The sequence below is a fragment of the Plectropomus leopardus genome, chromosome 14 (genome assembly GCF_008729295.1).
Source record: "Plectropomus leopardus isolate mb chromosome 14, YSFRI_Pleo_2.0, whole genome shotgun sequence".
Classification (NCBI taxonomy): domain Eukaryota; kingdom Metazoa; phylum Chordata; class Actinopteri; order Perciformes; family Serranidae; genus Plectropomus; species Plectropomus leopardus.
Window position 1 is genome coordinate 22,496,614 of NC_056476.1, and position 104,292 is coordinate 22,600,905.

Here is a 104,292-nt window from a genome sequence, read left to right on the forward strand (position 1 = left end):
TCTTTGGCGCCTGCAGATTATCCTTTCATTGTTTGAGTTTTTTTAAATGTCGTACTTTATTGCTCAAACTAAATCTATCCTAATCTGTGATATTAAGGTGACAGCAGATATCTCAAAAATTATCTGACTGGCTCTACAAGAAGAAAACGACATCCCTCCCGTCACACACAGCAGTGTAAATACTGGAATTATCCATTCAGATGCGGCACAGACAGACAAATTCCTGCACTGGGTGGGGCCACACCCGTCAGCACGGGTGATTCAAACTGAGGGGTGGGAGACTCCTCCTCTGCCCTTACCAACGTACCAATCTACCTAAACAATGAGGGCGCTGCTCTTAGCAACAGAGCAATTTGTGCGCTGACGGGGAGGGAGGGCTTTATGAAACATGGAAAAAGTGGAAGACGGAAGCGAGTCCAAGAGCTTTGTCAAACAACAGAACTTGTGCAGAATCAACAAATCCCTCTTTTAGTGTATTTCCTATGCTGAGACATATGTATATGTTATGGTTAAATTAGTTAATGCACTATTGTTGAAGGACTTTTTTCTCAATCTTACAAAAAAAGAGCATAAAAAACACGTTTCCAAAGCATGAAAATAATTATCTTTAATGAAAAATATTATTAACAAACGTGCAGCCACACTGCACCTTAGCACATTCTGATATTATTAACAACTGTGTTTACAAACATTGCATTTTGCCTTCATTGCTCTCTACTGCCTGTAAACAGGAAAAACTTTAAAAAAAAAAAAAAAAAAAAAAGGTCAGAACAGTAACACGCACAACAGCAGAGTCTTTCAAAGCTTTTGATAAATAAACCTTTTGAAACCTGTATTGGAGTCAGTTTTCTTGTGCTGCATTCAGATGCATTTCACAAGCATTTAAACCTCTGAAACCTGAGAAAATTGGTTGGATTTCCCTCCAAAACCTGGGAAAAAACATAATGAGCAACTAGGCAAAAAATGTCCTGCAAACTGCAAAAAAAATGTGTACCAGATAACAAGGTAGTGATCTAAAAATTAGATAATATCAAAAAAGGAGGGGGAATGCCCAGAAAACTAGTTAATACACGAAATTATATATTTAAAGTTAAGTCAAAGAAATATACAATTTGTAGCACTTTCTTTGGCTGTTTTATTGTTTGTTTTTGTTTTTTAATTTTCTCTTTTGGTTTATTTTCAGTTAAATTTCTTATAATTTTTTTTACATTTTTCTTGCTAATTTTGGGTCATTTCTCATGAAGTAGCTCATTGCTTTCTTCTTCTGTTTTTGAAAGAAATCAGGACCATTTGCTCATGTTTCAAAGGGTTGAGTGTTCACAAGATGTGAACGTGTGAGTAAAGGGAGAAAATGTTTGAACCAGTTTGAGTTAAGCATGTTGGGGTTGGGAGCTGAGCAGAGGGAAAACTTTACACAGAGAACCACATGTGTTTGAAAGCCATCGCCAAACCCTGGAGTGACTCATAGTGGGTTTCAAGACTAAATCTGAATCACACAAAGTTGATTTTTCTTTGCCAGGGCTGCAGAGCTGTTACTTCTCTGACCCAAACCAACAACAGCAAGCACATTCCTGATCAATGACACATAAGTCTCTTGGTGCACAATTCCATATTCTCTGACAGTGGACACAAAAGTAAAAAAAAAAAACCAAACAAACAAAAAAAAACTACCTCCATTGTAGTTCAGAGTCCGAGCACACTAAAGTCTGCTCTCAAGTCTTTGAAGGAAGTGCCTGCAGAGGAAGGAGAGGCATGTTTCCTTTCCCACGACATTGTTTTTAATGAAGTCTTTGCCTTTATCTCTCAAGATATGGCAACGGCGTATGAAGGAGCAGGTGTTTCAGGGGTGGATTTGCCCGTCCCCTTTAGAGTATTTGACTCCATCAAGTTGCTTCCGCTGGACAGCGTGTTGGTCATGTGGTGGCGAGAGTTATGGACCGAGCTGAAACATTCACGGCAGCGTTTGCCAACCAGGTAGAGGATTTCAAAGATAGAGAGAAGGATGCAGGCAAGACTGGTGACCACCATGAAGATGGTGAAGATGCGTTTCTCGGTGGGCCGAGCGATGAAGCAGTCCACCTTGTTGGGACAGGGTTTCTGCTCACATTTGATGAGCGAGGGGAAGTCGTAACCCTCGTAAATGTGGTACAGGAGGTAGACGAAGGTGGCGTCTACGGCTATTTTGAAGACCAAAGTGAGGACATATGTCCACCACAGGCCTCCGCGCTTCTTCCCCGTGTTCTGGTAGAGGCGGCGGCAGTTTTCGCCGTACTTAAGCCGATGTTTTCGCTCCCTGTCGTCCCTGTAGGCTACATGCATGACCACCAGGAGAGAGGGGCAGGTGACAAAGATGAGCTGCAGGGCCCAAAGACGGACGTGGGAGACGGGGAAGAAGTGGTCATAGCAGACGTTGTGGCAGCCCGGCTGAGCCGTGTTGCACTTGAAGTCTTTCTGTTCATCACCCCATACCTTCTCCGCCGCCACCACAAACACCATGACCCTGAAGAGGAAGACAATAGAGAGCCACACTCGGCCAAACGCTGTGGAGTACTTGTTCACCCCACTGAGGAGGCCCTGGAGGAATGCCCAGTTCATGACGAGGTTTGTTCACAGTCTGTCTTCTCTTCCTGCTGATGGAAGACAGAGGAAGCTCTTTCCAGCTGAAACGGTACAGACGGAGCTCAGGTTTCAACCAGCCTAAACCAAAAATAAGACACAGTCATACCACAGATAAAACTGAAGGATAAAACAGCTGTTGAAAATTAGGGGGAACCACATCATTAGCATATAATTTCATGTGTTTACATATCTCGAAGGCAGAAAGAAATGTGAGAAAAAAAGCAAAACGGGTGCCTAAAAGTGCCTCTAAACTTTCATTAACCAAACAGACTTCCTTACTATACAGGCAGAAACGTGTTAATTTGTCGCTGTACTGAGAAAAAGTCGGATATCTCTTACTAAATCAGCCATTTACCTCCGAACCACTGCGCTAAACTCTTTTACGTTTGTACTTTCCGTGCGTATTTGCGCATATCCACAATATCCACGTCTGAAAACCAGCCCAATCGGATAAATCCGAAACATTTCGCGTTATTGTACTGTTCATTACAGTACATATAAATTTAGAATACTTACAGTTTAGTCGCTGTCGTTGCGGCTCAGTGTCGGAGCGGAGGAACAGGCTTTGGGATGAACCTCTCCGCGGAGAATCTCAGTAATTTCTCAACAGGACAGGAGTGGAGGGGGTGGAGCTGTTTGCTGCCGTTTCTTCTCCCCACTTAACCTGCTCAGGTGTGGCAGCTTCACTGCTCTCAGTACACCTCTGTTCAGGTGAGGCGAAAGGGCGACGTTTAATTTTCTATATAATTCATTTATTTGAGTTGGGAACATTTGTAAAACTTATGTAACGTGGTCAAACCGGCTCCTTGCACGTGATCATTTTGTTATTTACACGAAATCCATTAAATTGGTATATTTTAGCATGCATTATTTGTATAGTGTACTTTTTTTTAATATATTTTTGCATTTTTTTTTACATACCGTACATACCGTTGGAGTTTGTGATTTTTAAGTTCAAAATTATTAGGAAAATATGCACAGGATCAAGGACTAATCTAATTCGTTTTTTACACTTTGTTTAAAAAATGACTAATAAATCTACCTACTATCTTCCTCTACCTTCTATGTAGTAGAGTAGTTAGTAATTATGTTAGTTATGCAGCTATAATGAGGTCAGCCAACAATCAGTGGATCAGTGTGACATTAAGTAAGTAAAAGACATCAAGCTGTAGTTTCTTTATATAAAAAGGGTGTTTACTGAAATATTTACATGGCAGGTGATGCAGGTTCAAAGTACAAAAGACCATGAACACACTCATGCTCTCGGACAAACACTGTCTCCAGACAAGCACACGCTTCTTTTTCGTTCAAACATATTCTCCACAATCAGAGATGATGACTTTCTGCTTCGGCTTGCCGTCTTTATTTCCCTGAGCCTGCAGAGAGAAAACACATTTAAAGGATACGGCATTTACTTTCTTTAAGCTTTTACAAGCTATTATTTTAATATAACTACCTATTTTAGGATAAGATAAAGCTCCTCCATCTAGATGTTCGAGTTACATGTTTACAATTATAATCTAAATATTTGTAAGCAGCGTGATCACACATATTATCTCTCTATTTTTGCAACTTAAATCAGATTAACTTCATGTCATCTCTAAAAAAATAACAACAACAACAACAACAACAACAACAACATAATAAGAATAATAATACCAATAATAATAATAATAATAATAATAATAATACCCTTTATTGCCTTTGGATTCACCAGTTGGTTAGAAGAAATTATAGTTAAATCACAATACATACAATAAATAACAACATGCACAGTACAGACAACAAAAACATGTGAAGTGTCTCGTGTGAATTATGGTTACAAATTTTACGTTATCACATTTGGTATGAAAAACTTTTTGCAAGTGTTCTTGGTTGCTGCAGCAGCTCTTTAGCATCTTCCTGAGGTCAATTTTATGAGCACTGTCCGCCATAATTTGTAGGACTTTTTTATCCCACCTTCATTATTTATACATCTTAGATTTTTTTCTGTTCTTTCCCAATATTTTTTTGATAATGTTTGTAATTCTGGACACAGTCTACCTTTGTTCTTAGCTCCTGGGTGCCCATACCATGTGCACATGTTAAAAGTTAAAAATACTACAAAAAAAACAAGATGCTGTAAACAATCTCTAATTATAGCATTTGGTAAACCAGCAAACTGCCCTGCTGATTTTGCCGTTTTTGCTTTCTGCTGTACGTATATATGCTTTATTCACATGTAGCAAAAGCGAGAACTAAGTAGTGATATATATATAGAATAAGAGTACATTGGGTAAAAACTAGGTTTTGGTAACGAGAGTGGATTTGTTTGTTGTTTGTTGTCTGAGGGACTTTAAGCTTTTGTTATCACTGTAAACCAGTTTTTTCCTCACCTCCATTGCACGGAGCACATCCATCCCCTCCACCAGGTCTCCAAACACAACATGTTTGCCGTCCAGCCAGTCTGTTTTGTCAGTGGTGATGAAGAACTGAGAGCCGTTAGTGTTTGGCCCTGAGTTGGCCATAGAGAGCTGCCCTGTGAGCACCAGAGACAAGGTTCGGTCAGTTAGCCACAGAAACTGCTTGTTATTCACACAGAGAGAAGACACTCAAAAAAAAAAAATCCTCACCTGGTGCAGTGTGTTTGAGAACAAAGTTTTCGTCATCAAATTTCCGACCGTAGATGGACTTGCCGCCGGTGCCGTTGTGGTTTGTGAAATCACCTCCTTGGCACATAAACTGAGGGATGATGCGATGAAAGCTGCTGCCCTTAAATCCAAAGCCCTTCTCATGTGTGCACAAACAGCGGAAATTTTCTACATGTGACACAGGAAAAGATGCCGGTGTCACTATTTGGCAGCTGATTATTTTGTTATTTAAAGGGGTCTGCTATAATTAACCTCTTGTGGTTTGTTTTACTACTGTTGAATTAATTTTAGTGTCAGTTCCTTTTGCAAGCAACCTAAACGTTGCGCAGCTACAGTTTGTTTTTTTTTGCAAATATGGAAGCCCTGCAGCACACGCACCTACTGTCATAGGAACAATGTCAGCCCGAAGGAGGAAGCGGAGTCTCCCCGCCGGCTTGTTCCCAATCTTGATATCCATGTAGACCTGAGGATTAACTCTGCCTTTTTTAGCTGGGGGCTCCTCCTGCAAAGACAAATCATACTTACTTCATTATCTTAACATAGATAAGATTCAGAGGCAACAAAGCACTTGAGTTTGAAAGCCATCTCACCTCCTGTGTTGTGATTTTTGTTGTTTCTCCACCCGCTGCCTCGGCCTCAGCCTCCTCTGCGGTCTTTCCTGAGAACTTCTTCAGCCAGTCATCGTCCGACCACACTGACAGAAGCACAGTTAAAATCAGAACCGAGGATTTAAACTAGGGAAAGTGTGTTGTAAACGGGTTTAAATAAATCACCTGGTCGAGAAGACCCCTCTTTGATCCGCATGGGCTTGGCGGTGTTGACCCGGATAGTCCGTCCAAAAAGCTCAGACTCATTCTGGCAGAGAAGAAAAAAAGAAAACAGGAAGCTCATTTTTTGGACCTTGTGGACACCTCACAATGTTTAAGTCTCAGAAAAGGCGAATAAAACTTTAATGAATGTGCAGCAATTTGATCCACCTACCATGTTATCAATAGCTGCTGCAGCATCCTACAGAACACAAAGGGCAAATAAAGGTTATGGGCACAGAAAGATTTACCATGAAAGTCCCCATTAGGTGTCAGTTTACACTAGGGTTAGGTGATATGGAGAAAATCAAGTATCATATTATCTTTGACCAAATACCTTAATATTGATTTTGCACTGATATTATAGGGTTGACCACTGGAACTTTCACAAAATATTTACACAATGATATTGTAGATAAATTAATAATTATCTGTGATGTGAATATAATGACGGAGTGGATAAAGGCAAATAACAGAGCTGCTAAAAGACACTGGTTAGTTAAAAAAATGACTTCATTTTACTGTAATGTAGCTTTTAAAAGCAGAAAAAAGACAACAATTACAATATTCCATTATCCAGAATCTAAGATATTATCTAGCACCATACTACAATACTGATATAATATTAATATATAGCCCAGCCCTAGTGTACACTGAAACAGTCACCAGAATAAAAGACTGTTTTCTAAACAAGACAGGATTCCAATGAAAATGTATTAAGGATACCATTCATTTATTCAATTCCTATCATATTTCCATGCAAGAACATATGCATATTTATAATTGGGGTTCACCCTTCTTAAACATCAAACATAATGTTTCTTTTGCGTCGAAATTATTGTATACACTAAGTGCATTTTGTTTCTTTTGTGGCTGCACATAAATTAGATTCACTGGTATGGATTACCATGTGTTGCAAAGGTTAGTTAAAACTTAAGATGGCGTTGTAGCTCAGTTAAGGTCAGTACATCATCAACATATCTTTCAATAATGCAGCTATAAACTGAATTAGGCTTAACTTTTAACTCTCAAATATATAACCTTATTCAGGTTAAAGTCATCATTTTGAAATGTTGATTCATGAGGATCCTCACACAGACTCACAGTATTGTATATTGGTTTAATATCAAGATGATACACCCCTGAATGTATTACTACGGAACTATACTGAGTACATACCTCTGCCAATTCAAACTCGATAAAGGCAAAACCTCTGTGCTTTTCTGAAAGTAGAGCATAAGACACATCGACACAAATTAATATTCATTTTAACCCACATCATATACTGCTAAATAAAAACAGTGTATTTGCCATCACTTATAGTTTTTTTCCTAATTGCTCAGGCATTTGTTTTGAAACTTTGGGTTATTTTTTGCTAAACTTTACACACTAACAACAAAACCTTACACCAAACCAGCAAAACATTACACATCTCTTTTCAAAGCAAACAATTGTTTAAAAAAAAAAATCTTAAAACTCTGCATTTTTGCATGAATACAGTAAACATGAGCCACAATTCAACTAACCACATGACATACTAATTACACACTGGTAGTATAAATGAAAAACACTTGTGGCTTTTCCTTTTTATGTGTGCAGGAAATAGCAGTTTGCAATAAAGCTTTTGTATACCGTCAGGGATCTAAATGGTTAAAGAATGGATGCGTTTCCAAACATAACACACTAGCAACAGAAATTGAGGGGAAATGTTTTTGTTTTTGTTTTTTCAAACTGTTCTTACACTTCTCATAGACCTGATGCACAGTAAATGTTAACAAAAATCATCTTTGTTGGAAAAAAGGCTAAATCCCCCTTTTCTTTGTGGGTCTGGCCACAAGACTTCATCCACATCTCTCTATCCATTAACCCTTTAACAGTCATTGTAACCGCATGGTTGACATTTTTTGTGATCAAATTGCTTTTCTAAAAACTTGGCAAAACCCAATTTCATTTTACACAGATGCTTTTACACAATGTATTTTAGTATTTTGATTATACTATAATTCAATTCTGTTTTATTATATTCAACTGACTATTTTTTCCTACCATACATTTTACAAAGATTTTGTTACTAGATTTATTATTTGTATTTATTTCATTTGCTTATTTTTTATATTCATTTTCTGCATTTATTTGTTTATTGTATGAAGTTACATTTATTTTAAAATTTGTATTACATAGCAGACTTTTTTTTTTTACCATTTTATACTGTTTTGTGTACTAGATTTATTTTATTTGTATCTATTTATTTTGTTCATTTATTTTATATGTTTACTGCATAAAGTTACTTTTATTTTTTAGATTTCTATTATATTACATTGACTTTAGCCCTTTTTACAGTGCATTATACTGGGAAAATGTGTTTTTCCTTAATAAATTGATGCATTTTGTTAACATATTCTGCTGTCTATAATGTTGTATAGCTTTTTCGCAAAGGCATTTCTTAGTGTGACTGTTAAAGGGCTATGAACTATGAAAATATATAAAACGTCAACCTTTGGCCTATTATGTGTTTCAATGTAGAAATGTAATGTGGAAATGCAATTGTCAAAACAGCGATTCACTGTAGGGAACAATGTTAACCTTATTTTTCTTCTTTTTTTTGCTATGGGTGTGTTATTAAATTGTAAAGTGAGTGCAGAGCAGTGAGTTGTGTTTCAAGTTTTGCACAAAGTGTGTTGTAAAATTGTGTAAAGCAAAGAACATGCATTCAGTTTGGCACATTTCGTAAATGCGTTGGCTGCTTGGTTTCAGAGATAGAATCACTGTTGGTTTGTAACAACAAGAATTTTTAAAAACTGAAACAGAAAACTCCTGATCTTACCTGTTTCATAATCTAGCGGTATCTGGATGTCTGTGATGTCTCCAAACGGAATAAAAGCTGCGTGTAACACCTTCTCATCCACCTCCTCTGCCAGGCCGCCTGATACAAACACAAATAAGATTAGTGTATTTAGACGAGAGGATAACGGTGCATGTTTACGAGCCCTGAGCTCCTGAGACTAAAGCTTGTTTTTGAGTTAAATGTCATTTACTTAGAGTTCATTTCACAACTTAACATCACGTACTTCACTTACGGCGTCGGGAAAACTGTACAGAGTGTAAAATCAGTGAAGCTGCCTTGTTTTCAGGTGACGCTTTCGTGTTTCACCGGCTAAAACTTTCCGGTTTAGTTCATTTTTTTAATATTATGTGCACTTCATACATGTTTCGTTATATCTCATAACATTGTCTGTAACGTAATATCATTACTGCGTTAGCTAGGTTTACTGAAACAATGTATTTTAATGTGTTTTTAAGGAAAGTAAATGTAACTTACCAACATACAGCACTCGTTTGTTAGCCGCCATATTGGATGTAACCCTTCAACTTTGACCTCAGCAGGTTGTGATTGGTGCAGAGAGGATAAAGCCCGCCTCCCAGTGAGCAGATGTTGTCTCGCGCCACCTGTCGGAGGATGTCGTCATCACGCCTATTTCACTTTATTTTATTATCATATCAAACGTTTTACATTTAGCAGACTGACACCGCAGCGCCACGATAAGCGGAAAAGCCACTTTTTTTTATCGTTTTCATTTTTCACAAATACTTCTAAACTTCACCTATCTCTGCTATACCTCTCTTGTCTAACCATTTGTTTTCATAAACAACATTCTTCAGTTTTTACAGGTAGGCTATTGATAGCCGGTATTTGGGCCTCCCAAATGTTAACAATAGATGCACTTTACGAAATGGTAAAGGCGGAACGACTGAACATGTCTTCCTGGATTGTGCTCATGTCACCTCTATTTGGTTTAATATACAAAGGAACCAAACACAAAAACTTTACAAGATGTCACACTAACTAAAATTAGATATATCAGTCTTCTCGTAATTTGTGATCGTAATCGTAAACTGCTCAAAAGTATGTCATTAATGTGATTATTATTTATCTTTTTTTTAAATTTATTTTAAAATGTCCTTGACAGCAACTGAAAACTTAAAACTCATCCATTTTAAATGGGCAAAAACGTTCAGACCATTAAGGCATTTCAGTTTAATTCCATCTTTTTAGCAGACCATGAAGGTTTTTTTATTTGTTTTTTTTTTTTAATTATGTTTCTCTATGTCCTCTTCATGTTATTTATTATGCAATTGAATTTGTTTAATTTTACAACAAAATATTGTGATGCAACTTCTGTTTTGCAAATATCAAATGCATATTGTTGAATGTGTCAGTAAAGTTTTAAATAATAAAATACAAAATAAAAGTAGTGATGGCTGAATTACATTTTGCTGTTTCAGTATTCAGTTAAGGATTTTTTTTTAAATAGATATTTTGACTTGTCACAGCAGAAAGCCCAGCTGATGATAATGATGTCCCATTATCACACATGGTTTTCCTACAATGTCATGTTGAAATGTCTTTCATACGGGGATAAAAAGGCCTGTTGAGCATGCTGTCTCACTGTCATGCTGTCATGACTTATTAGGAAACAAAGAGCCATTGTTAATGTTTCTCATAACGCCGTGCTTTTCCTGCTATGACAAGTCAAAATATCTGATGTAAAAAAAGAAAGAAAGAAAGAGACTTACCCCTGATGGGAAATTACTCTACTTAGGTGACATACACTTTCCTTTTATTTTCTTTCACTATTTAAACGTGGCATTTAATGTGCAGACATTTTTCTGGGACATCACTTTCTACTGACACACTTATAAAGGGTTTATGAGTTGTAACAAATTTGGCTACTTCATCAATTACCAATGCTAGGGTAATTTATGCTAGGGTCAGTTATAATTAATTAATAAGGACAATGTAGTGTGGCCAGGTTGTGAATAATCTCCTTGGCTTGTAGTGCAATATTTTGTTTGACCAGAAATGAAAGAAAAAGTCAGTTTACTTTCTTTTCTGTCATCTTCTATGTTAATACTGGGCTTCTGCTGTCTGTGTTTCTCTCCCTTTATCTGGCCCTTAATTAGATGTTATAGCTGGCATATATCCTATGTGTTGGCCAACAAAGAAAAACTCAAACATGAGAATGATACCCATAAAACTGTATTTCTTATTGTCACAATACATTTTTGTTATTTATAAAGTTAGATTTAAAAGTTACAGGCAGACTGTTGTGACTTCCTGTTCAGAGAGTCCTCCACACTTTGTTTAGATTCATGGCAATAAAGTCAAGACAATGATTTGAACCAAAAGGTTTTAATGCAAGGGCTCAGTGACAATTCCTCATTTGGTACAGGAAAGGAAAACTCTCTGTATTTAGAGAAAAAAAAAAAAGAGAAAAAATGAAATCAATAAATTATAAATAAAAATTAAATAATAAATTATTTTATTTTATCCTTTAGCTGTTTGTTTGTTGTTGTTTTTTTATTGCGTTTTTTGGTTTGGGTTTGTTTTTTGTAATTGTCCTGTTAACTTGTTTTTTATTTCCTTTTTGACTTGGATTTAGAATTTTAAACATATTATTTTATAATGCAGTGTTCACTTGTGTAGACCCCAGGAAGAGTAGTTAAATCATTAAATGTTTTATTTTCCCTTCTTATGTTACCAACATGTATCAACCATCTGTCCTTAGCATGATATTGTTTGTGCTTCTCTTGCAGTGCGCTGACTGTTCTGCCCCTCAACCCGCTGAGGCCTTTTCTGCACACTACCAGCAGGTAAGTGTGTCAGATACGCCACAGTCAACGAATAAGACTGGTTCTATGTAAGCATTAAAGTAACACACCAATGATAACCTTGATATATCATCCCTTTATTGAGAATACCACACACCCATGATAACATGATAGGATGGAGGAGTCCATCAGTTCAAATCAAACATAAAACTTTCAAGCAAAGAAAAAGAACAAGGCTCATTTTCCTTTTAGAAAAAGATTTCTCTCCTTTGCCACAAAATGAAGGACCTTCATTCAAAATTCATTGCATTATTGCTTTTGATATGCAGTTTAAAAGTTTTACAGAACTAGAAAATTATGAACTGTAATATTTTCAAAATGTTCAAGTATATTTTTTAAATTACATTTTCCTTTTTTTTGTGTGATTTTTGCATAATTGTTCAGAAGAGTCAGGTGTTCGGAGTCAGTGTGTCTCCCTAATCTTTGCACCCTGAAATGACACAGTGACTTTTCATTATTACCACAATACTTTTATTATGTATAAATAGCTTAAATGATTATGAATTATCATACCAATTAAATGCAGCGCGCAGTCTTCAGGATGTGGCAGCAGAAGCAGTGGTAGCCATGCTGCCCACTTTCTGAGTGGCGTCTTTCTTTGCCTGGTGGGCTTGCAGCACGGCGACAGCTTCTTCCACCTGTACAAACAGAACAACAAACATGAATAATGACAATGAGTTTTATACTGATAATGGACATTTCAGTGTTAAATTGCGACAAAAAAACAGAGGTAGCAAAGTACCTTTGAGCGCAGAGATTCATGAGACTCTAACATGTGCAGCAGTTCTGAGTTGTCAATCTCCAGCAGCATGCCAGTGATCTTTCCTGCCAGGTTGGCATGCATGGACTGAATCAGTGGGAATAGACGCTCACCTGTTCAGGAAAAAAATGAGAATAAATCAACCTGATAAAAATTTAAAAGCATTACAGTTCATTCATTACGACATGGGATTCATACCTAGCATCTGTTTCTGCTCCTGAGGAGGCGCAGCAGCCAGCATGGAGGCCGTGAGAGGCTCCTGGCCCTGAACGTGCACAGCTGGCTGAGCCTGGAAAGGAAAGAAAAAAAGCAAAATTATTTATAGGTCTGGGGTCTTGATATGATAGGAGCACAAGATGATGTGACTGGTCATTTGCACGTACCGGCTGTAAGGCAATAGGTTGCACCACCTGGGGGTTGGGGTTACGAACACCCGTGGCATATTTGTAAGGAGGGATGGTGCGGGGCCCGGGGACTCCCATTGAGGGACGAGGAGCCATGGCCTGGCCAGAGGCTAACAGAGAGGAGGAAACACAAAGCAGAATTCAGTATCTTGATGTCTACTGTATATGTAGGTTTAGTAAAATGCTAAAGCTAGAGATAACAAGTTGATGATGATGATCTTGGTCAGTTGTTATTAGTGAACATACCTCTTGGGCCCTGAGTGCCGCCACCAGGACTCATGTGTCTGAGGTTGGCACGGGGTCCTGGCTGACGCAGTGAGCTAGGGATTCCTTGGAAACCACCTGGGAGTGACAGAAGCAGAGACAAAAACAATTAGATATAATTCAAAATGTCGTAATAAAATGGAGATATTTTTAAACAGGTCCACTGAAATATAAGTACGTATATGGTGACTAATTTCTACCGCATGGTTACGCTCAACCTGGTCCTTTTTTTTCTATTTCATTATCCACTGGGGATAGTACCCCATAAGCAATTTTGTATGTCGTAGTTAGAGAAGAAACAACCCACCCTACTCTCCCTGTGACTGGCTAGTGCTCATTGCCTTCATTAATTGAACTGGCTAGGTTTAGGTATGAGGAGTGAGACTGATTAGGGTTAGGGTAAAAATGTCAGGGTAAGCCAAAAAGAGGCAGGGTAAAGTAGACAAGGGCAGGTCAGTTCGCTGACACAGTAGGCGGGATTCTCAGCTGATTGCCATAGCGACACCACATAAAACTGGCTGACATTTTTTAAAATCTGTGTCAAGTAAATAAAAAAAAAATTACAATCACAATCTGTCTGCTGTTTTTTAACTCCACCTTCAAGCATCTGCTCAACTCGCTTGGAACCTCGACTGAGGTGGTACTTTAAAAAGTGCCAGGTACTATCCATAACTCTTGCTAATGGAAAAACAGAAAACATTGAGTTGAGTTGAGTAAGTTACTGACAGTCTGTCAAAGATAGATGCAGTATCGTGTAGTGTCACATGCTCACCTTGACCTCTGCCGCCTTGTTGCTGCCACCTGGGGTTGGGTCGCATTTGGGCCAGCTGATTGGGTGCATAATATGTTGTCCTATTCTGGGCCTAGTGGGTACAAGAAAGTGGAATGAATCATTTTTTGGCATTAAAGTCACACCCTACTGAAACAGCTGATGAGACTATCTTTTCAATCTGTGGCATTTTTACTGAAATGGAAACAAAAGTATCATTGAGAGTTGAGGTTGTGTCCAACAAAAAAAAAAATCCACTGTTCTTTTAGCTCTGTTTTTGGTCTCCACCAACTCATGTAGGGAACATCTGGCTCTTAAGCTGCTAAATACTATGTTCACCAAGAAGTCATCAGTTTTGCCAGTCTGCAGTTTTATGCTCGGCTGGTATGGATTTTTAGAGCTCTTTCAAACATAATGACCCAACACGCTAAAAAGCTTCATAGAGCTAAGGGGATATGTAAAGTGGATCTGTAAATAGGAGTGACCCCCTTCCATTTTAAATATAAAAAACAGATTATGGTCATGATAACACACTCTATCTGCTCAGACTGTGATTCTCACACCTGTGGCACAGCTGGCATGAAGTATCCACTGGTGGGCTGGAATTGATTAATGATGGCATTAGCCGGCATGGCCCTCATGCCAGCGATCCGCTGCATGTACTGGTTGGTGAGGTGGGCTTTGCGCTCCTCTTTGCGCTGAGCGAGAGCCACGTAGAGGGGTTTCGAGCCAACAATGCGTCCGTTCATCTCAGTCACGGCCTTGGTGGCCTCTTCTGGGGAGGAGAAGCAGACAAAGCCGAAGCCCTTGGAGCGACCCTCCTCTAGCATCACCTAATATAGAGACAGATTGCATCTGGGTAACTTAAAACACACAAATTTGTCATCTCTGTTGCTATATTTATATTGCACTGATGCAAACTTAATGCTTTAGCGGTGATGCATTGCAACATCTGTTTGATCCTTCTCACCTTAGCACTTGTGATAGACCCGAATGGAGAGAACTCTTTACGCAGTTTCTCATCGTCTATGGTGTCGTCGAGGTTCTTAATGTAAAGATTTACACCCTGAAACCAGAGACAGACAGTCACGATACATATGTGACAGCTTCTTTGAAGTTAATGGGTTGTAATTTAAGACTGATTTTGATTTATTAAGGACTCAGTCTCTACAGACCTGATAACGACTGATTCTCTCTTGTTTCAGCAGCTCAAACTTCCTCTTCAGCTCTGCCTGTCGCTCCATCTTCTTCTGAGCTCGGCCCACAAACACAGTCTTGCCATTGAGTTCGGTGCCATTCATGTCCTCTACCGCCTTTGGATGAAATCATTATTATCAGAGGATATGACCAATAAAGACTCGCTTGCTACATCCTCAAGGGGCCAAAGTACCTTGTTAGCGTCCTCGTGTTTCTCGTAACTAACGAATCCAAAGCCTCTGGATTTGCCGGTGGGATCTGTCATCACCTTGACGCTTAGTGTTTTACCTGCAGAGGTTAAAGGTCATATAGGTGGATGTAAAAAAGCAAAACTATTACATAAGAGATTGGAATAACACTCATAAATCAAGTCCCCTTTTTACCATATTTGTCAAAAAGCTCCTTCAGCCGATCGTCATCCATATCGTCACCAAAGTTCTTGATGTAGACGTTTGTAAACTCCTTGGCTTTGGCACCAAGTTCAGCCTCCCTTTCCTTTCGAGATTTGAAACGACCCACAAACCTGAAGGAAGAGGGAAAGCAGCGAAACACACTCTTGTAAAACAGACCCAACATAGATGAGATAAACAAACCAGGATCCATTTCTTTTGACTTCCTTTATCCGATCTAAAACCACTTCTGATCCGGAAGAGGAGGACCTGACCAAGCAAGCATGATACGTAAAGGCAAGTTCATTCTTTTACATTAAAAAAAAATAAATAAAACTGTGACAACATCCACAAAACAAATTCACAACTACATTTCAACACGTGACTCATCATTCCTGGGGTAAGCCATGAAAAAACCATCAACTGCTGTTATTATCACCAGAGGCAGGCAGATATGTTGGCATGCTAGACATCACAGTGACAACCATCTTAACTCTTCGTCCGAAACTTGATGAGGAGGTGGATGGAGAGGGATGGAGGAACAGAGTCTCACAGTACAAAGGAAAGCTGAGGAGGACCAAATGATCTTATATACCTTGCTATGACGACCTTTCCCCTTCCGCCATCCAGTATTGCATTCCTGCATTCGATCCATCACTAAAACACACAAGCGTGGTCATACACACACACACGTACAAACACTCCAAGACGGGTGACCAGCGAGTGGACAAATGAGGCAACAGAAAATGCGTCTGGTACGAAAGACAAGAGTAAGTAAAAGTTTTTAGTTGGTTATCTATCAGGTCAGAGGTTATCTTCACACTGGCGGTAGTGAGAGATGAGCTGATTAGTCAGATTATTCACACACAAGCTCACCAACTGAAAAAAGACATGAAAAGTCAGTTCACTCAACATGTGTGGAATAAACAAGTCAGGTTTATACCCAAAATATAACACTGTTTCATACATATAAGCTATTACCATTATTACCATATGGGCAATAAGAACTATGCCTTCTACATATGGACTTTCAATGACATGATAACAAGTTTCATTTAAAAGTTCAAGTTAAATATTCTCCAAAAGTTTTTTTTAAAAGCACTATCATCAACGAACGCCCCTTTGTCCCCAGCTCCTGGATTATATCAGACACTCACACCTTGCGGTCATTCAGAAGCATGCCGTTCATCTTCTCAATGGCACGATCAGCTGCATCCTGGGTCTCAAAGTGGACAAAAGCGTAACCCTTGGAGCCATTTTCATCACACACCACCTGGAACAGAGGAAGACATATGGTTAATGTGCATCCATAGAGTGGTGCAAGAATGAGTCCTAAAACCCAGAAATGAGTTAGCATTTTATTACTCCCAGTTCCCTCATCCTAGAGTCAATGTTTTTTGATGGGTTTTGGATTAGATGCCTGATATAAGGTCTGTGGTTAACATAAGCTTAAAAGACTTCCATATTTTGTTCTACGACATAAAATACACGGGTAAATACCCAAATCTTGAACTTTGAAGCTTTTATGCGTCTTAAAAAAGGTGATTGCTAACAAGTGGCTATATGAGACTACAGAATGTCATCACGCCAAACACGGCTTTATGGCCTACTTTCGGTGGCACAGTTGAAGTCATGTGAATTTGGTGTAGGGCAAGGCAAGGCAGCTCTACTTGTGCAGCATATTTCATACAACAGCACAATTCAAGGCGCTTTACAGAGCAATAAAATATTAAACACAAAAAGGATACAGATCTACAATAAAAGAGGAAAGATATAAGATATATAAAAGGTAAAAAAAATGATGCCTACTAAATGATTTAAAAAAACACCATTAAAAAGAGCAAAAGCGCAGACAAGAGGTGCAAAGATAAAAGGACTATTTAAAATGTTTTAAAATCAAGTTTTAAAACAAGTTTGCATGTTTGTGTAGTTTGTTCCTGGCCTAATTTAACTTGTGGCCCTTGCATTTACACTTCAGAAACCATAAAAGAAAACAAAACTTGGAATTATCATAAACTTTTCTTTGGCACAAAGCTGTTTTTCTACAATAATACAACAAAATCCATGATATACCATTGGCTTTGCAGTGCTCTATTAAAGAGGCATCATGTCACTTTCACACAGTTGTTTAACTGTTAAGCAATAGTTCAAAATTGTAATAACAAAATCTGTACAGACTTTTATGAGATGATCGATAGAACTTCCAAGTCTATCTTGTAAATATAAAGCTGTAGCCAGGTAGCCTAGCTTAGCATGAAGACCTGAAGCAACAAGAAACAGGTAGCCCAGCTCTGTGCAGTTTAACACATTTACTCTGGTCTGTTAAATTTGTAGAAAAACCACAGTGACATTTTGGAGTTAAATAAATTTAATTTAAATTTGTTTACATGTGTTGTTACTTCAATAAGATAAACAAAACTATACATTATTTAGCTTTATACTGTTAAATTTGTTAAGTTTTGTTATCTTAAATTTGGACACAGCCAGGCAAGGGGTTTCAGTATTATGCTAAGCTAAGCTAATCAGCTGCTGGCTGCAGCTTCACTTTCAATTGTCAGACACAAAAGTGGTATCATGCTTCTAATCTAACCTTCTGCAAGAAAGCGAATATATGTATTTCCAAAATTCTGAAAGATTGCAAAAATGACTACTTTTTGTCAGACTTACAAGAGAGATGATTTTACAAGTTTCAAGTGAATAGAAATATTGTTCAAATGTATAATCTAACTGAAGCGCAACATGTGTGAAATTTCCAAGCAGGAACAGTTTTTCCCAAAATTGAGAATTCATACATCAGTTTAAAAGTCGCTCGGTTGTGTTTTTAACAGTGGTACCTTGCAGGAGAGGATGTTGCCAAAGGCAGAGAAGGTGTCGTACAGGGCTTTGTTGTCAATGGATTTGTCGAGGTTCTTGATGAACACGTTGCCCACGCCGGACTTCCTGAGGGAGGGGTCTCTTTGGGACCACATGATTCTGATTGGCTTCCCTTTCACCACGTCAAAGTTCATGGTGTCCAGGGCTCTCTCAGCTGCAGGAGGAGGGGCAGAGAGGTGGATGTTTACATGAAGCCCTGAGTCTGAAAACATGTCAGTCACTAGTGCAGGTGTGTACTTATCATGCTTTTATCTATCATGGTCAATACATGTGCCATGTTGCTGTCACATAAGGTATTCTTATTCTACCAATACCTGTTGTTATAGTGCAGCCACCATTTAAACCACAATAACATTCCCAGTGGAGTGTATGAAAAGAGTTTGTCCTCCTGTGCAGTGTGCTGTCAGCCCATTAACAGGGCACATGTGACATGGTTAAGATACTGCAGTCGGCCATGTGGCTGATGAGCAGCTGGCACGAGTGCGAGGGGCAGCTGCAGTGGGCAAGCTGGGAGCACATGGCCCCCTTCTCTATCTCACCACATGCTGCTGGGCCACGTACCACCTAGGCTAGTTGCAGTAGCAGTGCAGCAGGCCCTCAGATAACGAAAAAGGGCTTAAACTGAGCTGTTAAGATGCAATATGTTTCATTTACCAAAATCATTATGTCCACTTTGAGCCCATTTAATCTCTAAGGTTCGATTTATACCATTACTCTCTTCCGTCTATCGCTCTAACTCTCATATAGGCTCTCATGTCGATGTGGGCACACATGCCAAAACATCCTTTTGTTCAGTCACTCCACAGTAACAGACACACACAGACAGGCCAGGCTTTCCAGCTAAAAGTGTCTGGTAAACAAAACGGAGCTGCCTTGCGTCTGCTGGCATCAGCAGTTTGGCTCGCAATTGTACTTCACCAGCCCGTGTGCTCAGAGAAGGTGTGTGACCGCTGTCAAACATGTGGTCTTCTGGAAGGTTCAGAGCAGAAATCTTAGTTCAAAAAGGCCGAAGTGATCTGTGTAAAACGTGATAATATTCTGTAATATAAAGAGATGTTATTTAGTATGACAGTGAAACAAGGTGGTAAAAAAAAGGCGTTGAATTTCTTGTTAACAATTTCTGTCATGTTAAGGACTGAAAAGTATTACAGCCAGGCAAATTTTGGGCTGCTCAGAAAGTCGTTCTATATTTAGAGAGGGGTCCTGGGAGGTATGTGCTGGCATGGAGTGTGAGTAGAGCATTCTCTACCATTGATGGGGAAGAGACACTCGACAAGAATGCTCAGATGAGCAACACACTGGGTCTCGTGAGTGTTAACACATACGGCCGTGAAGATTGCAAACAGCTACCGCTTTAGTCCGCATGAAATCACATGCACTGACCAGTTATTCTTCATTACAGACAGCGAGCTATGGCCCCACAGGCACATGCTACGACTCCATTTAAACACCCAACAGCTACCATCCCCCCCATGTCTACACTTCCAATAACAAACGGTGTCTTCTCACTTCTGGCTCTTTTTACATTTACTCCAGTGAGCCATACCACCTTCCTGGAGGTGAGCCAGTTGTTACCTGTCGTTACTCTGGCTTTTGGTTACCGACTCGAGCACAGATAAGTTGTGACAGGTGTTTAACGTTGATACAAGAGGCAAAGAAGTCCACACAATGTAAACAGTATCACAGGGCCACAACCATGAGTACTAGGAGACAACACCTGCTACTGTTGCTCAATGCCTCAATACAACTGAATGCAGACATGTGGTTCAAATAGATTAACCCTTTGAAACTTGAGCAAATTAGCTTGATTCCTTACAAAACAGGAAATAGGCAATGAGCGATGGCAATGAGCGTTATTGAATTTTTTAAATAAAATTACCTGAAAATAAGCCAAAAATATATAAATAAATAAAGTTTTTCAAAAGGTGCTAAAGATAAAAATTTAAAAAATCTTTAGTGTAATTTTAAATGTATATTCTATTACATTATATTATAAATTAAATGCTTTTTTTTATATATATATTTTTGCCTTTTTAAAATAATCTCTCCACAGCCTTTTTTAAGTCAATTTCTTGTTACCTTTCACTAATTTTTTCATTTTGCAGCACATTTGTTGCCAAGTTGCTCATAGCTTTCTCCCCATGTTCTCAGAAGAAATCAAACCTATTTTCTCTTGTGCCAGAGGTTTAAATGTTTGTGAAAAGCATCAACAAAACTGATTTCGATCAAGGTTCTAAGGAGTTAAACTAGTAGCTCAATTAAGATATTACAGATAAATCAACAATGTGATTCATATAATCTTTAACAAATTATAAAGTAAAGCTGGGATCAAATACAATACACATAAGACACGTCAAGCAGGCAGTGCAGGAGTGATTGCTCAGCTGTCCTGTCTCTTGCTTTCAGTGAACACAGCAGCAGAGGGCAATGGGAATTAGTTTCACTCAGTGGCCCTTTAAATAGGAGCAGAAATGGGTCACTTTTTGGGTGGAATAAGTAAAAAAAAAAAAAAAGGAGCACATATTCCCAAATGATAAGGTTTAAATTACCATTCTTCTCACTTCAAAGCACATGTCAAACTCTGCATGTGTATGAAGGAGGGCTTTAAGTGATATACAATATATTAGCAGGAGTATAAAACAACTGGGACATGCTTATATGGGTCAAATGAGTGCTCCAATGAGTCTGAGAAACGGATCTTGGGGTTTAGACTGCAAAAATATTACTTTACAGTCATGTCATATTTACTGGCAGTGCTGATTTTGCAAACAGTTGTAGGATTGACATTGAAAGCATATGGTGACATTGTCATAATTTGAAGGATGCATGCTTTATGCATCTTAAAGCCTCATGCAACATGCTCAAACTGCACAATTCACGTGTTTTATTTCTTACCGTCAGCCGGCTGAGAGAAATTCACATAAGCGTATCCGAGGGATCGCCGGGTGATCATGTCACGGCATACCCGAATGGAGAGCACCGGTCCGGCTGGGCTGAATTTCTCGTACAGCATAGCCTCCGTGATATCGGGGTGCAGGTCGCCAACGTAGAGAGAAGCCATCGGATAACTCCCCGTAGCCGCTGTGTTCATATCTCGGACTAAACTATAGAAATGAATGCAAGGCTTCCCTCAGAATCGCCAGAGAAATGCCGGTATATGAAGTGTACTCCGGGTCCGAAATGCGCTCCACTTCTCCGCTAACTACTGAGACAGCTGGCTGTGTGCTCCAGCGTGTTAAGAAAATGTCAAAGCTGAAAAATCACGATGTAAAAATCTCCTCTGAAGTATTTTTTTCCTTTCAAAGACGCCAACTTCGGGTGAAAGCCCCGAGGCCTCGTTTCGTGTGTTTTTTTAAATTATTTTTTTTTGCTGTTTTTTTTTTTTATTTTAAATAGTTTGCATTTATTTATGTAGTAGTACAGTTCTTGTTTTTATGTAGATTTTGTGGATTTTATATTTTTTATATTATTTTTAAGTTTTTCAAGAACGGTGAGTTAGACACTCACGGTTGTTTTGTGGCCGGGGAAAGAGACTGCGTGAGGAGAAGCGTGGGCACTTTATAGAGCGTGGCGGTGCGGAGGAAATAGTGGCCAGGGTCAAACATGGGAGAGAGAGGAAAAAAAAAAACAAAAAAAACACTGAGCATGCGGGGTAAAAGGGAGAGAGCACACTGTACTGTCCCAACTACAGAGCTCAGCTCCCCACAGCGACATCTGGGTGGGAATACAAAAGGCTGCTACAGAAGCCATAATACTGTACACAGGTTTTGTGTTTATAATTATATACTGTATATGTATTTTATATTGCGCATTTTCTTATACTATATTCATTAATTATTCACTTCTGAGATCTTTTTGTAAAAGTAGGAATACTGCACTGCAGAAAATACTGTGTTAAAAGTCGTGCATTCAGATCTTTAACAAGTAGAAGTACAAACGTATTGGCATCAAAATATACTTAAAGTACATAAAGTGAAGTAGTCTTTATTGCAGCTTTTGGCTCATTTTAGAATAATATTGATTATAATTGAGAAATTAATGTGTTTAACATTAATGGTGCAACTAGTAAATGTAGATCCCTTTTCAATTGCTTAATATATTGCTTGGTAGTTTATAATGATACACCATCATTAATGAGTTAATTACATTGTGTTATAATCAGAAACTGTAAAGTAAAAGGGACTTAAGTGGTTGAATAAATGTAGTGGAGCAAAAGTGAAAATTTTACCTTGAAGTTGAAGTGGAGTTCGAAGTATAAAGTAACAGACAATGAAAAAAATCAGGTTACTCAAAATTGTACTTAACAGTTTTGAGTACTTCCACTACTATATTAATAATACTTCATACCAGGGTTGTAATAACCAACTAAGCATTGAGTGGGATCATTTTACATCTACACCCTCTGGGATGAATTGGGGACAATTTTAGCAAATACACTATTTTAAATAGTATTTTTTAAAAAGGTGTTTTACACTATTGCTGGAAACACCATAAAAAAAAAAAAAAAAAATATTGAATGGGGGAAAAAAAGAGGGCTGTGGACTTTTTTTCTCCTGCTTTGTCGCCGAAGTAAAAAATATGGGATTGACATTCAAGGAAAAAAAAAAAAGGATTATTGCTCAATACATTTATTCAGTTAAAAGTGCCATTATAGAATATTCATATAAAGCTGCATTATTCTGCCTTGTCCATTCCCCTGGGAAAAAAAAGAGATGGAAAAATAAAATTAATCGTGCTCACATGCAATGAACATACTGACATTATGTTATTAGTTACCTCAAAAAATCCAGGAAAGCTGAGCGTAGCCCTCTCTGTCGGGGCTCCTGTTTTCTTTTACTTCTATCCATCCTGAATCTTCTGATCACATCTTTTCCCTCTACTTCTTCCTCATAACTCAGTGTCTGCAAGCCATCCCCACCTTTGGAAAACTGGATCTTTGAGCGAATTATTGGTTGGGCATCATTTGGTTCTTCTTGGGGCATCTCAGCTGCATCTGCCAACTCATCTTTCATTTGGTTTAAATCATTCTGGTTGAGGACATTTACAGTCATCTCAGCTGTCAGAGGGACAACAATCTCTTGAGGAGCCTCCAAAACTCCAGATCTTCCAAAACGCTGTTTTCTTTGTGACTCCTTTACAAAAGCCATATTTTCCATTGGAGGAATTATCCATCCAACAACCTGAGTAAGAAGATTCAGATCCAACATACGACCTCCGCTTTCTAGCTCACTTACACTTTGCTCTTCGACCTTGTTTGTAAGCGGAGGAGCCTCCTGATCTGTGGTTGAAGGTTTCAGCTCAGGAGGATCGTTTGACACAGTGTCGCTTTTCTTTGACTGAACTGTCAAATTCTCTTCAGATTCTGAATCGATGTTCCGCCTGCGTTCAGCATCTCGCACCTGTCCAGGTAGCCAGAGGGTCAGTCTGGCACCGGGGTCCTGACTCACCACCACTACACCCTGAGGGGGTCTTGATACAGAGGTACCAGAAACAATTGTGTCCTCCGTGGCTGCACTATCAGACTTTGTGGCGTCTGGAACAAGAGCGCTGGAAGTTTCTTGTGGTTCAGACCCAGGAGGCTCAGGACTCATCTCAACATGGTGGTCCACAATGACCAAGGGGCCAATGCTGACTGTAGACCTGGCATCTGAAATGACACATTTAATGGAGTTAGAGACCAGAACATCTGTTTATGGTTATGGTAAGTTTGATAACACACCTTCATGAATCTGCCTGGCTGACAGGCCTTTACACCTCGAGCTGCAGCACTCACACACCTCAACATTTCCACTTAGATCCTGCCATCTGAAGAAAGATCTCATTTAGTAATTAAAAGTAACAAAATATCAGTTTTAAGTGCATACAAATACCTTGATTGGATCACGTTATAGTTGCAGGATTTAGAGCCAAAGGTGACACCCTGGTCTGAGACGAGCACGGTACAGTGGATATACAGCTGCAGAGGAGACAAGGGTTCACAAGATCATACAGCTGTACAGCAGAAACATAACAGGGAAAAAAATATAATTCATATTTACAATGTTATTATATTTTTATTTTATATTATTTTTTATTATTTATTATTATTATTATTTTATTTTTTGTTTTTACCATTTTATTTTTGAAAGAATTTATTTTATTGGTATTATACTTCTGGTGTTACAATACTAATATTTCTTTTACTACTACTGTTATTGTTTACCATTTATTATAGGAATATTATAGTATTAGTAATCATATCAGTAATATTTTTCTCTCTTATGATTTGTAACTCCAATATTTATGATGTGTAATTACTTAAAATGAAAAACAAAACCTTACCTCAGAAATGAGATAAGACGTGTTCAGAACAAAATTAACCACATCTGCTCTGTCGGAGGCCACAAATTGTACGACAGCATGAGGAGAACCCAACGGGGCCGTGCACCTGGCAGAGAGCAACGGTATCACAGATGATTAGAGCATCATGAGCAAACATTACAATCAATTCCTGACTGGCTGTTTACCCTTTATTCATTATGACTGCGTGTCTGCGTCTAGTCTGAGGCTCAGGAGAAGCAGAGACAAAACAGGACTGGATGAAAAGCTGCTGCTCTGGCCTGGTTTTGGCAGAAACCTGCAGGTTGACAACCTGGCCTCTTTCATAAACATTTGACTCTGCAGCGCTGTTCCACGATGCTGCAGGAACAAGAAACATTTGTCACTACAAATGAAAATCCAGGCAAATGGCGTATTTTTGACAGATCGTTACTCACGGTTCATGGCTTTGATGGTGAAGGTGTTGCCATTCTCAGGAAATGTCATAGAGACAAAGTAGTTTAGGTTATCATATGACCTAAAAAAAAAAAAAAAAAACATGCATCCCCTTTAGTATGGTTATCTGTGACATTTTATAAAATGTTTCAGTAACTCATGGATGCACCTCTTTGGGGTGCAGGAGATGTGCACTGTGGACGGAGTTGGCCACCAGGTGGAGGGCATTTTTTTGAGATTCAAGTGGAGAGTGTTGGTAAACCTCACCAAGCCTTTCTGCATCTGCAAGAGAGTATCAGAACATCCTACAAAACCTTTGGAAATTAGGTAACTAGTAAAAATAAATTTGGTTAAACTCACCACCTGTGAAGTAGTTCCACACTCATCCAGACCGTAAGTAAAGACAAAGCGGTTTGGTAACTCTCTGTTGCTATAGCAGCCATCACCCAACTGAAGCTCATCTCCAGTCAGCACCACATCATTGGATCTCTTATCAACCAGCACAGTAAGCTTAGACTGATCACAAAACACCTCCACTCTGGGAACGATCACCATGGGAGAAAAGTCAGCGAGCATGTGGAAGTCAGGGCTCGGAGTTTGCCAGGAGCTGAAGATGGGGTCATATGGAGTGAAGTCAAAATTTCTCTCAAATGTGAAAGGCCTCATGTTGTCAAAAGGCCCAAAAGGCGTGATGACATTGTCAAAAAATCCCGGAACATCTTGGAAAAATGTGCCTTCCTGCTTTTTTATTACTGATTGAGCAGCAATAATACGCCCAAGAAAAACGCAAAGGAATATTTCTATTGTCCCCATTGCAAAAGCTCAAAGTGGGTCAGCCACTCTGATTATCCTGCTCACGCCACAGGCGTGCCGGTAATAAGGTGGCAGGAGGGTCAGGTGCTGGCAATCAAGCTAATGAGGCAATTATGCTGCATTCAGAGGAGACAGCAGCCAGTTATGCTTTTTGTGTGTTTTGTTGTGAGACAGAGGGCATTTAGCAACTATAAATTAAACCAAAGAACAAACTTATTTTGTTCATGCTATTCCTGATAGCAAATATACTTGATATTAACGGCTGAGTATTCCTCATCTTCACGTACGGCAGCATTGTTCACTTGAAGAAAATCTAATTCATGGATGACAGGAAATCTGAATTTTATGTCCTTACGCTGTGCACATAGTTACTTAATTAGTTGGTTAACTCTTTGTTTCAATCATGCAAAATAAAATATAGGCAAGAAAAACAACTCCAGAATGCCCAACTGACATATTCTGCAACAAATGTAAATATTTCGTGTGGAGTAGGAGAAAGTGGAATCTTATCAAATCTTATCCCCCTTTTTTTCAATGTTATAAAAAAGCTAAATTTTTCAACATAAATATTCCTGATTTCCCAATATTAACCATACACACCTTGATCTAATCAAACACGAATTAAGACAAAACCAAAATCTGATCAATCTGAATAAACAAATACACACACACACATCACAGAACAAAGAAACACTCAATATAGTGTTTCTCATCCCTTTACATTAGGGATGCACAATATTGGATTTTTTGCCCATATCCGATACGCTGATATAAAAACAACCCATTTGGCATATAGCCAACATTGATGCACTTTTATTCACAACTAATTTTAGTGATCATCAAGTCTGTAGTTGAATTAACACTGTATTGTGCATAGTCTTGTTGAGATGGCCCACCAGCAGATGGAGGCATAAAATACAATGCTTGTCAGTGTGTGTAATATTCATTCATTGTGCAATATAAGAAAAATACTTCAACCTAGGGTTGCTGTATTGTACCTGTTCACTTTGTCAATTAAAAAAAATGGTTTGTGATATCACCAGAAATCAGCATGCTGGCCGATTCCAAAATTTCACTTTAAAGCCAATATCTGCCGCTTAAAGATGACATGCCAATATCATGCATACATTCTTTATAATTACAAACATAAAAAGGTAAAAGTAGGGATCATTTTAATTGCTTTATATACTGCTTGGTAGCCTATAATCAGTGTTAGGAAGTTTATTTTTTGAAATGTAATAGGTTACAGATTACCCTAGTAAAAAAAAAGTAAAATAAGTATTCTAATGTAACTATTTTAATCACCTGATCTGCTAAAGTAACTCATTACATTTGATTAAATTTTATTACTTTTCTAATAGATGTTTTAAATTGGGCTTTTGGGCTTAGCTGAATAGTCCTAATAGGTAGTTCTTTTTACCAAAGCAGTGTTTGAATGTAACACCATTGTAACTGCAATTCAATTAGATATACAATTGTAATGGATTACAATTACATTTATTCTGCAATTGCAACCAGTTACTCCGCAACATTGATAACATATTATAATTTATTAGTTGATTTATATTTTGTATTACCAATCTAAATCAGCAAGGTAACTTATAGCCTTGATTAAACTTTCAAATAAATGTAGGGGTGTGAAACGTTTTCTGACAATGTACTTATTTTAGAATTTTGAAATATGCTATAAGCATATGCTATAAGTTTTGATACTCAATCTATTAGCTCATGTCAACAGACAAATACCTTTACTTCTACTCCGGCACAGTGAACGTGCATCTGGGCGGAGCCTCCGCGCAGGTAGGCGGAAGCTGACGTCTGTGTGTCTGCAGGTGAGCGGCAGCGGAGGAAGACAACGACCTGCTGAAGCAGAGAGTCAAAAAAAATAACTGACAGAAATGACTTAAATAAAACCGGTACCTTAATATGATCTAAGGCGACATTAAATTCCACCATGGTGAACTTAGGTAAGTTGACTTTTGTACGCGTTTCACCACAGTGACAGAGTATAAGGGTATGTCGCGTGCCAAAGTTTTTAGGCGTGGTCTGCGCATTTGTTAGAGCTCAAAGGAGAGACAGAATTTTTTTTTCTCTGCTGCTTGGTTGACTGAAGTCAATTTGATGTCTTATTTTCTGTTTTTTTATTCAACCTATTAAACTATTTAAATTGTTTAAGCCTTATTGCGGAGTAGCATGTAAGTTTGTTTGGAGTTTCAGCTAAATTCAAGTTTTTGAGAAGCTTTTTTATAGACTTGCTTTTATGTGACGTCGTCTATTTTAGTTTGTCTTTTTTTATTTATCTTTTAATTTCTTTATTCTTTTATTCCGGCTCAATTGTGTTTAATTCTGTTATTAGTACTATTGTTTCTGCTATTATTCTTTGGATTTTATTTACTCTTATTGGTATGGGTTGTTATTGTTATTTTTGTTTAGTAATTGTTTCTTTTTTGTTTAATTCTGCTTTAAATTTTGTATGGCCTTAGTATGGTATCTTTGTTTGACTCTTATAGTTATGCTACCTGTAAAAAAAAATCTTGCTTCTGCTTTGCCTTTTTTGTCAAAGCACTTTGTGAACTCAGTTTTTTATAGGTGCTATACACATTTAAGGTCTTTTTATTTTTATTATTATAAATACTTGCCCAGGATTCATAATTATGGGTTGTTCATAGGTCAGATGTAGATTATATTAAAGTAAGGGTCCCACACATCATAATTATTTAACCTAAAGTGAGTAAAAGTATCAGACATCACTAAGCAGAATAAAACATGCGGTCCCTGTGAAACCATCAGAGAATACAAACTGACGTTGTATTGTAATATATAATAAGTTTGATAGTACTACATGAATATGTCTTATTACATCATAGTGTTATGTGTTACAGCAGCATGTGTTATAGTATGTGATTATGTGTACATGAGGGGCAGCAAACATTAGACTAACAATATTATGACCAAAAACACAGTGAGGTTTTTTTTTGCACAGCACCCACCTAAAGGTTTGAATGAGACAAACAAGCAGCACATATGTGTTTCTACCTGACCCCTCCAGCCAGGTAAATGTGGTGGAGGATGTTTGAACACCCCACCCAAAGTTTTGTCCTGTTTGGTTCGGGAGGGGCTTACGTTGGCCTTTATATGGGTGGGTGCGTCACCTTTTGTCAGAGGAGGGAACAAAATAGTGCAACACAATCCCCCTCAGACCCCGTCTCTGACTTGAAAACATTGCTGCAGCATTTTGCAGCATGCAGAAGGTGAGATCTTCAACCATCTCTGCAGGGGTCGGAGATAATTGTGGTCTTAATCTAAAGCATTGTCATGGCACGGTAACCACTGGCCCGCTTTTTTGCTTTGCTGAAACCACAACGCTGCAGAAAATTCACACAAGCTCTCAATGTACTGCAGTTACAGCTCTTTCTATTTTAGATCACTAGTAAACGTAATGTTCTTGCTGTAATGTCAAACTGTGTTTCAAACTTAGTTTCGGTTGACAACACTGATGTGCAAACAGCTGGTATTTGCATACTCTAATATGGGATTACAGTCACATGCAATGAATTTGTTTATCTTTTAGATTTTAGCAGTGCTCACAAGAAGTTAAAATATAGACTGTGATTTCAAAAATAACATGTTTGCGCTCCCTTTAGGAGTATGTTGTGCCAACCTCAAGGACAACAAAGCCCTGATGAAGATGGGGCTGGGGCTGGTGCTGGTGGGTCATGTAAACTTTCTACTTGGAGCGTTGGTGCACGGCGCCGTGCTCAGGCACATCAACGTGCACACTTTGGCCCGCACCATGGTGTACGCCATCTCTAATGTCATTGCTATTGTGGCAGGCTTGGTGGTAAGTGGTGCAAAAACTCACTACATGTAAAACACCTTAAAATAATCAATTTTTACTAGGGGATTGTTGTTTAGAATAAGTTTTGCCTCACCAAATTGAAAGTATTTACTGCTTTGCTGCAGGAAACTTCATGTTTGATCATGATGCAATGTATAGAAATCCTTAAAAAGCTACATTTTGAGGAGTAGTATTGTGTTATCTGTACCTGTAATGAATGATCCATGTTTTTTTGCTTCTTGTACTCCCTAGGGAATTATTGGTGGAATAACTGCCATTGTCCTGTCCAAAAACAAGAGAAACAGGATCCTGGTAAATATACTCTCCCTCCTTCATTCAACACTGTCATTTGTTGGCTCCTGTTAGAACTTGCCCTCTGTTTCTGAGTGAGTGCACGTGTGTGAACATATGGAAGATGATACCTATTTAAAAAGAGTAACATACACCTTCATGCAAATATTGAATTCATTTAATATCAGATCTTGGGAAAGTGGACTCCCTGTGGTTTCTATCAGAGGTGTGGACTCGAGTCACATGACTTGCACACGAGTCAGACCCCAGTCCCAAATTTGATGACTTTAGACTTGACTTGACAAAATCAAAAAAGACTTGCAACTCGACTTGGACTTTAACATTAGCAATTTGTGACTTAAATTGGACTTGAGTCTTTTGACATGAAAAAAAACTTTATATCTTCCCTCAAGCCCAAAGATTACAAAGTATGTTATTTAAAATGTGCAACCAATTAGTTAATATCTTGAATCAAATAACATTAAGACTCAAACAGAACCATGAAGAATAATGTAACGTCACTGAGCACCAGTTTGAAAAAAAAATGATACCAAAAATAGGTAACAGTATGACGAGGCAAATATCAACACAGTAATCAAGCTAATGCTTAGCTAATGCTAACTTAACAGCTAAGAGGGCTTTGACCATACTTGTTCTAAAAAATAAAAAATTTTAAAAAGCACTCCGAATTTTTGTAAATTTGGCATATTAGTGAATTGGTGTTAGAATGGCATTACATTTAGTGAAGAACACATTGTGACTTGTTTTAGGACTCAAAACTTTTAGGACATGGGACTTTAGTGTAAAGACCTGAGACTTAGCTGCAAAATAAGACGTGGTTCCACCTCTGATTTCTATTCCATGTTCCTTCAGCACTTCCCTCTTACATCTGCTTGTCATTGAAAAAGCACGCTATAAGGAAAAATGTCCCCCACGTATTAGATCCAGGGTCATGTTTTCATTTACTTACATTCTCATGTTGCGTTGTCTTTGCAGCAGTGGGTCTTGTTGGTCTTCAGCCTCGTTACCGCTCTCCTGGCGGTCGCCTCCACCGTGGGCTTGTCGGTGTCTATGGTGAAAGCCATTATTAACAAAGGGCATGGTCTGCTAAGACACTGCAAGAGTTTTTCGGAAGATGTTGGCTCCTCCAGCATCACATACGAATGCCCCTTTGACCCCACACGTATCTATGTAAGTTGAATGTAAATATTTAGCCGTTTTCATATTGACATGACTAATTGATCCGACGCATGTGCTGTCATCCTTTTTTTTTTTGTCAACCAGGCAACCATGATCATTTTGTGGATACTTCTCATCTTCATGTCCATAGTGGAAACAGTGTTCTCGTTCCGCTGCTTTGCTGCCTGTACTTCGTTTCTTTATCTGTGTCCGTGCAGGAGGAGGCCGACCCGGGCCAAGAGGGTGAGCCTGCTGTCAGATCACTCACTCTGTGTACAGTGTGTACAGACCGACATCTGCAATAATGTACAGATTACAATGTTATTTTATCTCACTGTCACATTTAGTCAGTAATTTCAGTCAAACAAGTGACTCTTTTTGAAGATAAAAAAGGTTTTTAGGCATAAGCGTCTGCTAAATGAAATTGTAGATTGTAGAATTGTAGAAATGTAAAAGGACCTTATGTATACCGTTTTCCAGGGACTGAATTTCTAAAACCTTCACAACAGAAATGAAAAAATCCATAAAGCAAAATGACAAACTCTGTAACCTTGAGTCACTAAAGGAGAAATGTATATATTTACAAGAGAAATCAGCACTTTTCTGCCTCACTGTGTCATTATTTAGATTGACATACTGTACTTTAGCTGCTGTTTGAGGTTACACATTCATTTCTATAAAATTATTATTATTATTATTCAACTATAAGGTATTGTCACAAAAGACACAGCAGCAATCAAAAAAATGCCTTAAGCATGTCAAAGTGTCAACAGTGAACTGACCTGGCGTCATTATATCCACATCTCAATGTGACATTGAATTTACTGCAGACAAACAGAATCCAGTGGTGTAGACCTGCTGGCAATGCAAACCTGAACAGAGCAGCACTGTGTCCCTCCTCTCATGCAGGATCACATGGTGTGATCTGTGGTTGAAGATGGCTTGAAGTAAACTGAAAGAGAGCACATTATAAACAGTGGCTAAGTCTATCAACCACCACTGGATTTATCAACATCTGGTCCTCACAAATGCATATAAAACAGGATATATACTCTATATACTTCCCCTCAATTAACCACTTTCCTTTCATTGGGTAAACTGACGCCTAAGTGACATTTTATGGATATTTCACATTATATTCAAAGCTTTACAACACAACAGAACAAATAATTAACTGTACAGTTAACCTAAATAGTGTATGCAGTAACTGCAGGATGTTTGTGTAAAAGGAGCAATTTGGATGAATTTTGAGCAGATTATTTCTTGTTAGTTTTGCATTGCAGATGAGTTTTGCTAATTTTTTTTACTTTTTATACAATTCTCTGTCAGTGTTTTGTTTTTTCATCCTTATAAGGTTTCTTTTTTGACAAATTAAGTGCTATTGCCATCTTTTACACATATTAGCTCTGTGGTTGTTTTAACTGTTTTTTTCTGGTGTCGGTCAACATTGTTTAGCAGAGTGACAGCTCTGCAAATTTACCTTTTGTTCAGAGTCCTCCCTGTGCCCTTATCCAGAGATTTTTTTAAGTGTATAGCTTAAATAATTATGCAGTCTTTAAAAATAACAATTTAATTTAGTTTTTTCTTCACAGAAATCAATGAAATCCTAAGATATAGGTGTACTTTATCTTTTTTAAGTTGTCTTACACCCCTTAAAATCAAGTCAGCCCTGTGAAACGACCTGTAGAAGGGTTGGTAATCACTGCTCGATATAAGTTTTAGTCGCAACCCAACACTAATACAAAAGGTCAGGCTGTATTTTAAGTAATTTTCATTTTGGCAAAATAAGTTTTAAAAAAAGAAAAGAGCAAGAAGGATTTCTTTGACCAGACAAGTTTTTTTTAGTGTCTGTAATGAAACTGCAAATCATGTGGTGTTTCAGGTTCGTATCCAGAGAGTCTCTGAAATTCCACCATCGCCCCCGGCACAAGATCCAGAGAGCGATGCAGGATCTGAGCCTGCAGAGCAGGAGGAGCTGCTGGACACGGTGGTGGAGCAGAGCGACTGGCTCTGAACCAGCTAAACCTAACCAGATAGGTTGCAATCTGCTCGGCTTAACTGGATAAAACAAAACAACTTAAGTTGTTGCACTGAGCGTGTCTGTTACACAATAAATGTCCGAAGACATTTGTGGGACTTAATTCATTGAAAATAACTTTTTTAATTTTTTACATTTTTTTTCTCTGACTAAATACTTACATTGGTTTGGTTTTAAATGATTTGACTGCGTGTGTACCAAATATTGTCTTGAAAATACAGAGTGCTGTCACTTGTATTGTGACATTAAAATGATTTTTTAAAATGTGGTTTTGTCAATCATTTCATTAGAGCAGACTTTAATTATCTCATTTTGAAAAACTTTACAAAAGGAAGCTATGTTACCTTTTTAGGGCGGCTTTTATTGATGTTAAAAGTGTGTCAGCGCACACCAATCCGTCAGATAGAAATGACACTTTTACGCATGTTTTTCAGAATACAAATATATACAACAAATGAATCGCGGCATTTGTCTGTCTTCCCATTTTACAGAGAATTATACTCTGGATATTGAAATCAAAATCTCATTGGAATCTAAGCCAGTAATAACCTGACATGACTCAAAGGACATGTCCTAAATTACAACCTAAACTATCGGATTGTAATTTTTATTTTACACTGTGCCATGTAAAAATGTATTCGGGTATCTACAACCCTCTTAACCACTCTTGGTGACCAGGCAAGACCAGTGACACAAATGTATTACAGAAAAAGATCTATTGTATAAACATGCTTCAACTACATATTCAAAGACACATGACAAAAGTGGGACTGAAAGACAAAACACGGTAGCCAAAAATATCTATGATTTAAATAAATTAAATCCATCAGATATATAAAAGCATACATGTACTACGCCATTTTTACAAAGTTGCATCACGAGGGAAAAGCAAGTGTCATAGAATAAGAAGATTAAGAATTTTTTAAAAAAAGAAAGCATACAAAAAAAAAAAAACAATACTCAAAAACGCTCAGTTTGACCTCAGTCCATAAACAGGTAAGGTTGAAAAGGTGGCCTAGAAAATGTCCCTGTCCCATGTTGAAGGACAGGGGTCTCATTATAAAGGTATAGTTCACTGACTTCCACAGTGGCAGACTGGAGACGATTTATCAAAAAAAAAAAAAAAGAAAAAAAAAGAAGAATCTTGCTTTAAGATGTGTTCTCATCAGTTGCATTGGCATCCTGGACTGTTGAGGACCTCACGGTGTTTTGGACTCCTCTTTTGGCCTAAAGGGCCCAGAGAAAGAATGATTAACACTCCTACTTAGCCACTTACTGGACAACATGGTGAGTAAGTGTGTGCAGAGTTTTCTCACTTTGATGTGTCCATTTTCTCCTCCTCTGGCGCCTTGTCTTCTTCTTTGACTTCTGTAACCGTAAACAAAACCACAGTCACAGCTATCAAAGTAAAACAGGCTCGGTATTGTGCGGGGATGATCCGACTTAAAGAAAAGTATCACCCAAAGAATGACCATTAGTATATCAATTACTGCGCCCCCTCCCTTACCATGATTTAATGAAAAAAAAGTTTTTTCTCACGTCTCCACAGGGACAAAGAATCCAAAAGCTACATCAGAACAACAGTTAACCAACTCCCGCACAACGTGTGCAGTAAATCCAAATCTCACGGACACAGTCGTAGACTCAGTTCTTAAACAAACATATTTTTGCTAAAATGTTAAGATAAAATTAAATAAGAGGACAAATAACGCAAGATGCAGGGTGCAAAAATGTCAATATAAAATAATACAAATAAAAAGACCCCAAAAAAACAATACAACCACAAAATGAATGGAAATAAATAACTAAAACAAAAATAAAATAAGTAAAATAAATAAAAAGACAAGTCTATGAAAATGGGTGATTTAAAAGAAGTCACTCATATGGGTTCAACATATCTGCATGTAGCTAGTGATCAGAAATATCTTAAAATCAATTCTAAAATGAATATTTAAAGCTTTTCCTCATAATTACTTTATCTTGGTGAAAATGGTCATATTCAGGAACACCTGGGCAAACAACTGGATAAATGAGACTTGGATTGCACTGCACGAGTTGTGAGTTTGTTATTTTGATGTAGTTTTTCAATTCAGGCATGCCAGAAAAATAAAATTTATTTCAAGAATTCAACTTGGCACAGGGTGAGTAACTGATGAAGGATTTTTCATTTTGTACGTGAGGTATTAATTTCAAATGGTAACTCATTTTAAGCACTAATCAGAGCTCTTTATATTACAAAATGATGTGTAAAGTGAGATGGAAATGAAAAAAAAAATGGATAGATACCTTTTGTTTCCTCCTCACCTTTCTTCTCCTTTTCTTCTCCCTCTTTCTCTCCTTCAGTTTTAGCTCGCTTGGCTTTCTTGAAGCTGGCGGCGTTTCTGCGACCTCCTTCACCTTCATCCTCTGAGTCAGAGAACTCCTCCTCGCACGCTATCCTCTTGTCATGAGCCCGAACTGAACATTAACAGAGCAAAGGGTTAATCTAAAACATGGAACTCCAGTGTTAACTGCAGGAATGCCAGAGATCTGGAGCCAGATGCATAAAACTGTAGAGATTCATTACTAAAAACTGTGTGCGCGCACAAAGACAGAAATGCGCGCCTCCTTTTTGCAAGATTTATAAATCTGCACGTCTGCCTGATTCTGTTTTATGAAACTCAATCCCCATCAAAGCGGGTGAATATGCAGGACCCAAATTTCCACACCCACAGATCACTGTAAACTGATGTGGAAACACAAGTAAACAGCTGTGTGCATGTCAAAACGTGTGCCCGCTCTGCCACTCATCAGACCTGCCATCAAGAAATAAAAGGAACGCCTCAGTAGCCTCAGTACCACTAATTCAACACGTTTCTGTAAGTCTCATCATCATCATCATTAATATTATTGTTAAACATCAGAGGGACAGCTGACGATTCTTTCACAGCACTCTTGTTGAAATGGACTCTTGCGTCGCAACAGTATAATAAAACGATGATTTACAGGGAGATGATAACTCAAATGTAACTAAAAACAATGAAATTCATCTCTCATAAATAATTCAAACTTGATAAATGCACCCGATTGAAATTTTAAAGAAAGCTGAGCAGCATGCAAAAATAACACAATCAGCGAAAAAGGCAAACAACCCAAAAATGATCTTACCTATCTCTCGATCAATATTACAGCTATTCCAGGAAAAACTGTGCGTACGCAGGTCTGAAGTCTGCATGAGTTGCACAGTTTTACTGCACATTCTTCTTTATAAAATACCAATTTATATGTGGGGAAAAGGCAAACCCCCCCCCCCTTTTTTTCCCCACACCATCTGTACATCTGTTTGCAGGTGTGAATATCAGAGAAAACGGTGACAGTGTGAGAGGATCTTACTGGAGATGCGTTTGTTGGGGTCGTCCTCCTCCTCATCTCCACTGTCCTCCTGCACCGCATCCTCAGGGATGGCCTGCATCTGAACTCCCGGGGCGTGGGGCAGCATACGCAGGTTCTCAAACAAGCGCTGCCTGAAGGACAGAACGCAACTTCAACATACTGAGCGCTGAACAACCCGAGACACAAACTTTTTGTCTGTGATGTGGCCACATTCGTAGCTTTTCATTTCAGAAAAAAAAACATTCAGAAAAACAAAAAATAAATAAATAACTGAACGGCAGCTGAATGCACTCACTTGATCTTCTCCAGGTAGTCATTGGTGTTCTGATTGGTCATGTTGGAGGGGCTGATGTGAAGCTTGAAGTCTGGTCCAAAGTACTCAAAGTAGTCGTTGTATGGGAGCTCTGTCGAGTTGAGTTTACATTTTTTATTATTAGTTCAAACGACTAAAGGTTTCCACCCGTTAAAGGCAAGTGGGATTAAAGACTTTCTGACAATATTTTTTAATGCTAAAGTTTAAGAGCAATTTTGCAAACACTGAAATAATTTTCCCACATATTCATTATGACATAAGACATGATGTAATGGTGACGTTAACGCGAGAAGCATTTGGTAAATTTATTGTTTAAAATTTACAAATTATTTGATGTAAAATATATATACATAATCCCACATCCCATGCCTTTGCATTTGTAAGACTTTTAAAATATAGATTTTAGACATTTTTAATACCAATAAAGACCTTTTTTTTTTTACATCAATGAACTCATTGCCTTTTAAGACTTTTTAAGGATCTGTGGAAATCCTTTGACTAAAAATGCTCTTCTCTTTTCTCCTGTTGGGAAACTATTTTTAAATGTTTTGTTGTTTGCTTGATTAACGATCAGAGGATCTGGCAACTAATTTATTAATAAAGACATCAATATTTAATCATCTCTGATACACCGTGTAATGTTTTTGTTTACAGAAACAGTGCTTAATTGCCACCGAAGAGAAATTGTCTTTCAAGTAAAAATCAATCTAATTGTATTCTGAGCAACACAGGCAAAAAAGACTCACCGTTGGGGATGGAGGTATCAAGGGCTACAGCGGTCTCATATGTCCAGCAGCGTGCCACGTTACGGATGGTGTAGCCTCCTCCGCCCAGCATTAGCAGGGGGAGGTTGAAACTCTTCATGTACTCCACACACTTGGCATGCCCTGAAACATGGGAAAATTAAAAGGTTTCGCAGTATAACTTTACTCAAGACGGCTGCAGACCGCTTTGCTTGGTGTGACATCAAAAGAGAGTCGTATTATTCATCTACCTTTAATGGTGAGGTTAAAGCAACCGAGCCTGTCTCCTGACAGGGAATCAGCTCCACACTGCAGAACCACTGCGCTGGGTTGGTACATCTCCATCACCTTGGCCATGATCTACACAAACATCAACATCCGCTTTTTCAAACGCTCCTGTCCATAAAAGCAGACATCATCTATCACAACCTAACAGTCGACACGGTTTGTTTACTCACGGGTTTGAATATGGCTTCATATGACTCATCGTCAATCCCATCCCTCAGCGGGTAATTCACGGCGTAATATTTACCCTTCCCAGCACCAATGTCCTGCAGAGAACAAGGAAAATGTCCATTAACTGTTGACACTGTCTAGTTTGTTTAATTTATCAAAAGGAAAGCAGGCTATGACACTGACCATTTACAAGAAATGAAAATATGGTTGCACCAGAATTAGCAAGACGCGGCTGGCGAGAGGCGGACACAATACATGCAATTACAATCTATGCATGACGGTATGACTTTAATTTGTCAAATTATCTCAAGGCTTACTCTCAGGTCGCCTGTGCCAGGGAAGTACTCCCCATACTTGTGGAAGGACACTGTCATGACGCGGTCTGTGGTGTAGAAGGCCTCCTCTACACCGTCCCCATGGTGAATGTCAATATCTATGTACAGAACTCTCTGGTGGTATCTGCAAAAAAACGTACTTGGTTATGAGAAAAATCTTTGAAAGTATACTAAAATGAAATATTTGACTTTGTTTCTGAAAACGTGCCTGATTTTGAAAAAAAAAGAAAAAATATCTGATCACCCACACATAGTATCATCCACTCATGCTAAACAAACCTGTATTTGAGAGACCACGACAAAGCTTTCGCACTCACTTCAGTAACTCCAGAATAGCCAGTACGATGTCGTTGACATAGCAAAATCCAGAGGCCTCAGACTTCTTGGCGTGATGCAGGCCTCCAGCCCAGTTGATAGCGATGTCCGTCTGCTGTTTGTTCAACTTGACCGCACCGGCTGGAGCACAGAGAGGAATTAACAGCCTGATTTTAACAGATTACTGGAGTAATGATGGCGTGATTACTGTCTAACACAGCATGTCTGTCTGAGTAGTACTTAGAAAGAAACAACTTACCAACGGAGCCCCCTCCTGAGAGCTGGCAGAATTCAAATAACCCATCAAACACAGGACAATCCTCTCCCACATTAACTGCAAAGCAGCAGAGGAGAAATGAACACATTACTGCTATTGCTCATTTCAAAACATCTTTATATCGGCTTTGGGATGATATGAAAATGCCTGATGAAGATCTCTGTTAGATCAAAACGTTATGCAATTAAAGATTACTGAGAGATTTTAATAGTGTGCAGACCCGCTGTTTGAATCTTGCATTATTTTGATTTTTGTGTTAAAGATGTGCGAGCCATCCATTAACATGACCAGCATCTCTGATCAAACTTACATCTCAGCATCTACTTGCTGTTTGCGATTTATTACCTTAATTTAACTGAAAATTCAGAAGAAAACTTTTTCACATCTGTTTTTATCTAATATAAAGTTTTCATTTAATCGGGTTCATGTCACTTTCAGTCATTTTTATTGCGGCAAAATGTAACTAGTGGATTGAAAAGCTATTAGTTATTGTTCTACAGTAATATAGAAGACCAAAAGTTTAACTTGTATTTGTAACTTTAATAATCTACATAATAAAATATCAATACTTGGAGTCTGTGTATTGATACAATATTAGCATGCAAAATATCATGATGCTATGCTGCATTGATTTCTATCCCTCACCCTTAATCTGTAGTTGTTTTGTGTCTCTTTGAGGTAATTGTGTGTGTGTTTTTTTTTTTAATTTTTGGAGGGTTCTTTTATGGGTTGTTTCACAGTTATTTTCTCTCGTTGCACTTCCTTTGCATCTCTTCATGGTCTTTTTGTGTCTGTGGTCATTACAAGTATCTTGCCTTATTTTGATTTTTTTTAATCCAGTACCTATAAAAGCTTTTGGGATGTGCATGCACTCGACTTTGCTTGTCCCATTTCAAAACATACACAGTTAGTTTGACAAACACAACCAACATCTCTGATCAAACTTACATCTCTGCATCTGTTTGCTGTACTCTGACATATTGTCTGGCCGGATCGAGCGCAGGAATTTGATGTAATCATCACTGTGATACTTGGTCATCTCCTCTCCACTGGCTTTGTGTGGACGCTGAAACACAGAGAACAAATTAGTCCCGCAAGAACAGCTAGCGAGGACCGGTAATTTTACTGATAAACGCTTAGAAAGTAATTTCACATACATATATCTCCATCTTTCTGTAAAGTCCATAGTTGAGCAACAGGTTGTGAGTCATGCGGATTCTGTGGGGCTTCATGGGATGGCCCTGACCATAGTAATAATTCCCAACATCACCTGAAATGTAAAGAAATTAACACATCAAGTAGGATTATTTGTTTCCTTTACACGCAAAAGTTGCAACAATTTAAACATGAAGTAAACACATGTTAACTTCCTGTTCGGAACTGCACTAAATAGGTCGTGCCAGAATTTAACGATAACCATTATGCACGTCGGTCAATATCCTGCGACCTAACTCCAAAATAAAGAAGTTAAATCGCCGATAGAAAACTATACAAAGTACACAGCTACACCTACAGGGTGGTGCTTTGTTCCGCACATCGTTTAATGTCGACTAAAGCATTATTTTACGCCGAAGTACCCGGCGTTTGAAGATGGCACGATTTTAATGTTAGCTTGGTGTTGACGTTAATTGCGGCGACAATGAAGTACTCATATCCCCATTGTTAGCTCTTTAGCTAGTAACGTTAACTAGTCTAGTTTAATTGATAACATCGGATAGATAAACGCCTAAAACATGTATCTCAAGGGAAAGCAGTGCGTTTAGAGAAACCGAGAACAAACTATTTGTACATTAATACTCCATGTGGAGTTAGCGACACTGTGTTAGACTGAGATGATGAGAGCCGCCTGCGACTCTAGCTAGCTAGGTTAGCTAACATGCCAGGTTAGCAGGAGGTGAAATAAACTGCAACCATTGTTGGCGCCAAGTGGCGGATTTCAGTCTCCGGCGCGTCCGCTTTCTAAAGTAAAGGCATACCGGTACTTACCGTCATAGTAGTAGCAAACTTTTTTCTTTGTTCCTTGGGAAGTAAGCGCCATTTTAGTGCTTTTTGGCTGGCTTTCACCGCACACCGCAGGAGACAACAGCGACAAGAGGCGGAGAGTTTGTATCACGTCCAATCAATGAGGTGTAATGTGAGCTCCCTTCAACAGGGGGCGCCAGAGTCACAGTCCGGCCCGCTCTGAGTACTCTGAGTCAGTGCTGTAGAAATACTCTGGTTTTCACCATGAAAATACTGTCAAACTTCAATTATAATCCCGGGTTATTATTTCGTCAAATAATTGACCTCAACAGACATATTTTTGGGGCAGGCGTCTGTGTGTGACGGGCTTTTAATTCCTTTCACACAAACGTATTGCTCAACAAAGATGGGAAATACAATCAAATTATTTAGCCTATGTAACCCTTTGAAACCCGGGCAAATTAGATTTTTATATTTATTGAAAAACATGGGACGACTGTAAGGAGCAAGAGAAGAAATCACCCAAATACAAGTAAATTTCCTAAAAATAAAAAAAAACCCTTTTTTTATACAGGCCTATTTGCTTTCATATTTTTGTTATTCCCTCTTCCATTTTCCCCCAACCCCCCTCTTTTTATGAAATATTTATTTTGCAAATTTTGAAATATATGCTATATTTGATTTTATATAAATGCTTATTTTAGCACTACAACTTTGATGTACCCAAACAATGGTAAACCATAGGAGCTACATAACTGTTCCTGTCTCTGCTCCTCCAGAGCATGTGGATCAAACCCTTTTTTTACTGAGTAATTTTAGATATTTTTTAGTCACCTAGTCCTTGTGCACCAATGCCCCTACCAAACCTTACCACTGAGGCGGGAACTATGCATTAACAAGTGGAAACACTATGGGGGAGCACACTTTGATACAACACTGACACAAGTACCCCATGTCTTAATAAGAAGTAGCAATGCCTCAATATAAATACTTCAATACAAGTACAGAAGTATGATCAAAATGTAAAATTGTGAAAATTTTTATTAATGGTTCCTTTAGTATTAAATTATTAGGCCTATATGATATTTTATTAAAATGGATGCATTAATGCACATTTTGCAATTTACAAATACAGCTGGTAAAGACGGAGCTATTTTTAACAAACTTTATGTAGGGTTTGTTTGTTTAATCTTTGGCAGTGTATCATATCTTATCATGGGTGGATCATGAGACAATGGGCCCTTGGGTACAGATATGCAAAGGACCCGCCACTTCTCCCACACATGAGCAAGGTACACACAGAATTTTAAGTAGTTCTGCTTCCTTTCTGTTGTTTTGCATGTCTTTGTAGGTGTAAGGCATCTTTTTGTGGTTTTGTGTCTCTGGGGTCATTTTGTGTGTTAATTTTGTTTTTCCTGGTGTTAGTTTTGCATCTATTTGTAGTAGAGGTGGAAATCACCCAAGACCCCCAATATGATAATATTGCAATATTTAGGTCACAATACAATGTAATTGCAATTTTAAATGTTTGCCAGTATGCTAACTATAGGAATAACAACACCTTTATTGTAGCAATATGTAACTTGTAGATTAAAAAAGTGATCGCTTTTATAGTTCTACGGCAGTATAGACTACCAAAAGTTTAATTAATATTTGTAACATTAATCATAAAAATATCAATGCTTGGAGTCTGTGTATCGATGCAGTTTTGACATGCAAAATATCATGATAGTATGCTGAATCGATGTTCCCCCCACCCTGAATCTGTAGTTGTTTTGCGTCTCTTTTAGGTTTTTTTTTTTTTTTGCCCTTTCTTGTCATTTTATGTTTGTTTGGGGTTGTTTTGTAGTTATTTGCTGTCTCTTTGAACTTCGTTTGCAATTCTTTATTATCTTTTTGTATCTCTGTGGTCATTTTGAGTCTCTTACTGGCTGGTACACATTTATTTGATTGACATTATGTATGTGACACTTTTGGCCCCTCCTAAACCTGTTCAGTAATCCATTCATGTGTTTAATAACTTTATAAATATCTCTAAAATGTAGTCCTGAAAACGTATGTGGAAGAATGAAAAAGTACAATAGAAGCACAAAAGTACAGGCACCTCAAAATGGTACATAAGTACAGTCATGGAGCAACTGAGTATTACATTTCACCACTGATGCTCACTATCATTGAAATCAAAATAAATCTGCAGAATATGTTGTCAATGGCACACAAATCAAAAAGTACAGCGCTCTGAATGCAACATGAATTCATTTGATAAATTCAGCTTGAGGCATAAATAAAACATTTTTTTTTGTTTTGTTATAAAACATATCACCAAATACACAGAATAAGTACAATGGCTGACGGTGGGTCATTTAGGTGCAGTCGGTTGCGATGCTTTACTCAATGCAATAACAAACAACATCCATGTAAAACATTTATTAAACTGCAGAGGTAAAACATTGCTTAAGCATTTTAATAGTATTTACATTTTAATGATGAGCACCAAGAGAGCAGCGACTTATTCAGCTACATCAGACAGTCCCAGTCTGTTCAAGCAGCATAGCGATCACTCTCCTTCCTGCTGTTGGCTCTGCAGTGATCCAACAGTTCCACACATCTAAGAGGCCACTTTAGAATAAGTCTGGGGCAGAAACTTATAGATATAAAAGCATCTTCAAAAACAAATACATAATAATCCAGCATCCATCTTCATAGACTGAGCCTTTAGTTTGAGTATATTTATTGTAAGTCTGTATGTCTCTCTGCCCCATCAGGGCTATTCCTGATACTGCCTCTCTGTGGCAGTGAAGAAATCCTCCAGGACGCTCCTCAGGTACTCGAAGGTGGGCCTGTCCTCTGGGTTTTCCCTCCAGCACAGACACATGATGTTATGCAGCCCATCTGAACAGTTTTCTGGCTTTGGCATTCTGTAGCCTCGCTCCAGGTTCTGGATCACCTCTGGGTTGGACATACCTGAAAGAGTAAAGCGATAAGTATGTTTTCAGCAGCTCTTATCTATGCTCTTTGTAACTGGATGACTTCATGAAATAATATTCGAATGGGCAAGAACAGTGAATAAGTATTTACCAGGGTAAGGAATGCGTCCGTACGTCACTATTTCTGTCAGGAGGATCCCGAATGACCACACATCCGATTTGATGGAAAAGGTGCCATAGTTAATCGCCTCGGGGGCCGTCCATTTGATGGGAAACTTTGCACCTTTGAACATGAGAGGAATGGCACACTCTTTAATTTTTGTGATTACATTCAAAATCCTTCCACAAGAAATACACCAACAAAAACCTACAATGTGTTGGGAAGGTTACTGAAATTGAATAAGTTACTACTTATCTTGTTAAAAATGTAATAAGTTAAATAACTATTTTAATTAATTCATCAAAGCAATATAATGTATTACATTTGGATTATCTTTCTAACAAATGTTTGAAACAGAGCAATAGAGCTAAAAACATACGTGCATAACTGTTGCACTCAAATTTGTCTCAGCAGCTTTGCTGACCTGCATTGTCCAAAAATATGCCAAAAGAAGACATTCCTGCATGGCAAAAAGATGTAAAGCAACACAATATGTAACCCCTTTCTAATCACCAACATTTTGGTTAGTATTTAATTTAATAACAGATTTCCTCTCAGTAACTGTATCAGAACTACATTTATTTTATAATTTAATCACTGTAACTAGTTACTTCCCAACACTGTCTATACAACATTATTTATGGGCTCAAAAGAACATGTGCTATAAGATTTTTAGGAGGTGGTGTTACCCTCTCTTGCTGTGTATTCATTGTCCTCAATCAGCCTCGCCAGTCCAAAGTCAGCAATCTTACAGATGAGCTCACTGGACACCAGGATATTGGCGGCTCTCAGGTCTCGATGGATGTAATTTTTCTCCTCAATGAAAGCCATGCCATCAGCCACCTGCAGGGGGCATCACATCATCAGACAAGCCCCATACAACTGTGAGCTCAAGCATGACCTGAGTTTGATAGATCTGTGTTATGCCTTTAAAACCTGAGTAAATTGACTCTATTTCTGTCACAAACATGGGAAGAAAGCAATGAGCAACCTAATAAAAAATGGCCCAAAAATGAGCAAAAAATTAATAAAACGTTACAAACAAATGACCTGAAAAAATTATTTAAAAAAAGAGAGAAAGGTTAAAAAAAAAAAGGGGGAAAAAAGAGGAAAAAGTGAGTTCTGATTTTTCTTTTCTTTTTTTTTTTTCTTTTTAAACAAATCAAGCCAATTTTGTCTGGTTTCAGAGGTTTAATGATTGTGAAAGGCATCTGAACGCAACACAAGAAAACTGATTTGGATCCAGGTGTTACAGGGTTAATATTGTGTAATATTTGCGTGTCAGACAAATGAGCAGGTTTGGTGAACTCCCAAATCAGGGAGTTTACCACTTCCCCAGGTCAGTTTCTTATATCCTTTACCTCTGTACTCCACCCAGGTACACACAGCTGCTCTACTTCCTGATACTAAAAGCTTCAGTCCCGTCTTTACCGTCCTGCAGACTGTCTGATTGTTCCAGTGATTGTGTTTCTGATTCAGTGAAATACTACATGAGTCATTTCTACAGAGGCAAACCTCAAATTGATACTAGTGATACCCTAATGCATGAAGCAACTGGTGATTGAGGTATCTAAAGGAAGAAGAGTCAAGATTTCCGCAGAAGTCACCACCCACAGTTAATAAGCATTTGTTTCACTTGTACGCCGACACTTTCTACTTTTTGCTGGGTCACTGTGGTGTACTTTTCAGACATAAGAATCTATCACACAGGTGCGATTGGCCCTGAGGGTCCTGTCAGAAGCATGAGATGTACGTATGTCTGTGTTTTTAATAAACTTCCACCATAGGTTATGACTTCCCCACCAGACATCTTGACACCTCTTTACCCTCCATTCATTTGATTTTGGTATAATTCAGTCTGAAACCATTATTTTGCATTCATTTAATTAGGTTACCCAGGCTCCCTGTACATGTACACACATCTTAAGCATAAGTCATAAGGACGTGGACAGAGTGTCCAATACTGCGGCAAAGCAATGTCATTAATCACTTAAGTTTTTATGGTCTGTCACATGATGGTTAGAGTTACCCGCTTAGCGCTTTTACCGCAAATGCTATTGGTGCATGACGACTGACTTGAAAGCATCTTTCTGTAAAATATGTTCACCACAAAGTTCTGTGTTAACTCTACCTCTCTGCGCCAAGCTCTAAGGCGTCGGAGACATTGCCTACTCCAGATGAAGACTCGCTTGTCTTGTTAGACTTTGAAATTTAAGTCTGTCTTCCTGTGGTTGAGTTTTCCATTCCCACACCCACAACGTGCTGACATGGGAGTCAAAAGTTCCTTTACTAACATGTAACATTTAAAGGATGTAGATGTGGGCGTGATCAGATTTAGGCATTTTTGGAAATACTCTCATTCACTTTGTGCTCTTAGCTAGATAAGAAAATTGATGCCACTCTCATGTCTGCATGTTAAAAATGAATCCAGAGCCAGTAGCCTATCTTAGCTTAGTTTACGGGGTTCTCACAGCTTAAGACAAGTTATATTTAGGACTTTTTAAGATGTTTTTTTTATGTCACCAGATATTAAATTTAAGACAAAAAATTGAATAAAAGATAGAAAATCAAAAAAGCAGTTTTAGTTAACATAAAGGACAATTTTGTCCAAATGTTTATTGTAACATAAAACATTTAAACACCTTTTGGATAGACACAGACTAGCTGTTTCCCCTTATTTCCAGTCTTTGTGCTGCCAAGCCAAGTTAGCAGTCTCTTGTCTGTACCTTCATATTTAACACACTAATACCAGACTGGTATGAATCTTTTTAAATGCCTCTCAGCAAGAAATAAAGTAAGTGTATAACTCACAATGTCTAAGTATCCCTTTAACTTACAAAACAAAATGCAGAGGTGGACAATTTAGGTAGACTAAAAACTTTACTGTCCTCTAAAACAAGCACTCCCAGGATTCAGTGGTAAAAAAAAATCACTAATACATTGTATTTACTGTAGTCTATGTTATCTGTCTTTTTATATACTTAACATGCTTATTTGTAAGCTAAAACTAATGTCTAATAAGACTAATGTCATAACGAGGAGGGCCACAAATCAAATCCTGTTTAAGGCCCCCAAAACATGACTGCCAGCCTTTGTATTTACAAAAATAACTTTCATATTGGTGACAGTACACAATGTTTGTCACCATGCCAGAGATGTGACAGAGCATCTTACCTTATGTCGATGAAAGGCAGCGAGACGAAGTCAGATAAATAAGCGGAAAATCTGCATCCCACATTCAGTTTCAGGTTTTGTCACCGTGCTCTTATTAAGACATTTTAGCTGAGTTGGCACTGTGGCGAGCAGATAAACGATGTAAAACAAACAAAAAAATGTTGGTGAATTTGTCCCCTATTTAGGCTGCCTGCCTGACAGTAGCACAGTTCATCATGATACACATGTATACCTGCAAACACACCCAGACAGCTCTGTTGTTATTGCATGATCAGTGTTGAGTGTAAGCCTCATTACATCTGTGGCCAGTTTCCTTTCTGTGAGGATCATGCTGAGAGATCAGGAAGTCAAAGAATAAATGAAAGGGAATCTGGTAAATGGAGTATGGAGAAAAGAGCAGAGACACATATAGTAAAAAACAAAAAAAGATGCCTTGCCTGAGATGCCATATCGATCAGAGTATTCATGGGTAAACTGCTTCCCTCCGTTGTTTTCAGGTAATCCACGAGGCTACCTGGAAAAAAATGACATTCAGGTCTTCATAAAAGCTCTTAATCATGTTTTTATTCACTTAAATGCTAACCGAGTTATATATTATTTATCTCTCAAACAATGTCAACCTCAACAGGGGCAAGCTATTTCTGCAAATAATAAACTAGGTTACTACCACCAGTACATCCTAAAAAGGACAGATGCATACATTTGTTCTCTGTATTGTTTTTGAAGGAATTTAGAATTTAGGATGATAAATAGGCAGAAATTGAATATATAATAAGTATGTTTTCTTAGTGTGTAGTCACCTTAAAAAAAGAATCCTTTTGTTTTTGTTACCTTAAAATGAGTCGACTATATTTACACAGGGAGCAGGTTCTCGTCTACAGAGACTGCCTTGTTGCATCTCTACTTTTCTACAGTAGCCCATTATAGAAAAACCAACCACTGGATCCAGTTGAGGCCATTCACTTGGTCAAGTTTTGACATTTTTTTCACTTTTTTTTCATTGGCTAGTGTAATTAGAATTTGTTTTGGAGAGTAAGAGACCTCTGCAGATAATTTGACTCGTAAAAACTTACCGTCTGGATTTTAAGTTGTCAAAAAAAAAAGGTGAGCACACATAAGCAGGTGCTGTGCTTACAGCAGTCTCTGGCATGCTAAATAGCATCAGTGATTTATGACGTGAAACTGCTTGAAGGTCTGGATAAAAAAAAGGTGGGCAGACATTCGGTAATTAGGGAGAATAAGTGAGTACACAATGCACTGGGCTAGCGACCCACTTCTGACATGCCAAGCAACCTAGGAGAAACACTGATTTGTTACATGACACTGCTTTATTCATTTTTTTTACTGGTTTTAATCCCCCATGCCTTTATTTTTTAGAGGACGAGACCTCTGCGGATAATCCTAGTAATAACCTCGTGAACAACAAACACTGAAGAAATTCTGACTGGGAGATGTTTGGGCTGGTTTTAATCTGCAATCCTTACTGCTATATCCCACGAAATCCCCCAAAAACCTAACACACTGCTCCTTTAAGCCATACGTCGAGAAGACTGAGGATATTTTCCATGGTCAAAAACATCATGACTGACACTGACAAAAATAGACACTTGGACCAGAATAGCAGCTCAAATCAGGGAACATAACACCGTGAGGAAGTACACAGAGCATCAGTCAAGTTGATTCATAGCTTGTGACAGCAGACTTTGTGTTGAGTTTGATTAAGACAGAACAATACGTCTGCACACCAGCCAACCAAGTCAAACCAAAGGAAATACTTTGCGAGGAATGACCGTGCCAGGAAAGAGGAGGCCTTTGCTCCTCCACTTAAGTCCGGAAGACTGCTTTTTGAAGTTTGAGAGCCAGAGAAGCGCTCTTTGTCAAGGTCACAAAGGAAAGCTGGGATGACACGCCTGTTATTTTCCATCATTGTTGACTTCGGTAATAATTATACAAAAAAAAAAAAAGAGGGGCACAAACTGAAAAGATGGGAACTCCGAGCCATCCTTTCTCTTGACAACAGAGGCAACAATTGTGTCCTGTCCACACGTGGATCCCAGACAAAGAGGCAGCCTCATGTAGAGCCACTGCTGGTGGTTTACAGGCCACTCATACAAGACCATACAAAGGCACTCCATTCAATACAGCTGGAAGGCTGTTGCTGTGTTTGTGACTGCATCTCTATGCATTTTGTTATTCTTCCTCCCAGTGAAAAAGAATCGCAAAGATACTGGATCACCTCCATATGCATGCTACATTTTGGCGCAATAAACCATAACAAGGCATATAGAAAGATGTTTGCAGCTGTCGCCATGACCCCGTTTTATCCCAACATACTTTGTTTTGTGAGAGGATCCAGTGGCAAGATGCTGAAAAAACTGCCATTGTTACAATATGTTTACAACCACATGTGTCTGTGTTTTTGTCTGTGGATGCAAGTACGCAATACAGACTATGGGAAGTAGCCAAGTATCACCAAGGGGTCTCGATGAACAATAACCTGGTGAATCACCCTCTCCTATTTTAACACCCCTCTCGTCTCAGACCTGCCAAGAGACACTTCCCCTCGGTGAGTAAACACCAGTAACCTGTCTGGAAGGGGCCCTGAAAAGAAGTGAAAGTTCATGTTTGCTTGGAAACATTTTCGCACAGAGCGGCGAATACAGGGGAGTTATGGGGAGAAGCTGAAAATAGCCTATCAGAAGCCAGGCCACTTCAGTAGAGCAGCATGCTTTGGAAGGCAAGACTCATGACTTAGCTCCCTTATTTAGGTTTGCTCTCACAGCTGCATTCATGTCCAATAAACCAGGGATGATTACCAGGTGTTGTTCCAGTAATGTGCAGATCATATCATATCGTTTATCAAGTGCTGCTGTGGTTGTGTGATTAGAAGGTGTACAGCGAATTCAACAGAGTTGCTGGAGTCTGAAAAAACTATGACTCATGACAGTGAAACACCCGCGGCAGGCTAGTCTTTTGTTCAAGCATGTGCTCTGGCAACCAGAGTCCAATACCAGATCAACATGTTTGATCCTGACCATCTACGACATGCCAATGCCTATAAAACACTCCAGGCGCAGATCTTACCCTGATGCCTTTGGTGTTCAGGGTAACAATGCAGGAGATTAAGAAAACCCAAGTTTTGGACAGGCTTAGACATATTCAAGGTACCTGAACTGAACTGAAAGGAGCTGGTATAATTACAGAACGATTTCTTTTTAGTTTACTTTTCAAGGAGTACTCATTTCATGGAAATACCCTGGGACCAGGTTTTTCTTTTCTTTTGATGCGTTCATTGATATCTGGAATTCCCTCTCGATCGTTGGTGTTATTAGTAAAATGCCTCAGGCTGTGACACATAAAGGAAATCTGCCCACCATTTTCCATGTACTCTGTGACGATATAGATTGGCTCCTGGGTAACAACAGCAAAGAGGCGGACGAGGCGTGGATGCTGCAAGTTCTTCATCATGTTGGCCTCTGCCAGGAAGGCCTCCACCGACATTGTGCCGATCTTCAGGTTCTTAATCGCCACTTTCCTGTCATTATTGTAGACACCTGAAAATATACATTTAGACATCAGTGGGTTTCTGAAAGGCACAGAGACTCTAAAGCCATGATAGCAGCTTTGGTGCAGTGGTGCTTTGAGCTAAATGCTAACATCAGTACACTAACTGCTGCTGCAGGCTGATGAAGACGTTAGCATCGTCCTGGTTCCCTCAAAAAAAGACTGGGATTTTTACATTGAATTTTGCATGATTATTCTGTGGTAAACAAAACTTCATGATACTTGCACGTATTCTTTAGCAAGAAAATCTTCACAAAAACACCACTTTTATGATACTTGAAGTGTAAATGCATCGACAGAAGTAAAAAGCTAACGTCAGACTAGAAACAAACTCCACCGCGGTCACATGACTTTAACGTAGTCAACACCACAAGTGTGTAAGCCGCATGCAGCAGGTGACACTCTGTAGTCTCATTCAGTTACAAAAAAAAAAAAACACTGACTTGAGTGAGTGCTAAAATGTAAATTCATTTCCAGGGTTTTAGGACTCATTCCTGCACAATTCTATAACAATACTAACATGCTAATATTTAGCTTATGTTCACCATGTTCACCATTTTAGTTTAGTGCGTTAGCATGCTAAATTTAGCTAATTAGCACTAAACACAAAGTAGGCCTACAGAGGGGAGGATGATGTGATTGTCATTTTGCAGGTATTTGGGCACAGTAAACAAAGGCATTGGAATTTTAATCAGATTTTGAAGTTAAATGGAAGAAAAGTTAAGAAATCACCTTGACGGGAAATAAGTTGAGAGTTGTCAAGACATTTAACTTAAAACCACAGAGTCAACGACATAATGGTGCTAAAAGAAAAGGGGACCGCCAAAGTCAGTAGGATTCATTTTTTGGGATCCATGAGAGTCCAAATACCAAATATTGTGCCAATCCATCAAGTAGATGTTGAAATACCAAAACTGAAAAAATGACCTTCATGCTGTATTAAAGAAGACTTGAGAGACCATAATTTTTTTTTACCTTTACCTTACCTTTTTTTTTTTATAAACTTGTGTACAATCAGACTTTTCTGGTGGCCTTCTGTATTTATTTACTTAGTTATTTATTCATTTTCATTAAAATCTCTCTCCTCTATTCATTTTGCTGCTGTTACTCTATTTATCTGTACCTTATCCTTCTTGTGTCCTGTCCTTACCATCTTTTAATGTTTTGATCTTTTCATTTGTTCATCTATCTCTTATTCATGTTTTTATCTTCTTGTCTTGTTTTATCCTCACTGACGTGACGTCTTCTTCTTGTATTATGTCCTATATTATTTTATCATCTTTTATTGCATTTATTCTTATATTTTCTAAAACTTTATTAATTTAGTACTTTAACTGACTTTTGAGATCTGTCTGTTTTATCACTTTTTTCGCTTCATTCTTGCTGACCTTTTGTAAACACATTTTGTTCTTGCCTTTCTGTTTGACTGTTCTAGACCTTTCACTGTTTGTTTATTTTCTTATATATTTTATATTATTTATTTATTATTTATTATTATGAGTTCCTGCCTTTGCTTTGTCTGTCAAAACACGAATTACTATTATTATTATTATTATTATTATTATTATTATTATTATTATTATCGTTATTATTATTCATTTTTATTATTATTATAGTTTTTATTATTATATTATGTGGAAAAATGCATGTTTAAGGCAGCTTTTACACAGTCTAGAGTAAAAGTGAACCAGGAGAGTTTTCATCTCACCTTGAATTAGTCATAAACACAGTGATTGTGTCATGTGATCAAATTTGTGCTAAACTAACAACAGTTCCACATTACTCGCGTGCAAACAGCATCTCATTCCAGATCTGGTACACTAACACTCCCCTATATCCTGTCAGTGAAACCCACAGCCAACCAGTTCCATCTTCAGTCATGTGACGCACTGAGCACCTACTGTACACCTCAGACCGTGCATGAAGCGTAACAATGGGAACAAATTACACTCACTACTCAAAGCAGTCCTCCACATCTTTTATCTACAGCTCAAATCTTCTCTCCAGTGTCGCACATTTTCATTTTCACTAACAAGAATAAACACTTTATAGCGGGTGACAGTCACTCCCATTATTCAACCTTGAGCCAATGTTTGGATGAGGATAGAGAAACAAATACAGTGCCAAGACTGCATGCAAGAAGCTTCTGTAAATACAAAGTGGCTGTGAAATGACTCCCATGGTTGGCAGTGTTTATCTCTAATACAGTGGTTTGTTTGGGAGGCTGAATTGTGCTGGCAATAAATACTGGAAAATGGAGGGGAAATACTTGTCTGATTGAATAATAAGAGGGTAGTGGCACAGATTATTTCAGCTGATACCCTTATGATCAAAACATTTTGCCTTGTTGTTTGACTTATTACTAAACAATGACAATAGAGATTCATGGAAGTATTCTTAAGAGGCCTTTCCTCCAATCCATGAGCTCTTTGGGTATTTAGATTTATGTTGTTTGAGTGATGTTGCGTAACAGGGATAATACTTCTCATCATTCTCCAGTTAACCAGCTCATACAAGCCTACAATTAAGACTGCATGAGGAAACTGTTCTGCATACGCTGCAGAAAAAAAAACCTGGCTTAAGACTTTCTAGCAGCCCACAGCTTGATTGAGCAACTGGCATTTGTACATGTGGTGTATTGGTGCAAAATGGTGCAAACCCCTAAAAATGAAACTAAAATGTCCAGTGTGCAGGAGCTAGTTGCATCTAGCAGTGAGGCTGCAAGGCAGAAACTACCCCAATGTGCCAAACATTTAGGAGAAACATTGAGGCCAACACAAAAACATGCAAACCTGGACTCTGTGGAATGGACCTGCTCAGTATATTGATATAAACTGTTCATTCTAAAGTAACAAGAAACACATAATTTCTCATTTTCAGGTGATTTTAAACTAATGGGGAAAAGGTTTTGAATATTATTGTAGATTTCTGCCAATAGATTGCCCTAAATCCTGCACACCAGACCTTAAAATGATTGAATTTGACTTAAGAAATCAATAATATCCCCATATCGTTGTCTCTGTCACTCACCCATCCAGACTTCTCCAAACTGTCCTGCTCCAAGCCTGCGCTGCAGCTTCAGCGACTCACGTGGAATCTCCCACTCATCCTGCCACCAGGGCTTCTGCGGTGCCTTTGACTGACACGGCTTCATGAGCTTTGTGCACAACCCATCTGCATCACCTGGAAGTCAAAGAGATCTTAGGTTTAGAATTCTGAGATGACGAGCCAACGGCAATCAGCTATCTTGACTGACAGAATAATTAGGATTTTTTAAAGTGTGGTTGTGTAAGATACTTTTACAAAGTCAATGCATTATCTCCATGGATGTCGGCACACACCCCCAGTTTGGAGAAGCAGGTTGGAGTCACATACAGAAGCTAAGCAATGCACTGCTTTGAATGGGGTCAGCAATTCACCTATTTTAGCCACCTAAAAAAGCAATCAATACCAGTTTAAGTGTATGCTATACTCAAAGTATATTCACTGCTTTGCCTATGTGAGGCCTTTATATCACTCTCTTCAAAGCCAGACTCCACTGAGAAAAACAGTGATTTCATGTCGCTGAACAAGGGAGCTGCAGTTAGTTAGTTTGTGTTATGGTACTTTTTAACAGCAGACATTTTGACTTGTTTCAGCAGGAAAAGCACGGTGAAGTTGATAAAATTAACAGTGGCTTATTTCCATTCAGTTTGCAGTAAGCTATTCTTGTGAGCCAGCATATACAATGCCAGGACCTCGCCTAAATGGAATGCGGCTATTATTAATGTTATTAAATACACCTGTGCTTTCGTACTATGACATGTCAAAATGTCTGCTGTGAAAAAAAGGTTAGCTGTATGAATTTGGTGTTTAAAGTGGTAAGTTCGGATTCACCAAAGTCACAGAATAATACAAACCTACTAACTGATCAAGGCAGCAGTACAGCAGCTCCCTGTTCACTGAGCTCAAATTACCGTTCTTCTCAAAGGAGTCAGGTGGGTTTGAAAAGAGCTTAGATGTTGAACTGAAGCCGTTAACAGCTTCCCTGTTAGAAGGGGTTGTCTGATGAAAAGATAAAGGTGTGAAAATACTTCCAGTGTAGTCTACACTTAAACTGTTACTGATATTTTTAAGTGAGCCTTTTGCAGGTGACTAAGATACATTATGCTGTTGACTCCATCCACAGCAGTGCATTGCATTAGTTCTGTGTCAGAATCAGATGACAATGGATAAGAACCTCATACAACCCCACTTCAAAAAATCTGAACTACCCCTTTAATCTCCTCATGAGGCGGCACGCACGTGAGTGATGCTGGACAAGCTCCTTCAGAGAGTTAAAGGATATCTTGGCCGTGATGTAGAAGCCGCCGTTGTCCATGTTGCGTATTCTGTAGTGCTTGACTCCTTCTCCAGAGTTGTGGTCCAAGTCCCTGATTGATAAGGAGAATGATCCTGGAACAAAGAGAAAGCGTGATCTATCATGAAATTATGCAGAGGTCAACTAAAATATCTGAAAATCGAGTTGTTTAAACATGGGTTTGAAGGGCTTATGTGTAGCATTTATCATTTAATCAATACTGTATTCATTTCGGTGACTGGTCTAAGTATAGATTTTTTTTGCTATACAGTACAAAAAATGTTGATTTATGACACATCAAGTGCAGTTAACAGTCTTTGTTTTACTGCATTTGCAACAGAATGGAATGAACTGAATGTGAATTACAGCAGTAAGGAAACTGAAAAGAAATAGATGATGTGAGTTGGGAAGTAGAAGGGGGTTTGTGTCAAATGGGATTTACTCCAGGAACACTGCCAGTAATAACAAGACTGAGTGATGTAGAGGATGTCAGTCATTCTATGCATTGTCTCACTTGTATAACTTTTTTTTAATGTCTAAAAATGCTACATGTATCACATTTAAGCAAATGTAACAGTGGGAGGTCACACTCACACACACAGGAACTTTCAAGAAGTGGTTTCTTTCAGAAAGTGTTTATGAGTCAGTGCCATGATGACAAAAAGATCACCTGGGGTTGTCTCGCTCTCTCGAATCAAGAAGGAGCCCTGCGTATTCCCAGGAGCGAGGAGCAGCCTCATGGCTTCGTTTCTAGATATGTTCTTAAAGAACCACCTGCAGCACAAACACACAGTATGCTTCACACATTGAGCTAACCACTTCCCTTCCCTCTGGGACACAGAACACATGATATAAGATGGGTGTTGCGGTTGAGTAACATGGTGATGAGAACAGTGTCGTTATGTTTCCTGTATGACATACGGTTCAGTCTCCATTGTGGTCATTGCAACAAAGTTGAATGGGATGTAGCCCTGCTGGCCTGTGGTGAGAGACTCGGCCAGATACCACTCTGGATCATCCCTAGATGTCGAAACAGAAAGCAGTGAGTTTGTTTTTTACAGATCTGTGACGGCTCACAGCAGTCTAGACTTTCAGATTGGCCGAGTATACCTTCAGAAAGCAGTTTCAGCAAGCCCCCTGCAAGCAAAAGGGTTCTTTGCAATGTATGTGATCACTGCATGAAATAAACCGCAAGAGACAGGAGAGGCGCTCTCTACAAGCTACATACAATATTCAACACATTGAACATAAGAAGGTAAAGCACAGCTTTACAAGATATTACCCCCAAATATGAGCAAGAAATTAGCAGAAGTTAAAAGAAAAGCTTCTGAAAATGAGCAAAAAAGAAAAGTTAACAAAAAAAACCCAAAAACTAAATGATCTGAAAAAGCACTTAAATAATATCTAAATAGATTTCTGTAACATAATTTTAAATATATAATTATAATAAATATATATGTAATTCTCTTTTTCAAAAATTGTGTTGGTTTGTTTTTTTTTTTAAACAATTTTTCTAATAATTTTCTCACTCTGTCTTTCAGGTAATTTTTCTTTCAGAAAGTGTGTTTATGAGTCAGTGCCATGATGACAAAAAGATCACCTGGGGTTGTCTCGCTCTCTCGAATCAAGAAGGAGCCCTGCGTATTCCCAGGAGCGAGGAGCAGCCTCATGCAGGTAATGTCCTGCAATTTGCAGGACATTTCTTGCCAAGTTGCTCACTGCCCTCTTTCCATGTGTTTGAAAGAAACCAAACCTATTTGTTCAGGTTTCAAAGGTTTAAACCTCTGAAATTTATTGGAGGAACAGTTCTCCCTAAAATTAGAATTATTAATCCAATTTCCATATTGACTTTTTTTCAAGGACCCTCCAACCAAACTTTTAAAAAAAATTCAAATTCAATTTATCTATTATTTTAACTGTTCCATTAAATTGTCAAGTTTGTCTTCTTATATCATGATATTTTGCCAAAAAGAACACTAAATTTCTGTCACTTTATAAGTAAATATTTTTAAGGTAGTTTTATAACACATAGAAGTTACATTTAGTAAAAATAAAAATATTTACACTTTAGAACCCCCCCCCTCAAAAAACCCCCAAAAACCTTGTGTAATCGTAACGCCTCAATATGTCATTTAAGCCTCCTCAAAATTTCCAGACATATTACAGAGGACATGACCTTTATCTCCTCAGAGGTAACTTTGACCCTAACTGAAAGAAAAGAAACTCCATTTGGTGGACCACCAAATAAAACCAAATAAACCAGTACCCTTAAGATTTTCACAAATGCCATCTTCAAAAATAAAATAAAAAAATTACATTTTTCCAATAGCTAGTTACCCGAACATTTTATAGCTAAACAATTACATTGCAGTTCTGTAAGAACAACATTGATATGTTTGTTTTTATTCAATAGTTGACAGTAGAGAGAGACAGGAAACATCGGGGACATGCAACAAGTCCCCGCTCAGAGGAGTGAATGCATGTTATGTACCTTAGATCATGAGGCCACCGGGAAGTACCAGATTTGATTTTTGGGGCTTTGAATGATAGTTGATAATATGCTCAGGCATTATCTTGATGCATACATACTGTGGTGGTCCAACACAGTCACATGAGGTTTCAGGTGCCGTAACAGTGAGTAGATAGTATATGAATCGCTCTCTGAAATATTATCAATATTATGAAATATTATCTTTTTATCAAGCTTTGCAATATGCAGCTTACTTGTTGAGGATCTTGAGTTTGTCTCCCTTCTCAAAGCCGAGGTCGCCGTCGTGGTTGGGTTCATAACTGTATATGGCCACCACAAGGTTGTCTGCAAGAGGAATATTGTATGTTTTTGTCAAATGAAATATATCTGAAATACATGGGATTCACTTTTAACTCACAAATATGAGAATAAAAGCTAATATGTGCTAGGTTTGGTGTGTATTTTTGACGTATGGCTGCTGCTAAATGCTCAGTGGAAATGGTGAGTGAAGAGAGTGAGCGTTCTTGCTAAGTCTTCCACGCAGCATGAAATTTGTGATGGTCACCCATTATCGATACTATGGCTGAAGGTGATGTTTACATCCAAAAACAGGAAGAAAACATGGGGCATGGGGGGCTAAACTAATATGGCTCAATTGGCTTTCTAATGTTTGTAATATAACTGTTATTTTATCCAGAAATAAACAATGATACAACGAGGTAAACAACTTGGATTTCTGCATGTTATACACATGCACACTATTGTGTAAACAATAGGGGAAATAGGAAATATTCCATATTGGTAAGGAAAATGCAAAATGTGGTAAAAAATAAAATGCAGATATCAGAATAATTTAAGGAGTAAGTAATGAAAAAAAGTGAGAAGTTAAAGGATGTATAAGATACAATACATATACTTGTGACATAAACATCTGAACATAAATCTATTTAAATTTTTGGGGGTCAAATGAAAAAAAAAAAGTATTTTTAATGTATTTCACATATATTTTCACTATGGTTTACCCACAATACACTTAATACTTATATCTTATGTTTGTACTACATTAACCTAATACTGCAATCTTGTTTTTCCACATTTTACTACCACTTAACGTTACTTTGCTTTATTACTACTAGCACCTGTCAATACTGAGACACACACAGACGCACAGAGAAAAACATGCTGTATCGTTACCTGGTAAAGGCGATGTAGGAGGTGAATGCTGTGATGGGTAGTTATATGGAATCAGCTGATCTGTGTACTGTTGAGGGAAAAACAAGATTAGATCCCATGTTATATTTAGGTTTCCAAAGAACAACAGAGGATTCACGCAGTATAACAGTGAACTACTGCATGTCAACATTCGCAGTAAAATATGTGCACATTTCTGGTTCATAACGCACGATGTCATCGATAAAAGTTTGGGTTATTATCCCAGACAAAACGTCTCCGCTCACACAGGTGGTTTTCTCCTTTATTTCTAATCTAACGGGGCATCTAACTCACGTGGAGGAAATAAACAACATTGATGGAATAATTAGTCTCCCATTTAATCACACACACAAAAGACAACTTCCCTCGAAGTTATGGAAGTTAATCAACTTTTCTGAAAACATACAATAGCAGATTGTACTTTTCTTAGTAATGGTTATGTAACTAACACAACATGAGGTGAACTGTGGGAGCCGTGTAATGTTCACACCTCCTGCAGTATGTGTGTGTCCTCCAGGTGGTCACTCAAATTCAACGACAATGAAAACCAAAACTCATTCATGTCAAACTTACTTACACACACTCATTCATACATGTATTGATTCATATGCAAATAAAAAAAAAACACAAATACGTGCCTTCACGTACAAAATGTTCTTTGACACTTACTGGATTGCATGACTGTGGAGGTATGGGACAGTTGCAGTGTTCACAGATTTCATCCAGATTCTCAATCCAGTCGTTGTCTGAATAGTCCGAACTGCAGTTACATCCCATCTTTTCTGCAATTTAGAGGTTGAAGTTGTTATTCAAAATTTTTTTAAAGGCATTAATGTTTTTACAAAATAATATATACTCATTTTTCTAATGGCTGATAAAAGTATTGTCTTTCTGCCGACATCTTTGATAGCTATAGTGTCCCCAAGTAAATATGGCACATCAATATGGGACAGTTTTCAGGTATCATGTGCTGCATTTTGTAATACGGAAATGACACTGTTGGCAAGAAAAAGAAGGGAAAAAAACGGCGCTTAAACGCGATGTAAACAGGAAAAAGATATGTTTGAAAAACAATTTTGGCTGCATTGAAACTTTTTTAGGTAGAGGACAATAACAACAACGTAAAAATGTTGGGGTTTCGGAAAACTGCTTCAATCGGATGTGACTGAGGGCCTCGCCTCAAAATGGAGTCTCAGCAGTGAATCACTAAAAACTAAACGCCTATCACCTGTAAAAAAGTTTTCAATTTTGGCACTGTTTTGACACTGTAGAATTCTGTCAAATAAAATCGCCTCCAGAACTGTGACAAACAACCACATTGTTACTGCCACTTTCAGCAAATCACATGCGTTTCAATGATCTAATTCTGCCTCAGACTTGAACAGTAGGCTCTATAAAATACTAATCTGGTATAATCCAACGTCTGCACGTGTTCTGTATTGTGTTTTACTGCACGAACCGGCTTTCTCAAGCTCACTCGGCTCCCATTGGGCCGCTCATTGAACAGGGTCAGTGGGCTAATCGCAGCAGCCGTGTGTCCCAGAGGCTCGGAGCCGTGAGAAGAATCTGGAGAGGCCTGACCCGGCAATAACAACCTCACCACTGTACTACTGAGACCCCGAGGAACGAATCACAGGAGGATCACCAGAGTTTTCTTGAATTATCAGCACTCCTACGCTTCTTGGCCGGCAGTCAGGGAGTCACACAAACAAAGTCAGCATTTTCCATTGAGGGGCTACCCTCGTCTTTTTATGACCTGCAGCTGAAGGCCTTTTCAAACAAATACTGACGGTTGTTATTGTTTGCAAAGTGTTATGAGTATGACGCTTATGTGAGGTCTGTAAGAATGACCGACGCTAGGGCCTTGGCTAATAAATTAGACCTGTCATAAACAAAGACATAACATTTACATGTTAAAAAAAGACATTTTTTTAGATGTTGCACCAATTTTGTTCCAGTTTTGAAGTTTTACATTCAGATTGTTTTTTGTGCTTCGCATCCGGTCACCATCATTCACAGATATAATCTGTCTAAAATAGACATGTTTGTGTGACAGCTATGAATTTACAAACATATAAATGTCTGCTTTGATCATTTTAAAAATGAATTAATAAGTCACATGTATTCTTTATTACAATGAGAGAGCATTGTATTGTTTCTATATTTAGTCCAATCTTTTTGTCATTTTTTTCATTACATTTTTGACTTTGACTTTTCTTTTTTTCAACTGTGATGATAACACAACCAGTAAATAAATATGTCTTGTTACTACCCTTTATGTTAGAATTATGCAGCAAAAAAAAAAAAAAATAGCTAACTGGCCATTACTTCTTGACCAGTTTTCAAAGTACAATATATTATAATATAAAAAAGCCAAAAGATCAAATCATCTACCAAATTCAAACAACTTCTCTGATTAAAGCAGAATAGTTTATATATCATTTTCGATACTGACAGGGAGATTTTAATTTTGATATCTTAGTCACACCTCTTTTCTTTCTCTATATTCAATGTCACACTGACAGAATCACAAGTTGGAAACTTACCTCTTGATATGAAATGTCTCTTAAAGCATCCAATGTCAGATTTCACATCCCGCCATGGAGATATTCTTTCATGAAGGGTTATCTTTTTAAAAAAGGAGCTATTTAATAATAAGAGAGTTTTTCACCACTTGAGCCACAGTGCGAAGATGTCATCATCCGCTTCTCTTATTATAACTAACTCAGCGCTAGAAGTGCTGATGTGTGTGTGTGTGCGCAACACTTTGGAGGAGTGGAGGAGAGCGACCCAGAGAGTTTCCTGTCGTTGAAAGGTTGAGGGTTGCTCTGCAAGGCTTCTAGCAGGTGCCTCACCATGCAGCTGTGTGTGTGAGCAGGGGGAACGTTACAGGCTCCATGGTAAAGGGGTCAGAGGACGGCAGCCTTCCCAAAACAAGTTTCCAATACAGTCTAAAAAAAGGGGGTGATGGTAGGCTGCCAGACAGTGTTGCTGTTATTTTTATGTATTTTACTTTTGTGTGTGACATCTGTGTGACCTTTAAGGTGAGGAGCACAAACGCAGGGTTGAGGTGGAGGTCCAGGGTTGTTAAAAAAAACAAAACCCTGTACGATAGATTATTTAAAACAGCATCAGATTGATCTTAACAATATAATTATTATTTGTGATTTATAATATTTACAGTGGTGATACACATAAGGCCATTTTGGCGATTTGGGACAGTTGTGTTTCCCTTGTCATGGGTTCAGGCCTCAGATTTAGATAACAGGGATTGTTTAGTCAGTTACACATGTGGTTTGTGTCTTTGTGGCCAGCGAATTCAAAAATAGCCTCTGGCCTTTGTTTTCTCAAGTTAAATGCAAAAAAAAAAAGTTAAAATCAGTGCATGACACCCTCACACATCATCATTTTAAACAGACTCTTTGTTGGAGGGTCACATTTATTCCTGAGAGGAGACAGGAATTTAGCAAGCCTCTCAATTCGCAATGTCGCATTTGTCGCATTTGTCGCACTACTTCTCAGACAACTCTGCTGTGGGCCACAGCTCATCTCTTGTGGTGAACGGCTGCTGCTACAGAGCGCGCACCGGCAGGAAGTCGGTCCAAACATTACAGGAAGTGCACAGACATGTGTGCTCAGAAGACTGCCACACAGCATAGATTAAAGTCACACTTGATGAAACCACCTGAGCTCACTCTTTTTCCGTTAAAGCACATAACTGTGAGAGTGTACATTTAAGAGGGTGGGTGAGGTAGTTTCACTTTTTTTGACAGTGATACATGTTAAAGTAGTTGAATGAGCCCATTTCAGTAAGATAACACTCATTCTATCCAGAGTTGGAACGTAACTAAGTACAGTTACTCAAGACTACTAAATTATAACTTTGAGGTCATTTACTTGAGTATTTTAATCTCATGCTACTTCCTACTTTTACTCCACTACACTTCAGAGGGGAATTTAAAAAAAAAAATAAAATATTGTAGCTTTTTCTCTGCTGCAATTATTCGATCATTTTATTACTCTACAAAGTAAGATTTTTGCGCTCAAACCATGCTAAAATATACAATTAGTAAATTTATCAGCAACTAATCTTTTAAGTCATTTTTAAGGCAAAAACTTTTCATTGTTCCTGCATCTCAAACATGGGAACTTGTTTATTTTCTGTTTAGTTATTTTCATTAAAGGCATCATGTTTTTGGGGCATCCATCTGTATGCCCATCCCATTCTTGTGAACGCAATATCTCAATAACAGCTCGAGTAGATTTTTTCAAATTTGGCACAAATGTCCACTCAGGCTCAATGATGAAGCAATTACATTTTGGTGGTCAAAGTTCACTGTAACCTTGCCTGCATCTCATTCTCTTCAACGTGACATCTCAAGAGGGCCCTCAGAGAATATCCTCAAATTCGGCACAAACGTCCACTTAAGACCATGACAGGCCAACCCCACATCAGAGAACTAGCAGGATGAAAGCCCCTTACTGTGTTGCCCTCACATTGCCATGTCTCTGCCAAAAAGTTGCAGAGAAACATACCAAACCAACAGCCAACAAACACAGGTGTAAGAGGAAATAACTTTCTATACCAGCAGACGGCGGTCAACTGCAGCAGTCATTCAAAACGGAAACCGAAGGATTGTCATGGTGCTAGCTAGCCAGCTAGCACATTAACAACACAATATTAAAAAGAAAAAAAAAGACATATTTACCGTGCGGCTGTAAACAACACGAACTATCAAGGAACAATCCTGTTAAGACCTCAATGGCTAAAGAAAAACTAACTTACCTCATATGAAAAGTTTGATACGGCCAAGCTCCCTCTTAATTTAAGCTTTTTGTTTATACTTTTCACTTCCGTAAGTCTGCTCGTGCGCTGCGCCGAACAGCCAATCAGAGTAGACGGGCTCCACTGTTGATTTAACATGATGAGTTTGCGGGAAAAAAGCCCACGAGCGTCCACGAGAGATAACGGTGCAGGAGACCGTGTGGCGACTTACCGTCAGCTTGTTGTGTTACAACCTTTCGACTCAAGGATGAACTGACTTAAATTTGGTGATCAAAAGTCACTGTGACCCGAAAAAATGTTTTCCCCAGAACTCAAGATTTCATGCGCAAATTAGGACATACAACCCAGAGGCAGTAATTCAAGCTGAAATACTAAATTATTTTTTTTTAAAAATGCACTGACCGAGTACTTTTTTCTGTAATATTTAAATGCATTTTCTTAATTGTACTTAAATACTTTTGCTTAAGTAACATTTTCACTGCAAGACTTTTAATTGTGTTTTATGGTGTGGTATTAATACTTTTACTTAAGTAAAGGATTTAAATACTTCCTGTGACAAATGACAACATTTTATCAGATGCAAATTCCTTGTTAATATGATAGAATAATACCATGGATCAGCTGGCACATATAATTTAGAGATAAGCTTTTGGCAGGCATTGTGAGCCTTTAAGGGTATTCCTAGTTTCCCCTCTACCACAGCTGTCACTGCTTCAGAAATGTGGTTGGAAATCACATTCTCTTACGCAATCAAACTGAGATATCATCAATATGCAAAAAGTTTTCCAACTCTCCTCCCACCCACTTCACAATGCAGGTGCTGGTCTCTTTTATGTGAGCGGATGCAGGTTTTGTTTTACAGCTAATGCTTACTCGTATACTCTTTAACACAGTCTCTAACCAATTCAAATATCCCACACTTTTAAGCTTGTTAAGTTTCACAACAAACTGTCAAGTACCAGTTCCTGCTCACTGGTTGATGTGGTATGATATGGGGAAAAGGTCAAGTGAAACTATCTGCAGGGCACAGCTGAGTGGCATGAGAAACACAAGTCTTCAGAGCTTTATTATAAAAGCATTCACTGGAGAATGAGGCCTCAAGGTACAATACCTCTGTGCATTTTCCATATGATATTCATTTCCAATGTTCAGGTCTAGCGTCATATATGAGGTCATCCGTGTCCTGAAGTATGCCACATTAGGATCATGTCAGCAGCCCTATGCTATGCTCTCGTTTCACACAGTGGCCGCACTCTGCCAAGGCATATTTGGTTTCTTGTTCAACTAATTATGTCCAACAATGTCTGTGGTTCTGCACATCCCTCTGGGGCCCCATTCTTATGCTTGGATATTACACCGGGTCGTGAATGTCTCGTGGCAGGAAAGAAGAGACTATTGTGCAAGATGGCTTTAAGACTGAGGATGGATGTGATGTGAGCACGTGGTGACATGACCAAGATAAGATTAATAGTAGATTGTGCAAAGACACATGCACAGAAGCAGTCCAAAGCACATGTTCCAACCACATTAAAATTCATATTTTAAATGCTGAAAAACACAATTTACAAGCGACATAGATAAGGTAAAGTCTCTTTAACACTGTGTTGAATTTGGAAGAAAAAAACATTTAAGGCATTTTTATTTCATAATCGTTAGTCAAACAGGTACATTCATATTACAGGAGCATAGTTATAATATATTTTTTTTATATTTAACAGAATCAATGCCAAATATCACTTAACAAAAATATCTCAGCTGTTACTAATAATAATAAGCTATATAATAAACCCATTAAAGTTACAATTGGTCACTGTCCAGCCATATATAGTTTCCAATCTGTGCTCTGCAGCGTCTGGATATGGTAATGGAAAACAAAATGCTTTAGGCACAGCCCCCTGGGTCCTGTCACTGCAGCGGTGAGGTTATGAAGATATATTTGGTTTGTGAAGAACAGGAGGAAAAATGCTGGAGGGTGACCTCCCACTTTCTTTGAACATATAGACGGGACGGTATCCTGATGAAAGCTCCAACAACTGGAATATGTTGCTGTATTAAAGGGTATTAGTGTTGGTAATTATTTCCTTTATCTGACGAGATATACCACCGTCTCACTTTTTTATTTCAGTCAACTGTTTGGCGCTTCTTTGGCACAAGTGAATCTGTGTTAAAAACATAATTGAATATAAGATATTGAACATAATGCCCGTTTTACATTTCAGTCTATCTCTAAGCCTTCATCTATCTGCTCTAGTTACAGTAACATGACTGAGTCAACAGCAGAGCAGGCCGGGCTGCGTCCAGCAGGAAGGTGTGTCTGTGTTAAGGGTGTGTGCCCCTACAGGTCTGCACACTGAGGCTTCCTCATGCATGTCAAGCAAAGGTGCACAGTCATTTTCCTGGGCACCAATAGCTGGCATCCACCCTTCACTCTATCAACAGCTCCCAAGGAGGAAGTAAGACTACCAAGCCAACACAAACACAGACAAGGCCATGGGAACATCCTCAGTAACATGAACACGGGCTTTAACACAGTGAGAAACGTCTGGAGTTGATATTCATCTTAGTGAGGCCCAGGTGTTTGAGTGGCGTGGACAGAGCGAAGGCCGCCTTCATGGGGATGTCGCACAGCAGGTCTGACTCCTCGCCACACTCCTCCAGCTCGTATGTCGCATCGTCCAGCATCTCCTTGTGGCGGTCGCACACCTGCTCCACTTTCAGCCTGTGGATTTCCCCACGCAGATGGATCAGCTGACGGGCCAGACGGTTGTCCTGAACCTGCATCTCCCTCTGAGGAGCCAGCAGGTGAGGGTTTTTTTTTGGGGGGGGGTTAAAAAAAGAAAGTGAGCGTCAGTGAGACACCAGAAAGTATGTGAAGGTTGGATTTATGAGTCTTATCATAGTTTTTAATCCTCTTATCAAAGTGTGTAAATCCCTGGCATGTGGATTATGAGGGCTGCAAACTGTGAGAAAACACACATCATGTTGTTGCACAGACTATTTCTTTGAGCTGTCAGGACTGCGTGAAGTCAGACGTGCTATCTTCTCATTTAGGTCAGGCATTCATGCAGAGCAGCTCACTGACACCTGAGAGGTGACTTAGCGGTATAGTAGGGAAATATGCATCTATTTCACACAAACGCACAATGTCGCCCCCAAGAGAAGGGGACATGCCGAAAATAATGGAGGGTGATATTACCGTCTTTGAAAGACTGTGGTCTGCTCATTTTTTAAGCTAGTGCAAAGGTATCTTGTAAAACTAGACATCCTAAAACTAGAGGGCCAAACACACATACATGAACCAGAACAGGCTCACCAAAGGGTTAAATCTGAGAATAGGTTCTGTGGGTGCCCACCACTCTCCCCTAAATTTGAGATGGCTTGTTCCCAATAAATGTTTTGTTCCTTTCAATCAATGTTCCCCTTCAAATTAAAGCTGAATATCTGTCTTTTTAAAGGTTAAGTGTGTTTGCAGTGTAATTGCAGGCTTCTACAGAGAGTCACATTATCCGCAAAGGTCTCTTTCTCTCCAAAACACACAGATCAGGCGATTTAAACCTGTAAAAACACGGAATTAAGCATTTCCATTTTACAAATCAGTGTTTCTCCAGTGCTGCTTGTTGCAGATGAGTTTCTAACTATGGTGGCTGATGCAAAAAATGCAAAAATGACAAATGAAAAAGTCAAATGGCCCTATATGGAGCCAGTATGTGGTTTGTCCATTCTGGGCAACTGCAGCAACATGCAACATGACATCCATAACTGAAGACCTGCTCCATATGTAGATATAAACTGCTCATTCTCAGGTAACAAAAACATGATTCTTAATTTCAGGTGAATATACACTAAAGAAAACATCTGTAATTTTAAATTATATTATATTTTATCATATTTTTGCCAATATTTCCCCTAAATCCTATACATTGGACCCAGAAGAAAAATGACAACCAGCCTATTAGAAGGGCAATAAATCGCCTAACATGTACAGATAGATAACACATTAAAGCAGGATTGTTGTGGAACTCAAAATATTAACTGTGCTCCTACAAGTATAAACACGCCAGATAATTAGTACTGACACAGTTTTCATCTACATCAGGAAGTTCCTGAAATTCAGTTATGGCTTGTGGTTTGAGTGTACTACCCCAAGATTGTCAGTGCCACCCCTAAGACAAATTTCTGTGGGCGCCGCTGCATATGCATAAAGCAGATTTTGCAAATAACTTTGGTTTGACAGGCTCTTTGCAACATTTTCTATGCAAAGATGAATCATAATTTTTCAGTGTATTAGATCTTGCGTAAAATTAAAAACTTACTCACCAGCTCTTTCCTCAGAAACTCCAAAGCATCATCAATAGTATCAAACCCGCAGATGTTGCGCACAGACACCTCCGAGTTCTCATTTCTCAGAAGAGCAGGCATGGACACGACCTGTCCTCCAGATCCCGGGCTGTCTGCAGGGCAAGTCTCCCTCCACGGCCGGCTCTGCACGCGCTCCTGCCACTCCAGATAGGACGGTCTGCGAGTCTGCAGCTTCAGCTTCTCTGTGAGTGCTTTCACGCTGTCCAGGTCCTCCGTGTCCCCCTCAGAGGACTCTCCTCCAAACTCTTTGAAATCCATCTGCGCAGAGATGAACGCGGTGTTCAGGGATGTGGGGCTCGCTCTCAGCTGGGCGACTGGAGCGCAACAGGTCCTCACCTCCTTTATAGGGAGATAAGAAGCAGTGACCGCCCATCCCGCAGAGGACGGAGAGGCCGGATCATTTAGAGGATCAGTTTTTTTTCTTTTTTTTAATATAAGGAAGTTAAATTTTCTCCAACTTCCTTAACACGTCATAACAAAGTTTGTCACTTGTTGATTGAAAATACAAAGTAAAAGTAACTATGCATTAATAAAGCAGCAGCAGCAGCAGCAGCAGCAGCAAATAAGCTACTGGACAATTATTTTTGGAATTTGGAGGTTTTTCTACATGCAGTTGGTTACTCTCTTTCCACTACATCTATTAGACTACTTGATAATAATAATAATAATAATAATAATAATAATACGTCTAATCATAGCTTAAGTGGTAAAGTAACTTTATGCATTTATGTATAATATGTTACTTTTAACCTCACCAGTGATTGACAAAGTCTTCACATGCTTTACTTTAGAAAAGGTAATATTGAAACAATATAGAAATACTCCATTACAGTTAAAAGATGTGCATTAAAAAGGTATGGGAATATGTGTAATGGAAGTTAAAGAAAGACCCACGGGGAAGGGGCAGGTTAGGGTTGGGGAGCTTTGAATAGATGCAGGTGTATTTTCTTTCTTTTTTTTTTTGTTTCTCTGTATCTATTGTTGGGCTGTTTAATATGATACAAAAGTTATTTATTTATTCTATTTGTAAAGGGGATGTAAAATATGTATTTCATTTGTTATTATTGATATTTATGTCTATCATATTGACAGCAATTATTGTTTGATTTATACCCGCAAGTAGTGTGGAAAATAAATAAAAACAATTGGTCACAAAAAAGACATGACTAGGGTTGACTAGTACACTTCTCACTCTCTGCCATATTTCTCAAATTTATGTTAGAATATTCTAATCAGCAGCAAACCACAGGTTATGTTTCTGTTATGATTAGATGTGCCCCCCTCAGCTGTGCCCTATGAAACAAAAAAGTGCATCATGCTAATGGATAATGTGAGTGGTGCATTATTGCCTAACCTATATTAATTAACAGTCTTATTATTACTGATGCATTAATGTGTAAAGAGCACTTTAAGATTGTAGTAGTGTTTGGGTCTCTGGCACAGCGTCACCTACCTCCAAACACATTTAAGAGAAAAGATTTCTAAAGTAGTCAAAACTCCAGTGACACTTGTAACATGTTCTTACAATGACGTTATTCTATAGCCTATAATACAAGACGTGTTTTGTATTTGAAAACTTCTGCAAAAAGTTAAGTGACTACAGTTAATCAAACTAATGAGTAAAAGAATATTTCCCCCTGAAAACTAACAAAAAAGAATCTACATAACATAGGAGGACTGAGGTCATATTGAAAAATAAATATAAAAAAACTTGAATTTTGAGAATAAAGTCATAATATTACAAGAATAGCTGTAATTTTGAGAAAAAAAGACCTAATATTTCATGAGAATTGAATGCGAATAAAATTATACAATTTAAGAGAAAAAAAGATGAAGGACAGAATGTCAGGTGAGATTTTTTCCATAAATATACAAGTTATATCACCCAACTTTATGAATTTTTCTTAACTTTTTCTAAAATTGTGACTTTGTCCTTGTAACATTAGGATTTTTTTATTGAAATAGTATGACATTATTCTCCTTAAATTGGGACATTAGTTAAGCAATGTGACTTTTTTCTTTGGAATTGTGACTTTATTCTTAAAATCTTTTTTTTTCCTTCAGTGTGGCACTAATACTAATACAACTTTCTAAACTATAATGTATCAAATAAACAAACGGTATAAAAATGGTGAAATGTACAAAAACTGAAATGGTGCTTGCACTCAGTAATACTAACACAATAACATATATAGGCTACCTTACTCCTTTGATTTTTTTTTTTTAAACTTCTAATCTTCTTCTTTGGTATGTAGGGTGCATTCATAAGTAGGCTACGTGATTGAATGTAGAGCCTTTAGTTGTAATTAGGGTGTTACTGTTAGCCTAATTCGGCTAAAGTAAAAGACTAAAATACTTTATCCATTCCTGCACTTGGTAAACTAACTAGATTTCAACGTTTGGCTATGCTGCCATCTAGTGGCAATTTATCATATAGCTAACAATCAGATCACTGCAGCCTCTCTCTCTCTCGCCCACAACGTGCAAAAACTTTTACCAGCAATATGTCACACATCTCAGCGCTGCTTTTTCTCAGGAAACGTGCACTTCCGTCTTTTGTCGCCTCAAGCAGCACATTTCCATTACAGCCTCGCGCTCAGGCCCAGCCACCTGTGTGAGGGAGCTTGTAGCAACATTAAGGCCTGGCTATGATCACACAAAAACAATCTATTTATAGGCTCCTTATCATTAAACAAACAGAGCACAACTGCTGTGCTACCCGGACAGAGGAGAGGACGGAGCTCCCGTTTTCTCACAGCGGAGGCGAGGAAGTCATTTGGCCACTTGAGCAGTGAGAAGTTCAGCAGCAGCAGCGGAGAGTTTTCTGATGGAGTTTTCTGAGCACATCAAGACCGCTAATGTGGAGGATGTTGTGCTTCGACAGCCGCTGCACCCGCCGAGCAGAGGCACCCTGTGCATCACCGGACACCACCTGCTGTTCTCGGACAGAGAGGAGGGCAGCTGCCGGCAGGTTTTACTGCTCCTCAGGAACATCGATGCTATTGAGAAAAGGTGATCAATGCAGCAATATACATCTTATCAACAAGTCTGGAGTTGAATCATAAATGAATTTATAAAACATACGTATACAGTTATTTGCCCCCCATTTGCTTCTAAAAAAAACCGAATGAATTTAACACGAACAGTAATTAGTGTCTAATAAGTGTGTAATCTGATAATCTATCTATCTATGCCTATATATAAGCAGTGTAATGTAAGGAAGTAATAATTATAAAAGTTTTTATATTTCTGTCAACTTTAACTCTAACTTCACTAGATTTCTCAAATAAGACATATACATTTACTTCAACACATTTCCTCTAAGCATTTTAATAACTTACTACAAAATAGGGAAGGAAAGGAAGAACAGAGAGAGGGACAGACAGATAAATAAAGGGATGGGAGGAAAGGAAAAGATGGATTTTGTTTAATTTGTTAAAAAAAAAAAAAAGACCTTGTTTTTTGTAATATAAGCTCCATTTCTAACGTGGTGTACGTGTTATGAAGAAAATAAACCACTTGCTTTTTCATCACCAGCATTTAATTGTACTTTTACTTTTAATACTTTATATCATAACATTTCTTTTGATGGTTACATACGGTAAATATTAGATACTGTATGACTTTTACTCAAGTAATATTTTAATTACTTAAAAGTAAGTAAGTAATTTTCTGGTAAGAAATTTGTACTTTTACTCAAGTATGGCTTTTATCCACCACTGATATATACAGCATAGTATTGCACATTTTTGTGTGCACATCAATGAACGGAAGTCAAGTATCAATTAAAAAAAAATGTTGTTAAAAAATGATTATAAATTCAAATACAATTTAAAATTTTAGTAGCCTACATAATCATAATAAAATCAACTGCTTTTTCAGTCCAATAGATACATTTTGTCGCAATAAATATGATAAAAGTGAGATGAACAGCCTGAGTACTTCTATCTACTTTTATTTACTTCTTCTATCTTATCTGATAACATAAATGTTTGCAAAGTTTTGCTTTTGGCAAAATGCAATTGAAAATGGCAAGAAAAAAAAGCAATTCATCGCAATATGTTATTTCAGTACTCAGCAAATCACAATAATATGGTATTGCGACTTAAGCATAGAGATAATATTGTATTATGGGATGGGGCCTCTGGTGACTTCTGCCTTTATTGATAAGGGTTTATACATTTCTTTTTATTCTCAGGATTATAGTCCCAACAAATAATCTCACTAATCAACACCAAAACTGTCAGTGAATGCCTAATTAATGTCTAATTCCATTATTCCTCAAATCTTTTTAACCAGTGTGGAAAACCTTTTGGCCTACTCCGGCCTCTTCTCTAACACAGGCCGCAGTCAAAGGTTGGACATTATCTGTGTTGCCATGTGTCCGCTGCTCTTATTGCCTGCAGTGCTGCAGGAGGAAATTTGCTAACTACATTACAGCAACTCTTTTTTCTCATCACCCGCCACACATGCCATTTTTTGTGTCGCTTGCTACTAACAGCTTTCTCTTAGCTTCCTGAAACAACTAAATATATTTCAGGGGTTACACATCCATTTTTCAGGCAGGAGAAAGCCACCCTCCCACACACAGCCAGGCTTCGTTTTCTGCTGCGAGTCAAACTGTCTGCGCTGCTTGAGTCATAACACAAGACGTTGAGGGGGGAAGTGGACACAAGTGGTATTGTTTCCAAGAATCATAGCAACATTTGTGTTAATGTGTGTGTAGGATGTCTGGATCCTCAGGGACAATTACCATCAAGTGTAAAGACCTGCGTGTGCTCCAGCTGGACATCCCAGGCATGGAGCAGTGTCTCAACATTGCGCACTCCATCGAGGTATCCCTGAAACACACATGGAGAAAGAAATCAGTTTTTTTCTGGCTTACGATAGGATCTTACATCCTGTCTTTGAATTCAGCACTGTTTCCTCCTTGCCCTTTTCTGTGCTCTCTATCTGATAAGATTGTCTTTTGAAGTCTTATGACAATCTCTCTCTCACTTTCTCCAGACCCTGTCCTGTCTGGACCGTGTGTCGGAGATGTATCCTTTCTTTTACAGACCTGCTGATGTCAGCCTGCAGGACCAGTGGGGTCTCTCGTCCCCTGAAAAGCACTACAACCAAATGAAAGAACTTGTAGGCAACATATAAATCTTTGTATCTTACACATTTGTTTCTGCTGCACAGGAATGTAACCACACATGCATAAACACACACACACACACACACAGTGACACAGGCAGCTCGTCCCAATAGTGATCCAACAACCGCATGACAGGAAAATGCCAAGGAAACTGAATGCAGGGGTCAGGATTCAGGATATCCCCGTTGCTTAGCTTTCATTTGTTTTCTCTTAACTTCAGAATGTTATGTACGCAGCATGAATTTGTTTTTTATTGACAGACACCTTCCTCTGGGAATAGCATGTTGCCATGGTGATGGGAAGACCTCAAGGGCAGCATTGTTGCATATGTTTTATTGGCACAATGTTCCCAGAACATGTAGCATATCTTTAAATTTGTCAAATGGTGTTTTTAAAGGAATAGTTTGACATTCGGTCAAATATGCTTTTTTTACTGTCTTCCGGAGAGTTAGATGAGAAGATACCAAATTCCATAATACCATAAATTCAACTAAAGTTATATTTGAAGCCACAGCCAGTTATCTTAACATAGCATAATGATTGTAAGTTTCATGTAATGTAGAGCAGATGGACCCAAATGCTGGAGGCAAAAGGTTAGGGGATGAGGTGCAGATGGAGAAAAAGGGCGGAGAAGCTCAGGTGAAGGGAATAAGTTGATGAGGCAGTAGAGGTTGCAGGAAGCTGATTGGCTGGCTAATGAGGCTGATGTAAGACAGGTGTGACAAAAAACAGGTGGGAAACAGACAAAGCAGGAAGTAACACAAGACATGACAGGAGATAACCTACAAAATAAAACAGGACACAGGCTGACCATGATGAATACATGAAACTAGGAGAAACACAAACAGAAAACCCTAAAACAAAGACAAAAAGACAACAGAATATGGACAAAAATCCAGGATCATGACAGTAAGCAGGTGAAAACTGCTAGCCGGGCTCTGTCCAAAGTTTTAGAAAAAATGTCTACATTACATTATATCCCGTTTGTTCAATCCGTACAAAAGCCAAAATGTAGAACCAAAAGGTTTTGATTTTTATGGCATTTTATTTGCCGGACTATTTCTTGGCTGACAGCAGTGTCCTCCTGAAGTCTTGACGTTATTGAGTCTCCAGAAAACCACTACCTGTAATTTTTACAGTTTTATATGGATTAAACAAACACAATTATCATATGTTCGTTAGTGAGATTTAGCTTTATTTTATTTTGCTTGTGGGCAGATGATTATGATTATTATTTTGCCTTTTTTAGCCAATTTTGTTACATTTTGGACAGAGCCCCGTTTGCTGTTTTCTTCTGTTTTTAGTCTTTATGCTAAACCCTGTTAACCTCCTCTTGGCTGTAGTGTACTTTTGAAGCTCAATAAACAATCCAGATACAACATGTTAAATAGTGAGCTTTAGAGATGCTGGTCAGTGGATTTTGTCACATTTCAGAAAGAGCCAGGCTAACTGTTTCCCTCTGCTTCCAGTCTTTATGCTAAGCTAAGCTAAAGATAACGCCCTCCTATCAGTAGCTTTATATTGATTGTAGAGGTTAAAGAGTGCTGCACTTATTAATTTTGTGTAAAATATATGAAGTGACGAATGGAAAATCAAGAGTAAAAGTAAACAAACTTCATTTGCCCTCTTGGATTTTAAGAGAGAACAATTTAGTAAGCAAGTGTAATAGGCAGAGGACGGCGGACCCACCCATGTTAGAGCTGTTTCCCGTAACTTTGGTATTCTTTGATATAAAGCTGTTACAGATCTAAAAATAGAGAACACGAGTGTACTGTGTGTAGTTCGCTGACAAAAGTTTACTCAGGTTTATTAAAAAAACATAAATTCTCAAAATAATGGGCACTTTTGTTTTTTTCATTCATTTTGTCATCATTAGTTACTGTGACAAGCCCACATCTCCTTTCCCTCCTCTGTTTGCAGCATGATCGATGGAGACTGAGCACTGTAAACAGAGGCTACTCAGTGTGTCCCTCTTACCCTCCAGCTGTCATCGTCCCCAAGAACATACCCGATGCCACTCTGGAGAAGGTGGCCAAATTCAGACAGGGAGGGCGCTTCCCAGTCCTCTGCTACTACCACAGGAAGAACGGCATGGTGAGGGGCTCTAATGTGTCTCCACTGCAAGCCTTCAATTCAGACAGGCTGCTAAATAATTCCAATGTAACTTTCCAGGTGATCATGCGCAGCAGTCAGCCGCTGACGGGGGCCAACAGGAAGCGCTGCAAAGAAGACGAGCAGCTCCTCCAGGCTGTGATTGATGGCTCAGACAAAGGTTACATTATTGACACGCGCTCCAGTCAGCAGGCGCTGCAGGCCCGGATGACGGGCGGAGGGTTTGAGTCCAAATCGAGTTATAACAGCTGGAAGAGGCTGCACAGGCAGATGGAGAGGTGTGTATGTGTATGTGAGAAGTGTTCACTGTTTTATGATACTGATCTCTCCTATCAAACTAATCCTCTTTACCTTGTTGTCTTCATATGTGTGTGCAGGGGTAAAGCACTGCAGGAGAGTCTTATTAAACTGGTGGAGGCCTGTGGTGACGAGTCCCATAATATGGACCGTTGGCTCAGCAAGCTTGAAAATTCAAAGTGGCTGTCTCACGTCCAAACTGCTCTGTCGACAGCCGGCCTGCTGGCGGAGTGTGTTGAGAGGTAACAACTACACCCACAGTGTCTGTGATTGAATAAGAGTTGAGGTGCACTCACTTCTTGTCAAAAGTATATTCTAGTCCATAGCGACAGTCTATTGCAAGACTTGTTACCTCTTACTGTGAAATTAAGGGGAAAGTAAAGTTAAGTATCACAGGAAGTAAAAAAGACACAGACATTGGGTGGACATGTATACAGATGTGCGGACATTATAATCAATAATGCACCAATAAAGACAACCTTTATTCAGGTAACCCTGTCGAAAACTGAATTGACATCAGTTTTTTGTGCTACTTTCACATAATTTTCACATGCTATTTGACCCTTTGATATCTGAGCAAAATGGTTTAAATTCTTTTGAAAACATGGGGAAAAAAGGCAATGACCAACTGGCAAGAAATGTATCACAAATTGCAAGACATTAGTAAAAAGTGATAATTTAAAAAATACCTTTAAAATAAAGGGGAGTATTATTAGAAAACTATTCAAAAATAGAAAAAAAGACCAGAAAGCTTTAATTATGACTATAATATTTTTATATTTAAAATTATGTTACAGAAAAATCATAAAATAACTACATTGTTATTTTCAGCACTTTTTAAGGTCATTTTCTTTTTGTTTTTACTTTTTTTTTGCTTGCTTTCAGGCAATTTTCTCTTAACTTTTTACTATTTCTTTGCAAATTTTTGTGCCATGTCTTTTTAAATTACCCATTGCATTTTCCATATGTTTTTGAAACCCTGTCAGCAGCTAAAATAGAAGAGTTTCTCTAATTGTTTTAATTATTGTGTGCATGCATTTCCCTTTACCTGTAGAGGAACAAAGATGTACTGTAGTATCTACTGCTTTTGTTCAGGGATGGTCATTCAGTTCTGGTTCACGGCTCTGAAGGGACAGACTCCACTTTGCTCATCAGCACTCTGGCTCAGCTCATTATGGACCCATGCTGCCGCACACTGGAGGGCTTCCTGGCTCTGCTGGAGAGGGAGTGGGTACAGGTGAGCGTGTGTTAAATGACATTAAAATGTCTAATTTGCAAAGACCTGTGGGAAAAAATCTTGGACATTCTGTATGTTATAGGAAAACTAGAATTACAGCCGAGCAGTTGTGTGACGCATCAAACCAGTAATGTTGCAGTAACAGTTTACATCCATGTCTGCCCAGACTCATAGGTAGCCATGACAGTAGACAATATTTCAATTATGGCTATTGCTGAAAAGAAGCCACAAATTCTAAAACATGGATGCTTCACTGTATCTTCTAACCCACTACACAGAAGTATCTAGACATTCATAATGATAATGATCAAGGCCAGACAGGTGTTTTTGCAGAATATTATGATGTCAAAGTGAAGCTGACCTTTAAACCTTTTAGATATAAAATGTCATCACTTAATTTTATCCTATTAGACATATTTGTCAAATGTTGCCATAATTTGCGTATGAACTCTTTTCACAATTATGGCTAAAAACATGTTTATGAGGTCACAGTGACCTTGTCTTTTGAACACCAAATTTCAATCAGTTCATTCTTGAGTCACATTGGACATTTGTGCAAAATTTGAGAAAAAATCCCTAAGGCGTTCTTGAGATATTGCTTTTATGAGAATAAGATGGACGCAATATCACCTTGACCTTTTTACCACCATATTCTCATCAGTTCATCTTTGAATTCAAGTAGACGTTTGTGCCAAATTTAAAGTACGTTCCTCAAGGTGTCCTTGAGATATCACATTTACGGCTGGTAGACAACCAAAAAACATTATGCCCTGCATAGAGTAAACAAATCTTCAAATAGTTAGAGGCACACGAACATAGTATGGTGTGATATCACCAAAAACATAATTATTTAGTTTTTGAATTATTATTTTTCAGATACAGAATGGCCTATCTATGATCATTTTTGCAAAGCTCTGTGCTTACAAATAAGTGAAATTCTGAGGGGAAACTAAAATACTTGAACACTATCAATGTGTTCAATTTGTGAAGACAATACACACTGTAATGTTGCTACATATTCATTTTCAGTGTTCCAACTTATTAAAAGCGGCTCATATGGGACACAGTTGAAATTTTATCACTACCTTGTCATTTACCTCGTAGTCCTTGGTTTGTCAATGTACTTCAGTCTTGGCTACATGAAATACTACTTCATGACTTTGTCATCTGTTTTACTGATCATGAGATGTCATTTCCAGTAAAATCAAGAATGAAGGAAGCATTCAAAAAAAACCAACAGTCCAAAGAAACGGTCCATAGTGAGAGCATATTGAATCTTTGTTACTTTTAACATTTGCGGTTTTCCTACAGAGCTGTCCACCAATTATCAGGCAGATCTCACATGTGGTTATGGCCAAACCTCTTGCTAAGAGGATATTGCTCCACATTCTACCCCAAACAGGAAATGTCTTTCAAAAAGTCATATTCAGTCTGCTGCATGTTGCAGACATAATTTAACAGCCCTGGTGTCTCTGTTTCCAAATGTTTCCCTTTTCCAATAATTCTACCTCCAGTGCAGCATTTCTCAAAATTTTAGGAGAATAACATTACAAGACATGTCAAAGATTATGATTTTTAACTTTTTCTGTCATCATCCTCTTAATATTTATATATTTTTGGGACCCTTCAAAAATTGAACTCAATATTTAACTTAATATTTCATTTTATAACCCACAAGTGCTCAGTGCTTTTTATCTTTCTTAGCTAAAAAAAAATTCTGTGTCAACACAAGGACAATGAAAGTATTTTGAAAACTGACCAAATAAAAAACATTATTTTATTAATACTAAAATGTATGTTTAATTAAAAACAGATTATAAAATCATAAAGTAGTTGTTCATGCTTTAGAGTTAGCTAACTAGACAAGACCGAAGAACAGCGACCAGCCATGTTGCACAAATTAATCAAGAAGGTAAGTAGTAATATTTCAGCTGAGCTTTATTAATTACCTTTTTAATAAACTCGAATTAACACAGAAAATGATTATGCAACAACAGTGCACTGTATTGTACTGCCTGTCTCTTTTTGGATAAATAAGGCAGGACACCCGTTCCAGCAGCGATGTGCCCACTCAGCGTACTCCCATGCCCGTCTCCAGCAGGAGGCCCCTGTCTTCCTGCTGCTGCTGGACTGTGTGTGGCAGCTGTGGCGTCAGTTCCCCCTCGCACTGGGCTTCTCTGAGGCGCTGCTCCTGAGGCTGGCAACTGAGGCCTACGCCTCTGACTACGGCACCTTCCTGTGTAATAGCTATCAGGAGAGGTCGGTCATATTTTTTAAGCCTGATGGGGTGTTGGGAAATCAATGGCTGACTCAAAACAATCTTTACATCTAAGGTGTTAGTGACCTTCCTGTCGCTCTCTTCCCTCTAAGGTGTGCTCTCGGAGTGAAGGAGAACACTCACTGTTTGTTCTGGGCCCTGCTGAGCTCCAGGGAGAGGGATTACTACTCTAACCCCCTGTACGAGCCCACTGAGCTGGCTATCTGGCCCTCAGTGCACCCTCAGTCCCTGCAGCTTTGGAGAGGTTAGCTGTTATGTATTCAAACACTTTTCCTTTTTGACCTTTTTGACCATCAGCAGATGCTCATTCAATATTTTAGCCTTTAATATAATCATATTTTTAAATGATTTGGTGTTATTAGCTTACAGTGTTGTTAAGTTTGATGTTTCCAGGAGTTTTATTTATTGAGTGTTTATTTGCACCTTGATGAGAATAGTCACACTGCGGCTATTTGGCTATTTACACCCATCCTTATGACAAATTATAATGGATGCCACTTTGGCTCTACCTGGCTCAGAATTATGTCGAATCAGATCAGAATCAAAAGTATTTGACTATTTATTCCCTTTTCCATACAAAGTTTGAGAGTTTGAATGAGGTTTGGCAGGATGTTCAGGGTGATGGTGACTTCACGTAATACAGTAAACAAGCGAAGTTAGCCCTCAGAGCTAATGCATGCTAACTACGCTAACTACAGACAGGAAATGTGCAAAATGTGAGCATTTTTTGTTGAGTCTAGATATAAAACAAAAGCCAGAAATGGTATTGTATTAAGTTGTTGTGAGCTGTAAATTCACCACTTTTAAGCAGAAAATGACATTATCGCTGCTCTCTGGTACTAGCTCTCTGCCGGTACCAGAAAGCAGCGTGAAAGCATGGAGCGCTCTCTCTGCAGCTTCTTCTGTGGACAGAAACCTCCCCAGAAGTGGACTGCATATTGACATTAAAAACACTGCTCGACTTAAAGAATCTCAGTCGACTGAGGGGACCGGTGATTCAAATTTTCAGCTTTCAGGGGACAGCCCTAGATCCCAATGTATGCTGTGAATGGCTAGTTGGCATCACATTGGATTTTGGATATTTTTTTAGATTAAAGTCATAAATTTCAGAGAAAGAAACTCACAAATGCGCTGCCAGAAAGTCAGGTGAAATAGTATAAAGAGCAACGCAGTCGACAAAAAGTAAGATGTGTTGGGTGAGTTGGTCAAGCGCAGGACTTTTTCATGGAAGACTGGAGTTTGTGTCCTGTGTGAGTCAACATTGGCTTATTACTTTTAGACTCAGTTGACTTATTAGTTTCAGATTTTTGGGTTAATAAAGCTGCTGAATGCACATTGTGTATATAGGTATTAGCAGTATAGCTACATACCTTTTTCCTCTATGTACATACTTATTTTATTACTTATTTATTGTTATTTGTTATTGTATAATTGTGTTATTGTTATTTTCTTTGTTACATTTCACTTTTCTTTTTCATGCTGCTGAACATTTGAAATTTCCCCCAATGGGGGATCAATAAAGGAATATTCTATTCTATTCTATTCTATTCTAGACTGGTTGGTATCAACATATATTTTGACATTGCTATAGGATGCCCATGAACATACACCTAGGTGCATGAAGCATAGTTGGCTCGGGACGCCTGGGTGCAAATAACATCTACATTTTATTTATTGGCACTGACTCAAGCTCATTTCTCATCCTAAGGTTTTTTTCTGAGGTGGACCCCACAGGCTCGTCACCTCGAAGAGGCTCAGGAGGAAATAAGGAACATGGTCATTGAGTGGGGGAAGCTGGCACTGAGCGGATGCCCTGTCAGTACTTAAAGATGTGAGCCTTGTTTTAAGGAGGAATTTTAAAAATATGCAGTGCCTTTTGACTGTGGAAATGTTAATTCAAAATTCAACCCACTATGTTTTAATATACAGTATTTTTTTTATTCTTTCATAAAACTTGTACAGGAAAAAACACACAAAATTGTCTGTCATTTGAGGCTATTTAGCCCTATATATGTTGACACCATGTTTTAGTTTTTAAAAACTGATGGAGTGTTATGTGTTTCTTATTTGCCTATTTTTAATTATTTTCTGACATATATTCACTCGTAGATTTTATCAATAGAAGAAGGCTGTATAACTGACACACCTCCCAGTCCTGTTAAGCTCAGCTAAACACTCATCACAATACAAATCCCTGCGCACTGCAAGTCAGCATGTTTGCACCATCAGAGCTTTGCAAGCTGGAGACTGTAGTCCTGTACAGTCAAGAGCCACGAGCCCTGGTGATTACACGAAGTGGACAAGAACCACATAGCCCAGCATGACTTTCTACACCTGCTTACATATCCAGTGGTTACTGGGTGAACTGAAATGGTGACCAGTTGGATGGTAATCTTTTAATTCTGACATTTAAATGCCTTGACAACCGTCTTATCAGCTTTTATTTTGTAGTTTAGTTCAGAGGAATAGTTTTGGGTTTACTGAGTTGCATCGGCTGGTTTTGGACCAAAACTCATCTGTCTGGGATTTCTGATTTTGTCAGGTAAAAAATGGTTTTCTGTTTCCTTTTTAAGTTTAATTTGTGTGGGAAATATTATTTTACAGCTTGTTTATATCCCAATGATAACTACCAAGATGTAGAAGCTTTGTGTCATCATTATGGTTCAATTTAACTCTCCTAAGGACTGCCACTGGACATGCAATCGGGGGTCTGTGTGCCCACTGCGTCTGCACTGGGCCTGTTTTGCCGAGGTTGTCTCAGCAGGGCGCGGAGTTTGCCCGGTCGCAGCCTCAGCTGTTTGCCCAGACAGATGAGCAGGTGGAACAGCCTGGAGACATGCAGCCCCCAACCTCCTCAGCAAAACCCCCGTGTCCTCATCACGGGTAATGCTTTTTTTTTGTCATGAATTCATAAAAGATGGAAAGAAAGAAGGACTTTTCCACAGCTACACAAACACTGAACCTGTGAAGCTGCCATTGTTTTCTACCACGTTCACTGCGCAGCCTGTTTTGTACCGTGGATCACAGAGCAGTTACAATAGGGGTTGAGTGCCTTGCTCAAGGGCACTTTTTGAGGCAGCTGAGAGAGTTATTTACTTATGCTTAAATTAAATCAAATGCAAGAGAGTCTCCCAAGAGAGGATTCATACTGTGGCATCAACGGCATGAATGGAATACTAGACACATGTGCTGTCGTTTTTTTTCTTTGAGTTGTTTTCACTGTACACCAGTGGCGGCAGGAACCCATTTTGACTCATCACAATAGAGTGCGTACAGACAGTGCTGGTGACATAAAAGAGCTAATGAGTGACTGTGGGGAGAATAATAGCCCACTGTCACTTTTTGTCCCAGGATAAAGCTTTTGAGCAAACAAAAGCTGGAGCGTGGCGCACCGAAAACATTGGTTGAATTTTCACACCAAACTCTAAACATTGTCTCGTCTTCTCTGGACGGATAAAATATTCAACTTTGTTTCTGTGCACAGGTGGTCTTGGGCAGTTAGGTGTTGGACTGGCTCAGATGCTAAGGTGAGATTTATAGAATTTACTGAGATACATAGAACCCCAGTAATTAGTCTTTAAACTTGGAAATGCGTTAGCATTTCAGGACCTCCAAGTAATTTGTTTACCACAGAGCTTATTTTCTTCCATAATCCAATTGAAAAATCCCATAGGCTTTTTGATGAGGGAACCAGGGCGATGTTAGCTTCTGGGTTGGTGTGCAGAAAAACTTCCTCCCTGGGGCACTCTATTAAAGCTTGTCAAAATGCATTACACTTGAATTTAATCATTATCTATATTTTCATCTAGAAAACAGTATGGAACAGAGAATGTAATCCTGTCAGACATTAAGAAGCCTCCACCTCATGTTTTCAGCAGTGGTATGCAAAACCAGATTTTTTTCCACTCTCTAAGTTGTTGTTTTGCACACATAAATGCAAACCCTCACTTTACAGAAAGTTACATCCTTTTCACATTGTTTTTTCCGCATCAGGTCCATTTGTATACGCTGATGTGTTGGACTATAAACATCTCCGAGAACTGATTGTAAACTATCGTGTCACCTGGCTGGTCCACTATAGTGCTCTGCTTAGTGCTGTGGGCGAGGCTAATGTGGCTTTGGCACGCAAGATCAACATCACAGGTCTGCTGAATACAAACATCATTTATATAATGAAAACCATTTTTAGGGATTATAATGTTTAAATTTCACTTTGGGTGTTGTGCTGTCCACCTAGGCCTTCATAATGTGCTGGACTTGGCCCTAGAGAACTGCCTGCGCCTCTTTGTCCCCAGCACCATTGGAGCGTTTGGTCCCTCTTCTCCCCGTGACCCGGCCCCTGACCTCTGTGTCCAAAGACCTAGAACTATCTACGGAGTGTCCAAAGTGCATGGAGAACTGATGGGGGAGGTGTGTCAATCTTAGAGCTAACTTACAAAAACTACATAAATACACATGCACAGCTAAAATCTGGTATATCAGTCTGCAAAATTTTGTGACAAGTCAATATTTGTTGTATTTTCTTTAGTATCTCCATCATAAATATGGTCTGGACTTCCGCTGCCTACGTTACCCAGGTGTGATATCAGTTAACACACCACCCGGAGGAGGAACAACAGGTATTGCCTCATTTCCACATGTATTTAGTGCAATCAGCTTGACATAATAGACTAAGCAATCCGGACCTCTGTCTTCACAGACTATGCTGTTCAAATCTTCCACGATGCTCTCAGCACAGGTCACCACGAGTGCTACCTGCGTCCCGACACACGCCTTCCCATGATGCATATCTCGGACTGCCACCGTGCCACCGTGGAGTTCATGCAGGCACCAGAGTGCCAGCTGTCCCTGCGTACCTACAACATCGCTGCCATGAGCTTCACTCCGGAAGAGGTGGCCCAAGAAATCCGCAAGCATCTGCCTCACCTTAAGGTCACCTACAATCCCGACTCTGTCCGTCAGACCATCGGTACGACATGAGTCATACATATCTACATGCAAAACCTGTATGGGACTATACATCTTTGTAATGGTTTCAGTTGGTTAAAACATTATACTGGTTGGCAAAATGGGGTCCAACCAACACTACACTTGCGTAACGACGCCTTCCTGATATCAGCCGACCATCTATGATACGATACAATACAATATGCTAAGACTTGATTGTCAGTTTACACTGACATTCATTTTGCATCCTCAGACATCTCTGCACAAGACGTTCACACACTAATTAGGCATACATTACACAAGCAGCACATACCCATAAAAGCACATCAAACAACCATGACCATGGAATATGTAACATAATATCCTCAGATGCAGATCTTAATTAGCAGCACACTGATTTTGGTTGAGTAACAGGATAGACTGATGTATAAACATTTTTTCAGCCTGTTGTATTTAAATGGAGAGACTCTAAACTGCCTATTTGCTCATGATTACCCACTGAGAAGCTCAGATTACAGCCAGTAATTGCATACAAAGATGAACGATTTATCTCCACCTCCTCCTACTGTACCAAAATGAAGCCAAAATAACCCTGACACGGCCACTGCCATCTTGCGCTGGTGATGTCATCTGGAGCCAGTCTGCACTGTAGCAATCTCCACTGCAGCAGCACCACAAAATCAATCACGAGCAGCACCACTAATCACATGCACATGGATTGGCATACACAGCTGTCAATCATGATGTCAAATACCCTTTTTATAGCATAAAATAACTAATTAAAACCAAACTTATCATCAAAAAGGAAGTGCTGAACATACATCAGTGTGATGAAGACTACCTAAAATGACAGAAATAATATTTGGGACAGATTTATTTGACTTCTACTTCGATATTTCCAGTTTGACTCATGTGTCTCCTGCTAACATAAAGGGGAGTGAGGTATATGACCTATACTGCAGCCAGCCACTAGGGGGCAATTAAGATGTTTTGACTTCACCTTTGGGGAACTGTTACATGGTCCACCTTTGTATACAGTCTATGATTACAACATAGACAGAGGTAGTGACTTCATTCTCTGCTCAGGACGCCAGTACTCCACATAGCAAAATGTGGTTTGCTAATATATTAATGTTTTGAATGTTGCATACAGCTCTTTCAAATTGTTTTAGAAAAGGCTACATCTGTGAGTTTTTTTTTAAGTCTGATGGTATTTTCTTGTAAAACGGTTTTACTTACCTTGTTTTATTTTGAAATTATTCGTGGAATAGTTGTTGCCATCTATGATGGGATGAAATTAATGTGGTCATCTTGCTTGTCACTTTGCAGCAGACAGCTGGCCTGTGAGGTTTGATGACTCCAATGCCAGGAGAGATTGGGGCTGGGCACCAGCCTACGGGCTTGAGGAGCTGGTTTCGGACATGCTGCGTTCTATTCGAGACAAGAGGACAAACGAGGGTTTACCAGTCAGCTAGCGAAACCTACTCAATAAAGACTGACCAATGCCCCATCCCTGACTTTTCTTCAGCCTGCATTTACCAACGACACATTTCCTCTCTTTTCACTTTCACATGTTGTCAACCAATATCCTCCGTTACTCTGGAGCATTACAGCAATGAGCCGGGGACTGTTTGTAAAGTAGGAATTCTCAGTCAGATACTCTCAATATACAGTGGACAGTGAGACGTCATACATGCACTCAGACACACACATTTCAGTCTTTTTCAGGGAATCATATTCTGTCAAATCTGTTTTTAATTGTTATCATGGTATAAGCATCACTTTACACACGTTGCCTCAGACAGAACAGAAAAGCTTTAGAGATTTCCAAATGTCATGTTAATCGCATTGATGGGCACAACAGTCTGTTACAATGTCTATGAAAATGTTTAATACAGTATGGACCAGTTGCACATTTAGAGTAACAAATCTGTTGTACACTTTGACTCCAGGATCATCTGGAATGGCTGGCTCAGTCACCTCTGAACTGTAATGACTCACCATGTAATCTGGCTGTTTTAAAAGGCAGTCTTTTATAATATAGTCTATTAAGTGAATATTGCACACTGTATACAACCCGACTACCCTTGCTGTGGCATCTATCAGGAAGCCTTTATTTTTGCCTTTTTGCCAGCAGTGTGATTTTGGTTATGAATGAGTACCGATAACAAATGAGGCCTTATTAACTGTAGATTACTTTGGAAAGCAATGTATAAAAAAATGCAGTGTACTTTGAATCAGATCTTGAATAATAAAATTTTTGTTTACCCCAACAGCAGTGATTATTGCATATTGTTGAACTCCATTGTACATATTGTATTTCATATCTACATTTTGGCATTTGGAGAAAAACATACAAACTGTTTTCAAAACATTCAATTCCAGACATTTGTTAGCTTGGCTACAACCTCTTCTGCAGTTTTAATGCAAGTAAAAATAACTGTATCACCAGCATACATTAAGATATCGCATTTTCCATACAAAGAAGGTAGGTCATGAATGTACATGCTGAACAGGATTGGGCCCAATATAGAACCCTGTGGGACACCAGTTCATAGACATTGGTGCATTTATAATTGTCAAATTCTGACCTAACCTACCAAACACATGATCAGCAAATAAAATGATTCATATATAGATTCAACTAGACAGAAGTTTATGAAGTTGTCAAAATTGGCCTTTAAAAAAAACTGATATAAGTGGATGAAGTTAGGTAATTTGAGACACTTTTTGGTAGTTTACAGAGAAAACCACCTAAATTCTAAAGATGACCTTAAGAGTTACTTTTACAATTTATTTTGCATCTCTGTTATATTACTATTAAAAGTATGCTGCCAGGTAAAAAACTTCAGAAACTTTAAACACATCAGGTATGCCTACCTCATTCCAGTGACATGTTCAGTTAAAATGGAACAACCATGTTTGCATGTTTTTAAGTGGTTAAATCCATTTATCAATTCAGTCATGAAATCATTCAATCATTGATGTTAAATAGATATTAATTTAAAAAGACTGACCAACTTTCCTGCCATGCTTTTGTATGATTATGTTTTAGGTCCTTTTTTTTTAGCTTTATTACACTGTTTAGAACATGTTAAAAAAGAATTAATTGTAATATGTTACTTAACTTTGATGAAGTAATTAAAATAGTTAAACAACTTATTACATTTTTACCATGGTAACTAGTAATGTGTAACCTGTAACATTTCCAAAGTGACCTTCTCAACACTGCTGGCTGCTTCTCGTTAGCCCTTTGAAACCTGAGAAACTTGATGTCTTTTAAAAAACATGGGAAGAAGGCAATGAGCAATTTGGGATGAAATGAGCCAGAAATTAGCAAGAAATTAGTAAAAAAACAAACAAAAACAAAAAAAACCAAAAACACCTCAAAACACAAATATGACTAAATGACCTGAACTGCTTAAAATAATATTTTCATTTTTAAAAAATCAATATGGAAGTTATGATAATTTTAATTTTCTAAATCTACTAATTTGTTGCAATTTACGGGATGTTTCTTGCTGAGTTGCTTACAGCTTCTTTTTTAACCATGTTTTTGAAAGAAATAAAACCAAAGGTTAACATACTTGTATAAGATGTTTGATATTAGCTCAAGAAAAGTGATGTAAGTCCATATTACAAAGTGTTAAGGAGCCCAAGATGTAAAACCCTATTTGTCCCATTTGACAAGAAGTACCTCTTTACCTGACTTCACTTCTATTAAACTAGGGGAGCGGTCACTCTGGATATGAGTACATTTTGCTGAAAGTCGGCTACTTACTTACTTAAGGTAAAATTTTCCTTCCCTTCATAAGTAGGAGAGGATGCACCCCTCTCCTCTCCGGTCATTACAGTAAGATAGATGTAGTGCTTGTTCCTCTCTGTAGAGGCGCACCCTTCATCCGGTTCGCCGCTCAGAATTTCGCCGGAGCCACGCACGTCTTTCTTTACAGCGCCTGCTAATATCCATTTTCTCCGAATATGGACGCGGGATTCTTCCGCGTAAGTGATTGAAAATTATTTCTGATTTGCTTGTGTCTCACTACTAAGATGCATAGCGTTATATTCCTTGATTAAGAGGTTAACATGCTGTGGTTAGATGGAGGGCCATTCAGTCAGACAGTAACGTGATGGCCAGGGCTTCGTCTATCAACTGATGACAGTCTTGGATTTCGACAAGAGCCTTGTGGACTATTTTCAGGGCTTGTACATTTTTACAAAATAAATCTGTCATCCCATTGCTACGTGTAACGACGTATTGCCTACACGCCATAGCCTGTCCACAGTATAGTAGAGATCGACATATTTGCAGGAAATAGACGAGCCGGCAAAGCTAGCAAGCTACTGCTAGCCTTGGCTAAAGATGGCGTCCGGGCGGTTCATCGTTTCTGTCTCTGTGCGGCAGTCACGACCACCGCTACGCTTACATTGGCGAGAATAAGTAGACGTGAATATGCATTGATTACTGTGACTTTTGGTGTTGTGTTAAGCGCCATGCCAGCACTGTCACTAGCCAAGATAGCCTCTAGACGGTGGCTAATATTAGCCCGTTAGTGTCCCATGGAGGATTAAGCAGGCTAGCTTAGCTAATGTTAGCTTGTTGGTATCAATGTCATATCTGACTCAGTTTGACGGTTTAGACTTCACATGGTACCGTAGTCACGTGAACAAATGTTAACTGATGTTTAAGTTTTAAATGTGACGTCTTATGTTAATACACGTGTTATAAGGTTTGCTGACATAACTTTTACCCAGTGTTTTGGTTTCGATGTCAGTATCGCCGGTGTTTTAGAGTGCAGCCATGTTTACGTCACGGTAGACAAATACTAAGCAAACTGTTGTGCAACTGAATGTCTAATGTACGACACATGTTTCAAGCATGTGTTGGTATGCGTGCAGATGCCATTGTCAACCCCAATTAGCCAACTAAAACTGGATTGTTTATTTTTCTTTAGGGAACAAGTGCGGAGCAAGACAACCGTTTCAGCAACAAGCAGAAGAAACTGCTGAAGCAGCTGAAGTTTGCAGAATGTCTGGACAAGAAGGTATATGATCATTCACATTGCGATTATGTGTATTTCCAGTGTTAGTACTGTTTTCTTCCCACACAAATTGTTTGCTTGAAAAATGTAATGACTGGGTACAGAGTTGGAAATTGTGCCAATGTAGTTAGTGGATTCCACCAGCCACTCAATTGTTAACAGTTGTTTTTTGGTTGGTCAATGAGGCAAATCTAGTAGCCAACTGCATATTTTACCAGCATTTGTCTGGTGCCAATTACAGCCCTGACTGGGTAGGTTTGTGATGTGCTAGTCACCGATGTCTCTGTATAGAGATTTGCTTTCGATTGCATGAAACTGAAATGTCTAGACACTGACTACGTTCACACACACACACAAATATTCCACTGTTATTCTGATTCTACCAATATTCTGAATCTGATATGGGTCATGCAAACAGTATATTCCATCTAGGTATTCTGTATAAGGCCTTTTCCCAAATTTAGCATTTTCCAATTAAGATGTGGGATATGCTGGTATTGTTGGATTTTGAAAGCATTCTGTGGAAATGTATACAGCACATTTAGAATATGAATCTCACCTGGGGATTTTGCCGGGGTTTGGGACACACAGCCTCTTGCCTGGTTACGGTCAGCTCTGTGCGTTGTCATGGACGCGTTGTAAACAAACCTGACTCGTAAACAGTTTGCAAGGCTGGTGTAGAGACACATGCCCCAAGAGGAAGGCTTGCATTTCTGGTTGGAAGGAGAGACATATCTACTTTAAACATAATGAAAAACTTGGATAAATCTTTAAGTCATTCCACAACCAGAAACTATAAATCGCCAGAACCATCAAGGAAACATGGACAATTATAAAGTAGCAGCCAACAATGTAAGAAGATGCATAAAAGGACTAGATTACAGTGCACAAGTATTAGGAGTTGATGGGATCACATTTCACTGGAGTTGTACATTTTTTTATTTCTATCTGATGGATTGATGGATGGATTGATATGAACGGTTTTTACATATATGGAAATATAGCAACGCTTACCTTCTTTAGAAGGGCACGTTATTAGGAGTGTGCATGGCTTCATGTAAATGGGAATATTAGCAGGATATTCATTTTCATTAAGCATATAAATATCGTAATAGGAATATTATCTTTTTCGGAGTAAGGGCAAAATGAGATTATCTATGTATGTAAACAGACACTGTAGTCTCAAGTCATTTAATCATTGTCTTTACTAACTGGGTGCTCTCGGTTTCTTTGTTTCACCCATAGGTGGACATGACCAAAGTGAACCTGGAAGTCATCAAACCTTGGATTACTCAGCGAGTGACAGAGATTCTGGGGTTCGAGGATGACGTCGTCATAGAGTTCATATTTAACCAGCTTGAGGAGAAGGTAATGTCTTTGTGTTTATTTTTTGTTTTTTTCAAAACTGTCATAAATTTGAAGACTTTGTTTAGTTAGTAAGGAGGGATATAAGCAAATAATTGCACATCCTAGTCAAATTGAATGGGTAAAGTAACAATTGGTGTAAGACTAATTTATAATGACATAACTATGTTTTGCTGTTATGTGACAAAGTGCCTTTATTCAGCAGTCTTCTAATGATGATGTGATTTATGATTTAAAAGGCCTGAACCAATATGGATGTTATACCTTGCATCAGAAGTATAGCACCAACACCTAATTAGCTCTCTCCTGAGCCCAAAGTCACTGAGCCCAACTCTCCCTTCATGATGCAGTGTGTGGTTTGAGGTGAGTTATATGCAGGGATTACCAATATCATGTCAGTGAAAGACACACCTGAACAATGCCATAATCATGTTCTCCGTAGGTATTTGCAGTGCATCATTTAACTGCCCAGATCCCTTTAAATGTAAATGTAATGGCAGGCTGAAATCAGGGAGGCTTTAAACAATTTGCCACAGCCTATTGTTAAAGAGTAATGGATCCTCCTTCTTTTACATTTCTTTAAAGAGTAACTTGACACCAAGCTGAAACATATTGTCTCCTTGGCCCCCTGTGATTGAAAGTTTCATGTCTTTTGTACCTCTGTAAGGTGTGGTCAGACAAGTTTTCTGTTACCCTTCTAACCACACCTTACAGTGATGTGAGGGTGCCATTAACACACCCAGGTGTTATCTTTACATCACTGTGAACTTCAACCTCTGGAGGTCAACAAAAACAAGATTTTCACCTGATTTGAGTCAAGGGCCGTGTCCATCACAGTGTTTTTTTTTTTTTTTTTTTTTTGTGAGGCTAGCATAATTTTTGTAATGATTTGCCACAGGGGCACTGCAAATATATGGTTTTTCTTTCTTTTCTTTTTTTTCTTCTTCAGAGCACCAGTTGAAAAATGTTTAAATTTGTGCAAAAACACTGTGCTTGTCACTGTCACTTCAGCTGTAATTGCGGTGGAAGAGAGACAATCAGCCTATCGCGTGTTAAACAACAACAGAAATCTCTTCATTTAAAGTATATAGCCTTCTACTATGTCTCATCTTATAACCCACGCAGACCGGCAGGTCCGTCTGCTCTCCCTGCATGCTTCAGCCTCCCCTTCATCCAAAGCAAGAATACTACCCTCTGACACCATGTTTACTTCCACGGATCATAGCAACTACAAGCAGTGAAAGCTTCTCAGCTGAAAAAATGCTGTGCTTCCAAAGTGCTCTCAAACGCTCCTGGCTGGGCATTTCTCGAAAATTCGCGTTCTCAGCAGGGGGAAAAAAACAAACAAACAAAAACGCTATGGTGGACACGCCCCCTTATTCTGTAGGGAGTCTGTTAGATCTCTGACAGCATCCAACATCTCAGTTGAGTGTGATCAGATGTGAAACAACCCACCCAGAAGAAACAATACTCTAATAAACTTCTGTTTGGCGTTAAGTTACTCTTTAAACTGGAAGGCCATTCAAATATCTGTAGTGGTCATGTTTTTGACCTTTGAGTTGTAATACCCCACTGATGTTATGCATTAAGTTTTTTAATATTAAATTGTGCATGTTTTTCATCCCATAGGACATTTGCTACTTTATTTAACAAGACTAATTATGTCCAAGAGTTGCCTTTATTTAATTATGTGTACCCCACTGATATGTCCAACCACTTGGATGTCTGGATAATGGGTAACTTCCATTGCACAGGCTTACATTTTGAAATAGGAAAACAGGTTAATGGAGGGAAATAGCACACGTAACTTACGCATAGTATCCTTCATTAGACACTACTAGAATTCCATCCATTAGTATACTTCAGTTTAAGTTTTGGCAGATATACCCTCGTAAATGAATTTTATTCTCCCAAGATGCTAAAAAACACATGTATTTGTTTGATAATAGTATATGTGAAACCAGCACTGCACAGAAATATATATCTATTTTTTAATCTTTTCATTTGATCTTTTGCTTGCCATAGCTTTTGGGGTGGGTGGGTGGGTTGGGTTGTTAAAGCTAAGTTTAAAGGGAACTGTTGCATAATGGTAAGAAAGGGTAATTGATTCGAGATTACGCTATCTCACTAATTCTATCAGTTGTTGAAATAAAACTCCTTTTTTTGTGTAACTGTGTACTCATTATTGCTTGTTCGTCTCTTGCAATTTAGATAAATGATATAACATTAAGCTCAAGGTGGTTGAGTCTCAAGCAGTAGGGAGGCGGAAGCAAGCCAAGGGAGCTCCGTGCCCACTGATCCCACGGGACTCACTGAAGACACCGGAACTGTACTTGCAGTGTTGGGTTTTAATGCACTCTGTATTGTGGCTATTTGTTTACCTGCTGAAGTGTAGACTGTGGGGAGACTGGAGATCAAGGGGTGGGCAGGGACACAGAAATGTAAAGTATTTTGGCATAGTAGGGAAGTCAAATAATGGCAAAAATATTTTTTGTGTTATTGATTGTATATTGGGGGGAATAACAATCAGAAATGGGTGGAACAGCAATATTGCATGCAGTTTTTATAGAAATGTCTCCCCTCAGCTAGCTCGCATTCTCAGTCTGATGAGTTTGTGAGTACAATTTAAATCAATCACACATTTATTTTGATAGGTTATTGAGTCACGTATTGGACCCAGGTATGTTAAGTATTCTAGCCAGTGTCTTATATGTTTTGAGTATGGTTAATTGCATAGTCACAGGTATAGTTTAGTGAGGACTAGAAGGTAGGCAGTCCCATATGTGGGATCCTACCCCCCCTCTGATATTTTGCCTTCCATTATTTCAACGGCCATATGGTCTTTTTTTTTTTCCTCCCCCCTTCGTGTGTGTGTTACAGCACCCAGATAGCAAGATGATGCAGATTAACCTGACAGGCTTCCTGAATGGGAAAAACGCCCGGGAGTTCATGAGGGACCTGTGGCCCCTGCTGCTGAGTGCCCAGGAGAACATTGCTGGCATCCCCTCTGCTTTTCTGGAACAGAAGAAAGAGGAAATTAAACAGAGACAGGTGAGCTTTTCCCCAAAGTGAATTTGCCAAAATGTCTGTAAGCTTCAGGAAGGTCACTGGGCTACGGTGTCTGACAATGAGTGGAAAGTTCTGGTAGTCCAGGCAGCAAAATACCGGTGTAAATAATGCTGCATTCACATGGAATCAGGTAGACAGACGGACAACACTGTCTCGACGGCGCAGGAAAAACAGATGGAATAGCGATGTTGTGCTGTTTGGAAAGAATGGAATAAAATATCTCAAAGGATTTTGTCTGTATTATCTTGTTCAATAATTATTGTAATTGTCCAAATTGCCCATGTTTACGTTACAAGAATAAAAACGAGATGATAGAATAAAAAATTTGTCCCAGAGGGCAGCAAAAAGTGAAAATATTTCTACTTCTGTCCTGCTCTCATCCACTAAAATGACATCTGCTTTGTCATCTGCCTGATTCGATCTAAATACAGCATAAGTCTGACGATGTTTTGGGTCGAAATAGCATACACAATTTCTTAAACAACTTTTTGTAAAATGCTGTAATCACTGGGGTGGATAAAGTTTCCTACGAGAACCATAGGGACGATAACATGAGCAGAGTATTTGGCATGTCAGGTGACAGTATATTAACAGTGCAGACTGAACATGTATTGTTGGTTAAAGTGATTGTTCCCTCATTGTTTGATTTCTTGTAGATTGAACAGGAGAAACTAGCGTCTCTGAAGAAGGCTGATGATGATAAGAAGGAAAAGGACAAGGACATCAGAGAGAGGGCTCAGTCTAAAAGCCCAAGGAGGTAAGAAAAACATTTTTAATGTTGAGATCAGTGGACAGACGATGGATTTGTTGATGTATCCATGAACATCTGAACTAATTCTGTTCACTTTATCTCTGCTCAGGCGGAAGACAAGGTCACCATCACCACGGCGAAGGTCGCCAGTGAAGAGGGAAAGGAAACGTAGTGCCTCGCGTTCCCCAAGGCGTAAACCCAGTCCAGTTGGTAGCAGTTCACCCCCTCCACCTCTGATGCAGCTGCCCACGAAACCTTTGGAGCAGCTTGTGGAGCCAGATACATTAGCAAGAGCCCTGCCAGAACCAGTCATCCAAGAAACTCCTGCCACCTGGTTTGTCGAATACTTTCCTTGCTCAAAATTTACTATTTTGTCTTTGTCTCAAAGTCAGTAGTTGTTTGTGCTTAGTGTTTGGTTTAGTTTTGATTCCACTTTTAATTTTAGGCATAGTATCTGTTTTTTTTGTAGTAGTAGTGCATTGGATCTAAAACAAAATAAATATTTATTCATAATTATTTAAATTTAGTTTGGAAACATGTATAGTACTGTAGTTTTGCCTTTAGATTAAAAAAAAAAAACCCACTGAAGGGTAACACGTAAAATTTAAAGTTCTGTCTCTCGTGCAGTGACACAGTTGTGGAGGTGGTGAAAGCAGACACAGTGACTGAAGTCAAAGAGCCTTCGCCAGAGAAGATTCATAAGAAGGAGGAAAGGCCCAGGTCCCGGGAAAGGGAAAAGGACAGCAGGAGGGAAAGACCTCACCACCGTTCTCGTTCTCATTCCCCCCGCACTCGCAGACGACGCTCCCGATCTAGGTAATTACGGACATTTGGGATTATTAAGTTATTGTGGCGCCCTCTGGTTCTTCAAATTTCTCTTGTCTAAAGTATCTTGTGTAAAATCATTAGCTTCAGAGTTCTAAGATGTGAAAAAAAAAAAGTTAAAAGCTTCTCTCCTTCTCTACCCTATTTCAGATCCTACTCTCCTCGTAGAAGACCGAGTCCTAGAAGGAGGATGTCTCCTCGTCGAAGGAGCCCCCCAAGACGCGGCCCCACCAGCTCCAGACACAGACATAGACGCTCCCCTGTCCGCAGGTCAGTGAGCGCAGCGGAGTTATTACAGGAACAATCATTTCGTTTCACAGCCATATTTCTCTATAACATCTTCCTATTTTGATTAGTAGATCTGGGCCTCACAGAAGATATGAGACCAGCCTTTTCTGTTTTAGAATAAAACACAATGTTTTTAATGTGTTTGTGTCCTGCAGGAGGCGCTCTCGTTCTGCTTCATCTTCTGGCAGCAGCTCCTCCGGCTCTCGCTCACCCAAAAAAGCAATGAAAAGAATATCTAACACACCACCCCGAAAACAGGTCCATCATTCTGACCACCCCACCAGCCCCACAGGGAAGGACAGGCGATCACCATCACCACGGGCCAGAAGGGGCAGAGGCTCTGCATCACCAGCCAGGTCATCTGGTACGACCTTTATCATTCTTTAATTGCCCACCATAATTATCACATCTTTGTCTCATACTGACAACCACAAATGTGTTCAGCTCCTCCTCAGCTGTGCTTTAGAATTTAGATTTTATTGTTCGAAATCGTTTGATGCTTTAATTCCTCTGTTAATGAGCCAAATAAGTCTTGTGCATTTAAAGCCTTTTTTTAAGAGCTATACAGGGTTCCCACAATCATGGAAAACCTGGAAAAGTCTTCAAATTTCCCAATCTTATTTCCAAGGTCTGGAAAAGTTGTGAAATTAGTAAAAATAATTGAAAGTTTTGCAAAAGTCATGAAATTTTGTTGATTGTCATGAAAGTGTTACAGTAATCTTCTGGGAATAACCTCCCACATAATAGAACACGACGGCAAATTTATTTTCAGTAGTGTGTCGACGTAGGGTAGCTCTCGTGTTGATTTGTGCCGTTTTCTCTACCACGATGCACGTTTCTTCGTCTTCTCCCTGCATCCCCTATATGTATACATGCTAATGGAAATTATGATTGAATAAAATTTTAATTCAGTGTGTTTAAAGTTGCCAAAAAAAAAAAAAAAAATCTTATGGGTCCTTGAAAACTCATGGAAAAGTTATGAAATTTTGTCCATGAAAATGTGTGGGAACCCTGGTTATAATAAAGGAGAAGGATTGTTATAATACATCCATGATTCTTGTTTTTCAGGTTTAAAGCGAAAACAAGGTGGAAGGGGTGATTCTCCATCTGATAATGCTAAACCCAGACCGTCTGAAGGGTCTGATTCAGGTAAGCATCAATTCTATACATTTAAAGAATTCAAATGGCCTTTCACCTCACAGCTCACAAAATGTGATGAGCGGTTGTACGGAGTTCCCAGCCATTTCTGCTTGTCAGAAAATTACACTTTTTTTTTTTTGCACAGTCCATCTGTTTACAGCAGGAAGGTGCACAGTGGTGGATGTAAATTTAATATACACGGTGTTCATGTCACATTACAAATTGCACAATTTTATTTTTTGTGCCAATGACATGAAAAAATTGTGAAAATGCACTACAAGCAAAGTTTGCTAAGCCAATAGTAGAAGCTTGAGCAGCTGTGCAGAAAAAAATAGAATCCATAGGCTTGTGTGAAAGTCCTTCATTTTAACCTCACGCCAAAAATTATATTCTGACTTTAGCTCCGTTCTTTTTTTTTTTTAGACCATAGCAGATGGATATTTTGTTGCGTTGCCTAAGTTTGAGTTAATCTCTCCCCAATGACCTCTTTACGGTGATCCCATTTCTCAAGCTGCTTTGAAAATTGTGTGTGATAATCTTTACTGATCCCACTTACAGTGTCAAAACAAACAGTAAATAAAACCTCAATGAAACACCTTACTTACACAAGGGAATAAAAATATATAATTAATCACACTATGCCATGAAGACATCTAATGAAAACTCAAGCCACAGGGATATAAATCTTTATCTGTTTTATCTAACTTTGCCATGGCATTCTGTTTCATTGGTTTTTCTAACACTGACGAGACAATCGATGCTCTACATTTCAGAGGAGGATAAAAATGAGAAAGGGGCAACAGCAGATTCGGTGCAGCAGCGACGTCAGTATCGCAGGCAGAATCGACAGTCGTCTTCAGGTTATAAGCGTTTTTATCCCCGTTCTGTCCTCTCCCATACCCAACCCCCCCCCCCCCCTCTCTTTCTAACCAAGTCTCTGTCCATGTCACCTTGCACTCATCGTCTTATGGATTTTTGAAGCTGTGCCCTAACCCCAACCTTGGTGTTTATTCCCTCACCACATACAGTTAAGACTACAATTAAACAGCTGTTGATGTCCTCTGTGTGTTTGATTTCAGATACGGGCTCTTCGTCGTCAGAAGACGAAGCACCCAAGAGGCCAACAGCTGGGCCAGGCGCCAGAAATGGGGAAGTCCGGAGGAGACGCACTCGTACGCCCTCCCCACGGAGGCGACACAGGGACGCCTCTCCAAGGTTAGACACTTACAGAGTACTTGCACATTTTTATCCAAACAGTTTAACTAGATGCTAATTTGAGCCTTGTTCTGTGATGTTCATGTGTATTATTTTTCGTGTTTGTACCTCTTTAGGAAAAGACGTTCTCCATCTCCTGGACGCAGACGTCGCACTCCGTCTCCCCCACGACGCCGCAGATCTCCCTCTCCTCCTAGACGAAGGTACAGGCATGTTCATTTTATCTCGAGAGTTATCATTTAAATATACACTGAATATTCAAGATGTTTTTTGACAATTCAATGTGGTGCTTCCCAGGTCTCCCTCTCCACCTCCCCGTCGTCGTTCTCCATCCCCCAGACGATATTCTCCCCCTATCCAGCGTCGCTACAGCCCCTCACCTTTGCCTCCACAGAAGAGGAAGATGTCCAGCTCTCCCACAAAACGTTCTTCCCCAGGGGTCAAGCGACGCCCCTCCAGGTCCCCCAAACGCAGAAGCTCTCCAGTTCAAAGGAGACGCATGTCTCCATCATCCTCTCCACCCAGACACAGAAGGAGCCCCATGTTGCCTGTCAGGCACAGCAGGGATACAAGATCTCCTGTCGCAGCCGCCAGCCGCCTCTCCCCGTCCCCTGCACACCGCAGTCGCGCTGTTAGGGGTTCCACCAGTCCTCAGGGACGTTTTGAAACCTCCAGTGCATCTCCATCTAACCAGCGAAGACAGCAGTCCCCTTCACATAGTGGCAAACCCATTCGCAGAGTGTCCCGCACCCCAGAGCCACGCAACAACCAGAGGTAAGCAAGGCAGATAGCTTTCATCTCCATTATGATTGTGTCTGACCAATCCAGTTTTACCTGTCTCTAATCTTTTTTGCACACTTCTCATCACCCCTTTGAATGCCACCTTTGTCTTTTCTTCAGACCGTCTCCAAGTCCCCAGCCTATGAGGAGAGCATCCTCCAGATCAAGATCTGTTTCCCCTCAACCAGCAGCTCAGAAACGTCCAGCGCCAGCGTCCGCCTCCCCGTCACCGTCACGCTCAGTCAGTGGGTCTCCACCACCAGCCAAAAAAGCCAGCAGTGGTTCTGGCAGTCAGTCCCCAAGCAAGGTACGATATCTCAGCATATTGACTAAATACTAGTGCAATGCTCAGTTGAAACGGCTGCAGAGCCTCTTGGCTTGTTTATCCTACGTTTAATAATATTGAACTTGCTCACATCAAAGCACACTGAATTCAACGGTGCACATTACTGCAATACATCTACTAAATGTAAAGTAGTTCGGATAAACGGTTCTCAATATGCAAAGAATACGCATACATACACAGACAGAAATGCCATGCTTTGCAGTTATATAACTGTGTATGGCATTGTTCACAACATATTATATGATGATGTAGTATATCATAACTTTGTATGACTTTTATGACATTTCATTTGTAAATACTATAATATGACTTATGGCATTTTTTCTTTTAATCTTTTACCATAACTTTTTTCATTGCATTTTTTTTAAACATCAACACTATGGCTTTCTATGAATTCTATTTTTGACACACTACATTGTCTTTTTATTACATTTTTTTTCCCCAACATACTATACTATGACTTTATATAGCACTGTTTTGCCATACTATACTATGACATATTTCATGGCATTTTTCAAAACCTACTGTACGACTACGACTTTTTTTTTCGACCTATGTCGACCTTATGACATTTTTTTGACATAGTATAGTCAATAGACATAGCGACTTAAATTCAGACCCCTTTTTGCGATTTAGAGTTTAATACTGAAAGTCTTTTAATGTCCTGTGAGCCATAAAAAGATTGTTAAAGATATCCTGGAGATTATGTTTTGAAATAATCTGGAATCCTGATATGGCACAACCCCTCATTGGCACAGTAATATTTTAAATGTTCCTGTAATGTTTATGTATATTCTCGTAAAATATCTTTTTTTTGGTTTTAAATTGCAGAATTCAGATGTTGACAGCAGTGCAAAGAAGAAGAAAAAGAAGAAGGAAAAGAAACATAAGAAAGACAAGAAACATAAGAAGCACAAGAAGCATAAGAAGGAGAAGAGTGGCGGCACGGTGACCGCAGACGGTCAAGAAAACCAGGCTGTGGAGGAGGACGGAGAGTCAAGAAAGGTGATGTCTAGTTTCTGTATGACTTGAAGCTACCAAGGCCTTGTACTTTCTGCTCAAGAGGGAATATAAAAAAAGTAGAAATAAATATATTGTCATGCACCAATCTTACATGTCTGAGTTGAGATGCGTGTATTTCATGCTATTTTTTTGGTTTAGGAATCAGACAGTGAAGTAGAGGACAGCTTGGACGACCTGGAAAAGCATCTGAGGGAAAAGGCCCTGCGTTCCATGAGGAAGGCCCAGATGTCTCCATCACAGATGTCCTGAAAATGAGGGGCTTTCTCACGTTTGAATTTTCCACTCACTATTGATGTTCGTCATCAACCTGGTTCAGCTTTAGAATGTACAAAATGTTAAATCTTGAGTCTTTTTTTGTTTTCTTTTTACTGGTTTGGTACATTCTGAAGAGTGTCTTTCATTAAGAGCTTGATTTGTCAGTTAGTGTACTATCAACTGTAAAGAGGCTTATGTTGTCCATAATTTTAAATTGTTGAGCAGGGAAATGGTTTAAGCTCAGAGGTTTGAGTTTGGCAGGTTTAAGATATTTTCCACAGCCTACAATAGATTCCATTGAGAAATGATTGCATGTGCAGTGATTGTCTCTGATGTGCATGAACCACTGACCTTTTGGAGTGTAGAAGACAACCATACAATAACGTACAGTAACAGACTGTTACTATTGCCTTTCATTAATGGAAACAGTTGCACAGCTATGTGAACTGTCGGAGGCCGTAACAGAATGTCTTGTCCCATATCGTAACTTAAGAGAGGTGTTTAGTGTCGTTTAACCTGCTGTTTTTTCTGACTTTAAATTGTCTTGGTTTAAGACTAAAACAATCTGATGTGAAACAGAGTACGCTTTAATTTTTCCAAAAGGATTGATATGCAATTTTACGTTGACACCCTTGCACCAAGCTAATCTCTGTGGGACTGTTGTATGATTTGTATTTAGTATTCCTGGCTCTTGTCATCTTGTCATCCTTTCAGAATTAAAACCTTTTTATAGGACGTGTGCTTTTGTTAATGTTTAACCTTTTAAAACCTGGAGAGGCATCACTTTTCTTGTGCTACTTTGATAAGTATTTAAACTTTTGGTACAGTTTCTGTCTAAAACATGGCAAAAAAATTGCAATGAGCAACTTGGTATGAAATGCTCTACAAACTGCAAGAAATTTGTAGATTTAGAAAATTATTTTTTAAAAAGCTAGGGAAAAAACTAATCAATTAAATATTTAAAATCTGTTACAAAATGATTGTGATTTTTTTGAAAGCACTTTCCCCAGGTCATTTTTGAGAGGAGAAATACTGTAGTTTTTACACTATTACATGTTATTTCACAGCTACAGTTACTTATCAGATTAATATATTTTATTTAAAAAATTCAATAATCTTTGACATAACTATAAAACCGCATTTTTATAGATTAGAGTACCCAAAATAGAGCTACATTGTTACGATTAGTAGTTGTCCATTGCAATGGACAACTTGTCCAGATCTATCAATCCAAATGCACCATGGATGTATTATAGTAAAGAACACAGAGCTATTTGCTGGGATGTCTGTAAGCCAATCACAATGTCTTACATCATCTAAAGAGGACTGCAGTGGACCCACACCTTTTTTTAAATATGCACTGCCAACTCAGAAGGAGAAAGCACAAAGCACATTTCAGTCTGTTATTCATAGTTAATATAGATAATTTGTGTTTTAACAGCTTTTAAACATAAGATGTTACATTAATTATACATGTCAAAAAATCATATAAAAGATTTACAGCTTTTAGTTAGAATTTTGTCTTAAAAATATTTGACGGCACAGTGGACGGTGGATCTGAGTGTCACAATAAAGGTCTGGAGTTTTTCGACTTACTATTTTCAGGAGATACTTAAGAAATTAATAATATTTTTCACATATGTAATGTGTTTTAAAGCACCACTATTCACTGATATTAGTCAGTTATTAATGGAAAATAAATAATCTTCCATTTCATTTTTGTGGAAAAAAAAAAGTCTGTTAAGACTATTATTTGTCATTTTAACTTTTAGGAGACTTTTGTGTTAAGATTATTTGTCCATTGGAATGGACAGAAAAACCCCTCGACAAAAACTTTTTATACCTTTGTTTTCTAAAATGCTAATGATTTATGAAGGCATTTACTGAATAAATTCATCATTATATTTGTGTGTGTTTTGAACATAATTGGGTTCTGAAAGGGTTAAAATGTTGCTTACATGTACAGGTCAACACACACACACACACACACACACACACACACACACCTCGACCGACCAGGTAACTTTCAAAATAACGTTATTTACGCGTCGCGTGCATTCGCTTTCTTTCTTGTCTCGTGCCATGATGTGCTCCCCTCATTAAGGTTACGGGTTTGACTATAATAATATTAAAGGTAACATTTCACAATCTGCCAAATAATGACAATATCACTCAAAGTCACTTTGCCAATTTAAACGCCGGTGGACGTTTACACGGTGAACAAGCATGCTAGCTAGCAAATTAGGTGACGTTAAGCTAACGCCATTACCACTAAATACCTAACCAACTGGCATTTTTAACTTTTCACATCCACCCCAGTCCGCTTACCTTTGCAGAGGAGACGAAGAACCGTCCTCACATGAAGAAAACGCCAGCTGAAGCGAGGAGGTGGCAGAAAATCAGTGCTGCTGTTTGCGTGAAGTCACTGAAAATGACATTACGCATTTGTCAGTCGGCGGGGGTCTAATCAGGTGCTGTGATTGGTCGGCTTCTTCTTCTACTTTTCCTTTTCAGTCATTGATAGTCTACTGCACGTGCACAATTCAATTCAGAGGCATCGCCGGCTTTTTGCGTAGCTGTAACCTATTACTTCCTATAGGTGAGCCTGGGAGACCACATAAGAATAAAACTTAAAACAATCAATTAATAATGCCCTGATCCCCCTGTTAGTTATAGACTTAACTAATATACTCATGTAGGGCGAAAATCCTGCCAACGCTAACAAAATGTTTTACAAATGCCCTGCGAGTTACAAACAAAGACAATGTAGTTTGCAAATGAAAAACACAAATAACAAATGAATGCAATTGTTTTACAAATACAAAATCAAACAAATGCACAAATACCATAAAACTTCAATTAATACCCAGGGCTATTACTTGCTTAAATCACTGAACTCAACAATTGAATTCCATTAAATAATTTTAAATATGTAGTTGTGATAAATGGGAAAAAATATTGATGTATGGCTGCTTAGGGCTTCCGTAGTTCTTTCTAGAACATATTTGTTGTACTTGTAAGACGTGTTTGTTTCTGAAGCATCATGTAGTAGAAATATGTTGTGTATTTGTTTGATAGGTACATTTTGTATTTGTAAAACAAATATATTAGTTTATGTTTTTCACTTGCAAATTACATTGTGAATTATTAAAACATGTTTTGTTTGTTACGTTTGGCAGGATATTAACCTCATATATTTCCTTGTTAATTATGATTTTGCCAAACTGAATCAAAATAAGACAAATGTCTCAGTGAGAAAGTGAGGCAGATCTTAAACACACACACACACACACACACACACACACACACACACACACACACACACAACTTTACACATTCTATGCATCAGTGTTTCAGAACGGCACAGTGCTTTGCTAGCAATAAAAGAAAGGAAGAAATAAGATGAATTTTTAATAATTAATGGCAGTGCAAAATTTTGTAAATGACAACAAAACATCTGACTGTCTTTGGACCTGTTCTTTCCTATTAATCTTTAAATGGGAGCTTCAGAAAGCAGCAATGATATTCAGACAGTAATATTTAATTGGAACCAGCAGCTGACAGTGTGTTACAGTATGTTGTCCAAAGAAATTCACATTTACAGAAGTGTTTGTTTGGATTATGCTAATGCATTGCCATCGGCGAGTGCTTAATGTCAGGAAAGAGCATTGAAAAGATCCATCAACTTCAGATTTGGGTTGGTCTGATTTGTCGTGCTTGTAACTCATTTACACTGTAACAAAGACGTGATTTAAAACAGGATCATGGGGCAAAAGTAATGACGAAATATCATAAGAGCTAAAACAACAAAATAGACCCAATAGCAATGGGCACATTACAACATGTTACCATGTTACCACATGGTATTCTGGGAAGTGGAGTCCTTTTTAATCTCCAAAAACAACTGGTAATATTTTCTTTAAATCTCTACTTGACAACTTATATTTTTAAGTATATTTAATAATCCGGTCCACCGCCTATACGGAGGATAAAAAAAATCCAAATTATGATCCAAATGTTATGAAAGGACAGTCACTGATTTCAAATAGACATAAGAGGCATTAATGTTCCGTATGTTCAGATGTGTTTGTGCAAGTTTAACATCTCTTTGACAAGCAGTATGT

General features: G+C 38.7%; 11 protein-coding genes across 18 annotated transcripts; 4 read left to right on the forward strand and 7 right to left on the reverse strand.

The window, feature by feature from the left end:
• Positions 1 to 1,236: 1,236 nt before the first annotated feature.
• On the reverse strand, positions 1,237 to 3,233 carry gjb10 (gap junction protein beta 10). Of its 2 annotated transcripts, none has more exons than XM_042500736.1 (2): positions 3,136 to 3,233; positions 1,237 to 2,697 (listed from the first exon to the last, which is right to left on the reverse strand). In XM_042500736.1, the coding sequence occupies exon 2, from the start codon at positions 2,593 to 2,595 to the stop codon at positions 1,804 to 1,806; it is 792 nt and encodes a 263-aa protein (XP_042356670.1). In that variant the 5' UTR covers positions 2,596 to 2,697; positions 3,136 to 3,233; the 3' UTR covers positions 1,237 to 1,803. The 2 variants fall into 2 exon arrangements, with proteins under 2 accessions (XP_042356670.1, XP_042356671.1); XM_042500737.1 differs by having other exon boundaries at positions 1,237 to 2,660; positions 3,136 to 3,205.
• A 558-nt stretch (positions 3,234 to 3,791) lies between these two features.
• Positions 3,792 to 9,409, reverse strand: ppie (peptidylprolyl isomerase E (cyclophilin E)). Its single transcript, XM_042501094.1, has 10 exons — positions 9,375 to 9,409; positions 8,880 to 8,978; positions 7,235 to 7,278; positions 6,231 to 6,257; positions 6,023 to 6,104; positions 5,840 to 5,943; positions 5,628 to 5,751; positions 5,232 to 5,417; positions 4,995 to 5,137; positions 3,792 to 3,995 (listed from the first exon to the last, which is right to left on the reverse strand). The coding sequence occupies exons 1-10, from the start codon at positions 9,403 to 9,405 to the stop codon at positions 3,927 to 3,929; spliced, it is 909 nt and encodes a 302-aa protein (XP_042357028.1). The 5' UTR covers positions 9,406 to 9,409; the 3' UTR covers positions 3,792 to 3,926.
• Positions 9,410 to 11,781: 2,372 nt separating this feature from the next.
• Positions 11,782 to 21,935, reverse strand: pabpc4 (poly(A) binding protein, cytoplasmic 4 (inducible form)). Its single transcript, XM_042500397.1, has 15 exons — positions 21,278 to 21,935; positions 18,343 to 18,536; positions 16,666 to 16,781; positions 15,503 to 15,642; positions 15,313 to 15,407; positions 15,098 to 15,235; positions 14,893 to 14,988; positions 14,486 to 14,755; positions 13,926 to 14,016; positions 13,136 to 13,231; positions 12,869 to 12,999; positions 12,684 to 12,774; positions 12,468 to 12,598; positions 12,239 to 12,363; positions 11,782 to 12,155 (listed from the first exon to the last, which is right to left on the reverse strand). Exons 1-14 carry the CDS (start codon positions 21,471 to 21,473, stop codon positions 12,262 to 12,264), a joined length of 1,887 nt encoding a protein of 628 aa, XP_042356331.1. The 5' UTR covers positions 21,474 to 21,935; the 3' UTR covers positions 11,782 to 12,155; positions 12,239 to 12,261.
• Positions 21,936 to 22,994: 1,059 nt separating this feature from the next.
• Positions 22,995 to 25,994, reverse strand: zpcx (zona pellucida protein C). Of its 2 annotated transcripts, none has more exons than XM_042500396.1 (9): positions 25,499 to 25,994; positions 25,305 to 25,417; positions 25,138 to 25,217; positions 24,889 to 25,060; positions 24,704 to 24,809; positions 24,253 to 24,338; positions 24,102 to 24,187; positions 23,159 to 24,029; positions 22,995 to 23,078 (listed from the first exon to the last, which is right to left on the reverse strand). In XM_042500396.1, the coding sequence occupies exons 1-9, from the start codon at positions 25,946 to 25,948 to the stop codon at positions 23,057 to 23,059; spliced, it is 1,986 nt and encodes a 661-aa protein (XP_042356330.1). In that variant the 5' UTR covers positions 25,949 to 25,994; the 3' UTR covers positions 22,995 to 23,056. The 2 variants fall into 2 exon arrangements, with proteins under 2 accessions (XP_042356330.1, XP_042356329.1); XM_042500395.1 differs by having other exon boundaries at positions 25,496 to 25,994.
• A 1,770-nt stretch (positions 25,995 to 27,764) lies between these two features.
• tmem54a (transmembrane protein 54a) lies at positions 27,765 to 33,558 on the forward strand. Its single transcript, XM_042500664.1, has 6 exons — positions 27,765 to 27,915; positions 29,593 to 29,789; positions 30,039 to 30,098; positions 31,074 to 31,268; positions 31,362 to 31,499; positions 33,139 to 33,558. The coding sequence occupies exons 1-6, from the start codon at positions 27,903 to 27,905 to the stop codon at positions 33,268 to 33,270; spliced, it is 735 nt and encodes a 244-aa protein (XP_042356598.1). The 5' UTR covers positions 27,765 to 27,902; the 3' UTR covers positions 33,271 to 33,558.
• A 437-nt stretch (positions 33,559 to 33,995) lies between these two features.
• On the reverse strand, positions 33,996 to 41,224 carry LOC121953504 (probable histone deacetylase 1-B). Of its 2 annotated transcripts, none has more exons than XM_042500663.1 (14): positions 41,092 to 41,224; positions 40,263 to 40,375; positions 40,054 to 40,171; positions 39,088 to 39,162; positions 38,831 to 38,969; positions 38,496 to 38,637; positions 38,181 to 38,273; positions 37,974 to 38,082; positions 37,726 to 37,866; positions 36,962 to 37,070; positions 36,667 to 36,797; positions 35,599 to 35,751; positions 34,611 to 34,662; positions 33,996 to 34,521 (listed from the first exon to the last, which is right to left on the reverse strand). In XM_042500663.1, exons 1-14 carry the CDS (start codon positions 41,141 to 41,143, stop codon positions 34,494 to 34,496), a joined length of 1,455 nt encoding a protein of 484 aa, XP_042356597.1. In that variant the 5' UTR covers positions 41,144 to 41,224; the 3' UTR covers positions 33,996 to 34,493. The 2 variants fall into 2 exon arrangements, with proteins under 2 accessions (XP_042356597.1, XP_042356596.1); XM_042500662.1 differs by having other exon boundaries at positions 35,581 to 35,751.
• A 1,713-nt stretch (positions 41,225 to 42,937) lies between these two features.
• lck (LCK proto-oncogene, Src family tyrosine kinase) lies at positions 42,938 to 63,773 on the reverse strand. Of its 2 annotated transcripts, none has more exons than XM_042500168.1 (13): positions 63,700 to 63,773; positions 59,583 to 59,695; positions 58,896 to 58,962; positions 57,956 to 58,046; positions 56,153 to 56,251; positions 55,902 to 56,005; positions 55,177 to 55,326; positions 53,923 to 54,075; positions 50,703 to 50,882; positions 47,766 to 47,842; positions 44,844 to 44,997; positions 44,146 to 44,277; positions 42,938 to 44,031 (listed from the first exon to the last, which is right to left on the reverse strand). In XM_042500168.1, exons 2-13 carry the CDS (start codon positions 59,688 to 59,690, stop codon positions 43,835 to 43,837), a joined length of 1,512 nt encoding a protein of 503 aa, XP_042356102.1. In that variant the 5' UTR covers positions 59,691 to 59,695; positions 63,700 to 63,773; the 3' UTR covers positions 42,938 to 43,834. The 2 variants fall into 2 exon arrangements, with proteins under 2 accessions (XP_042356102.1, XP_042356101.1); XM_042500167.1 differs by lacking the exon at positions 63,700 to 63,773 and adding an exon at positions 61,460 to 61,673.
• A 961-nt stretch (positions 63,774 to 64,734) lies between these two features.
• fam167b (family with sequence similarity 167 member B) lies at positions 64,735 to 68,423 on the reverse strand. The gene is made up of 2 exons (XM_042500844.1): positions 68,017 to 68,423; positions 64,735 to 66,486 (listed from the first exon to the last, which is right to left on the reverse strand). The coding sequence occupies exons 1-2, from the start codon at positions 68,314 to 68,316 to the stop codon at positions 66,223 to 66,225; spliced, it is 564 nt and encodes a 187-aa protein (XP_042356778.1). The 5' UTR covers positions 68,317 to 68,423; the 3' UTR covers positions 64,735 to 66,222.
• A 2,217-nt stretch (positions 68,424 to 70,640) lies between these two features.
• zgc:154055 (uncharacterized protein LOC556036 homolog) lies at positions 70,641 to 80,951 on the forward strand. Of its 2 annotated transcripts, XM_042500426.1 has the most exons (11): positions 70,641 to 71,070; positions 72,358 to 72,414; positions 72,785 to 72,893; positions 73,066 to 73,191; positions 75,119 to 75,292; positions 75,371 to 75,588; positions 75,688 to 75,849; positions 76,703 to 76,844; positions 78,883 to 79,103; positions 79,215 to 79,366; positions 80,831 to 80,951. In XM_042500426.1, the coding sequence occupies exons 1-11, from the start codon at positions 70,886 to 70,888 to the stop codon at positions 80,947 to 80,949; spliced, it is 1,665 nt and encodes a 554-aa protein (XP_042356360.1). In that variant the 5' UTR covers positions 70,641 to 70,885; the 3' UTR covers positions 80,950 to 80,951. The 2 variants fall into 2 exon arrangements, with proteins under 2 accessions (XP_042356360.1, XP_042356361.1); XM_042500427.1 differs by lacking the exon at positions 72,358 to 72,414.
• On the forward strand, positions 80,931 to 86,342 carry tdh2 (L-threonine dehydrogenase 2). Of its 3 annotated transcripts, none has more exons than XM_042500429.1 (9): positions 80,932 to 80,953; positions 81,805 to 82,005; positions 82,607 to 82,649; positions 82,932 to 83,002; positions 83,116 to 83,265; positions 83,360 to 83,532; positions 83,651 to 83,741; positions 83,822 to 84,091; positions 85,399 to 86,342. In XM_042500429.1, exons 2-9 carry the CDS (start codon positions 81,819 to 81,821, stop codon positions 85,542 to 85,544), a joined length of 1,131 nt encoding a protein of 376 aa, XP_042356363.1. In that variant the 5' UTR covers positions 80,932 to 80,953; positions 81,805 to 81,818; the 3' UTR covers positions 85,545 to 86,342. The 3 variants fall into 3 exon arrangements, with proteins under 3 accessions (XP_042356365.1, XP_042356363.1, XP_042356362.1); XM_042500428.1 differs by lacking the exon at positions 80,932 to 80,953 and adding an exon at positions 81,579 to 81,664; XM_042500431.1 differs by lacking the exon at positions 81,805 to 82,005 and having other exon boundaries at positions 80,931 to 80,953.
• A 1,633-nt stretch (positions 86,343 to 87,975) lies between these two features.
• Positions 87,976 to 100,903, forward strand: srrm1 (serine/arginine repetitive matrix 1). The gene is made up of 17 exons (XM_042500425.1): positions 87,976 to 88,071; positions 89,025 to 89,114; positions 90,357 to 90,479; positions 93,357 to 93,527; positions 94,202 to 94,302; positions 94,406 to 94,630; positions 94,924 to 95,112; positions 95,272 to 95,391; positions 95,565 to 95,773; positions 96,478 to 96,558; positions 97,323 to 97,409; positions 97,629 to 97,764; positions 97,881 to 97,967; positions 98,062 to 98,538; positions 98,665 to 98,851; positions 99,722 to 99,895; positions 100,052 to 100,903. The coding sequence occupies exons 1-17, from the start codon at positions 88,051 to 88,053 to the stop codon at positions 100,160 to 100,162; spliced, it is 2,589 nt and encodes an 862-aa protein (XP_042356359.1). The 5' UTR covers positions 87,976 to 88,050; the 3' UTR covers positions 100,163 to 100,903.
• The last annotated feature ends 3,389 nt before the right edge of the window (positions 100,904 to 104,292 follow it).

Bases quoted from the DNA above. Each gene is read 5' to 3' on its own strand.
- gjb10 (XM_042500736.1), bottom strand. From the start codon at position 2,595: ATGAACTGGGCATTCCTCCAGGGCCTCCTCAGTGGGGTGAACAAGTAC.
- ppie (XM_042501094.1), bottom strand. From the start codon at position 9,405: ATGGCGGCTAACAAACGAGTGCTGTATGTTG. The intron at 7,279-8,879 runs GTAAGATCAGGA...CTCTACTTTCAG, and splicing joins ACCGCTAGATTATGAAACAG to AAAAGCACAGAGGTTTTGCC. The intron at 5,944-6,022 runs GTGATTTATTTA...TGCTTCTGTCAG, and splicing joins AGAGGGGTCTTCTCGACCAG to TGTGGTCGGACGATGACTGG.
- pabpc4 (XM_042500397.1), bottom strand. From the start codon at position 21,473: ATGAACACAGCGGCTACGGGGAGTTATCCGATGGCTTCTCTCTACGTT. The intron at 12,775-12,868 runs GTACGTGCAAAT...TTTCCTTTCCAG, and splicing joins AACCTATTGCCTTACAGCCG to GCTCAGCCAGCTGTGCACGT. The intron at 12,364-12,467 runs GTACTTTGCTAC...CTGTTTGTACAG, and splicing joins ATGAATCTCTGCGCTCAAAG to GTGGAAGAAGCTGTCGCCGT.
- zpcx (XM_042500395.1), bottom strand. From the start codon at position 25,948: ATGGGGACAATAGAAATATTCCTTTGCGTTTTTCTTGGGCGTATTATT. The intron at 25,061-25,137 runs GTGAGTAACGAT...TTGTTCCTGCAG, and splicing joins CACCATCAAAGCCATGAACC to CATCGTGGAACAGCGCTGCA. The intron at 24,810-24,888 runs GTAAACAGCCAG...GCTCTCTGCCAG, and splicing joins GCAGTCATAATGAATAAAGG to GTGCACGGCCCCGTTGGGTT.
- tmem54a (XM_042500664.1), top strand. The intron at 29,790-30,038 runs GTAAGTGGTGCA...TGTACTCCCTAG, and splicing joins CTATTGTGGCAGGCTTGGTG to GGAATTATTGGTGGAATAAC. The intron at 31,269-31,361 runs GTAAGTTGAATG...TTTGTCAACCAG, and splicing joins TTGACCCCACACGTATCTAT to GCAACCATGATCATTTTGTG.
- LOC121953504 (XM_042500662.1), bottom strand. From the start codon at position 41,143: ATGGCGCTTACTTCCCAAGGAACAAAGAAAAAAGTTTGCTACTACTAT. The intron at 37,867-37,973 runs GTAGATGAATAA...CCCATGTTTCAG, and splicing joins CTTTAACCTCACCATTAAAG to GGCATGCCAAGTGTGTGGAG. The intron at 34,522-34,610 runs GTGAGAAAACTC...TGGGCCCTTTAG, and splicing joins GAGAAAATGGACACATCAAA to GCCAAAAGAGGAGTCCAAAA.
- lck (XM_042500168.1), bottom strand. From the start codon at position 59,690: ATGGGATGTAACTGCAGTTCGGACTATTCAGACAACGACTGGATTGAG. The intron at 47,843-50,702 runs GTGGGCAGATTT...ATTTTTTTCCAG, and splicing joins CACAGAGTACATGGAAAATG to GTAGCCTCGTGGATTACCTG. The intron at 44,278-44,843 runs GTAACACCACCT...TCATGTTCAAAG, and splicing joins TGAATACACAGCAAGAGAGG to GTGCAAAGTTTCCCATCAAA.
- fam167b (XM_042500844.1), bottom strand. From the start codon at position 68,316: ATGGATTTCAAAGAGTTTGGAGGAGAGTCCTCTGAGGGGGACACGGAG. The intron at 66,487-68,016 runs GTGAGTAAGTTT...CTGGCTCCTCAG, and splicing joins AGTTTCTGAGGAAAGAGCTG to AGGGAGATGCAGGTTCAGGA.
- zgc:154055 (XM_042500426.1), top strand. From the start codon at position 70,886: ATGGAGTTTTCTGAGCACATCAAGACCGCTAATGTGGAGGATGTTGTG. The intron at 75,589-75,687 runs GTGTGTATGTGT...ATGTGTGTGCAG, and splicing joins CTGCACAGGCAGATGGAGAG to GGGTAAAGCACTGCAGGAGA. The intron at 79,367-80,830 runs GTTAGCTGTTAT...TCTCATCCTAAG, and splicing joins GTCCCTGCAGCTTTGGAGAG to GTTTTTTTCTGAGGTGGACC.
- tdh2 (XM_042500429.1), top strand. From the start codon at position 81,819: ATGCAATCGGGGGTCTGTGTGCCCACTGCGTCTGCACTGGGCCTGTTT. The intron at 83,266-83,359 runs GTCTGCTGAATA...CTGTCCACCTAG, and splicing joins ACGCAAGATCAACATCACAG to GCCTTCATAATGTGCTGGAC. The intron at 84,092-85,398 runs GTACGACATGAG...GTCACTTTGCAG, and splicing joins CTCTGTCCGTCAGACCATCG to CAGACAGCTGGCCTGTGAGG.
- srrm1 (XM_042500425.1), top strand. From the start codon at position 88,051: ATGGACGCGGGATTCTTCCGC. The intron at 89,115-90,356 runs GTATATGATCAT...TTTCACCCATAG, and splicing joins CAGAATGTCTGGACAAGAAG to GTGGACATGACCAAAGTGAA. The intron at 96,559-97,322 runs GTAAGCATCAAT...TCTACATTTCAG, and splicing joins GTCTGAAGGGTCTGATTCAG to AGGAGGATAAAAATGAGAAA.